General features: G+C 39.5%; 3 protein-coding genes and 1 long non-coding RNA gene across 9 annotated transcripts; 1 reads left to right on the plus strand and 3 right to left on the minus strand.

Moving 5' to 3' along the window:
* Positions 1-9,844: 9,844 nt before the first annotated feature.
* Positions 9,845-16,781, minus strand: Bcs1 (Bcs1 chaperone). 2 transcript variants are annotated; one of them, XM_064679188.1, is made up of 3 exons: positions 13,155-13,304; positions 12,907-13,123; positions 9,845-11,245 (listed from the first exon to the last, which is right to left on the minus strand). In XM_064679188.1, exon 3 carries the CDS (start codon positions 11,238-11,240, stop codon positions 9,972-9,974), a length of 1,269 nt encoding a protein of 422 aa, XP_064535258.1. In that variant the 5' UTR covers positions 11,241-11,245; positions 12,907-13,123; positions 13,155-13,304; the 3' UTR covers positions 9,845-9,971. The 2 variants fall into 2 exon arrangements, with proteins under 2 accessions (XP_064535258.1, XP_064535257.1); XM_064679187.1 differs by lacking the exons at positions 12,907-13,123; positions 13,155-13,304 and adding an exon at positions 16,672-16,781.
* A 1,155-nt stretch (positions 16,782-17,936) lies between these two features.
* Positions 17,937-19,051, plus strand: Prosalpha6 (Proteasome alpha6 subunit). Its single transcript, XM_064679194.1, has 3 exons — positions 17,937-18,024; positions 18,077-18,715; positions 18,779-19,051. Exons 1-3 carry the CDS (start codon positions 18,022-18,024, stop codon positions 18,992-18,994), a joined length of 858 nt encoding a protein of 285 aa, XP_064535264.1. The 5' UTR covers positions 17,937-18,021; the 3' UTR covers positions 18,995-19,051.
* A 25,810-nt stretch (positions 19,052-44,861) lies between these two features.
* On the minus strand, positions 44,862-94,627 carry MFS17 (Major Facilitator Superfamily Transporter 17). 4 transcript variants are annotated; one of them, XM_064679185.1, is made up of 5 exons: positions 94,489-94,627; positions 78,588-78,682; positions 57,228-57,388; positions 56,099-57,169; positions 44,862-45,200 (listed from the first exon to the last, which is right to left on the minus strand). In XM_064679185.1, the coding sequence occupies exons 2-5, from the start codon at positions 78,643-78,645 to the stop codon at positions 45,000-45,002; spliced, it is 1,491 nt and encodes a 496-aa protein (XP_064535255.1). In that variant the 5' UTR covers positions 78,646-78,682; positions 94,489-94,627; the 3' UTR covers positions 44,862-44,999. The 4 variants fall into 4 exon arrangements, with proteins under 4 accessions (XP_064535255.1, XP_064535254.1, XP_064535253.1 ...); XM_064679184.1 differs by lacking the exon at positions 94,489-94,627 and adding an exon at positions 94,291-94,422; XM_064679183.1 differs by lacking the exons at positions 78,588-78,682; positions 94,489-94,627 and adding an exon at positions 94,291-94,417.
* Positions 94,628-95,604: 977 nt separating this feature from the next.
* On the minus strand, positions 95,605-107,122 carry LOC135426181 (uncharacterized). 2 transcript variants are annotated; one of them, XR_010435862.1, is made up of 4 exons: positions 106,738-107,122; positions 106,525-106,683; positions 95,727-95,804; positions 95,605-95,669 (listed from the first exon to the last, which is right to left on the minus strand). It is a non-coding gene; the product is annotated as an uncharacterized LOC135426181 (long non-coding RNA). The 2 variants fall into 2 exon arrangements; XR_010435861.1 differs by lacking the exon at positions 106,525-106,683 and having other exon boundaries at positions 106,738-107,116.
* Between the last annotated feature and the right edge of the window lie 1,655 nt (positions 107,123-108,777).

A 108,777-nucleotide genomic window follows, 5' to 3' on the forward strand; every position in this document is an offset into this window, starting at 1 on the left:
ATTAAAGGTAAATTAAACCTAGAATCTGCAGAGTCAGTATGTAGATTAGTAATGTAACTCTTTTAACCTAGCTGATAATTATCGTGTCGAGCTAGAAGACTTCTGGCTACCGCCAAGAGATCCTTTAGGGGTTTAAGGTCTCTAAGTCTTGCAACGCATGCAGTATTGCCCAATGTGGCTCCACGCACGCGTCTTCCGTATATGAAATTAAGATGTCGCTGAAATGCCAGCTTCCTAGCTCTTACGGTATGGGCTGTGCATTGATCACCAATCCGTCAGTCAATAAGTCTGACTTATTGAGGAAACCATTTTTATTTTTTGTATTTTATTTTTGTATATGTTATAAAATCAATGTAAAATCAACAAACTTAAAATTCACAAAAAAAAAACTTTGAAATGCATTTTCCACCGAAAGAGTTTAGATTTTGCGAAAAATGTGAAACACGTCTCAAATAATTTTTCTTATAGATCTTTGGAAATATATTTGAACACAAAACGTCATCCACAAAATCTTCGGCCCCCATTTGCACCAAGGAGGGTTGGATTTTTCAAAAAATGTGAAACACCCCTAAATGAATTTACACATAGATCTTTGAAATTGTGTTTGGGACCGATCGGATGGTAAACAAAAAACTTAAATACAACCGTTTTTTCGCCAATTTACCACTGTTGCGGGTGGAATTTCCCAAATCGAGAGCTTTAAAAATAAGTTTGAAACAAATCGGACACAACTTAAAACTTTGCCCAAAAAATCTTTGAGTCGCATTCCACCCGAAAAAGCTTGGATTATGCGAAAAGTGTGAAACACGTATCAAATGATTTTTCTTATAGATCTTTAGAAACGAATTTGAGCGCGAAACGTCATCCACCAAATCTTTGACCTCCATTTCCACCAAGAAGGAATGGATTTTCCTAAAAGTGTGAAACACCCCTCAAATGAATTTGAACAAAGATCTTTGAAAATAAGTTTGAGGCCGATCGGATGGTAAACAAAAAAGTTAAATACTAACGTTGTTAGCGTCTCAACATACACCTACATTACATAAGGTAACTGCAGTGAAAATTTCAGCTTCCTAGCTCTTACGGATTTGGCTGTGCGTTGATCACCAATCAGTCAGTCAGTCAGTCAGGACAAACAGTTTTATATATAGAGATATATATATATAAAAGTTTGACTCAGCTAAACACATAAAAATGATATTTTCATTATTCTTGGGAGATGGTTTGGCACTAATTTGAATCCGTATGATAATCGCTTGAAATGGTAGGAGCCATTGATTGTTGAAGAAGAAGATATTAGAGCGAGACAAGAAAAATATTTTACTTTTTTAATTTGATAATATTCAGCTACTAGACTGGTAAAAGTTTCTTCTGATACCGACGGCTCAGCTATTTTTTTGATTAATAAATTTTCTTTATGAATTGTTGTATTATTGAATTATTGTTTAATTTCCAATGTTTTTTACCAGCTGTAATAAACCTAAAGCTAAGAATTAAGGTCAAATTTGGCTTTTCACAGCAACACGCTAATCGAAAATTATATTAGTTTATAAGTTATTTAGTTGTGGCTCAGAACAATTTCTTTGCTTCGTGAACAAGTGGGTGAGATAAAAGAAGAAAATGCTTTTTATAGCAGTTGCGACTAGTGCAAAAGAGGCTTGCCAACCTTGTTTACAAACTAAACGACCTCTTTTTATGTAAAATATAAATGTTAACTAATGCTAATGCGATGCAATTCCTGCAGAATACAACATACTCCCCCGTTGGAAGCCTAACTTTCAACAGACTCCTTATTAGCAAAAAGCTTCGCTCCACATAATGCCGACCCAATTTTCGCTGAAGACTGATAAATCGACGAAAAGCCTGGTTAAAGGTCTCTGCACTCTGCACTCCGCTTAAAAGGCATTGGCAATGAATACTCGCCGGAGGGTAAAAAGGAGATGTTATTAGCAAAGTTCTGCTCACATACCAACTCTTCCTTGCTGGCCTTTACCATAGGTTCTTTCAAGCTATCAACTTCCCAAAAATGCCCAACCAAATCATCCAGACGAACGTCCAACTGACCAGCATCGCTATCAAAACCATCGGTCACCACCCAGTCAGACGAGTCTTTTGCAGAAGAGATAATCCTGGCAAAAACATAATTTACCCAACAGACAAAAGCTCGTAGAAGAGGCTCGCTCCAATTAAGAGATCGACCTGCTGAGGTTTGTTGTTCGCAGGATCAGCCAACTTTATGTTTAAAGGGGATTTTTCGCTCCGATGTATCGATGATGAAGCTAGGCTGACTATCGGTAATTGTTGGAGCCACGAGAGCATCATAAGTGGCTGAATAATCTGAGGCTTGGGACTTCATATGAATCCTTATAGCTGACCCTTCAGTAGAGACGCTTGTGTCTCCGAGACCCGTGATAATCGCCAAAGATCTGAGTTTCATTAACTGACGCCTCTGTGCAAAACGGGATGTGACCATGTGCAATTGAGAACCTGATTCTAATAAGGCCCAACAGGGAACCAAGGAACCAGGAGGATTCTTTACTTTTACCACTGCAGTGGCCAAAAGCACAACACTAAACTGAGGACCTCGGACAGCTAGAGAGGTAGTGGAGTGAGAGGGAGTCGAAGTGGCTGCGCTCGAAGCGGACAATGTATGTGATGGTGACGACTTTTCAGCTTCTAGCGATGTAGTAAGATGCAGCAGGGTATGATGCTTTCCTCCAGAAGAAAGACAATGACTACAACTGCAAGACCGAGTTTTATGCCCCTTCTTTAGTTATAACAAAGGGCCAGTTTCTTAACTTTCTTATGTCGAAGGGAAAGAGACAAATTTCCAAATTTACAGCGTGAGTATACCAAATGCGTCACAAAAACTGCAGCCATTTCGGTTAGTCTCAGTTACAAGCACCCTTTTGCTGGGGTTAGGATTTTCCCACCTGAGAATTGGTCACATGGGATGACATGGCATGTTGCACGCTCTAAACTTCGCCTTTCCAAAAATGCGAAGAACTTATCAGCATCAGGACCTTGTCAATGCCTGCGGCCTCTTCCCATTTTGTCTGAGATTAGGAGTCCAATTTTTGAAGTAGCGTATGCACTATTATGCATCCTGAGGTTTGCTTCAAACTGCCCAAGGTCTGCAACGCACGACCTTGTCGGAGAACTCACGCAGCTTTGAAGGCGACTCCGAATCTACCTTGTTGAGCCCAAGAATCAAACTTTGTGATGTGTGACGATCCGGACATTCGCTATAGCTACCGGAAAACGTAAGTAGTTGTAACTCGGGCAAGCGCGTTCTATTGGCCACGATCGGGAGCTTTAACCATGGCTATCTACTTAGTCGACAGCACAAGAGGTATTAATTATCTCCTCAGATAAATGCCTTTCAATACCTTTGGCTCGCTCAAACAATGCAGCCTCCTTGCTCCTTGCTTAAGAGAAAGCCTCCTGTTTTCCTGCATATTATTTGTGTTTTCACTTGCATGATTTCTTTTTCACAAACGCTCAATCAGAACACCAAACTAAGAGCGCGACGAATTGTGCGGCTGTTTATGTACAATCGTATGTCTATACGCGGATCCGGCGAATGACCGCACAAAACGGAGAGCGCGAAAGTCAACCAACGGCATTTATGCACATGCGAAATTTGGGAATTTAAGTCACAATAAAATAATTTGACTATATGCACTGCAATAATCTCTATATATAAAACTGTTTGTCCTGACTGACTGACTGACTGACTGACTGACTGACTGACTGACTGACTGACTGACTGACTGACTGACTGACTGACTGATTGGTGATCAACGCACAGCCCAAACCGTAAGAGCTAGGAAGCTGAAATTTTCACTGTAGTTACCTTATGTGATGTAGGTGCACGTTAAGACGGGGTTTCGGGAAATTCCACTCGCAAGTGTGGAAAAATCGCGAAAAACGTTTGTATGTAACTTTTTTGTTTACCATCCCATCGGCCCCAAACTTATTTTCAAAGATCTTTGTTCAAATTCATTTGAGGGGTGTTTCACACTTTTCGAAAAATCCGTTCCTCCTTGGTGGAAATGGAGGTCAAAGATTTGGTGGATGACGTTTCGCGCTCAAATTCATTTCCAGTGATCTATATGAAAAATCATTTGAGACGTGTTTCTCACTTTTCGCAGAATTCAAACTTCTTCGGGAGAAATGCGATTTAAAGATTTTTTGGGCGGCGTTTTAAGTTGTGTCCGATTTGCTTCAAACTTATTTTTAAAGCTCTTCATAAGAACTTAATAAGTACGTATTTCAGCGATTTGGAAAATTCCACTCGCAAGTGTGGAAAAATCGCGAAAAACGTTTGTACGTAACTTTTTTGTTTACCATCCCATCGGCCCCAAACTTATTTTCAAAGATCTTTGTTCAAATTCATTTGAGGGGTGTTTCACACTTTTCGAAAAATCCGTTCCTCCTTGGTGGAAATGGAGGTCAAAGATTTGGTGGGTGACGTTTCGAGCTCAAATTCATTTCCAGTGATCTATATGAAAAATCATTTGGACGTGTTTCTCACTTTTCGCAGAATTCAAACTTCTTCGGGGGGAATGCGATTTAAAGATTTTTTGGGCGAAGTTTTAAGTTGTGTCCGATTTGCTTTAAACTTATTTTCAAAGCTCTCAATAAGAACTTAATGAATACGTATTTCGACGATTTGGAAAATTCCACCCGCAACAGTGGTATATTGGCGGAAAACGGTTGTATGAAAGTTTTTTGTTTACCATCCGATCGGCCCCAAACTCATTTTCAAAGATCTATATTCAAAATCATTTGAGGGGTGTTTCACACTTTTTGAAAAATCCATCCCTCCTTGGTGCAAATGGGGGTCGAAGATTTTGTGGATGACCTTTAGTGTTCAAATTTATTTCCAAAGATCTATAAGAAAAATCATTAGAGACGTGTTTCACATTTCTGGCAAAATCTAAACTCCTTCGTTGGAAAATGCATTTTTAAGATTTTTTTGGTGAATTTTAAGAGTTTTCCGATTTGCATAAAAGTTGTTTGATTCCCGTCCGATCAGTTTCAAAATCATTTTCAAAGCTTTTTTGATTTTATAACATACGTGCCACGGGCAAGGCCGGGTTATACCCGCTAGTATTAACATATATGTTAAATCTGGTCGGGCCTCCAAATGTTGAGTTTTTTAGCAACTATTTTGAAACTATAGCCAAAAATTAAAGTCAAATTTAGATTCTCAAAACGACACAATTTCTTTGCTTCGCTTAGATCAACAACGTGAACAAGTGGGTGAGATAAAAGAAGAATATGTATTTTATAACAGCTGCGACAAGTGCAAGAGAGCCAAACTTGTTGTTTCGCTAAACTACTTGAACGACATCTTTTTATGTTTGTATTAATGTTTACTAATGCGATTCCTGCAGAATTCAACAGATATTTTGAAGAAGTTTTAATTTGTGACTGATTTGCCTCTGACCTAAAAACATAACTTAAGAACTTCATGAACGTGTTTCAGCGATTTTGGAATTTCCATCGGCGGCTTTGGTAAATTGGTGGAAAACGGTTGTATGAAAGTTTGTTGTTCATTATCCGATCGGTTTCAATATCATTTTCAGAGATCGTTAAGAAAATTCATACAATACGTTTTTCGAACTTTTCGCAAAATCTACCCTTCTTATATGATAAATGCAGGTCGAAAGTAGAATAGGCGACGTTTCTGGTGGAAGCTCAATAGCAATTATCTCTAAGAAAATTAATTTGAGATGTGTCTTACACTTTTTGCATAATGCAACATTTAAGATTTTTTGAGGGGAACCTCTAAGTTAAGTTCGATCGACCTTAAACTTATTTTCCCAACTTGACCGCTTTAGCGTGTCAACAGTAACGGTCTATGATTTAGGTGTCATTCTTCAACGAGTTTTTGAGGGGAAGCTCTAAGTTTAGTTCGATCGGCCTCAAACTTATTTTCCCAACTTGACCGCTTGAGCGTGTCAACAGTAACGGCCTATGATTTTTTTTTTTTTTTTTACGCGAATCCCGATGCAACGTACAGCATACCACCTCCCGCCTAACCGACCGAGGGGCGGTATATATAAAATACAATATAAAAAAAAAAATAAAAAAAAAAGACGATACAAACTACGAGTATGTGTACAAATACAATTACAACTAAAAATAGGACTATCTACTTGCTAAATAGTTTAGAATAGAAGACTTTATACGAGGAAGAGAAGCTTCCGAGCAGAATACTCTGTAATGCTTGTTATAGTCATCACAGAGAACCCTGAACGGTTCATGCAAGGCATAATTAGTTGAGCAAAATTGAAGCGATAAAGGTACAAAATTACGTGTTAGTCTAGTAGGGATAGAGAAATTTAATTGGCTAGTCAACACAGAAGAGTCGATTTCACCAGTAATTAATTTATGAATAAATATTACACCCAGCATGGTTCTACAATTAATCAAGGAAGGAAGGTTAATCATCAGAAGTCTGCTGGAGTATGACGGTAACCGCACACGAGGATCCCAATTTAAACCACTAAGGGCACACAACAAGAATTGTTTCTGAACGGATTCAATTCTGTCCTGATGGATAGCATGTTGTGGTGACCAGATACATGAGGCATACTTAAGAATAGGTCGTACCAAAGATATATAAAGTGTTTTTGTCGTGTACGGATCGTCAAACTCCTTCGACCATCGCTTGATGAAACCCATAACTATTCTGGCCTTATTGACCACCGTAATAACATGAGAGTCGAATTTAAGTTTATGATCAAGGATGACACCTAAATAATTAACTTCATTAGAAGTACTATTAACACGCTCGAGCGGTATGCTATCAAGCATGTAAGAAACCAATTGAGGAGGGCTTCTATAGAAGGTCATTACCTTACATTTAGAGCAGTTTAAGTTTAAAAGGTTGGTTACACACCAAGCCTGAAACGCATTAATGTCCGCTTGTAAGAGATAACATGATGCCATATCCTTATATGCAAGGCATAATTTTACATCATCAGCATACATTAATACTTGAGAGTGAGACAGTATCGAGGGAAGGTCATTGATGAAAAGAGTAGCGGACCAAGATGACTACCTTGAGGAACACCGGAAGTCACCAGAATACGTTTAGAAAACGAACTTCTGAAAATAACCTTTTGGGTTCTGTCACGCAAATACTCTAAAATCCAGTTCAAAAGATTGACTGGGAAGCCGATAAGGCATAATTTATGAAGCAGCAAGGAATGGTTGGCAGAGTCGAAAGCCTTACTGAAATCAGTATAGATGACGTCAGTCTGCTTTCTTTTCTTAAACCCACCAATTACAAACGAAGTAAACTCAAGAAGGTTAGTGGTTGTAGATCTGCGCTTCACAAACCCATGCTGGGAAGGTGAAATAATAGAACTACATGAATGCTGCAGTTGAGATGTTATAATTCTCTTAAAAGCTTTAAGTATCGGGCATAATTCGGAAATGCCTCTATAGTTTTCGACATCGGACTTGCTCCCTTTTTTATGGAGAGGGATAATGTAAGATTCCTTCCAAATGGTCGGAAAAGATGAAATGTTTACGGACAATTCAAAAAGTTTTAAAACAGGTTTACATAATGCTGCAGCGCAGTATCTAAGCACGCAAACAGGAACACCATCAGGGCCCGGTGAGTAAACCGGCTTGATAGTGTTAAGGTCGCTAAGAAGCGAGCTTACGGTAATAATGGGATTTAAGATGCAGTTTGACCTCTGTAACTGATAAGGGTAAGGCTGATTTTTATTATACCTAGAGGAGGAGTAGATAGTTTGAAAAAAGTTTGCAAACAGATCGGCTATGCCTGGATCAGTGTTCGCGCTCTCATCTGCAGACTTAACCGAAGAAGGCAAAGTAGATGTCTTTCGTTTAGAATTGATAAAGTTAAAAAATTGCTTAGGATTATGTGAAAATTGAAGGCGACAACGCCGAAGGTAATTCTTATAACAGATGGAATTTTGGGTGGAAAAATTTGATCGGGCAATCAGAGTGATTCCCCGATTTCTTAAACTTTTTATAACACCTCGACTTCACGTTTTTTTAACCTCATAAGTTTATTTGAGAACCAGGGAGGCCTAGCAGGCCTCGCTGGGTGATCAAGAGGAACGCAGACATCAAAAATCGAGTACAAGGTATCATAAATAAGTTTAAAAGCAACATAAATGTCTGCACAGTTGTACAGTTGGGACCAGTCGATTTGCAGAATAAGATCATTTAGCTTATGAAAATCAGCCTTTCGAAAACAACGCATACGTTCAGCTAATTCCGATTCCTTGATAGGGACTCGGGCTGGTAAATCAATGACCATTTCCAGAGTTGGATGAAAAGGGTCTTCAGGAAGTGTAAGCGGATTGATCCTGTGCACAACACTGTTGAACGAATCCAACACGAAAATTAGATCAAGAGATCTGTTTCTTGAATTGCGCACACGAATAACCTGCCGTAAGGACATTTCATGTAGACCATCAATAAATTCGTTTGACGATGACGGCAACAGAAAGTTTGAGTCTGATGGCGATGACCACTCGACAACTGAAAGATTAAAGTCCCCAAGAACTACTAAAAGGTCTCTATCAGAAAGTAGGGAGGAGATAGATTTAATAGCATTAAGATGGGTTTGATAGGTAGACAAGTTAGATAGAGGAGGTAAATATGAACATGAAATAAAGATAGAAAGAGTACCAAATACAACTCTTACAGCCACCAACTCAATATCTGAGATGAGCAGACTCGACAGCTATAAGTACTCCTTCTCCGATACGGAAAGCTCCATCACATCTGTAAGTGGAGGTAAAAATTGAAGTCTGAGATGTCCGGCTTCAGCCAGGTCTCAGTGAACGCGATAATTTGAAAATTAAAAGCAAGAGTCTAAATACAGTTTAGCGAGTTTAGATTTCAGACCTCTAACATTCTGGTAGGCAAACTCGAAAGATGAAATTAGTTTTTTGACGCAGCAACTAAAGTTGATGCGCCATTAGAAATAGGTGGTAATAAAATCGCAGCCCGTTTTTGCTTTTTGGCCTTATATTCTTTTACTATTAATTGTTCCGGCCAAAACTCTTTACAACAAATATCAGTAAATATTTCTGGCGGAACACTTATTTTAAAGGACGCAATATCCCTTTCATAAGCGAACTTATATTTCTCCACCACTTTACCTGGGATTTAGGTGTCATTGTTCATTATATTCTTAATTTCGATTTGTTGAGGGGAAGCTCTAAGTTTAGTCCGATCGACCTCAAACTTATTTTCCCAACTTGACCGCTTGAGCGTGTCAACAGCAACGGTCTATGATTTAGGTATCATTCTTCATTATATATTTCGACTCTCATGTTTCATCTGTGATCAATAAGGCCAGGACCGTTCTGAGTATCATTTGGTCCAAGGAATTCGGCGATCCGTAAATGACATATAACATTTTCATATCTCTTGTTTGACACATTCTTATTTGACACATTCTTTTGTACAGATTCGATTTTGTTTTGATGATTTGAACATTATGGGGACCAGACAAATTAGGTGGGGACCAGACAAATTAGGCGGTCCCCATAATGTTCAAATCATCAAAACAAAATCGAATCTGTACAAAAACGTTTTCTATTGGTGTTTGGTGCTACTCCAATACGTCCAAAAGATGTATCTAATATGTTTACTTTAAGTATCACTTATTTTGTCATTCTTTCAATCACGCTGCATCAAAACAGTTCAATCAAAATATATTAGATAGACTAGATACACATATATGACTATATCGACTCAGCCATATATAACTTATATTGAGAGATGAGCAAATATATTCAGCATTTTTTTAATTTACATTTTTCAAATATTTCACTGAATATAAATGGTTTCTTATTTTTATTATTCTTATACATGCAGTCTTTTTTAAACCACTTTTCCCACTCGGTAATTATTTTTTCTTTTAATTGTATTTTTAGTACATTATTTTAAAACAATTAAAACTAATATTAATTTTCCCAAATACTCTGACAACAGTTAACTACATGTTGTGGAGAGGAAGATTTATGTTTCATGAAAAAACCTTGTACTTGAGCTGGACTAACTGCACGAGATGAAGCGATAAGTTTTTGAGCAAATTCTACAGATTTTAAAATTTCATTTTCACCAAAAAAGTTTTTAAACATTTCTTCAAGTTGATATTGGCTGCAATATCCTATATATTCTTTTAAATCTATTCGACCAGGTCGAATTAATGCGGGATCTAAACGATCTATGTAATTAGTCGTCATAAAAACGATGCGCGCTTCGGTAGACGCAACGCCATCTAGGCAGTTTAGCAATCCGCTAAATGTTATCCTGTTTAAACCATCATATGCAGATTTTTGTTGTAATGTAGATTCTCGAGAGACAAAGGCAGCATCAATGTCTTCAAGTAATATTATTGTTTGTTCTGGAGCTACATTTAAAAGATGATTTAATCTATCATCTGTAAGCCCTCTTTCTGATAAATTAAGCAAACAGATTCCATATTCTAACTCTCCCGCCAGGGCAGTAATAAAACTTGATTTACCACATCCTGGTGGTCCATATAACAAGTACCCCCTACGGTAAGGAATTCCACGATTTGTATACCACAATGAATTTGAAATGAAATCATTGCAATCAGCAATTATTCTTTCGGATATCCCAAGGTCTAACACAACTGAAGTCGTAGGTCTACGTCTTCGAGGATGCCCAAATGGTCTCCATTCAGAACCCATAGCTGTATACATGAGTGTTTTTCCTTCTGTAGCCTCTAATGCTAGTTGACGCGCTTCTTCTAGAATATCGAAATATATTTGCTTATTGTTACCAAACGCTGTTAATGTTACGGATTCCCAAGGAACACCCATTTGTATATCTAATGTTTGCTGTTCTCTCGTCCTCTCAACTTGAATCCAATTATTTTTGTACCGAAATACGTGTTTTCCAAGACTAGGAATAAAATGGTAGCTTGTTTTAACCTGGCCGTTGTCGTTTTGTAAAAAAGATGTTTCTACACTTAAATGCTGGGTTTTTTTAGCTCCCTTAACGGTTATCCATTTTAATAGCCACTGATACGACTTATCTCTACATGGTACTTCTAATGTAATCATTAAATGTCGGCGAAATAATATTGAGGCTCCTTGTAGACCTTTTCTAAGGATTGCTGCGCTGGCACCAACTCCAAATAAACCGAAACCCGCACCAAAGTATGGATTTGTGGAAAGATTAGACAACAGCTCCGTCCAGGTCATCTTATCTTAAATGACAAAAGAATATTATTTATATAACACATAAACTACAATACTAAATGTAATTAATATATATATACTTTCATAAATACGTTTTAAACAGGAGCAAAAATTAAATTTTGGAAAACAACGTTTCGTTAGAAAAATTACTATCGAAATACCTAACTTTGAACCCACATATAAGTGACGACTCAACAAAATTGCAATCTTCGCGAATGACTATCTCGAACGAGCCGATTGAGGAACCGTTGTCTGATCAAGTTCCGCACCTGTTCACGTCTTAGCCCTAACTTATCAATTTAAGATGTTTAATCAAGTCGTTGAGATAAGTTGCAAAATGGTGTGCGTACTTCACGGCCGCTACGAGAGGGGCCTGTGTCATCTCGTAGGAAAATGTGACTACATGTTTTGATATCCTTTTGCACGAAAACTTTGGTTAAAGTTTGGTGTGATGTATTAACAAACTTCAGCAGGGTCATGGCTGAACCAAAGACAATATAAACACTAAGATGAGTAACGCCATACAGCAAAATGCTAATATGCAGCTTGATTTTAAAAAATTGAGAACAAAAGATCGAAAAAGTTAGAAATAGAATGTACTCTTCGGCTCTATGAGGGCCAGGCAAGCAATTATGTTTGTATGTGTGTAAATATACATACATACATAACAGCATACTTGAAAGTGTTGTTTTTCCCTGTAGTGGCTTTTGCTGCCGAAAAAACTAATTTGGTTAGTTATCTGCGCTTACCATGATCCCAAATTTGTATTTGCATATGTTGATTGGTTTAAGAGAAAATCTATATATTTTAAGCCAATTCTAATAATTTCTTCAAATAAATATATTATTATTTGTATGGCAGCAGCCAAACTGTAGAAATCTAAATAGAAATTAATGTCTATATTTTAAAATAATTATTTTTAGTCATTATTGGAAATTAAGCTATGAGGTTTCATTAGTTAGGATATAATAATAATTAAAAGAATAATACATTCATATGTGAATAAGAATTTGGGATAGGTCATGGTCACCGCTAGAAAATTAACAAAATTGATTTCTTTGGCAGCAAAAGCCAGTGCAGTGAATAACAACACATTTATTGATGTACGCATGCATAATTCACATATACAGGCATAAGTGCTTGCACGCTATTGACTAAGACAATTAATTCTCTCCAGCATACTCTGTGCAAAAATAAAAGTAAAATCATTTTACGTGTCATATTTTCTGAAGAAAGTTATTGCACAAGGTGCGAATTCCATACTGCACCGTCCTGTCCCTTATCTACAGCTTTGTAAAGCTATCCGTAAGAAATTTTCAGTAGCCCATGTTCGTGTAGGAAACCAGCTACTATAATTGGTTTTGCATGATAAAAAACCAACCCATTTAGACTGTAGTCATTTTTGTGCCAAGCGTTTTTATTGGAGTGCTGTTTGCTGCGTATAGATTCTGGGCTGAGCGCCCCGATCTTTGAGAGGTAAAATAGAAAATTCAGCGCCTGACTTAGTTGCGGATAATCGACGATTGGTAGCCCCTACTTTGTCCGCCATCCCGGACAGTGTAACTTTTAGTTTTCCTGATTCCTGGGTACCGATTTAAGTTTTCGCAATTTCTTGCGAAACTTGTCGATGAAGTTTGGCGTTGTTGCCGTTGTTTTGCAGTGCACATACCGTTGAGAGGCGCTGGGCTTCCAATATATTGTCGGCTTGGAGAGAGACTCTAGCCGAGTCGTCGTCAACAATCGATACAATCAAAGTGCTTTATGCCTTCGTCGGAAATTTGGGCTCCTGCATTTGCATGCTCTTAGTGTAGGTGCTTGCTGAATTTGCGCTTATTGGAATCTGTGTATTCTTTGATAAGAGCTGCTTTTGCGTCATTCTTGTTGAGCTTAGTGATACTTTGTGCTGTCAATATATACCCCAATTGCTGCGAACTGTGGCTCCAACTGTGTGAAGTATAAGTCCGACTGCTCCTTGGAGGCTTGACGCATACCCGAAAAATTTCACGTTTAGCCAGATGGTGCAATATGCTATATGCTTTTTTATTTATTAATTGCCAATCTTATTTATTACAAAAAAAATCTCATTAAAAATTAAGTGATTACACGAATCGCGTGGGGAACTGAGGTCTGTCGAATAGCCTAATAGTTCAATGAGGGAAAATTTGGTTGTTTGACAATCACCAATTTTTTTATTCAACAACTTTTGTTTTATTAGTAACCGAGCCTACTGCTTCGGTTACATATATTAAAAAACCACATTATATATGGTTTTTGTGTGATTTTTTTTTTACCCTGAATGTTATTTAATGTATTTGTACAAATCTATGTAACAGGCAGAAGGAAGCATCTCCGACCCCATAAAAAATATATTCTTGATCCCCATCAATAGCCGAGTCGATCTATCTATGTCCGTCTGCCTGTGCTTCCGTATGTGTAGACGTCAAAAAGATCTTTGAAATTAATTAAAAACCGATCTAATTGTAAATAAATCCATTCATACAACGTTTACTTTCAACTAACCAAATTTGTTATTGAAAAAACTAAAACACGTCTCAAATCGTTGATCCCGTTTGAACCGAGTTATGTGTATAGTTGCAAGCTTTTTTGCAACTAATTAATTCTCACTGCTTGTGTGCAGCGAAATTGAAAAACTTAGATTTGTTTTCAAATGTATTTACTTGCCGCGCAGGGCACTTATTAGAATTTATAAGTTTTTATATTGTTTCTTGGCAGCCAACTCGAATTAGTTGTGCCTAGGTTGCGATCAAACGAAAGACTAACTATGACAATATGTAAAGCGAACGAAAAGAAAATCCAATAAGACGATCGCCGCATAGAGCGAAGGGCAGCGGGAATCAATGCAAAGCAAAGCAATGCAGAAAGAAAAGGGCCAACGAAGAGAGTGGGCAGCAGCTTACAAAGAGCGCGCAAAAACTATTTGCTTTTAGGCTGTAATTATGATTGCTATCTTCTGCTGTTGGCTGCTGCCCGCAGCCGTCGGTGTTGTCTCTGCTGTTACTTGACAAAACAGGATGGATTTTGCGAAAAGTATGAAACACCTCTCAAATGAATTTGAACAGATATTTGAAAACAAGCAAGAGTGCTCTAGCCTTTTACCAACACAAAATACATCTCGTTCGCGCTAGTTTGCTATAGCCTGAAAAAAAAGAAGTAAGTCCATGTACCGGAGTCGATCTCATAACTCTATTCAACCATACTCCTACCCATCTTAATGAAAAAGAGAAAGTAATGATATCTCGGCACGGCGAAGATTTTATACCCTGGTAGACACTTTCATTTTGCTGATATGTGAGATTTGTGAAGCTCGTAAGTTCTAAATTTGATGAAAATATCTGGAATATAAAAAGTTTGCAATATTTTACTGTATGTTCTGTTCCTATCGTTCTTTCCTATGAAAGCTATATTAAGTCATAAGTTATAAATGCCGAGTTGGGTCAAGATATCTTGATAAACAAAAAAGTTGTCCATGCAAGAACCTATTTTTCGACCGATCGTTCCTATGGCAGATATATTATATAGTGGCCCGATGTTGATAAGATTGTGCATACATATATACAAGGAGCATAGGGAAACAAATAAATGCCAAGTTGGGTCAAGATATCTCGATAAACAAAAAATTGTTTCTACAAGAGCCTCATTTTCGACCGATCGTTCCTGTGGCAGCTATAGAATTATATATAGATTATAATACCCTCTACACGGATATAATAGCTGAAATGGGAGAACATACACACAGCACGGTATATAATACAATCAGAATTGCAATTCTATTTGTGTGTATGGATTGAGTTTATGTATACACATGTGTACAATTCTTGGGCTTTGTGTTTGCAGCCAAGTGGCTTGCCAATATTGCCACATGTTTTCTTTAATTACTTCTGTGTTTCTTAACCGACATTGCTAACATTTTCAGGCGTAGATCTTACTGTGCAATTATAAATTGTCTAAAGGACAACGGAAATAAAATTGGGACTTAATATAGTGGATAGTTCCACTTGATTTATTTATTTGATTAATTTCTATGGGTAGAGGGGGGGTGTCGATATCAATAAAATGTAAGATACCTAGTTTGTATATTGTACCACTACCCAAGAACATAAAGATGGGAGATGCCGTGTATCCAAAGTGGGCTCAAAAAAAAAATCGGTGCATCTGGTCCAACGAGCGAGTAAGATATACATATATACATATGATATCTTTTGATCGCTTACACTACAGGAAACTGGGTCAAGGGGTCAACATTCATTCATCAATTCAAACCCAAAATCATAAAAAAGAAGGGTGCGTTCCAGACGCGTGCCAAAAATGATATTTTCTTTTGCGCCCATGATCTGCCCATTCACACACATTTGTGTCTGTGTGTGTGTAGAGCTCGAAATTCAGAAATCCAAAAATATTGTCAAATTTGCATCGGACAGGCAGACAAGGACCAACAGGCACACAAGCGCATAAATGCTTATATTCATATACAAAATACGCAAGTATGCGTGAACAGCAAGTCCAACAACTTTTAAATGCACAAATGCCAACGCTTAGGTACTTTTTCGAACAAGAACGAGCTAAAATGCAAGAATTTCGAATCGACTTGGCAAACCCTTTCATTATTTCATATTACTCGTCCATTCAAAAGGGAAGATATTTGAGAAAAATTGAATTTGTGGTCATTTTTGCTTATGCGGGCACATACAAAGACAAACATTTTAACGGTACCTATGTAGACATAAAGAGAGCACTGAGAGTAAGTGCGAGCGAGATAAAAATAAACAGCGATGCCGTTCTATCGCACAAATCATATGGAAGAGAGTAAGCCAAAGCAGTTTCCTGTAGTGTAAGCGATTGGACCAGATTCACCGATTTTTTTTTGGGCCACTTGGATTCACGGCATGTCGCATCTATATGTTTTTTGGTTAGTGATTGTACTCTATCTAATTTGGTGAATTCCTCTTCGATTTAAGAGATTTTCTAAAAAACAGGCTTTCGATATCGATTTGTACCGATTGCCTGAAAATAAGAAAGGTTATCGATTATCGGAAACAAGTCCGTACTGCGCGGGCACTAGATGTACATCGCTTAAAATTTCAAGTCAATAGCTTTTATAGGATCCAAGATCGACCCGTTCATATATACAGTACGGACAGACAGACGAACAAGGCTAGACAGCTTCGGCTATTGATGGGGTCGCAGATGCTTAATTCTGCCCATCACATACGTTTACACAAAACCATTATACCCTTCTAACGATTTTTAATGGGTTAAGTGCATAAAAGATTTGCGATAAGATTTGATGTTGACATTCGATTTGTACTTTTATGTCCGCCTCTTTTGGAATGGATACAGTAACTGTGAATATGTACAAATATGCACATATAAGTAAATAAACATATTTTTTTGGTTTTCATTCATTATTAATTACCTCTAAATATCAAAAACGTTTACTGTAAGTTCAATAATTTATACTTGATTAAGTAATAATAGTTGATTTGTAACATTAATAGTGATGATCGATATTTATTTAAACCGTTGCAAGTAACTAGTATTTAGAAGTAACTAGTTCCTGCTTTTCCACTTTCAAAAGTAACAGTGACTAAATTCAACTTATGACATGGGCCGGTGGTAAAGGATCTACGTTTTGGTGGTTATTAACTCTAAACACTAAACGCTCTAAAACACGAAATTAGTATAAACTTTTCAAGAAAAGCATGAACATTTGAACATATCATTTATATTAATATTGCACCATTATTGTTCTTTCTGCAGATATGAGAGTAATACTTGTTGTAGACTTCACCAATGTACGATCTCCACTCAGGCTGCTATTTTTGAACTTTTTGCTTTCTATTTATTTATTTGGTGACTTTGAATTGTTAATTAATATTGTTGAATTGGAAAGCGCTGATGTTTTTGAGTTCTGCTGAGCTTCTCCGAATTTTTGATCATACTGACTGAATATGCTTTTCTGAATTTGAATTCTCCTATTAAAAAAAAGTTATTCCGATTGAGTGGCCACACTCATTCACTTATATTGAGCATGGACTACGTAGGCGTTGGCGTCTAGCAAGTCAAGCAATTCATTTGTGCCACTAAGTTAAATATTGTTTTTGGCAATATATTTACAAGAACCCTGCTTCACCTCGTTCAGTGGATGTTTTAAATTTTGTTCGTTCAGCAATATACAGGCCATGTTAAATGTTATTATTATTCCAAATGGCACAGATTTCACTGAATGAGGGCTCTAGTAAATATTTTTCATAAAACAATATTTTACTTAGCACAAATGAATTGCTTGACTGACTAGACGCCAACCTAGACACTTATATCTTAAATTACATATTCACTTACATATAAAGCACAAGATCGAATGCTACATGCCGGGGACCTTTTACAGAAGCTTTATTTGGGTTTTCCACAGCAGCACCCTATGGAAAAAGCTTTTAAATATTTATGATATTTTAAGGGTGTGAAATGTGGCTAACCCTTCAAAATGGATGGAGAATGCGTACTGGTGTCTTCTATAGAGAACCTACATATTACATGAAATGTCTACAGTCATTAATAAGATCTCAATGATATAACTGCAAATACTATGATGTTCTGTTTCTGCGTTCCAAAATTAATGCTAATATAAGTCAGAAGTTTGATAAAGAACCGTTTACTTATTATCTTATCGATACTTTGATTTATAAATTCAAATAACCCAGCACTAATAGAATTTGATTGTCATCATTTAATATAGTGAATTGTCTTATTGTTGGGCTAAATCATCATGGTATAAATTGAAATTTTTATTTAAATATTATAAAAAATGTTTTTAATTTCAGTTCCGGAATCAATATGATAGTGATGTTACAGTTTGGAGTCCTCAAGGTCGTTTACATCAGGTCGAATACGCCGTAGCCGCCGTTAAGCTCGGAACAGCAACTGTTGGTTTAAAAAATCGTGACTTCGCTGTTCTTGTAGCGCTTTCAAAGCCACCATCTGAGTTATCGGCTTCTCAACGTAAATTAATTCCAATTGATGATCATTTGGGTATATCAATTGCGGGCATTACAGCTGATGCGCGGGTGTTAAGCAAATACCTGCGATCTGAGTGCTTAAGCTACAAACATTCTTATGAATCTGCGTTTCCTGTTTCTCGATTAATTACTAATTTGGGTAACAAAATGCAAACGACAACTCAACGCTACGACCGTCGACCATATGGAGTGGGTTTACTTATTGCCGGATATGATGAAAAGGGACCGCATATTTATCAAGTAGAACCTTCTGCAAATTATTTTAATTGTGTGGCTATGACTATTGGGTCTCGATCACAAAGTGCACGCACTTATTTGGAGCGCAATCTGGATGATTTCATTAACTGCTCCAAAGACGAAATTATTTGTCATGGCATTCATGCCATTCGTAGTTCATTACCAAATGATGAACTGTTAAGCAAAGATGAGGGCGCATCTCAATTGGTAAAATATACTTTTATTAAACTGAGATTACTTTTATATTTTTAAATAACTTTATTTGTACAGAATATTACTATTGCAATTGTTGGCAAAGATCAACCATTCAAGATACTTAATGAGGAAGAAAATATTTTTTACCTAAACATGGCTAAAATGAAAGGTGCATCAAATATAATACCAAAGCCTGAGGGAGATGATGACAATGCTCCAACTGGCGAACAACCTGGACCGTCAACTCGACGGGACCCACAAGTCGCTGTTGCTACAATGGAAAACCAATAATATAATCAATATACTGTTTTAATTAGAAGTTCCAATAAAGGTGGCAAGTGCCTGGAAGACTGCGCTAGATTGTGTTTTGGTAAAGGAACAAGCGACCAGGTCGCCCCGTATATGTATATCCATATTAAACAAGTAAGAGGTTCTAGTCGGGAGCTCCCGACTAGGAGATACCCTGAACCCTCTTCCAACACCAACGCGCTCGTTCGCTTTAGTAGTAATAAAGATAATATAAAACTGTCCGCATTACTTACTGCCGCCTCTACTCAACAGCTACACCAGCCAAAACAAATAAAATTAGTTTCCTCAGTAGGGTTCGAGAACTCGCAACAAACCATACTACTTGCCGCCGCCTCTACCCAACAGCCACATCAATAATTGAATCTTAATGAGTAAAAAACGAATTAAAATAACAGCACAGACACAATACAATTGCAATTGCGATGCTGTTGATAGAATTCAAAGCAGACGCGCATGAATGTATGTGTGTACATGTATACAGAAATTCGTGGAATTTGCGCTAGCTGCTGCTAACACAAACGCACATAACTTCTGTTCTTAATCGATCTTAATGAATTTTTCGATTGTACATTTAATTGTTTTATAGAATATTCGTGTATTCTCAAAAAGTCAATTGTATTTAATTGTGGCTTGTAGTGGCGCTTGTTACCAGAAATTAGTTGACTATTTTTCACGTGTGCCCAAAAGTAGGCAATGCAATTTTTTTTTTAAATGCATTTGTAATTAACAATTGGGTTGACATTTAGTAGTAGATTTCTTTTAGTTTTAGTAGTATTTTTGTTAATTATTGTAGTTTGCCTAAATACGCAGAATATGTGGTAACCACTTTTACTGACAACAAAAATAAAATAATAATATATTTATTTCAAATGTTCTATGAAATATTAAATTTCTCTAATTTTGCGTAAAGTTTAGTAGCCTAAGCTGCAAGCACGTTTTTGGGTTTTTTGGTTCTTTTGTGCTCAAATTAAAAATAAATTATTACCACAAAATTGGCACTACAAAAAACAAAAACCTTTTGTTGCGGAAATATAAAAGCCTGTAAGTTTAAGCACTACCGAAAATAAATTCATGCTTAGTGGCATTGGAACCTCAGAACTCCCATTGGCTTGAGCCCATGCAGGCGGCTATCAATTGGTGCATAACTAACCGCAGCTTGAAAAAGCAAAGCCCACAGTCGGACGGAACCACATTTCTAAATTTTAATTTTGGTGCCAATCCTAAAAGGGTAAATATTTCTCTTCTCTTGCGGACCAGCCGCTCATTGCTCTTGCGCTGTTTACCTTTTTTGTTTCGAATTATCATTTTCTGGCGTACACAGATTGGCACCTATACCAAAACCCCTAAGCTCCGTTTCTCATTCGCTGAAATAAACGAGCAGAATCGGAATTACGGACACAGTAGTTTTCGGCATGATCTAGACGAGAACGGATCGACGCATACAACAAAATAAAAAACATAAACAGAAAATGTTATAAAGTTTGAAAGTGCCGCCGTTTGTAATAGTTCGATCCATAACCCTCAGTGAAAAATTAGTTTTGATTTAAATAATGTTACAAATTTGCTAAGCTCGTATAATTTAATTGAATACGTTATAATAGTTAATTACCGAGCAGCCAACCAGGCAACAAAGAAGTTGCATATCTTTTTTTTGTTTTGGTTTTGATAATATTTCCTTTTTATTCATTTTCTTGGCATTGGGTATAATGTGCCTAAGCGAAAAGTTGCCGATCTAACAATAAGTGAAAAGCAAAGTGATTTTTGTCGGCAAATGGAAACTTTAAAAAAAGATGAATTCATCTAAAACAATGCGTCAGAAAAATAAGCCTTGCCTTTAAACATATTTATAACCAGCACTCGTATGGACACCGCCGAAAGTACTTTCCTCGCCATTATAAATTACAATTGTTCTGTATAAAATTAAAAAATAAGTTTTTTCCTAACAGCCAAATGAGCATGTGTACGACAATCTTAAGCAGTTGTTGTTGTTTTATTACCTTGTTGTGCCAAAGCGTGAGCCGAGCTCATGTGAAACCTGTGTAAACAACGGTAAAAGAAATTGATAACAAATTTGCGAGCGTTTGACCTAGTCAATGCAATGCATATCAGCTGCGCAGCGTACAGTAGTGTCGCTAAATATTACGTACACCGCATGTAAATTAAAAGACAAAAAAGGCTGACTAAATCTGTTGTTAACTAAAACTTATTAAGCATCTAAAATGGCCGTTAGCCTCATAATCTAATCGGCATTGCTTAATCCTACTACTATAATACAAATACATATATTCCTCTTTGTCATATTTGCATATATTTTTATATATTAACCGTTATTGTTTTCAGCAACTTTTCGCTTCGGTTTAGCAATAACTTAAATCAAATAATTTTTGCCTATATTAAACAAAAGGCATTTAAACTCTCGGCTAGTTGGCAGGGAAACAACTACTATATCATAATTAGTGATAATTGCTTCTAAAGTAAAGTAAATTTAAAGCAACTATATTTTGCGTCAGTTTTTAAAATGTTATGGAATAGAAACGACTTAAATGAAGTATTTAATTGTTATAAATAAAGAAATTATAATGAATTCTAACTTAGACCTCCTTCCAATTCCGGGACTTATGAAATGCGGGCTTGAGTCCATGTGAACAATAACGAGGGTGTACAAGGGATCGTCTCAAACATGCCTTGGCTCTTGGACGATCATGGTAGGGTCGGGATACGCGGCTCCCAATTTCCAACTCTGGGGTAGCTAGTGTACACTATTCATTCATAAATAAGTGCAGGCCTATGATGGCATGCTAGCCTCTCTCGTTTCAACTGATTGATAGGCGACCTAGTCCCCCCAAAATAACACGCGATTTTTTTTATAATTAATAATTTGCAAACGAGCATTTAACATCTCGGAATTTTTTCCTGAACCTCCACATCGCCGACGAGATAGAGCCGGAAAACTAGCGCGTGCTCCGTAAGGTGTTTATAATTCTATCAACTCGACTCTGCAACTATCCTACGTTGTATGTTACAGGCTTATATTGATAGGCAGCACAAATTGGTGTTTTTACTTGATTTATAGCTATGTGATAGTAACGGGGAGGTGGTGATTTCTATAAAATGAAAGAAACTGTTTGTATATATACTATTCTCGAAGCTACATGTCAAGTATGGTGACTCTAGCTCTTATTATTTACCAAAATTGCTCAAAAAACAGGAATTGGATATCGATTTTTATCGATTACTTGGAAACGGGGTAAGTTATCGAATATCGGAAACAAACTCGATCTGCGCGGGCACTAGGAGGACCGACAGTTAATTTCAAGTCTCTAGCAACTTATAGGTTCTGAGATTCTTGCGTTCATACATACGGATGGACAGATGGACGGACGGATGGACAGACAGACGGACATGGCTAGATCGACTCGGCTGTTGATGCTGATCAAGAATATATATACTTTATGGGGTCGGAGATGCTCCTTCTGCCTGTTCATACATTTGCACAAATACATTATACGCGTTTGGCACATTTATTGCCCAGCCTAGCCTTAAAGTTATCAGTGGCTGTTAGGACTGCGATGACAAAATTTAAAAGGAAGTAAAATAGTAATAATAAAGGTGCCTACCAAGGAGCCACGTGGAGGACGACACGACGGTCCACCCACCTCACAAACCCGTCATCTGTGGCCCGGCCAATCTCATCGAGCGCAAGAGTGCATTCGACAACTACCGGCGTCTTTTCGCCCCGTCGCTGACACCGAGAGGCGACCAGGAGGCGAAGCGGCCACGGGCGAGACCACGCCCACATCATCCGAGTGAGTCCGTTCTATAACGCCCATCCTCGCTCCGAGCAACAGGCAGATTCAGAAGCAGACGCGTATTTGAGCCCCCTGAAAGAGAGGAGATTTTGAGATTATTAAATTTAGTTTTTGTTTGTTACCCATATATACATATGTATATTCATATCTATTACCTTTTAAGAAAAAACTTCATTAATCTGCGACAGTGATGAAAAGGCCCCAAAAGTGATGACGTTTGCCAAATAAATAAAAAATAGATTTTTGTTAAATCTTGCACGAACAATACCCACTTCCATACAAATGTACCATATATACAGTACTAGCGGGTATAACCCGGCCTTGCTCGTGGCACGTATGTTATAAAATCAATGTTTTCAAAAAGCTTTGAAAATGATTTTGAAACGATCGGACGGGAATCAAACAACTTTTATGCAAATCGGACATAGCTTAAAATTCACCAAAAAAATCTTTGAAATGCATTTTCCACCGAAGGGATTTAGATTTTGCGACAAATGTGAAACACGTCTCAAATGATTTTTCTTATAGATCTTTGGAAATAAATTTGAACACAAAACGTCACCCACCAAATCTTCGACCCCCATTTGCACCAAGGAGGGATGGATTTTTCAAAAAGTGTGAAACACCCCTCAAATTAATTTGAACATAGATCTTTGAAAATGAGTTTGGGGCCGATCGGATGGTAAACAAAAACTTTCATACAACCGTTTTCCGCCAATTTACCACTGTTGCGGGTGGAATTTCCCAAATCGCTGAAATACGTATTCATTATGTTCTTATTTAGAGCATTGAAAATAAGTTTGAAGCAAATCGGACACAACTTAAAACTTCGCACAAAAAATCTTTGAGTCGCATTCCACCCGAAAAAGTTTGAATTCTGCGAAAAGTATGAAACACGTCTCAAATGATTTTTCTTATAGATCTCTGGAAATGAATTTGAGCGCGAAACGTCACCCACCAAATCTTTGACCTCCATTTCCACCAAGGAGGAATGGATTTTCATAAAAGTGTGAAACACCCCTCCAATTAATTTGAACATAGATCTTTGAAAATGAGTTTGGGGCCGATCGGATGGTAAACAAAATATTTTCATACAACCGTTTTCCGCCAATTTACCACTGTTGCGGGTGGAATTTTCCAAATCGCTGAAATACGGACTTATTAAGTTCTTATGAAGAGCTTTAAAAATAAGTTTGATGCAAATCGGACACAACTTAAAACGCCGCCCAAAAAATATTTAAATCGCATTCCCCCGAAGAAGTTTGAATTCTGCGAAAAGTGAGAAACACGTCTCAAATGATTTTTCTTATAGATCTCTGGAAATGAATTTGAGCGCGAAACGTCACCCACCAAATCTTTGACCTCCATTTCCACCAAGGAGGAATGGGTTTTCCGAAAAGTGCGAAACACCCCTCAAATGAATTTGAACAAAGATCTTTGAAAATAAGTTTGGGGCCGATCGGATGGTAAACAAAAAAGTTACATACAAACGTTTTTCGCGATTTTTCCACACTTGCGAGTGGAATTTCCCGAAACCCCGTCTTAACGTGCACCTACATCACATAAGGTAACTACAGTGAAAATTTCAGCTTCCTAGCTCTTACGGTTTGGGCTGTGCGCTGATCACCAATCAGTCAGTCAGTCAGTCAGTCAGGACAAACAGTTTTATATATAGAGATATCATGTCTTATCGCCCTTACCGTCTCACCCAGAGAGCTCTTTAGGCAGGCAAGGTATATGCCACTCATATATACATACATATTTGTTTCAGCGTATTTTTGTTCCCCAATTGGTGCAACAATTACCTTTTATTCGTATATTTTCGTTGTTCATAACTATAAGAAATGCAACCAGTTACACGCATATACTGAAGGAAAACAATGTCCGGCTAATTAACTGATGATGGGAAAAGGGGGCATGACTGCCGACACGGGCTGATAAAGGCCATCCAGTAGCTAAAATGAGGGAGACGAGAGTAGGTTATCGACTCAGGTAGGGCGGGTACCCTGGGTCCGGAACCGGGACCCGATCTGAAAAAGTAAAGTGGACCAATAGTGTTTGTTTTGTTAGTTTATATCAGAGTCTCACCACAGCTATTTATGTTGTTCATTTGTTAGTAGTTCCGGGTGTTTGATGTTTATAGATTTTGTAGTTCGTTCTGCGATAGTGTTGTGTAGGTCTGTTCGCTACAGATGACGTAGCGTGTTGATATCGATTGTGCGGACTGCGGGCCAGGGATGGGACTACACCCAGAGAACCGATGAGCCAACCGGCGCAGCCCAAAGAGAAACAAGCAGTTCCGTAACAAGTATAATCGCAATTGCAATGCTGCTGATAAAATTTTATAAAGACGCGCGTGAATGTGTGTGTTTACATGAATTCTTCCCAACTACGTGGGCAGCCAACACATTTTCCTTAATTACTTCTGTATTTCTTTACCGATCCCGATGATCTTCAACAGTAGATCTTATTGTACTATTGAATATTTATGTATTCTCAAAAAAACAATTACATTAAAATTGTGTCTGAAATTGGTGGGCAATACAAATTGGTGTTTTTCCTTTTATAGACATGTGGGGGTAGCTGGGTGGTGGCGATAGCAATATAATGAAAGATACTTGATATATTTATACCATTCTCGAAGCTACATGTCAAGTATGGTGACTCTAGCTCTTATTATTTACCAAAATTGCTCAAAAAACAGAATTTCTATATCTATTTTTATTGATTACTTGGAAACGGGGTAAGTTATCGATCATCGGAAACAATCTCGTACTACGCGGCCACTTGGAGGACCTACGTTCAGAATTTCAAGTCTCTAGCTCTTATAGGTTCTGAAATCCTTGAGTTCATACATACGGATGGGCAGACAGACGGACGGGCATGGCTAGATCGACTTTGCTATTGATGCTGATTAAGAATATACATATATACTTAATAATTATACTGCCTGTAACATGCATTTGAAAAAATATATTTTACTCCTTTTACCCATTTTTAATGGGTTCAGGCTATACAAAAGAGTTGTGAACCTTAAAAATTTTCAACAAAATATGTGTCATAAATAAAAAAGTTTTCTACAAATGCCCAAAGGTGGACTACCGATTTTGCGGTAATGGTTACTTTCTGAATGACCGTTAAGTCAGACAATTTTAAATGTCACAGAGAGCCAAAGATTACGGCAGCAACTATTCTGTCCTACAATCCCTACTTACTTGAAAAATCAAGGGCGCAGCTTGTACTTGCATCATCTAACATTCAGCAGAATTTCGATGCTTTTATTAGTAGGCTCGATTTTGCATATAGTGTCAAGTCACCCCTTCACGTCATAGAACAAGAGTTTGGTTCCGACAGGGAAACCTTAAGCTCTTAGAATATTACTATAAAGTGAAAAAAAGCTCGAATTTTAAACAAATAAAGTCAATATACCGCCCTGACAGATGTGCTGTTCGCGGCGCATTCCCACGATTTGCCGTTCGCCCTGGCATGAGCAAACCATGACAGAGAACACTTTGTAGATAACTATGCTAGAAGCTTAGAGGAGGCTTATTAATCTGAGCAACGATCTAGTAACCAACAGCAGTCTAAATAGTACGGACAAAGAATAGGGTCCACTACGGACAGGGTAAGAGCTCTTCATTCAATAGGCAACACGGCAATCAGCGCCAGGCCGAGCAATCCCAAAAGAAGTCACGTGCAAATGAATTTGCTTCCATGTCAAGATTCAGGCAGCCTACTGCCTATAAACATCAGCAAGGTTTGGGTAGGCAGAACTTAATTCCGCCGGCAGGAAAAAGAGCAAATACTTCAGAGCAGGTCCTCGGACAAACTTTGTTGCTGAAGAAGAAGCTCAAGAGTCCGCGGCCTACGACGAGTGGCATCAGAAATACACAAGAAATAGAAGATGAGTCCCTATAGTCCATATAGTCGATAAACAGGGAACAGATGAGTTGGTTAATAAGAAAAAGCGAATTTTTATAGATTTTTGTAAACTAAGCGAAAAGACTATTCCAGGCAAGTAACTGAACCCAGATATTTCCATGATTTTTGCATATCTAGCGAAAGCCATATTTTTCATAGCACTGAATCTAAAGTCCGGCTATCATCAAATTTTTCCTGCAGAATGAGATGGAGAGAACACCTCATTTACCGTTAACGGAGGGAAGTGTGAGTTCTGTCGACTTCCATTTGGATTAAAAAACGCAGGTAGCATATTTCAGAGGGCTATTGATGACGAACTGCGTGAACAAATCGGAAAGACATTTTATGTCTATGCCTACGATGTGAATTTTTTCTCTGAAAACGGGATAAATCACATCGAGCACTCGAGCACTCATACGACATCGACGTAGACAGGTTGCCAATGGCAATAAATGAGGTCATGGTCGGCGAATCCGCTCGGTGGTTCATGACGAACGGGTTACGGGACGTGTCATGAGCGGAGTTTAACGAAGAGTTTCTTCAATTTTTCTTGCCTCCGTGGTGTTAGAAGATAGCATCCACGTTCGCCACCAGTAGACCTGCGGGCATTAATGCACCATGCTGGTTACAGCCCTGAGAGCTGTAAGCCAAACTCGCTCACTATGGAAACTCACGAATGGGGCCAGCATGAGAAGTAGAAGTAGCGGATGCTCGGAATCGTACGAAAGAGCAGCATTTGCAAAACAATTTTAACATTTCTACTCGATTTTACATTTTTTAATAAAGCGGAACGACAGGCAAACACTCTCCGCAGCCAGGCATGCGATGAAAAACTATCGATAGTTTCCGTCTACCATAGCTGTTAGCCCAACAGCTGTTTTGAGTACTTATAAGTTACGCATTTCATCTGTCAACAGATGCTGGTTAACCAGGATTCACTTGGTTCCGTCAAAAACGAAGGTCGATCGAACAAAATTGATGCAAGTATCTCGTCAACATCGCAATAACTCTGACTCCTAAAATGATAACAGGAGAAGCAGAGGAGGAATTAAGTTTAACGAGCGAAAAGAGCGAGAGAGGGTCGTAAGGCGGTGCTCAGTGAAAATAATAAGCAAGGAACAGAAGAAAAAAAAATACTGCGTCGGAATCAATTTAATATGAAATAAGTATTAAAAGAAAAAAAAGGAACGAAATATATATAAATAATAATAGATAATAATATAAAAAAAAATAGAAGAAAAAACCAAATACAAGACGAACAATAAAGATTAACAATTTCATAAAATAAATACAGTGTAAAATAATTATTCAATTAAGCAGAAAACAAGCGCACCCCAAAAACGAAGGAAAGAAAATCCAGGTATCCATAATGAAAAAGCGAAAAAGGATAGACACCGGTGAGTGCCAAAATCCAGGCGTGGGGCGAAAGGAGAAACTGCAGGCGATTGCTTGCAAATCCGGGCTGAGAGAGCTAGGGCAGGTCGAAGACTTGCGTTTTCGCTTAGCACCTTCGTTTCTGTGTGTTCGCACTCGGCCAAAATATGGGTTCGGCTAGCCGAGATGGAAGCCAAGTATACACGACATCCGGAGCATAAGGCTCAGTCCGAAACCGATCCCACCGAATGGGATAGGCGGTCGAAGTCCGAATTGTATTCCGACCCGCGCCTGAGCACGTCTGATTGAGGTGTTAGCGATCCCGAGCTAAGGGCCCGCGATGCGGACGATAAAATGAAAGAGTGGAAAGAAGGGAACGCCTTGTGTTGCTGATGGCGTTCCGTTAAAGCCAACCCGCCCACCGATGGAAAAGAGGGGACACAGTATCGTACCCGAGAAAGTAAGGAAGTTGCGTATATGGTTCGATGGGCACTCCGATCCATTGTCCTTTGTGGAAGCCATCGAGGATCGCACCCTGTCCTGTAACATCGACATTAATAGACTACCGAGGGCGATGAATGAGGTCATGGAGCGGTTTCTAGATTTTTTTCTGCCCCCGCGGTACTTCTAACTATAAGAAGATGAAATCCTGGTCCGCCGTCAACGAGATGGCGAGGGGTTCAAGCAATATGTAGTAGACCTGCGGGCGTTAATGCACCATGCGGGCTACGGCCCTGAGAGGGAACTGAGCAGGATCTACGAAAAGATTTGTCGTCTCTGTCCAAGCTCATACAATTAGCAGTCGAGTATGACGGCAGAGGCAGCAGGGTCAACAGAACCCGCCAGGTTCACGATCTCGGCTAGGGAGTAGCATTGGCGCATATCTATGCGTCGGGCAAGCGCAATCAATGAACGTACTGAACAACCTGTTCAGAGCGGCCTTACCCTCAGTTATCGGGGCGACTCCCGGTGGTATAGTTACTGGGTCGTTGCCAATACAGCGAGAAGAGTACGCCAAAAGGATGGATCAAGAACCAGGAGTTAAGGCTAGGCGACGTCCAGTATACTCTCGGTGCGAGCAAGAGGGCCATATTAGAAGGGAATGTCCCAATCCTCAGGTGGTTTTCTGTGCGCAATGCGGTATCAGAAGGGTGAGCAGCCAGGAACGCTGTAGGCGACCAATTCAGGGATACGGGCAGCGACGCCATCCGCACTGCCCGGATTCACTAGACATAAAGGTGTGTCCAGGGTGCCATTAAGAGAGTCGAAACGTGAGTCTAAAGGGGGCTCGACGGAAGGGTGCCTGGGTCTCACGGGCAGGAGGACCCAACTCGCACCTCAGGAGGAGTCCTACTAACAAGCGACCTAGCCGCGGGGAAACCCAGCCGCGGGAGCCAGTCACGAGTGGGGGCGAAGGATCTGAGGAGACCTGGAGTCAAGTCTGCAAGTGCTTCTTGAGGCGGAGATGGCACGATTCGAGGGGCTGGAGAGCGTGTCCCATATAACCGGCAATCGGTTCTTGATGAAGGACAACGAGCCCATTAAGCAGAGGTATTACCCGATTAACATAGCGATGCAGCAAGTCATCGCCGAGCAGGTGGAGGAATTGCTCCAGACGGGAGCCACCGAGCCATCCCGAAGCCCGTACAGCGGGCGACGGGAGAATGGCGAATGTGCATTGATTATAGACAGCTTAACGCACATTCGATTCCGGACGCATACCCCGTACCCCGGATAAACCGTATATTGGAGCGCTTAAGGCGCGCGCGCTACATATCAAAGTTGGATCTGAAGCAGGTGTATTGGCAGAACCTATGGAGGAAGGGAGCAAACAATACACAGCGTTTACGGTCACAGGCCGGGACCTTTACCAGTGGAAAGTGATGCCCTTCGGCTTGCACTCTGCGTGCGCTACGTTCCAGCGAGCATTGGTTTCGGTGATAGGGGCGAAGATGGAGCCCCACGCTTTTGCCTATCTAGACGACATCATCGTCATAGGCGCGACCAAGGAGCAGCACGTGGCAACTTGGGCTAAACCGGGAGAAATGTCGGTTCCTCCAAACGGGGCTGGTATACTTGGGACACGTGGTGAGAGGCGAGGGATTTCGCACGGATCCCACAAGAGTGCTCGCGATCCAGAGGTTGACGGCCCCGTCGAATTGCAAAGAGCCATGGCAGTGCCTGGGAATAGCCTCGTGGTATCGGCGCTTCGTGCCCAATTTTACTCGGCCACGGAAAAGGAGTTATCCTGGCAGCCATTAGTGGCGTGCAGTCAGGCCGTCGAAAAAGAGTACCCCTACGGATGGACCGCATGCATACTGGAAAAGGTTGGTAAGGAGCCAAAGAAGTACCCGGATTACGCTGTCGAGAACGGTACTGCGGGAGTGTGACAATGCCCCGACGGCGGAGTGAGGAAGACGATATCTCGACCAGCGCAGAGGTATTATTGGCCAGGGATATTCCTGGACGCCGCACGACATTTGAGATGCTGGGAGGTGTGCCATAAATTCAACAGGAACAGGTGAGGCCGGCAGGACGAATGTTGACGCGCCAGGTGACTGAACCATGGTCCATCCTCTGCGCCGACTTCGTTGACCCATTACCACGCTCGAAGCGCGGGAATACAATGCTGTTGGTATTTAGCGGCGCCTTCAGTAAGAAGGTGGAATTGGTTCCCTTGAGGAGGGCGACAGCGGAACACTTGCAGAGGGCGTTCCGAGAACGAATACTCTGTTGATTCGGAGTCCCGCGGAAGCTCATATGCGATAGTGGAGAACAGTTCACTAGCCGCACATTCAAGGCTTTTCTAAGTTCCATTGGCGTAGAAGTGCACTGCACGGCGCCGTACGGAACCGGACGGTCAAGACGATGATCGCCAAGTTCAATGAAGAGCATCAGAGTTCGTGGGACGAGATGCTCTCTGAAATAGCGCTAGCGGTGAACACGAGTGTGGCCGGTTCGACCGGGTTTTCTCCCAATTTTTTAGTAAAAGGCCGCGAGCCTCGACTCCCAGCAGCTTTTTACGACGAGGTTACGGCCAGTTCCGCCACTGTCCAGAAAACGCCATGGAAAAAGGCCGGACGTCAGGGGAGGCACTACAATCGAAGGGAATGCCGACCTTAAGTCAATGAGCAGGTGTGGCTACGTCAACATCAGTTGTCTATGGCCGACGACGGGATCGCGGCAAAGTTGGCACCAAAGCTTGACGGCCCTTAACGGGTCGTGAAATTCGTGTCGCCAAATATCGAGCGACTGGTACGCGACGGCGAACGGAAGAGGCGGGTGATCATAAGATTAATAAGAAGGTTACATAAGCTAAGGAAATGTAATTATTAACGCCCCGAAAGGTGTCCATCACAATGTGACAAGAGGTGACGATCACCCGCCGTCAAGTAAGGGGGTGGGGAGGGGTGTGACGCGGAGTCACAATGGCTATAAAAATAATTATTTAATTTAAAATATGAATACTAGAAAGTAAGACATGGTATTATCAAAGTTATCTTACTAATTTTATTATTATTAAGTTAAGAAAAACGAAATGAATATAGAAATAGATAATTGTTTAGATCTAATTAGAAACAGCTCTGACTCCTAAAATTTTAACAGGAGGAGCAGATGAGCGAACAGGCTAGAGAGAGAGTTTTCGCCTCACGGCGAAAAGGGCGAAAAAGGGTCGTGAAACGCTGAGGCTGATCAGCAGTTGCACAGAGACCGCGAGGCAGCCGTGAGGTTAGGGAAGGGGAAGTCGAAAACTGACGGTGCAGCAGGGCCATAGAATTTGACGAAATAAATAGGAGCGATTATTCACGAAGTGTTTTCGAGTTTATATTTTACCAACAACTCGCCGATCGAGGGAATTATTTATTTTCAGCCCCCTTATTCTGTGGCGGAGCGATCCCAGCAGCACCCATCACGCCGACCAACCTTAACCTAAGCCGCGGCGGAGAGATCCCAGCGGTTCCCTCCTTATCACATAAAGGGAAAGGCGGGGCGATCTCTACATCTCTACAAATTTCTTATAGAGTGGACCTGGGAAGATTGCGTTTTATAGCCCCGGCTTTTCGGTTGCAAGTAGTACACATACATAGGAAGAATATGTCGATAAGTAGGTCCTTGTATGGAAATCTTTTTTGTTTTGTTTTGTTTGTTTATCTTGTTAAAACTCGGCAATTTTAAGTGTCATTATGCTCTTTTTATATATAAAAAATTCTATTAGTATATGACCCCTATATCAAATATATGCCATAGAAACAATCCATCGAAAATCAGGTTCTTTCACGGAATATTTTTTTAAGCATAAAGATATCTTGACGAATCCTGAATTTAATTAGATTTAAAAAGGTTTTTTAGATACTTAATGTTGTATTTCATTTTATAGTTGTTTGTTTGGCTGGCTCGAGGTCCGAGGTAAGTTCAAGTTTTTAGACGATTTTCTTGAGCTGAAAATTTGGGAAAAAACTTATTTTGGGCGTCGCCTAAAAGATCATGGGTTAGGCAAGTTATCCACATGTAAGCACGCCTGCGAACTTGGATCAAGTTCCCGAGCAGATGATTGAGTATTTGATTTTTAGATTTCGGAAAACACGTTTGTGAGGGCTCTTGCATGTGGATGGCCTCGGTGAACGGAAAATGTAGCCCTTACAAACTACAGTACTAGTACCGGCCCCTGATATCAAAATCTACCTGTTTTATGAATTGGCTTTCATATTAGTATACGTGTGTTACCTGAGCAAGCGAAACTACTATCGGAAACCAAGTAAAGGCGGTAACAAAATGTTAGCTTCCTCTGCCCACTTTTGTTAATCGACAAGCTACCACAATGCCGCAGCTCAGTCTAGGTCTAGGAATAGGACCATACCAAAAATATTCTATTATAATAATAAAGTAACCACGTGCTCCCATGTTAGTGCAGATTCCATCCTGACGTTCTGCTTAATACTTGGTATCACTAACCATACAACACATGTTGAATGGTTGGTGGTGCTATCCACATTGCCAATACGAAGTTAAGAAAATACTTCAAGTACGGGCCTAAAATTATTTATAACTAGCGGGTATTGCCTTGCCCGTAGACTGATTTATGCTACAACATTTTAGATATTACCTTTCCATAAGGTACACGGCCGTGAATTTAAATCTACCTGTACCATCTTGCTCTCCACTTCTATTTAAAAATATGTTTAAAGTGCATCGAATAAGGAACCAAATGTTTTAATCAACGCTTTCCGCACATGTAAGTCTTGTGGTGGGAGTCTTGAAGCCAAAAAAAAAAGCGTTTGCTCTTCTACCAACTACCTTAATGAAAACCTTTTTTTTTTAATATATCCCTCATTAGGATCGCGCAAATTTCTGACGCCTTACTGCATTGTCTGCATTTACTTGCATGGAAAAAAAAAAACAAAAAAATTAAAATTCCTTACTGCACAGATTACAATGCAAAAGCATATGTTATGCGGTTGATAGAGTTTAATATAGATGCGCATGATTTTATGTATGTACTTGTCAATAGAAAAACTTGCAATTGCTCTTGCAAGCTCGAGTACATTTTACATTGAAGCACACGTTTTGCTTATTAACTTTTGTGTTTATTAACCGATTTTAATGAAATTTCCAGCAGAAGAACTTATTAAAATTTAGGCTTATTGATTATTTGATTTATAACTCTGGGAGCAAGGCAAGGGTGGCGATAGATTTTTTTTTTTATTTTGTATTTTATTTGTAATCTGTCAATCTGACAATAAACAAATTGTTTAGCTCCAATGAGTTCTAACAATATATATTACATTAGTTTGTTAACCTAATCTATGTGTTGAAGATCCAGTACGTGTAATCTTTTTAATCGTTGTGTGTCCATACTACTGTCTAAAAGATCCAGAGCCAAGTTATTTTTATGGTTGTGTAATCTATTTATATACCTCACAGCACATCTACTTATTTCACTTCTGACAAAGGGCATGTTCTTCTTGAATATCATAGTCTTTATGAATATCATAGCCAGTACATTTTTCTATTTTTCGCTTTAAGCTGCGTTTTTTTTTATTTTATATGAAGCTTCCATGTGAGTCTTCGATCCATACACACTCCGAAGTATTTTACAAAGTCATTAACTGGTATAGTGGAGCCATTTAATATATCTGGCAGGCAGTTTCCTTGCCTTAATGAAAATGTCACTTGGACCGATTTCTCCATTTAGCCAACCACATTTCGATCAAGCAGAGTTCCTCTTGCAAGTACTGGGATGCAACAACTGGAGACGTGCTCCTTGCAATGATGGCAGTATCATCAGCATATGTAATTGCCTCAACGTTTTGACTGATGACATACCCATCATCAGCCGTCAAAATTGTGTATAGGACTGGTCCTAACTCACTTTCTTGTGGCACTCCAGCGTTAATGGCGTATAGCTTGGATGAGCTATCCTGTTCTTGGACATAAATTGTTCTGCTAGTGAGATACGACTTTATTATGAGGTAATATGGTGCTGGTAGCCATTTTTTAATTTTAAATAAAAATTCAGAATACCACACTCTATCAAAAGCCTGTTTGACATTTAAGAACACGCCTGCGCAGTACTCCTTGGTCTCAAAGGCACTTATGATGTTTCTTACAATTCGATAGCACTGCTCAATAGTTCCGTGTCCTCTTCTGAACCCAAATTGGTGTTCGGGTATGACAGCAAGATCGTCCAGCACAGGTAACAATCTTTTTAATAGTATTTACTCAAATACTTTGGAGAACGTAGCTAGGAAACTTATGGGACGTTATGATGATGTACAATCTTCTGGCTTATTTGGTTTGAGCAACATAATCACCTCAACACATTTCCATTGGTTTGGGAAGTAATCCAGTCTGAGCATGGCGTTGAATGTATATGTGAGCAATCTGATGAATTTTGGAGGAACACTTTTAATGGTATATTAATGGGACTACGCGTAGATTGTCATATTTTCCGTAATTTTCTTTTTTCTGCAATTTGCCATCTTAATTTCATAGGGAGGAAGGGTTTACTCATCAAATTGTTCATTGCAATATCAACTTCATCCCCTGACTTCAACGATGTGTCCAGACTAATTCGTTCCTCGAGCCAACTTTTAAATGCATTCGTTTTAGTTTTGCTGTAACAATTTTGTATAGCTTCTCCTTGTATTGTACCGTAGATCCATAAGTCACAATAATTGGCGAGTGATCAGAACTCAAGCAAAGCTCTCTTCTTTCCGAGGTGATGTGCCGGTAGTCCACAGTAGACAACAAAATCCAGGAGGTCTAGAGTCTTTTGGAGATCTTTAGGCCAGTATGTTGGGTTTCCAGTAGATAGAGTTGAGTAGTTATTGTTTAGTATGCATTTGAAAAGCTCAGTACCTTTTGGACTCACAAGCCTTGATCCGCACCATGGATACTTGGCGTTGTAGTCTCCCCTAGCCATAAAGTGATTCCCGAACGTTTGAAAGAGCGTATTAAAGTTATCTAGCTTGAAACAAAATCTTGGAGGTAGGTAAACCGCGGCTATAGTTACGTTAATATGCATACATTGAATTTGTATAGCAGCAGCTTGTATGCTAATTAGACTGATGCTGTCTAGTGTTATATATTTAAGTGTCTTTTTAACAATCACTGCACTACCACCTTGCGCTCTGCCAGAAGGGTGATTTGCAGTTATAGCATCGTAGCCCTTTATGTTAAAATATGATCTTCTGGTGAAACGCGTTTCCGAAATTAACATAATGTCAATATCATGTGTTTTTATAAAAAGATATATTTTACTGCGATGGTTGGAAAGCCCATTAGCATTCCATATGGCTATGCGAAGATCTACTTGCATAGTTTGCTTACGAGTAACATAATCATGATTAGTAGATTATTTGTTAACTCAGACTGTTTTGCTAGTAGTTTTTCTATTCTATCTAGTGCGTTGTTTTCTTTGGGTGCAATCTCACCTCGTAGAACTTGAGTATAGTTCGGTTGATTTAAAAAATTATTGTAGAAACTTTGATTTTTAGGGGTTGGGATTGTGGGTTGTACAATGGTTACGTACGATACAGGAGGTATATATATCAGCGAATGTAGCTGGTTGGTTCTTCTCTTTCGGACAGTCAGTACTTTGGTGATTTAGTAAACACTTGACGCACTTGAATTGATTGTTGCAATATGCTTTGGTGTGTCCGAATTCTTGACACCGGAAGCACCATATCTTTAACTTTTCTTGGCGTCTCAATTGTTACGACACTGTTGTTAATAAACTTCAGTTTATAAATTTCGCAGTTTCTGTAATCAGGCTCTAAGTCTACGACGGCTTCTTCTGTTATGGATGCCCTTAAAGACATGCCCTTGTAGATCAATCTGAGACTTAGTTGTTTCAATGTTTTTTGGCTACTAATCTGAACGCCCTTCCCTGTTTTAGTTGAAATGTATGGTAACTAACATTATCGTTTTTTAGTGTTTTTACAAGTGCCCTGTACTTGTCAGCATTCTTAACCATAATACGGACCTGACCATTGCCAGGGGTTTCCTCAGCAAGTTAGGTGACCTTGAATTACGCCGTTTATTGGCCTTCTGCCAAGCAAGGTTGATGACTTTTCAGCCGTCTTCTGGCATTTTGGCGCTCAATTGAAATTGTTACCGCTTGGTGTTTCTGTTTTTGTTTTCAGCATTAGCTAAACTTTAGTTGTCAATTGCACCGTTAAACAGGCGGACGATTATGCTCCACGAAAGGTGTTAAATTTTTATTGAAAAAACAATTTTTATTTTTTGAAAGAAAATTTACCTCTGCTTTTGACAAGCAGTGGAAGATACTTCATCTGTATATACTATTCAAGAATATACATATAAAATTTGATGACTTTAGCTCTTGAAACCTACGAGATTCGATCAAACAACAGGATTTTAATATTGAAAACAGGGCAGGTTCTTTGAAAATGAACTGGATTTTGTGTAGAAGCCCGGGATGCCTAACTCTGTCGAATGCTTGCTTGATATCGAGCATAACGGCGCAGCAGTTAAAATGTTGATGGCTGCCGCAAAGTCATGAAAGCTGTACAATACTGGGTATGGATTTGTGTTGCTTACCAGCCAGTTTTGGAAATTGGCAGTGTTGGTAGTTTTGTAAATAAACTTTTTGCTGACCGGGGCGTTTATTCAGTGCGTGACCGCGCTGTGTTCAGAAACAGGCCCTCTTCCGGTATCGTCTGTATTCTCTTAGTCTAGATCTCCCTGCATAGCCCTGGTCCCTTCGGATTGTTTGCTCTGGTGCTCCACCAGGAATGTTTGGCGTTATCTATGTATCTATGTATAGGTATATATCTATATGGTAGGCAGCAGCAATTATCAGGTCACCCAACAAAGTACTGATTTTAATGAGGGCGCATTGGACCCAATCTTCCTTAATAGGTGCGAGCTTAATTAATTTTAAGTTATTCTTATAATAATGATAAGTATTACCTCTCCCACTTGAGCTCTTCCATTGGGATGTTTCGCGTGAATGGGGTCGTATCCTTATATGAGCAAGTACGACTTTGAGATGAAATGCGACTCAGAAATGAGCAGCATTTCAATTTGATTGGTCGTACGCTCGATCTTGGGATTTTGCATAGGCCATTCGCGGTCCAAAAGGTTAATCTCAAATCTATTTGCATAGATTTGACATGACTGAAGCCAGGAGCTTTTGTCATCTGGCTAAACACTTTGTCGAGCATTCGCTCAATCATCGCCTCTATTCGCGCGACCGTCTAGCTGTTTGGTGTTGTACAGCTCCTTTTTTTGTTGGCCGGCCTAGATTTGCAAAGAAATCGAGAATGAATAGGGACTGATAATTCTGCCTGACTGCCCGGTGTCAACTAGCACGTGTTTGTTTTCCTCTTTGGTTTTTGTCATTTAGCCTGTATGGAAGCTAATACGCACTTTACGTGCGTGCGCATGTGTTGTTGAGCCCGCGTGCACTTAACCAATCAGATCGCGTATCAGCGACTGAGCGCGAGGAATTGATTACCGTAGGAGAGTAAGTTAAACATAAATTAGCGTGAATTATCCGCAATCATATTTTGACTTAACGAGTGTTTGATTGAGACCAAATCAGAACATGATGGTAGATTACATTGGGTCTTATTCTAACACGATAAGCAGAAAGAAACAGTTCATTTTTAAAATACTCACTACAAATAGTAAATAATTTTTTTAATTAATTTTATTGAATTATCATTTCAAATTATCATTTCTGATTAATGGTCGTTCAACTGTTGGTTTGTAGCGATCAAAACATCAAAAATCCAATAATATTTTTTTTTTTTTATTATCTTATCAATTATCCATTAATATATATTTATGTTAATCTAACATCAAACAGCCAGCATAATTAAGCATAATTAAATAATTAATTATTGCTATAGGGTATAAGCATTGTGTTAGTTATAAGAATGGTTAAGGCAAGGTACCGAAGTATTGAAGTTGGTTAAAGGCAAGAAGCCCAGTTTAAGTTAAGTTTGAATTTAACCGCCGGCCGCCGCAGCAACCGTGCGTTGCTGATCGGTTGCTCAACACCGTCTTCGAGAGCGCTAGGGCTCCAAACAGTGTGGCAGGGTCCTAGAGTAGGAAACAGAGTATGGTAGTGTTTGATTAATAAGGAAGGAAAGTTAAAAAGAAAGTCTGCTAGTTTTGTTTTTATTTCTTGTTAGCCTTATTCTCTAACATCGTGGCTTGCCGATGTTCAACATTACCCTCTTCCCCCAACTTGAAGGGCAGTAAATGTGGTACGAGGCTGTTGCCCGGTGGTGAACGTGGTGCAAGGCTGCTGCCCGGTAGAATGTGTTGCGAGGCTGCTGCCCGGTAGTGTGAGCGGTGCGAGGCTACGGCCCGAGAGCGGGTACTTTGAGTTTGCTGTCTGGTAGTATATGCGGTGCGACGCCACGGCCCGAGAGCAGGTATTTTGAGTTTGTTGTCTGGTAGTGTATGTGGTTCGAGGCCTCGGCCCGTCGTTTGCATGATCAACCCCGACTCAGTGTGTGTGCGTACTTCATGCCCTACCCTGTAGAAGTAGTAGTAGGGACCATTTGGTTAAAGCACAAGAACATCAAATGGATTATTTTTGTTTTTATTTTTTTTTTTGTGGAGTGACCGAAAAAAAAAATAAATAAATAATAATAGGAAAAGGAAAATAATAAAAACTAAGGCAAAGACCAAAGTGAAGAATGATCAAAATTTAAAAGAACATTAAGTGCGTTTCGTTTATTATTATTTTTTTGGTTTTTTTAAGTTTGTGAAAGAGACAAAATAAGACAAAGAAATAATAAAATAAAGAGACGGAAAAAAATATATATATATTTATATCCGTATATATATGGTCGCAAATAAATAAACATACGAAAAATCGGAAAAAGAACATCAAGTGCATTCTTGTTGGTTTATTTTTATGTTTTGTTTTTGTGGAGTGATCAAAAATAAAAATAAAGAGAAAACGAATTAAACGGAGCCCCTGAAGCGAAAAAGGCGAGAAGAGGAGCCGCTGGCTACAGAGAAAGGCGAGAGAAAATGGGAAAACTTAAGATGGAGGCAGGTGAGTGCCGAAACCCGGGGGTAGGCGTGCGCTGGATCCACCAGCGGCGCAAGGAGGAGCTGGTCGCCCAGGAGTTCGGGCTGGATAAGGAAGGGCGCGTGGAAGAGCTGCGTAAGCGGCTATCCACCTGCGTGCAGGATGGTGGCCATTCATCTGAAATTTGGGGTCGGCTTGCCGAGCTAGAATCTCAGTACGCTAAAACTCTGGAGCCGCCATCCTGGGGCGTCCCACCCGACTTTGGCGGACGGCCAAGTCAAAAGTCGGAGCCTGACCTAAGGAGCTCGCAATTGTACGCGCGATCGCAGGCGCCCACCCCTAGCTTAGCCGTATCGGGTGTGGAGGAGGCTCATGCTTTCGGGAGAAACGAAGACCGCCAAGCAACCGCGGTCAATGTAGAGGTAGGACGGTCCCCTGCCGAACCGGGAAGTGTTCCCTACAATACTAGGCCATACCCTCAGTCGGAGGTAAGACCACTTGCAAACGTTCCGGAACAAGTTCGGTAGTGGGGCATGAGGTATGATAGCCGCTCCGACCCCCTTGGGTTCCTAGACCACCTAGAGGAGCGCGCCATCTCATATGGTAATGCCCTTGATCGCTTGCCTTGAGGACGAAATCCGGTCCCGCAGGCAGCGCGTTGAGGAGGAATTCAAGGAATACTTGATAGACCTGAGGGCTCTAATGCATCACGCCAGATACGAGCCGGCGCAGGAGTTGCACTGGGTGTAAGAGAATGCCGCCCCCGAATACAAGCTCTACGTGCGACGGCAAGATTTCTCCACCTTGTCCCAGCTTACGCAGATGGCCGTGGAATACGAGACGGTCATGAGGCAGAGGGCGGAACACTCGGGAAGCCAGGCAGCGAGCCAAGTGGTCTCTTTCAATTGGTGATGCCATTTGGTTTACATTCAGCGTGTGCGACCTTTCTGCGAGCCTTGGACACGGTAATAGGGCCGGAGATGGAGCCTCATGCGTTCGCCTACCTAGACGATATCGTGATAATAGGGGCAACGAAAGAACAACATGTAGAGAACTTGAGAGAGGTATTCCGCCGGCTAAGGGAGGCAAATCTCAGGCTGAATAGAAAAAAATGCAGCTTCTTCAGGCAGAGGTTGGTCTACCTGGGGCATGTTATTTGTGGGGAAGGGATACGTACCGATCCGGAGAAGGTGGAGGCGATACGTAACCTTAGGGCACCGACTAATTGTAAGGAGTTACGACAGTGTCTCGGGATGGCGTCATGGTACAGGCGTTTTGTTCCCAACTTCGCGACTCAGGTACAGCTGCTGACGGCGCTCTTAAAGAAGGGGCGGAAATGAGCTTGGGATGAAGAACAGGAGGAGGAAGGACAGCTTGACGACTGCCCCTGTGTTGGCTTGTCCAGACTTTTCCGCCAGATTCATCTTGCAGACTGACGCGAGTGAGTATGGCCTCGGCGCAGTGCTGACGCAGACGATCGAGGGACAGGAGCGGGTGATAGCGTACGCGAGCCGAAAGTTGCTGAAAGCTGAGGTGAACTATTCCGCCACCGAGAAAGAGTGCCTGGCAATCGTATGGTCGATCCGGAAGTTGCGTTGTTACCTAGAGGGGTACCGGTTCGACGTGATAACGGACCATCTGGCAATCAAGTGGCTCAGCTCAATCGAGAGCCCGTCTGGAAGGATATCGCGATGGTCACTGGAACTGCAACAGTTCCTATTTGACGTGCACTACCCTCGAGGGAAGCTCAACGTCGTGGCCGATGCACTATCAAGGCATCCTCTAGAGACCTGTCAGCAAGCAGTGATGGCCGAGGCCCCCTGCAAATCTGTCGCGAGTATGCGTGCTAGAATCGCCGAAGAGCCAGCCAAGTTCCCGGACTACATAAAAGAAAATGGGCAGTTATATAGGCATTTGGGCCACCGGACGGTCGGTGAGAACTATATTCCCTGGAAGCTTTGTGTAGCTATTGGTCAGCGACAAAGGGTATTGAAAGAGTGTCAAGATGCTCTCACGGCCGGGCATCAAGGCGCGAGGAAAACCGTGTCGAGGTTTGCCCAGAGATACTTCTGGCCGGGGATGTACCGCGAAACCGCCAAGTATGTGAAGTGCTGCGAAATCTGCCATAAATTCAAGAGCGAGCAACTCAAGCCGGCTGGTCGCATGCTGGCGAGACAGGTAGCAGAGCCGATGGCGGTACTCTGCTCGGATTTCGTCGTACCCCTTCCACGGTCGAGACATGGCAACACGATATTACTGGTGTTCCATCGAAATGGGTGGAACTGGTCCCACTCAGGAGAGCTACGGCGGCGCACTTGCAGACAGCATTCCGAGAGCGGATTTTGAGTAGATTCGGGGTGCCCAAGAAGTTCGCGACAGCGGGGTACAGTTTACGAGCCGTAGCTTCAAGTCGTTGTTGGAGTCCCTGGGTGTAGAGGTACAGTACACCGCACCGTACTGTCCGCAAGAGAATCCCACCGAGAGGACGAACAGGACCGTAAAGACCATGATAGCACAGTTTATCGAAGGCCATCAATGTTCATGGGACGAACTCCTGCCGGAGATATCGTTTGCGGTCAACACAAGTGTGGCGGACTCGACAGGATTCTGTCCCGCTTTCCTGATGCAGGGTAGGGAGCACCAACTGTCCAACGCCGCTGAGGGCTTCGCTGCGAAATTGGCACCCAAATTCGATGGCCTCTATCGGGTCAACAAGTTCGTGTCGCCTAACATTGTGCGCCTAGTGAGGCCAGGCGAACGGAAGAAGAGGGTGGCCAATATCTCGCAGCTGAAGCCGTTTCACCAAGAGATGACCGAAGACAGAGAGGACGTGGAAGAGGAGCACGCGCAGAAGAATTAGTTAAGAATAAGTTAAATATAGATAGTAGATTTCCTAGATTGTGAGCTGCACTGCTAGGGCAGGGAATAGCATAATTAACGGATAAGCAATAAGTTAGTTGAGGAACCCAAAAGGCGTCGCCATAAATGCCGCCGAGGAAGCGACGGTATCGTCGTCGAAGTAAGGGGGGAGTGTGAGGCGGCCACTAAAGTAGCCACCCCACAGTTCATAATTATAGTTATAGGGTATAAGCATTGTTTCGTATATAAGCATTGTATTAGTTATAAGAATGGTTACGGCAAGGTACTAAAGTATTGAAGTTGGTTAAGGGCAAGAAGCCCAGTTTAAGTTAAGTTTGAATTTAACTGCCGGCCGCCGCAGCAACCGTGCGTTGCTGATCGGTTGCTCAACACCGTCTTCGAGAGCGCAACTTCATTTCGGCGGCGAAGAGCGAAAGCTCCGAGGTGAAGTTGCGAAAGCTCTCGGCGAAGTTGAGCGGCCGGAGCAAGCGCACGGCTCGCCTGCGAGCGTGCTGGCACTTTTGGAGCGAATACCAGGGTGAGTAGACGTGTGTCGCAAGAGATAAGCGAGTGAAGAAAAACACAGAGTGTATAGCGGAGCGCTAGGGCTCCAAACAGTGTGGCAGGGTCCTAGCTTAGGAAACAGAGTATGATAGTGTTTGATTAATAAGGAAGGAAAGTTAAAAAGAAAGTCTGCTAGTTTTGTTTTTATTTCTTGTTAGCCTTATTCTCTAACATCGGAACTTGACGATGTCCAACATAACCCTTTTCCCCCAACCTGAAGTGCAGTGAATGTGGTGCGAGGCTGCTGCCCGGTAGAATGTGTTGCGAGGCTGCTGCCCGGTGGTGTGAGCGGTGCGAGGCTACGGCCCGAGAGCGGGTACTTTGAGTTTGCTGTCTGGTAGTATATGCGGTGCGACGCCACGGCCCGAGAGCAGGTATTTTGAGTTTGCTGTCTGATAGTGTATGTGGTTCGAGGCCTCGGCCCGTCGTTTGCATGATCAACCCCGACTCAGTGTGTGTGCGTACTTCATGCCCTACCCTGTAGAAGTAGTAGTAGCGACCATTTGGTCGAAGTACTTACTTATCTGTGCGCCTTGGTTTCCAGACGCTTTGTAGTTATCTTCAACGACTTTTGCACTAAAAAATCGACGGTGGTCGCTGGACCATCGTTCCATTTTTCTACATAAGAAAACTTATGCGTTCCACTTTATTTCGCATATACAAACAACATTACGCGGATAAATATTGATAGATTCAAAGCAATAAAAACATAATTGTAAGTGCCAAAGCTGCACACATATTTATTTCACATATAAATATTGATAACAATTGTTCACCTACAACATTTTCAACCTCAAATTATAAATTTTGAAATTGAAGCGTACGAATCTAATTAATATAATCCATATAAATATATACAATTTACCGCTGTACCTACGTGCATTTGACATTTGGCACTCTAATTATACCATTCAGCCATGCTCCTTGCTTATCAACCTGGAAGTAAACCATACATTTAAAAAAAGATTTTTTGCATCGATGCGGTTGCATAATACAACTAGGAAAATTTTCTCTTTTAGTGTGGCTGAGCTGGTTGCAAAATTCAGCCCCAATACTATTAACGTATCGCATGAAGTGAATGCTTCAAGTAACGTCCAAAAACGTCGCGATACACCTAATCTGATTATACAATGACTAGCGGATAATGCACTGCCTTGTCCGTGGAAAATTGTGTGCTAAAAATTTTAGATATTACCTTTCCAGTAAGTACACGCCCGTAGAAAATTTTAGTCTACCCATCTTCATCTCCATTTCTATTTAAGTGCATCGAATATACTACCAAGTGTTGGAATCAACGGTTTCCGCCAATGTAAATCCTGCGGGGAGAATCTTTAAGCTGAAGATTAAACTAATAAAACCTTTGACCCGAATTTGCCACCCAAGAGCGTAGCAAATAAATGATAAAAATTATTTTTAAGCCGATCGGATGCTAAGCAAAAAATTTTCATACAACCATTTCTCGCTTGTGGGTAATATTTCCTAAATCGATGAGACACGTATTCATTAAGTTCTTATGTAGAACTTTGAAAATTAGTTTGATGCAAATTGGACGATTTTCCCACACATGCGGGTGGAATTTCCCGAAACCCCGCCTTAACGTGCAGCTTCATCACATAAGGAACTACAGTGAACATTTCAGCATCCTAGCTCTTACGGCTTAGGCCAGTCAGTCAGTCAGGATAATCAGTTTTATATATGGCATAGAGATTCGAATATTAAAAAATAATATTTATAACAGTGCACCCACTCCACTCGTCATAAAGATTGGGGGTATAGCCCCATTTAAGAAACTTTGCAGGAAATGCGCTTTTAAGCAATTACCAGTTTTTTATAATGCAAATCTTAATTAAAAGTACAAGTTATAGTGAAACTAAATGCTAAAAAGACTTTATACATAAAGGCTGAACATTTAATTATAATGGTAACAAATTATTATTATTTTTCATGTTGTCTTGGTATTTAACTGTTTTCCTCCATTCTCCTTGGAAAACATTTTTTCTGCTTCTTGAAGATGATTACTGATTGGCCGTAGGATATTCCACGATTGTATCTCGGCAGTACCGAACCACTGATAAAACATATAAGTCAACACAGCAATAATTCCCGATACTTCAAAAACTGTTCGCCACTGATCAATGGAATCCTAAAAGACAGAAACAGATCAAGTAAACTATAGTTTTTATATAAACTGATCTTCATACATTTTTACAGTTATTTCTTTATATTCGCAAGAGTATTTTAATAAAAAGATGAGCGGCTTTAATTAGTTAACACACACTTTGCGATGTATCTAAGGATTCAATTAATAAAGTTTTCAAATCGACCAACAAGTGGTGATCCCATTTTCTGTTGCGTCAGAGCCCCATGAGTACTTTCATTTTGTTATGCCCAATTGCTGAGAGTGCTTTGGAAAACAACCCTGATATCTACATAAATTTGTATGCATTGGGTGGATATGTGGACGCTGTCTTTAGTGCCTACGGCACCTCATAGTCAGACATCATAAGAAAAATCGAACTTATTTTAATTTATTAAAAGCTTAATAACATAAATTAAATAATTACATTTTTATAATGTTATTTTTGCTGTATTCAGTAGGAACTAATTTCGCTTAAAATAAAAAAAAACATAAGTCGTATTTCTGCAAGTGAAATTAATCGTCTGCTTGCCCAAGAATTCTGAAGAAAACAGGAAAATTAAAAATGTCACAAAGTTTGCCTTACTGTATAGTACATAGAAAACTTTATTTCGGCGATAATATACAATGAGAGCACTAAGATTAAATCTCTACGCTTTCAAGTGAGCACATAGTAAAGGGTTTGACCATCGATGTACAAATTTTTCATTATACTTGCTTCTTGTTGGTATGAGTATCTGAACGTGGGCAAATTTGCACGAACCCTATTTCGGGCGAGCTAGCACGCACACTTACAAATGTGTTTATATATGTATTAACAATTTTGTAGTTGTGTTAAAATGATTGGGATGGGCTGCCTGTCCATGCACAGATTTGACATATTTGGCATATTCAAATTACTAGCACTAAAAAGAGTGTTCACTTGTGGAATTACACCAAATTATATACCCAACGAAAAGGATAAAATTGGCACACCATAGATTTGCAAAGGGGTATTGCATTTATTTCTGCTGAGTTTGATTTTAATATGTTGAAAAACAGAATATTTAACCATACAAAACCCTGCTTTCGGCCGATCGCAGCTATATGATAAAGTGATCCAATTAAGACAAGATTTAGCATATATATGTAGAAAGCAAACGGAATCTTATAAATGCCAAGCTTAATCAAGATATCATGATAAACCAGTATTCCTTACGAAAACCTACTCTTCGACCGCTCGTTCCTATGACAGTTATATGATATAGTGGCCCAATGTTGGTAGATTTTTGCATATATGTATATAGGCAGCATAGTAAAACAGTAGGGTTGGTCAAAATTTATTGAAAAAAATTGTTTTTTCATACAAATTCTTAATTTTTGACCGATCGTTCCTAAGGAAGCTATATGATTGAATGGTCCGATATTAATATATTGGTATATATGTATATATGAGTAGCATAGTGAAACTATTAAATGCCGATTTTGATCAAGATATCTTAATAAAAAAAACAATTTTCCATACAATAGCCTACTTTTCTTATAGAGGGTCAATTGGAACATGAAAAATCGATTACTCTTTTTTTGCTAAGTATATGCTCTTCTATATAATTTATATAGAATCTACGTAGAAATTCATAGATTTACAGCTAAGGCGACCCTAAAAAACTTTCCAATATTTTAATATATACATATATTTTTTTAAATATATTTAGAAAAGTAACAAGTACAAAGACAATTTTGGTCAACAGATTAGCACATATTGGCGGTAACATTTGATGCTACCAAACCGAATTTTACGGAGCTTTCCCTAATTTCACTGCCCTTTGATCCTGTTGAAAGGCTCAACTATCTGTTGGCCAGCTGAGTCCATCTTACTCTTTCCTGATAATTTTTTTGCTTGCATCCACGAATCTGGATCCAACATGTTAACTCAAGGCAATATATCAATATCCGACTGGTTTAGGCAGGCCGCACCTGACCGCTTCAACTGCACCGGAAAGTATTGTTTCCAATACCGGTCTCTCACTAGAAGATTTTTAGCAATATAAGCAGTTTCCAATGCTTTGGACATATACGTGTTCAAAGTTTTAGTTTTCTACCGAACGTTCATCAATTTTGCGCCTATATTACTTTTGTGACATTGATGTGAGTGTTGTTTCAGCTTCCATAAAGTGCCCTTTAAGATTGGTTTTGAAAACTGATACCGCCAAACATTATATGTGATCCTTTAGTCTAATCAGCTATTTCGATTGCGTCGAGAAAGCTCTGTAGATCCTCGTGTTTTCCGTAAAATTCTAGTATTAGCCTTGTTGCTGTACTCAGGGGATAGTTACAATGAGGGTTTCAGAGCTACTATTTGCCAGTAGCTTTTTGTCGTCCATAAGTTGTATGAAATTTCGGGTTTTAGTAGAGTTAATACTTTTCACTTAAGTTTACCAGAATATCCCTGACGTTGCAATGTATCTGAAGTTTGGCTTCTGTGCTTGTAAAGGTATTTGATTGTTATAAACCAAGGGTCTTATTTCAGTGTATTTATATAAAAGTATTTCAGTGTATGTGATGGTTGATCTTAAAACAGGCGCGGCTTTACTTAAACACTTATATGAGCTTTCAAATTAAACTTAGCGTTATTTTTTAAACTATTTGGGGCCATATGGAGCATTTCTTAGTTTGATAATGGGTCTTTCCCTATTAATATCTTTTGTTTCTACTAATCTACATATAAATAAGAATAGTATGGTAACCAAGACTTTATTGGATTATTGATAAATTTTGTATTTACTTCGTTTTAAAATATAAATTAAAACTCATGGTTCTGCCTAATACTATCTTGGATAGTACTTTTTTGTATGTTTCTATATAAAAAGACGCGAATTCATGCACACTTCTTCTTCGAGGTAATCACATTTAAGGTTTTATTCGGAAAATCTGCTTCTTTTTTTATACCCTGAACCCATTAAAAATGGGTAAAAAGGGTATAATGTTTTTGTGCAAATGTATGTAACAGGCAGAAGGAAGCATCTCCGGCCCCATAAAGTATATATATTCTTGATCAGCATCAACAGCCGAGTCGATCTAGCCATGTCTGTCTGTCCGTCCGTCCGTCTGTCCGTCCGTCCGTATGTATGAACGCAAGGATCTCAGAACTTATAAGAGCAAGAGACTTGAAATTTAAGCTGTAGGTCCTCCTAGTACCCGCACAGATCGAGTTTACTTGTCCCGTTCCCAAGTAATCGATAAAAATCGATATCGAAATCCTGTTTTTTGGGCAATTTTGGTAACATATATAAGCTAGAGTCACCAAAATTGACATGTAGCTTCTAGAATAGTATATATATATCAAGTATCTTTAATTTTATACCTATCGCCACCTCCCTGCTACCTCCACAAAGCTTTAAATCAAGTTAATTATCCAATTTGTATTGCCCATCAATTTAAGACACAATTTATATGCAATTGACTTTTTGAGAATACACAAATATTCTATATTCTATTCTACAATAAGATGTACTGTCGAAAATTTCAATAAGATCGGCTAAGAAACACAAAAGTTATGTGCGCACGTTGTAGCAGCAGCTAGCGCAAATTCCAAGAATAATTTTTTTTATTACTACTAAAGCAAACGAGCAAATAAAAAATTTCCACAAATGGACTCGAACTACTTACTACAGTCGACAAAATTATGAAAACTACTTAGATATTTCAGCAATATCCAATATCGGAAGGGTGACAATTTACGACCATTGTTAATCACGAAATTAATACACAAAATGAAAATACTAATTATAGAAAACCATGACCATCAGATTGAAATGGACCAGAAATCAATCAGTAAAACAAAAGTTCAACCAAGTACGGAAATTACTATTCGTAATTGAATGCCGTTTAGTCTTATGAAGGCATCAGCAACCTGCCAATGGTGCATGAGCCATTATTGTCTTCCCAACATCTTTTGTTGAACATTAAAATTCACTCAAAGTTTTTGAAAAACTAAAGAAGCCAATTAGATTAAGAAAACATACAGATTTCTTAGTTCACACCAGAAGTCCACAAAGCATACGGCCAAATAAGCTTAAAGTTAAAACAATTCAAGAAATGCCTTTGCCAAAGACTTCAAAGGAAATTAAATAAGTTTTCCATTCTATTCCTAAATTTCAAAACCTTGACCCACTACTTTCAGAAGTAAGCGAAAACTGATATTAAAAATGAAGATTATAACGACTCAATACTAATACTAAAACTGACGCAAGTCATTTTTCAAAAGACCTGAGTTGTGACAAGATAACAAGCCAATTGGTTTATAATAGAAAAATAACTTTTAGCGCCAACGTTTAAGTACCCTGACAGAAATACGACTAAAAAGTTTTTCTATTGTAAGCGAAATAGCAAACAACAAAAATATAAAATAAAATATAAATATTTTACTTTTCTTATTAACTTTTCAGTAAATTCTTCTCTTTATGCTTGACTGGTCAGCTATACATTTTAGATGTCGCAGCCCTTTTGTGCCTGTCTACCAAAAAGGTAAGGCTGCACCCACAAATTGAAAAAAAAAAACATTTTTGGCTCCCGATAAACACATTGGTCGACTTGTGCGCACATCCAAAAAATTCATATGTGGATCTGAGCTGTGCACTAAGAACGGGTTGTGCACAATGAGTGACAGCGAAATACACTCTGCACATGCATACACAGCTACACCGACGTTCTGCACTCAACGAGTTACGGCTTGTCACTGCTCGTTCGGGTCTTAAGACTTAGCGTTCGGTTGACATTCTCAACAATCGGGCACAACAAAATTGACATAAGCACTCACGCGGCTACTTCGCAATAGAAACTCACTTTTAAGTGTAAGTAAATTAAAAAAATATCCATACGAACAATTAATTTTGAATGCAAAATAAATTAAACAGCAGCATCTACACACAGCACAGAACAACATAATCGCAATTGCAATGCTGCTTATTTTAGTAAAGACGCATATGAATGTGCGTGTGTACATGTATACAGAAATTCTTTCAATTTGCACTAACTGCCGCAAGCACGTGACCTTTTAACTATATTTAACGCTCGTGGAAGACTCTTCTTCGAATAGTTATCAAAAAAGCGTGTGCTTATGTATGTTAAAAACATAAATTATCTTGTAGCGGAACTTAATGTTTGTAGTAGGCGGGGGACAGCAACGGCAGTCAACGCATAGACACCGGTCAAGATTATTAGTTAGTGTGCTTTACTAATTATTAAAATATTTTTATCCGAGCCGGGCCGCAACAAAAACGAGAAGAAGGAAAATGAGATCGTCCAATTGCCAGATTAGGGCTGGGGGTGCCATCTGATGTGTCGATAAAGTGATCGTGATATTTGTTAGGCTATTCTACTGTTTTTTCAGGCATCGGCCGTCTCCGTGCATCGGAGACTACTACCAAGTGAAGTCACCGGGCCTAAGCTCGGTATAGTAGGGGTAGAGCGGTATGTCCACTGCGCCAGTGGCAGGAGCTAGTCCCAGTCGCGTTGGTCGGCAGCGACGAATTTTGCCAGGTGGTCCAGATGTGTCCGATTAAAACATTCAACCATATCATCCGATTGGGGATGTAATGGAATTCTGCGCGATGCCCAGGGGTTGGTAGATGGGCGAGTTATGCCCCTACTCTTCATGTTCATTATGAATCGTTCAATCTTTGCATTCTGTGAAAGCGCCAGTCAACGAGGTTCCTGTTTCATAGGTCGTGAGTCGCTGGTATCTATAGTATGGCAGGTAAGGCTGGTGCGTGCAGGATCATCATAGCGCAGAGCGAATAAAAGCTCCTATCTCTTCAGTAGGTGTAGCAAATCCATTCCATGGATAAATTTGTGTTTGCCAAGAGTTACAACAGCTTTATGATGGTGTGGCCAAAGGGTTCTCCCTAAGTGTAGGCAGCGACGCCTCCACTGTTTCCAGCTGGCCTCAAATTATGAACGCTAGCTCTTTGCGCTCCTAAGCGCTCAAGTTTAACACGCGCAGAATGGCCGAGCCAGAATTAGTTCAGCAATCGGCTGTGGGTAAGTGCCATGTTCCAGCATAGCTGAGGGCAGCTGATCCTGCGTCGTGTCCACATGCAGATGGGTGTCGCCATATGGCGGGACACTAGCAGAAACCATTGAGTGCAGCAGATTGTCCACGATGGCCTAGTAAAGCAACAAAAATTGGATGCTTATCAAACTGGGAAAATCTACATCTACCAGTAAGAATTCGAGCTTTATAGTAAGGCCTGCTGGGGCTCGAGCGGTGGCCACAAACTGTTCGGAGGATGGGCCCTGTGAGGTCACCTCACATGGAATGACGGCCAGCTGTTTTTAAAGATCTTCATGATTTAACAACGAGACAGCTGCACCCGTATCAACGACGAATCGTTCTAGGCGTTTCTGCGAAATGAGGAAACAATGGAGGCTCTCGACACCTAAGGTGCCAAGTCAATAGCTTTGGTAGGAGGCGTGCTGATCACTCGGTGTTCGAGCTCTGCGGGTCGCTCTTCATACTCTTCTCATACTCATACTCATATTTCATACTCTTCACCACTCCGGGTGGCGACCCTTTAAGTAACGGCGCCTGAAATATTGGTAAAGGAGCAGGAAGTCCGACGATAGCTTGCTTGGGCGGATGGATGTTTTCTCAACCAATGGGCTAAACGGCGTCTACCCTTCTCACGCCGGGTGTCGGCTCTTCAAACAACGTGGCATAGGCATCTTAAAAACCCTCAGAAGGAGTAGGTGGTTCGGGAATGGGTTATTTGAACGGCAGCGTAATCACGGCTAGGTGCTTCAGTAAATCGCTAGACGTTGAAGCAGCGGCTTGAACTTTTTCTCAAACGGTCCGAAAACACGGGCAATGCGGATGCTCGCCGGGGCAGTTTTGGTTCGCCCCCGAAGATTGACCTGTTCTAGTTTTCCACAAGAGTCACCGGCGCCTTAGGTTGACTTTTTCCATGGTGAGCGTGGCTGATTTGTAACCGCGCCCATTGTCACGTTCGGTACCAGTGGTCCTACGTCGTCATTTTGCCTCTAGACAATTGGACATTATGAGCGCTTTTGGCAGGGTGCCTGGGTTACTGGCGTGAATTAAAACGTGATACGTCGTCTCGCGAATACTGTCTATAAAGCGCTGTACTATAATGCTGTGGTAGGCTACAGGTCGCCGAAAACAGCTCGTCCTAGCCGATCCAAGTGCATTGCAAAATCTTCTAACGATGGGATTCCTGCATGCGATTATACCCGGTATGGGTACTAACAGAAAAGTCTTCTCGCATGGCTGCGGTCAGTGCTTCGTAGCAGCGCATCGTGCCTTCTGGCAGGATAGCATGGTATAGCTGGGCCCGGCCACGTAAGCTGACGTTGAGCTTCCGGCAATTTTTTTCTCCAACCAGTAGTACTCCTCTTCTATGTCACCTAGATAACGCTGAAACTCAGGCCAGGGTCTTCTCATGAATGCTGGTTCAGATTGTGATGCACGTTGCATGGCGTCGCCATTGTTGACGTGTGTCATGAAAACGGCGCACCGGTTCGGGTGTTAAGTCCTTACTTTCTTTTCGGGCGACTCCGAATGTTGTGCAGTGGTTTTTTGCAATTGAGAGCTCCTGCATATGGTGCCGATATTCGAGGTGTGCTGGCCGCAATCCCACCGTCAGCAGTGGGAAATTTGGGGCCGGCTGATCCCTTAGCAGCGTTGGTGCTCTTGACGGTCCCAAATGAGCCATGCTGGCCACCGAACATGGTGCGTCGTTTGAGGCATTGTGGGCAAGGTTTCTGCAAACACAATGTAGAACCTCACACTTAATACCTATCCAGAGAAACTGAGCAAAAGGGAATTGGCGTTGTCACGGGTAGTCAAGCGAAAATAAATGTTTGTAGTAGGCGGGGGGCAGCAACGGCAGTCAACACATAGATACCGGTCAAGATTATTAAGTACAGTCAGCTTTATTAATTATTAAATTATTTTAAAGAACATATTTATCCAAGGCACGTGGTTGCCAGTCCGCAGCCAAAACGATATGAAGGAAAAATAGATGGTTCAATAGCCATATTAGGGCTGGGGCTGTCACCCGATTTATCGATAAACTGATCATGATATTTGTTGGGCTTTTCAGATGAATGTAGCGCTAAAGCAGGAAAAGTAGAAAGTGAAAATATTTGTTCCTCTCTTCTCGTTACAGTAGTAATAAAAGTCCTGCACAGCACATGCAACCCAGCCTAGGGCTTTTGGACAGTGCGAATTTTCGCAAACACTCTCCATCTATAATTGTCTAACGCTGGCAGGGCAAAGCCACTATTCTAATTTTGTATTTTTTTTACAGTAAAACTTTAGTTAAGTTGAGTTGTAAAATATTAAAAAATAAATTATATCAAACAATGAATTTACCATATACGTGGCCAAATATCTTTAAATATAAGAGCGCTCGGGTCTAGCTTTTAAAATTAATTTTTTGTTTTTAAATTCCGGTGAGAAAGGGGAGGGGAAATGTTTAATTTTTCTATACTAGACAGAACCCCTTACACCAAGGGTGCTCGAAGCGTTCAAACAAGAGGACATGGTTAGATCGGCTCAGCGTCTTAACAAAAATTATATATAAGCTCTTTTCTGCCTGTTACATACGTTTGCAAGTTTGTGTGCCGGATAAGCAAGGTTGGAGCTGATGTTGTCCTCGTAAAGGAACCTTAGGATTAAGAAGGCAAGGTTTCTGGAATTAAGATGATGGATTAAAAGCCATTTTTTGGAAAAGGTCAAATAACGCTTGAATAGGTTTTTTCTATGAGCGTAAAGCTAAGCCAATTCAGTCGGTTTCGATGCCAACGTTCAACACACTCAGTGGAACCTTTGTAATTAAGATTTGAGACTTGACCGTCGTCTTAACTCTTTACAATTCAATAGTGTATTAAAATGAAAAGTTCTAATCTAACACTCCTTTTAATGCAAGTCTACGCGTTGGACTGGCAGGAAATCCAGCGCAAGCCTTATTAGTCCCTTTGCTAGAAAACATAGGGCACCCCTTACTCCTCAAATGCTTATTGGGTTAGCTCTCTCCTTTAATGAGTCACCATATGACAATTAGGACATAAGATGAATTAGGATATCGACAGTCGCTTTCTACAGGCGTAGGAAAATCATTGCATTGATGTGGGGCATGACACCTCACATTGTTCAATGGCTATACAATCATCTAGTCGAACCTACTTAGCGGGGTCTGAATATGGTGACAGGTGACAGAGATAAAATCCTCTGTAACTAACCTATGCAAAATGCAAGTTACGAACGACACGAAGCGATGCCGTGGATGCCATCGTCCATTCCCTTTGTATATACCTTATTGGTAAATAAATGCTAATCTCTCAGTGCTTTTCATGAGAGACTCGCAACAATAAACCACCCAAAATAATAGTCACTCTAACATATTTATTAACCCTTATCCCCCAGCTACAGACTAAAATCTCCTTCAGACTCCGACGACGGCATTTCATTTCAAGCGGAGATGTCTGCAATACAAAAACTCAATGAGAGTGGATTTTTGAACTCAAAGAAATCACAGGAAGTATTTGCATATGCTCAGAGATGCAAACAGCTATCAACTCACTTCAAAGAATGACGTCTAACTCGACAATTGTTACCAACTGACGCAAACCTCGTCATATGATGGCCAAGCAATTTGAAGTTTACCTCATTTAGGGCCAACTTGCAACTAGCAGAAGCCGGATCCATTACTAAGCACTAGTAAGTAGGCGACCAATGGTACCTTTACAGTTCGTGCGACGTGCAAATTTTTTCTCTGGAAATTGGAGGACGGATCAATTTTGTATTTTTGCGATTATTTTTAATGGCTAATATTTTTGATTTAAAAAAAAGCGGCAGAGCCACCGAGAACAAGAAAAGCAATACGTAACAAGTCAAAACGGTAATCTTTCGATGAAAGAAGTTAAAATGCACTTTAAGTCATATCAATTAAGATTATGCAGTTATGTGAGGAAAACATTGAACTCAGATATTCACAGATACGATGATATTCACATTTAAGGGAGCATGGTTGAGTTCGTACATGGTAGGTTTCATAAAACCAAAAGAGTTTTTCACAAAAACCTTTGAGGTTATACCAACTATTCTTATATCAGCAATATGATGTGGTAAAAGTAGTTAAATGTTGATAAAATCATGAAAATATGTAAGGAGCATTTTAAAACTTTTACATGAAGTTGGTCAAAATAATTAAAAATCTGTTTTTCCTATAACAACACACTTTTATGGTTTCCTTTTGATGCTCAAGATTTCTGGTTGACTACTCTATGAGTTAAATATTATCTCCACAAAATGCACCCATCGCCTGACACACATAGTAAGTTCTGCTTAGTGGAAGGTGAAACAACTATGCACATTCTCTGTGAATGTCCTGCCACTACTTGGGATTGGAGGAATCATCTGAGCTAAGATTTTGTATTTTCTAAGCTCGCAAAGGGAGCCCCAGGCACAGTGAACCGTCTCATTCGCAATGTACTTCGCATAATAATTTCAACGGCCTGCTATATAAATACAACCAGGAGATACCCAAGCAACATTACAGTGACCGGCTATGGCTACTTACTAGACTGCAGATTCACGAAAGCAGCGATTTCATAATAACAAGGCTTCTTCTTTTATCACCCCGCTAAGTCGAAAAATGTCAATGCAAGCTAACTACAAATAAAATAAACTAGGTTAAGTTTAAAATGTACATAATCCCCAATTCTGAATAAAAAGTTCACACAACTGGAATGTTATCTTTTGTAAACAGTTTATAACATAAAACTGAATGAACAAAGATGGGCAATCAACAATCTTAATGAAGAGTCTGCTGACTATTAAAAAAGTTAAGAAAAATTTACATGACATATATTGAATTCTAATAAGGCAGCTTATACTTTACCTCTTGTGTTACTAAGAATCCAACGGTCAATGGTGATAGGAAAGACGCCGACATATGAATCGTTTGGCAGAAGGCTAATACTGCTCCTGAGTGTCCATAGTTTGGCGCGATGTCGATGATATTGGCCATTGCTCCCGCGTAGGATGCGGTAATAAAAATAACTGCTATGAACCAAGTTGTCAAGAGAAACGGTATGTTATCTATATAACCTATACATAAAATAAGTAATCCTGGAACAACTTGCGATAAGGCAGTAAATAATTTTCGCACTGTTGTAAGACCCAAAATTTTATGAAATAACAGTTTATCTGCAATATAACAAAAAAATACCGACGAAATATAAGAGCAAAGAAATGGCATTCCCGACAGAATTCCATTTGTTCCAAACTCAAACTTAAGAATATGGTTCATAAAAGTCGGTCCATTAACAATAAAAACGTAATGTATAAATATTCTGCCGAATGTTGTAACTGCAATTGCCCAAACTGGCAAGGATCTAAATATTTGCCCCCAAGGCACTTTCACTGTGTATGCGTTTCGTACATCTTCACCAATATTAAGCTCAATGTAATTAAGTTCCTCTTTGGTTATTCTGGGATGTTCCTGTGGTGTGTTATAAGCTAAAATGTACCATAAAACGCACCATCCAATTCCTAATAAGCCAGTTGTATAAAAAACCAGTGGCCAACCAAAATTTGTAATAATAAACCCACACAGTGGATACGTTAAGCCAATTCCTATACTAAATCCTTGAAAGCTTGACATAAACCGTGAACGTTCCGTCTCGGGTATCCAATAGCCCACCATCGCGTACATTGCAGGCCAAGTTAAGCCAGAAGCAAATCCCTGAATTGATCGTAAAAAAATTACGACAGCATAATGAAATTCTGCAGCTAATGGCATAAGTAGGCTGCATAAAGCAGTTGCCATCTGTGACCACCCGAATACACACTTGGTTCCAAATGCTTGAGTAGAAACTCCGCCAACTACTTGAGATAGCACGTAACACCAATAGAATGAACTTATTATCACAGATTTCACTATTGATGAATGGTCTTCAGAGCCACTGCCCTAAAACGTAAGATAAAGTTCAATGTTTCGAATGTATAACAATTTATGAAGCTATTACCATATACAATGTAGTAGATACATTTTGATTATCAGTCAGTGTTTCATTACCATTTGATATCATGGCAACCAAAGCAAAATTCATATCATTTCGCATCATGAATGACACCAGAAAACCAGACCAGGAAAGAAAATATAAAACCAAACGAGCTGGAATTTTATCTGTAATTAAATTAATTGAGAACATAAATACACATCACATAAGAAGTAAACAATTTTATTCGGGGTGCCGAAGATAAAACATATTTTCACTCGCAGATTTGTCATACATCGTTGTTTTATTCTCTCTCCAATTATTTCTACTGATATCATATAGTGGTCCAATGTTGAAAAAATTTTGCATCTATATAAGGATCATAGTGGATCTAATTACTCCCGGGTAAGACCAAGTTATCTTAATATCAACAAGTAAGAGTGCTCTAGTCGGAAGTGATCAACTAGGGAAGACCGTGAAGCATCTTCTACAAACAGCAAATGCAATTTGCGCTACGCGCTCGTTTGCTTGACCATTTTATCCAATATTTTAAAAAAAAAGTTATTTCCCCTTACCGGACTCGAACTCCATTCAACCTTGCCACCGCCTCATTATTCTCAAATATACGAATAATTAAGATTCAATGAAAAAAAGATCAAATTAGGAGCACATACACAGAGCACAGCATACGATACAATCGCAATTGCAATTCTATTTGTGTGCATGCATGTGTGTATTTGTGTTTATGCATACAGAAATTCTTGCAATTTGCGCTAGCTGCTGCAAACACATGGTCTGCAAATATATGTATATACAACCTGTGTATAATCTGTGTTTCTTATTTTTCTTGACGACATTTTCAGAAGTTGATCTTATTGCACGATAGAATATTAGTATATTCTCAAAAACACAACAGCGGGATTTCCATATTGATTTTTGTCGATTGATTAGAAATAAGACAAGTTATCGAAAATCGGAAACAAACTCGTACTACGCGGGTACTAAGTGGACCTAGTTGATAAGATCCGGAGTTGATAAGATTTTGCTTATGTGTTGGGGGCATAGAAAAACTTATAAGTGCAGGTAAGATATCCTCATTAACATAAAAAAGTTTTCTATACAATAACCTACTTTTGGACATGGCAGATCCACACATATGTACTGCATGCAGCAAAAAGAAAAGCAGAAATCGGAAAAAAAATTTAGAGAGGTCCGTCTATCTGTTGCCGGCAGCACATAGGTCAAAACTGGCCGGATTAAACCACTACACAAAATAGCCGGTGTTTAAATGATCCTTGTGATGCGGTATGTATGTTAACAATAATTCCGCGGTTCGACGAGGCGAGCCCGACCATTTCCACGTCGATTACTTGGCCTAATATGGTGACATCGGTCAGCAACCTTGTTGGAGCTGTCCGTAATTTTATACTTCAGAAATACACAGAAATCGGCTCTGCCGACTCTAGCTCTTAGAATTAATCGTCTTTATTTTTAGATTCGATTTTGATATCGACCGGAGCAAGTCTGTCTGGTGTAATAAACGCCTCGGTCCGCAACCGGTCATTTCTTTAATTATTCGGTAACGCGGATCAGAAGTCAGTCACTAATGCATGGTGAAACACTAATTTGCGCCCAGCTGTGTAAAAAACCCAACCAAAATGTACAAAAATCAAAAAAAGTCCTTCAACTGGTCTAGGCATCAATGAAAAAGTGAACTAAAGACACATAAAATTTTCCCAAAACTGACACAACTGCAATGCTTCGTAAAATAATTAAAAAACAAACAACAAAAACAATGCAGAGTGCGGCAACAAGTGCAGCACATACATTATCTTGACACCGAAGCAGCAGGAGCTCTTCGGGAAGATACTGGACCTTTTCTAATTCTAAGGGGAACATATAAGTGAGATGCTCAATTTAGAAAACAGACTCCATTATCATAGATCAGCGTTTGAAAAGAAAAAGCTAAAAGGCTTAGAGGCTCTAGTCGGGAGTACCCGAATAGGAGATCCCTTGATCCCTCTTCTACCAACACCGTAGGACTCGAACTCGTAATAGGCCGCACTACTTGCAACCGCCTCTACTCAACAGCCAACGGATTAAAATAGCAGCACACAAAACAATACAATCGCAATTGCTGCATTACAATGAGAGAATTCAATAAATATGTGTCTGTACATACCTGTACAGAAATTATTGCGCTTAACGCTAGCTGCCGCTGACACGTGGGCTCCTAATATAAATAATACCATACGTTTTCTTTAATAGCAGCTATTGATGCTGATCAAGAATATATACACTTTATCATACACCATATACCATTTTTAACCATTTTTAATGGTTTTAGGGTATAAAAAGACTAAACTGCCCAAAGTGAATCGGGAGTATAAAAATACAGTATATATTTACTTATTTATACTCATACTATTTTTCTTTAGTTTAACTTAAACATATTTTAATCATATGGAAGGGTATATTGAAACCTAATTTACCCTATCATGAAAACTTAAGAAGATAGCACCGTGGTGATTATACACTATCTCGAGTGTCCTAGCGCTAATTTCCTCACTGGAGAGATTAGAAAATGGCCAATCATTGTGCGAGTCACTATTGGAGGTGACAGTTTTTAAACCTAATAGACAATTAATTCCCTTACATCTATCAAATTTGCTTAAACAAAAATTAAAATGTCTTAATATTAAAAATAATGCTGTCCTGCATTTTTAAGAGCATGCTATTATATTTCCTGCGATTGCTCTCGATGAACTCCTGATTTTGGCCACAAAACGATTCGCAGATTCTCGTTACTAGTTCTACATTTGCATCCCTCCATGAAACATACATCATAACAAGTTCTCTCAAATATTTGCTTCATCATTAATCATCCATATTTTAGCGAGTACCACTATACCGACTTCTTAAACTGAAAAAAGCAGCAAAATCAGCTAGGCATAAACGTCGGGGGGCTGAACATAATGGTGTAATAGTCTTATTTTCAATATTGTTTCTGAGCCATCGGGTAAGTTTTGCAACTGTTGCCTTAACTTCCTAAACCCAATGTGCACTGATAATGAGGTATTAATAAAAACCCCAAATGCTTTCGGTCAAAGGCGTTTTCCTGGGCAGATATCTCCGTAGCCGAAATAAACGTAGGCTGTATCTTTTTATGCTGTAACTTTGCTTTATAGTTAAATTGCCCTGTTAATCTCGCTTGTCTTCCTGTCTGGAAATTGTTAAAATAATTAACGACGTAACTGCAGCAAGCAAATAATACTGAATATATATATATTGACTCGCTGCAATATAAGTGGAAAATATTTTAAGCTTTAAGCTAAACTGCTGTGAATAATTCTTAATACTCGACCTAAGTTCATTTATATAGCATTTATAACTAAAGTTAAATTGATCGTGGGTCAAAAAGTTTTTTTTAAATTGCTAAGGTAATCTTTAGTTTCACAATCACGAAGGATATTCTAAAACGCCTAGATTTTTTTTTCAAAATTTCTACGATCCACATCTATATTTTCAGCATCTTCTTCTTATGGGAATAAAATTTCGGTTTAAGGCATCGGAGTATACGGAATATCAAATCTAAATATTTGTTGTGCCCTAACTTCTCACCTTCATGAGTGCTCGTGATCGTAAGTTTGATACTCCAAAAATGAAGCCACATTCGGATCTTTGTTTCAGTTTTGATAAACAAATCAGTAAATGACTTTACAATTAAGTCAAACTGGGGGAGTTTTTTTGCTGAAACTCAACCCAATAATAATTTATGACGCCCTGACTGCCAAAAACACCGCCTACCTTTTTAATACGTTTTAAAAGCTGCCTATAGCGAAAACAAAATACCGAGCGCAAGTAACAGGGTCTGCTCTTATTAGACGTGCATTATTACCAAAATATAAATTTGCTGCTAATTCTTTGGAAATTTCTATCCTATTTACATTCTTAGAAAGTCAAACTAACAGTTCTGCCCAACTTGTTTTTGCGGCCAAAAAAGTTATAAAAAAGGTCGGAAGACCAATCTGCCTATTCATCGCCATGACCTTTTTCTTTTCTGCTTCTCAATGAGCAGGTAAAGTGGAAATACATTTTAAACCTCTATAGCTATCATCGAGAAGTTTTAAATTTCCTAAATGCTCCTCGTTAAGGGCTTATGCTGCCGTAATGCCTTGTGGGGAGTTGTGCTTACGCAAACAAATGGAGGTAGTGTTCCTTATATTAATCATTTTCAATTTTTATGATTGACCTAACTAGGGTTTTAATACTTTCTGAACACTTTCTTTTATTGGCAGCAAAGAAGGGAAGGCCAGTTCCTTTGAATCACAATCTTCGATCCTGTCTAAAGGACGCTGACCCTCTCTATGAGCTATAACTATTCTTTGCATAACAATATTTTTAACAGGGACCTTTTCTTACAATGTTTCGTGTCCTCCTAGATTAATATCTATCATTCACAGAGACTTGAACAAATCTTTCTACTAGTTGTGATACTAGATCGCTGTCGTCGAATGGAACTTCGACAGACGAAAAGGCATACCTGGTCGGGAGCCTGCTTAACTGTTATATTAAGCGAAGCTATCAGACCATATAGGTTATTACCTATTGCTTGGGATAATCAATCCTCTATTCCTGGTCGCATCGCGCCTCTTCTCTGCTATCCTATTACTTGTCCGCTATTCCTAAATTATTTGAAAAAATAATCACTTTGAATTTGCAGCATTTCTGCAAATCAGTTCTCTCCCCTGTGCAACATGGATTCGTAAAGACTCAAACAACTACGACCAATCTGCTAGAAATTATTTCCTTGGTAAATGATGCTGTCCTTTCTAAAATGCAAACTGATGTCATTTTAACTGACTTCAGTAAGGCGTTTGAATCTGTGCACCATGATCTATTACTCTTAAAACTTGACCGATTAGGTTTCCCTCCGTCTCTTTTGCTTTGGATTAGTTCTTGTTTAAAAGGTAGGACCCAGAGAGTAATGCTGAGGTTGACTACCTCAAAACAAGTTCACGTTACTTCTGGTGTTCGTCAAGGTGTTCCTCAAGGCATCTTCGACCTTTACTCTTTACCCTTTTTATAAATGATCTCCTCGGCTATATCACATGCCCATGTACTTATGTATGCGGACGATGTGAAACTTATTCTCTCATACACTAATCCCCTATATCATTTTCGTCTACAAGATGATTTGAACGCTATGCAACTTTGGTGTTCGGCCAATTAATTGCATCTAAATTGTTCAAAATGTATGTTTATGACCTTCAATCGTACTACACCGTATCTTGCTAGTTATACAATCGACAATACTCCATTGCAATGTATACTAACCGTTAAGGATCTAGGCGTTCTTTTTGATTCAAAACTCAGCTTCAATCTGCATATAGATACCATCGTTAATGAGGCAAAAGGTTTACTTGGATTCATTAAACGATGGTCTAAAGAGTTTAACGATTATTTTATAACCAAACTTCTGTACATCTCTCATGTGCGCCCTATCCTTGAATACTGCTCTTGCATCTGGTCTCCGCAGTATAACAACAGCCAGATTCGTATTGAATCTGTTCAGAAGCAATTTTTGCTTTTTGCTTACAAGGATTAAATTGGGACCCTAATCTTCGGTTTCCATCCTACTCTAGCAGGCTGTTTGCTTCTAAATCTTCCGTCGTTTACCAGCCGTAGGACAATTCTCGGTGTTGTCTTCCTACATAAGTTGATTGTTGGCGATATAGATTCTCCTTTTCTGTTAGGGTGTCTTCAATTCGCTGTTCCGTCAAGACCTACCAGGAATTATCGCCCTTGTTCTTGCCAACGTGCACAACACACTACGCTATGCACAATCCTTTTCGCGTGTTATGTTAAAATTACAATAGTTTGAATCACGTTTTCTCTACCGAAATTTCTCTACCATTAATAAAATCTTTGCTTTCAGGATACCTTCGGAACCTCACTGACCATTCCCAGCAGGGCTATTAATTTTCCTCTACCGGGTCGGTGATTTCCCATTGCTATCTCTTCATCCTATCTACCTAACACTCTATATATCTAGTTAAAATTTCTTTACTTTATCAATAACTTCTTTCTTTCTTTTTCCCTATCCATTATATTTTCTTAAATGACATAGTAAATTAAGATTATTTTTCATTTTACTTAAGAAAACTATTTTCTCTACTAACGCCCTTCTTCTTAGCTGTAGGCTCTAATAGCGTCACTGACAAAATTGGCTGTGGAAAGGGACACAGCTGGCCGGACTGGCAAATAAAACACCTCCATCGGTCGGTGATGCTATTAGAAAATTGTGTATTCTAACTAGGCTTTTAGCATTTAATTCTTATAATGTATGTATAATGTTTTTAATAATTAGGAAGACACTCGTCTTGTCGACCATAAATTAATAAAAAAATTATCTGAATTACTCTAACTTTCTGGGACAAACTTCTATTGGCGTCAAAAGCCTCCGGTGGTGCTTCGCCTTGCTTTTGTGTTACTTGCCTGCTCAGTTATCCTACGAATCGGGTTCTCTCTACCCTGTGACCTTTGCTTCCCATACCTTGCTCTTTCTAAAAGTCGTCTTTCTATTCGTTGTGTATGGCGATCCCGCCGAATATTTTCGCGTGTTTGTTCGTCTAACCTATAAACTGGGTCTTGTCTACGTCTCGAGTGGTCTTCAGTATTTTGTCTCTGTTCGTGTACTCTATATTATGGGCAGAGTCTACGTCCAGCATTATAATTATATCTATTCGTTTGTCCTATTAACTGAGTCTTGTCTGCGAACTTAGTTTAGTTGCCTATTTCTATTCCTCTCAGTGTTTCTAAAATCATAATTTCCCTCGGTATCCTACTTATTAGGTAATAGTTGTATAAATTTTAATATAAATAAAAAATTTAAATATTTCTACTTCATTATACCATCTGTGCGAATGCCATTCGGTTTCTAACATTTGTGTCACACAATTGCGCAATTACACAACAAATAATCACGGGCGAAACCTATTTTTATTTTACAAGAACCTGATGCCAGATATTTCCATGATTTTAGCAAGTCTAGGGAAAGTCAGATTTTTCAGAACAATGTATCTAAAGTCCGGCTATCATCAAATTCTGCTTGCAGAATGCGATCGAGAGAAGACCTAATTTTCCGCTAACGGAGGGAAGTATGAGTTCTGTCGACTTCCATTTAGACTTGAAAACGCAGGCAAGACATGCAAAATCCATGTCTACGATGTGATTATTTTCTCTGAAAATGAAACAGATCACATTGAGCACGTCGAATGGGTCTTTAAAAGCCTGATCGATGTAAACATGAGAGAAGCTTAAGAAAAGTCAAAGTATTTTAAGACGAGCGTTGAATTCCTAAATTTTGTTGTGACTGACAAAGGTCAAGCCAATAGACGAGCACGTTGAGTGTAAAATTTTGTTTGAACTCATATCATACCAGTTATTACAGAAGTTTTATAAAAGCCTGCGCTTCCATTTAAAAGCCGCTCTCTAGTATCCTCAAGGTTGAAAAATGCTTAGTTAGTAAACACCGATCTGAGAAAGTGCTCTTAGAATTCAATAAACCCCAAGGACATACATTCAACAAACTCAGAAAAATATTGGCCTCTGGCCAGACTTAAGAAAACCTTTCGATCTAACGACCGACTCGTCAAATTATTGGATTACATCTAGAATATTAAAGGACAGCGAAACGAAATAGGCAACAAACGAGAGGGGACTGTTAGCCTAATCCTTACCAAAGCTACGTTATTATTTATACGGAGTAAGAGATATAAACATTTACATTGTCCGTCGACCCATGCCATTTGATGTCTCAGAAATGCACTCCAACGCAAAAATGAAGCGCTGGAAAGCTCGTATTGATGAGTTCAATGTTAAGATTTTCTACAACCTCGATAAGGAAAATCAAGTTGATGCGCTGTCGCAACAAAACGTTAACGCGTTACACGGTCGAAACAACGGATATGCCGTTGAATTTTTCCAGAAATCAAATAATTTAGGAGAAGCCCTTCTCCCCACAAGCAATTTTATTTTATTCGGCAACAAAACGCGTCATATAATACAGTTCACTGACAAAGAGTCAGTGCCACTTGAAGTAAAAGTGGTCAAAGACTGGCGTTCCTTCAAGATAAACTGGTTGGGTGCTTCTCAACTACGAAATTCCGCTACTGCACAAACATCGTGTCGGCAATTTTCGACAGTAACGAGAGGCGTGAGATTCTCACGACAGAACACAACCCAGCGCACTGGTCTAATCAAGAGAATGTGAAATAATTTCCCCAACATGACAAAGTTGACAAACGATATTGTTCTAAACTGCAGGGTCTGTTCCAAAACTTAGTATAACAGGCACCCAAAGAAACAAGAGCTTGGCGAAACACAAATCCATCTTCATACTGGAATCCTCCATATCGATATTTTCTCAGCCGATAAGAAGTATTTCCTGACATGCGTAAACAAATTTTCAAAGTTCGCCAACTTGACATATTGCGTCCCGCAAAACGGAAAACGTGAAAGCACCTCTTATCCAAATAATGAACACATTTCCCTTTTCCTGGAGCGCTTTTACAGCACGCCTAAGAATTGGCAAGGTATATCTGAGATAATTTTGCTAGCCGTGGCCGAGTAAAACCACACAATTCATTCTGTCACTAATCGAATACTAATTGACAATGCTTTCAACCCCAAACTAAGCAGGTAGGAATAGACTAGAGCAAGAATTCAAAGGGTATAAAATCTTCAGCGATCTAGAGAAACCCGGACAAGACAGAACGGATTTTTCGAAGTAAGAGACAAGGCCTTAGTAAATAAAAACAAAAGACTCTGCAATAAGCAGGCTACTTTGTGCGTGGAAGAAAAAGTCGAGGCAGACTTGGGAACCACAGTCTTAATTAAGGGGAGGCTGGTCTTGTGAAAAATTGCCGGACGTGACATAAATTTGGTTTTCATAATAACTTACGCAGTTACCCTCTCTTTTCTAATATTCCAGGCTTAAATCCGTGCTACTTCTATATTTCGCATTGAACCTTGCACCGAGTATCGACTATTCAAACTCCGATTACATTCCATTAGTAGACGGCGATGTATGAGTTTGGAGCCAACTTGTTTACGTAGATTCTCAGCTAATATCTCAGATGTCCTACGTATAGTGGATGAGACCATAAGAAATTTAGACATTCGCACATGTGAAAGCTTTTAGAAATATCGATATCGATACATGGAAAACTTATTGTCCACGTTATAGGTGCAACACAGGATAGTGAGGAGCTTAGACTTTTTGTGTACGCTAAAAGTCGTGGCAGGACCTCCTGTTTCCTCTGATTTCGAACAAATTAAATGGTCCGAGACACAACTCATAGAGTCAAAGAACAGGCATGAGGTGATCAGCACCAAAACGCAGGATCAGATAAACCGTATGAGTAACACCATAACCCAAATTTTTAAGGCAAAATAGAAGGATCAGATTGACTTCGGTCTTCCTCACATAACACTTTTTTTCAAGTGTTATGTTCAGAGCCTCATGCTCACAATAGCTCTAACAAAAGCCAAAATAATAATTCCAATCATCTTAGACCCCGCTGACTTAAAGTCTATTCTAAATGAACCACTCACAGATGTCCCTGTAACTAGCTGAATTAAAATATATATTAAAATTTTACAATCCGATATCATCATCAACTGCGATATTTAATACCCTAGATTTTAGTTCATATGCAAACAAATTCAACTATTCCCCGTAGAACATAATCCCACAACAAAGTTTTGCGATCTTGTAACACATGACACCAGCGCTCGTGGCTTACATGTAGGAAGCGTTGCCCACTGCCAATCTTAGTTTAGCAACCTGGTACCCATTACGATTGTCGAGAACAATGTCAATAATCACACTGCTAATACAAGCGGCGAACTTGTTGGTAAATGGCCCCAAGTTCGTTAAACGCGACTATGTCGTGAGTCGCATCCACATCGTTGCTTAAGATTACCTACTTCTACACCGGCTAAATGAGCAGAATCTGAATGTCATCCAGCAGATCAGAGCCGACATTTCTTCTAGCTAGGCCAAGCAGGTTTTTTCGTTAGAATATAAATCTCTGTGTTAATCGGCGGCTCAATATTGCTCTGGCATCGCTGAGGAACGACCGAGGACGCCCATGCTTCAAGGGAGGAAGATGTTAACAAGAAACACTCCGTGGTCGAACCGGGTAGGCGAGGCCGACGAGCTTCAGTTCGATCAATTGGCCTATTATGCTAACATCGGTCTGCCACCTTAAAGGAGCTACCCGTGAGTTGATTCCTCACACGAGGCGAACGCTCAGCGGTATTGCGGCCAAGTAAGTCGGCTCTGCCGATTCCAGCTATAACAATTAAGAGGTTCTAGTCGGGAACTCCTGACTAGGAGATACCCTGAAACCTCTTATTCCAACACAGAAATGAAGTTGCGTTTGCTTAAAAAAAAAAAGTTCCCTTGGCAGGTTGCGAACTTGCAACAGACCGCACTTGTTGTCGCCGCCTCTACCCAACAGCCATTTATTGGTATGGTATGAATCTTAATGAGAAAAAACGAATTAAAATAGCAGCACAGAAAACAATACAATTTTTTTTTAGATAACTTCTGTGTTTCTTAACCAATCTTAATGAAATTTTCTACAGTAATACTTATTGTGATATGGAATATTTGTGTCAATTGCATTTTAATTGTGGCCTTTATTAGTGGGCTGAATAAATTGGTTACTTGATTAATAGCTATGAGGTAGTAGCGGGGAGGTGGCGATTCGGATATCGATTTTTAATGATTACTTCAAAACAGAACAAGCTATCGAATAATGGAAACAAACTCGTACTGCGCGGGCACTAGGAAGACCTACAAGTCTCCAGCTCTTATAGGTTCTGATATCCTTGCGTTGAAACATACGGGCGGACGAACAGACGGACGGACGGACAAACGGACATGGCTTGATCGACTCGGCTTGTGATGCTGATCAAGAATATATATACTTTATGGGGTCGGAGATGCTTTCTTCTGCCAGTTACATATATTTACACAAATACATAATACCCCATTTTTAATAGGTTCAGGGTATAAAATGTTGACATACAAGAACTATTTTCTTGACAGGTATGTATCTTCCTATAAATTTTGGCATGTTAGTTTAAAGTCCTTACACCATTACGCCATAGATATTAACACACATTTGCTTGTTTATTAATCGGCGACTTAATAAGCTTTTCGTAGACATAACGATCATTTAAATCGTATGCAATTTGCAGCAAAGCTACAATTCAAAATACAAAAACTACTCAACTATAAAAATCATAAAAAAAAAACGATCTGTTTCACTCGACCGCAAAAAAAAGTATTTGAAAATATGGCCTGAAGAACATTAAATCGGGTTCGATGTAATTGAGCTAAGTAAAGCTCCCTAGGTCCTATCCTTTAAAAAAGAATATTATAAGGTAATAGGTTCTGGAGTCACTGTTAATGGAGTCACCCATAATGTTGTCAGACCGAGAACACAGTAAGAAGATTTTAATGATTTGATTGCAGAACGAGAAAGTAAGGATAGCTTTGGAGCGCCGAAGATTGCCTCCAATGCCGTCAATGCTAAGTTTAATGAAAATATCTTAGAAAAAAGAATGTTTTGCAATAAAAGAACCTACTTTTCGACCGATCGATCATATATCAGCTATATGATATAGTGGTCCGATGTTGATAGGATTTGCATATAAATGATGTTATGATTCGATCTGGCCGTTTACAAAATATATACTGCCTGCAACAGCAATACAGACCTATGTAAGGTGCAAAAAAATAGCTTTAAAACTTAGAGACTAGTTCTTTGCGCAACCGACTGAGGGGCGCAGTCGTTTAAGGTACGACATGAGTCGCAAAGTACAAAAACAAATATATATGCTCAGACTATATGTAAAGACTATCTGCCTGCTAAATAGTTTAGAATAGATGACTTTATACGAGGAAAAGAAGATAAATTCTCTGTAATGCTTGTTGTTCAGAGCATCGTTATTTGAATAAGATGTAATCGATAAAGGTGTGGAGAGAGTTGGACGCAATTGACTTATGAGTAAATATTACACCAAGCTCAACGCTTTATTAAAGAAGGCAGATTAATCTTCAAAGGTCTAAGGGAGTATGACGTAAATCGCAAACGAGGATTTCAGTGTAGTCCACGAAGGGCAAACAACAAAAATTCTTTCTATAGAAATTCCCTTCGGTCCTAGTGGATATCCAGAGATATATAAAGGGTCTTTGTCGTTTCCGGATCGTCAAACTTTAACCTTTAACCATCGCTTGATTAAACCCAAAACAATTCAGGTCTTGTTGAGATTCGAATTTCCGTTTATGATCAAGAATGACACATAGACATTAATTTCACTACTGGTACTGTTGACACGCTCGAGCAGTACGAGTTCAGGGGTGTAAGAAACCATTTAAGGAGGGCTTTAATGGAAAGTCATTACATGGCATTTGGATCAATTTAGATTTAAATTTTTAGATGTAAAAGATTACATGAGGCCATATCTTTATATGCAAGGCACAAAAACAACAAGGAAACATTCGAGAGTAAGATAGTATCGGGAGAAGGTTATTATGGAAAAGTCACCTGAATACATTCAGAAAACGAATTTCTGAAAAGAGCATTTTGGATTCTGTTCTGTGAGAAATCAGAGTTTCACGTAGGTTTTACATTTTTAATCACATTAGTTCTCTTGAGTGCCAGACCTTTTGACATTCTTATTTATTGTTTTTGTCATTTGGCACCAAAAGAAATGTTTTTTAACCCTGAAGTCCATTGCAAACGATTAAAAATTGAGGATAATGTTTTTGAGCAAATATATGTAAGTGGCAGAATGACCCAATGAAGTAAACATACTCTTGACCAGCATCGATGGCCAGGTCGATCTAGCTATGTCCGTCCGTCCGATCATATGTATGAACGCAAGGATGCCAGAACCTTTAAGACCTAGAGATTTGAACGTAGGTCCTCCTAGTACCTGCGCAGTACGAGTTTGCTTCCAATAATCGTTAACTTGCCCCGCTTTCAAGCAATCGATAAACATTGAATTAAAGTATGTTTCATTTGATAGCTAAAATAAATGCTGAATGGCTCGTGCCATCTCTTATTATTACTATTACTATTTGAAGCTATTGAAGTTGCAATTATTATTCCTGGTTGGCGATCACTACTATTTCTTCGCTAATCGGAAGTGGAATTTTACGAAAAAATAACATTTATTAGTATCTGAGAGTGATTAATCGACGTACACAAGATTTGTTGAAAGCAGAGATAAATCATTTCTATTCGCCATTTTTTCCATCAAAACTAGGTAATTTAAGCGCAAGTAGCTGGTTGCTGCTTTAAGAATGTTTGACCTTGCAATTGTATGGTTCTTGCATTTATTTGTGCAATTCAATACGCAATGATACTGATTTCTTTTTCGTTCTCAAATTTCCAAAAAGCAAGCTGCATAGTAGCATTTTGTTGTATGGTGTTACTCATCTTAGTGTTTATATTGTCTATGCCTGAACCCTCTTATTCCAACACCAACACGCTCGTTCGCTTTAGTAGTAATAAAGATAAATTAAAAACAAAAGTTTCCTTGGCAGGGTTTGAACTCGCAATGGACCGCATTACATGCTGCCGCCTCTACTCAACAGCTACACCAGCCAAAAATAAATAAAAAATTTAGTTTCCTCAGTAGGGTTCGAACTGGGAGCAAGCCATATTACTTGCCACTGCCTCTACCCAACAGCCACACCAATTAAGTCGTAATGAGAAAAAACTAATTTAAATAGCAGCACGGAAAACAATACAATCGCACTTGCAATGCTGTTGATAGAATTCAAAGCAGACGCGCATGAATGTGTGTGCGTACATGAATACAGAAATTCTTGGAATTTGCGCTTGCTGTTGTACGTGTTTGCAGGCCAAAACACATTTTCTTTCGTGCTTCTTAACCGATCTTGATGAAATTTTCAGTAGTAAATATAATTGTACCATAAAATATTCGTGTATTCTCATGACAATTGCATTTAAATTGTGGCTTAATTAGGTAGGCAATACAAATTGGCTTACTAACATGATTTATAGCTTTGTGGTGGTAGCGGGGATGTGGCGATAGCTATAAAATGAAAGATACTTGATAAATTTATACTATTCTAGAAGCTACATCTCAAGTTTGGTGACTCTAGCTCTTATTATTTACCAAAATTGTTAAAAAAACAGGATCGATTTTTATCGATTGCTTGGAAACGGGGCAAGTTATCGTATATCGGAAACAAACTCGATCTGCGCATGTACTAGGAGGACATACAGCTAAATATAAATAACAAATTTAGTTTTCTCAGTAGGGTTCGAACTGGGAACAAACCATATTACTTGCCGCTGCCTCTACCCAACAGCCACCCCAATTAAGTCGTTCTTATAGGTTCATACGGAAAGACGGACGGAATGAAGGACGGACAGACGGTCAGACAGACGGACATGGCTACCACTTAACTTTATAAGCGTATTAAATATTTCGAAGATCTTATTTTTTGTACAAATTTTCGCTGGTCATAAAATCGTTTAAGCGATCAGTCTCTTGTATATGTTACTGCATGTGTGTGACAAGCGTTTACTTTTTCTGCTTAACGGGTTGTTATAGGTAATTAGGCGTGATCTGCTCATTTACACATATTTTTATGTGTGTGTGTGTGTGTGTGTGTGTGTACAGCCCGAAATTCAAAAATTTCAAAAACTTTAAATCATGTCAATAAGTTTTTCACTTCACGTTAGCGGGAGTGTGACCGACTGCTGATCTGCGTTAGCTGATAATGAAAGGTAGGACCGGTTGCGGAACAAGTCGTTTATTACACCAGGCAGACGTGCTCTGTGCTATATCAAAATCGAAACTAAACCTAGAGTGAATTGGTTCCTAGAGCTAGAGTCGGCCGCAGCTAACAAAATTATCTTAAACATGGCGCGTGCTGTTTCCAAACAGAATGAAGTTGCCCTTGAAGTTGCTTCTTCTAAAATTATTTGATTTCTGGAACAATTCTCATAACATCTTAACATTGAACTAGACAATACAAGCGTTTTAGCGTTTAATTTTTACGTTGGAATAACTTTCTGAGACTGCAAATGTTAAGGGTTGACGAGCAATGTAAATGTTTATATCTTTTACTCGTTTTGCTGTCCATCAATGCTCTAAATATTATAGTAACAAGGCGATTGTTTTTAGAAAGAACTGCTTCTATCCCATAATTTGACGAGCCGGTCGTTAGATCAAACGATTTCTTATAGGCCAATATTTTTCTGAACATGATTAATTAATTAATGGGTTCATTGAATTCTATGAGCACTTTCTCAGGTCGCTGTTTACTAACTAACCCGTTTTCATCATACTAGAGCGGCTTTTAAATGGAAGCGAAGACTTTTATAAAACTTCTTTAATAACTGGCTAAGCCCAGAAATGATTTTCCAGAACAAGAATTTCCGCTCAACGTACTCTAAAGCCTTGACCTTTTCGGAGTCATTTAGTCCTTTGTCAGTCACAACAACACTTAAGAACTCAACGCTAGTCTTAAAATACTTTGACTTTTCTTAAGATACACTCATGTTTGCATCCATCAGGCTTTTTAAGACCCAGTCGACTTGCTCGATGTAATCAGTCTCATTTTCAGAGAAAATAATCACTTCGTAGACATAGACTTAGCATGACTTGCCTGCGTCATTTTGGAAAAATCTGGCTTACCCAAGATTTGCTAAAATCATTGAAATATCTGGCATCAGGTACTTGTCTCGAATAGTCTTTTCGTTTAGTTTACGAAAATCTATAACCATCCGCTTTGGCTTATTACCTGACTCATCTGTTCCCTTTTTATCGACCACCCATATTGCACCATTATATAGAGATCGTGAGTTCACGAGTTATGAATTCGGTTACTCCCATTGGGTACGAATATAGCTTTGAAAATATGAGCTGGTTATTCATTGTGCGGATTATGGCTACTACAGATTTGTTGTATGGCAGTGTCTCGTCAGAGTCTGCTAAAGCTCTGCTTTCGAGCATTTAAACAAATTTTGCCTTTGCGGCCATTTGGAATTTTGGTAAAATTAACATTTTTACATCTGTCGTCTATCTGCGTTAACAGATCTATGCCGATGATAACTTTGAAGGTTGTTAGTGAGTTTAACAAGAATAAAGGTCTGCTTATGCCAAATTTTTTTAAGAATCATTTTTGTGCGATATTTTTTGCAATTTCTGATGCCACTTGTCGTACGCCTCGGACCCTTAGTTGGTATCAAGGTATCAATGCTGCTCAGATTTATAAGCCTTCTGCTCTAGGCTTCTGGCCATGTTCTCTGCAAAGTGTTATACCATTCGCTACGGCAGCGCTATATGCGAAATCGAACTTACTAATTATAGCATCGAAGAATACTTCGCGATGATCGAGACGCAGACAAGACCCAATATATTGCCCAAAAGAACAGAGACAAAATACTGAAGACCACTCGATAAGCTAATTCTATAGTTAGCCAACAGGATCAATTGGCTGATACTATGCGTCGATCGAGACGCAGATAAGACCCAATCTACCGGGCAAATGAACAGAGACAAAATACTAAAGACCACTCGAGACGTAGACAGAACCCAGTTTATAGGTCAGACGAACAAAAACGAGACAATATTCGGAGGGCTCGCCATACACAACTAATAGAACGATGACTTTTAGAAAGAGCTAGGAATAGGAAGCAAAGGTCACAGGCCAGAGAAAATCTGATTCGTATGATAATTGAGCATGCAAGTAACACAAGTGCAAGGCGAAGTGCGCGCATTAAATCACCACCGGAGAAAGCTTGTCCCAGAAAGTTAGCCAGTATAAGAGTAATACAGGTAACAGAATAACAGAGAATAGGCGCAATGCGACCAGGAACAGAGGATAGGTCGTCTCAAGCAATAGGTGATAACCTAAATGCTCTGCAATCTGCGTTAAAAAGAACACTTAAGTAGGGTCCCGATCAGGTGTGCCTTTGTTCCAAAGATTTATAGTTTCCACATTAAATAGACAAAATGTCTCATGGGGTTATTGAATGCAAGTGTGGTGCAGAAGCATGCTCAGATTTTTTAAATCTTTCCTCTATACTCCCATCTGTTCATTATATATATCGTTGTTGCAAAACATAAAGTCGTAGCATTAAACTAGGCAAAAACCAGATCAACGCATTCAATAATAATATTTTAATAAAAACTTGAAGACTATTGTAAGTTAGGTTTGTCAGTCGAATTACACGAAACCTATCTGAACGAGCCGCACAGAATCCAATAAAAAAAATGTTCAATTAAAAGCCAACAACACTTACAGTTTGTTAAATTATATAATTTAAATTTGCATGGCGTCACGGATAGACTCTTTTAAAGTTAATAAAGAAAACAAAAGAAACTCAAATGGTTAACTGTGTAACTATAAAAATTAAAATAAAATCGCGTAAGCCGGGAATAACTTAATCCATTCTTCTACCTACTTTGGACAATACCAAGAAAAGTACCATCTAATGTGGAACGTTCGGATCAGCAGGTAATGAAGTCACGTATTCACTTCTTGTCACATATGTTAAGTAGTTGAGCATAATTGTAATTTGCATGCACCAAATAACCGGTTTGGAGATTATTATATATAATATTGGTGCGATATGTAGTGTAGTGCTTCTAAGCGAATGTTTCAATAGTTATCAAAATTAATTGACACTACAATTTCATATCGCATAGTCGTTGATGTTACCCCCTTTTGCCTTTACTCGCAACCATTGTAAATTATACAGTTACTCGAGACGAAGCACTTGTATATAAGTGCAGTACACCAATACATACACATGTATATAGCAAAACAGCTGCAGTCTGCTTTTTCGTGCAATAGTTGTTGACCGACGCCTTTTCTTTGTGACGTATCGATCACGGCTAAAATAAACTTAATACAGTTTGATTTTAATATTACTTTATAATTATTAAATTTAGAATTTAGCATTAAACATGGCAACTTTGACGATTCAAATTCAAGTTCAATATGTCTATTAAAATCATATGGCGTTTAAATGATCAGATAAGAAAAGGGAAATTAAACCATGGATATACAGAGATAGAATGTAGATAAGAAATGTTGGCATCACATATATATACAGCGTTCAAATAACAGACTCGAGTAGAAACTTTCGACCCAGATGATGATTGTAACGCCTGCAGGCATGCCTACGCACATATTTAGTGAAAAATACTCCGCGTTCAAGAAATTTATTAACCTGTTCGAAACTATTGTTTGTAACGATCATGCGATTCAGAGTATAGAGAAATTTAATCATCTGATCTCAAGTGTCTCTAAAGCACTAGTCACTGTTAGAGCATTTCAAGTCATCGACGACAATTATTTGAAATCATTAGACAACCTAAAGAAAGTATACGAAAATGAATGTCTAATATTCAATGAAAATATTTCGGCTCTCCTTACCTACCTAAAATAGCGCAACCTTCTGCTGTATCATCGAGATCTCTAATTATTACTGTCTCCGCCATCTATGGCTTGGTCCTGGATGACAAAAAGATTTCTAGCGCAATTCTCATTCGCCTCGTTATGTAAAAGCTTCTCATCCATCCAGCCCGAACCGGTTTACGTCAAGCTATCTCAGCCAATTCTCTCCAACAAAACTGAGAATGAAATGAAAACCTCTGCCTTGTTCAATTGGCAATTGGCCAGGCAATTGGCCTTCACATCCAATTCGACACAGTATTCTGAGGATCCTACCAAACATCTAATTGGCAGACCCCCATTCCACTCGTGCTCGCAGATTGACGTGTTGTTAGAAGCAAACATTATTCCGTCAATCCTACCCGGCGGCACACAATCTAACAAATGCGGCCTGCTTCTGGACATGCAGAAATTCTTCGGTTGGATCCCCACTGGCCCAGTCCACAATGATTTCGGTCACCCCACAACCACTATTGAATGATCTTCTTACACAGTTTTGGGAGGTGGAAAATCTGCCAGCCAAACTGGCAAAGAGTAAATAAATTTACTCGCACCACCAAAAGGGATGAGACAGGCAGATATATCGTTACGTTACCCTTCTAAAATCCTGATCAGATCAACTCCATACAGTTTAATTATCCAGATCTTGAAATGCGTTCTTTCGCCATTTTTTCAACGCCGATTTAACCAAAACGTACCGGCAAATCCGTGTTGTCTCAAAGCACACCATTGCAAAGAATCCTCTACCGGAATGGTGATGGCGAGCTTTGTGATTATGTGCTCAACACCTCCACCTTCGTTGTCAACAGCGATTTAATGCCTGACGTTCGCTCGCAATACCCTTTGGGTACACGAGCCGATTTCTTTGAAATTGAAGAAAATAACCTTGCGCTGAAAAGCAGACACTGATGAGTTGCGCCCCCTCCGACATGGAAGTGAATCAATATACGAAACGTGAGGTGATTTTACATTACATATCGCCAAGCTGTTCGATCCGAGCTAAGATCGTTGTGCAAATGATCTAGGTTCATGATCTCGGTTGAAATGCATCCTTGCCAAGCCAATTCCTCCAAAGGTGGCAAGAATTCCTCGACAGCTATGCAACTCTCACTAAGATACGCATCCCCAGATGAGTTCAAATTTCCTCTAAAGCAAAGTTACAGTTCCTTAAGTTATGCGATGCGTCTCAGAGCGCTTACGAAGCACCAAGTTACACCTGTATTGAAACTGTGCAGGAAGGTTCAGTCCACATGCTGACAGCGGAAACCAGGGTCGCTGCTGTGTAGGCCATCTGCGTATCTCACTTAGAAATGTGCGCATGTGTCCTGCTTACGGAACTGACCGCAGCGCTATATCATAGTGCTAGGCTGCAGGACGCCATGCAAATGGACGACCTTCGTGTCTAATAGAGTTGTCAATATTACTCAATCTCCAACTGCAGCAAATGGGCTCACGTTTGCTCCGAATGCAACCCTGCTGATCTGGCTAGCAAAGGTGTTCCCTCATACGACCCAGTGGTATGGACCAGAATGAATACAATTGCCACAATCGCAATGACCAAACACGATCGAGTCAGTCTATAGAGTGAGGAGATGCAAATTAGCAAAGTTGCTTCCAAAATCCAATATCGTGGACCGTTTCTCCGAATTTGGCTTCATACCGTTGTCAAAAACCTGATATTCGATTGCCGGAGGACACCAAGAGCACCGAGGTATGCGAAGCCCAAGAGCGGCTTGTTGTACATACTCAACGCATTAAGTACCCAAGGAGTATTAGTGTTTGCTCGACATTCTTCTTTTACCAAGTTCAAGAGCAATCATTAATGTCAATCCGATTATTGATCAAAATGGAAACATGAGAGCATGCGGGTGTGTGTGAGCTTCGAAGTCTCCCTCCTTATGAAAGCACTATCACACGTCTTCTCCTTCGCTTTACGCATCGCATATTTCTCCATGGTGGACACCAGATAATGATATGCTTAATCAGGTGCAAGTTCTGGATTTCATACTTGGTAGATATCAAAAACTTCGATATCAAAAACTACACAGCTTAAGCATGCTTCATTACCAAGTGCTAAGTGTGCGACTTTGTATCCTTTAGCACATGAGCCATACATTTAAAAGCCACTTCCGACCGGAAAATTCCTTATCGGTTTCGCTCGATTTGTTTCTCGGCGAGGGTGCCGCCATCAAATGTACTCCGACAGCGACAAAACGTTCGTTGGAGCCTTCGAAGCCTTATCGCGTGACTTCGTTAAGCCCGCGAAAACGTGTATTAATTCAGTTTACAGCCATCAGAATGTGTCCTGGCTATTCAACCCTCCCTGCGCCCCGCACATAGCTGGTTTATGGGAAGCGGAAGTAAAGTTTCAAAACAGGAAACCGTTTGAAATTCTTCGAGACTTAAGCGGTAATTGATCCGTGAAGTCGGACGATTCGCATCAATGTAGCCTTGGCAACGGTTTCGGGCTTTCTCTCACCCTCATTTGTGTAGAAGGGGCTTGTACCTCATATATCATCACAAAGGGGCCCTAGGGTACGATAATTGAAGTTATACTCCAGACAGAGAATCAACTTCAGATTTGCACCCCTATAACACAAATCGAGGAGAAAATTGTCACTGCACACTGTTAGGAAGCTAAGAAATAATGTGGATATACTCCATAACATATAACATTAATTGAAAAATTTTAAGACATATATACAGACATTTTCTACATATTTTTATTAAATCGGTATTTTTGTTAATGTTACTCGTAAGTTTTTTGATTTGTTTTTTTTTGTTTGCAGTAAATCTAAGATGGTGACAGATCACACTTTCAAAATAGCAGAAAAAGTTTCAATATTTTAAAAGAATCTCACCTCTAACACTCGTATAATACGAATAAGTTCTTCGTTTTTCCATCGGTATAACATACATTATCTGCGCAGGATGTCCTTTTTATATATATAAATTTCTAAAAGAAAATATTAAACAATATAGAATACATTAATAAAGCAGTTTTGAGCCGATCCATGGAGTCTGTCAGTCTGACAGTGCTGTTTGACAATATATTTAATAGCTGATACGAGCAGCAACAAGCACTGAAGTGAACGAATCCTTTCACAGGCAACTACTAATAACATTGTCGAGATTGTGGAATCTGATCAGTAAACAAATAAGGTAGTAGTGTACAACTATATGGTTTATAAGTCTAATTAACCTGTGGATGTGCTCAATAGTGTAAAAGGCTGGTACATCCAGTAATGCATAAGGGCTACTATAGGTCGAGACAGCTGCTAGATAGCTTGTCAAGTAATGATCTTATCTATGAGTTAATACTAGCTTGACATTGTTAAGAAAAAGGGGAAAGCGTCACTTCAGAGCAGAATTGATTGAACATGGATGTAGGTGAATTTTTTCGAGATTAAATTACGAAATGTACATGTATAAAAAAATAAAAGGACTATTACAATCTCAGAAGTGGGATATTAACACGGCAACGGAAGATATTAATGATTATAAAATGACTGGAAGTTGTGGGTGCCTCCACAATAGGCTCCAAGGTCGAGCTAGTATCGCAGGATGGACGAAACTGACAATGCGGAGGATCCGATCGACAGTCAGGCACCACAATGAAATGTTATATACTATTGTATTATATTATACGGAGTTAGCAGGCAGAAATTTTTATTAATTATTTAAATATAAATTAAAATCTATATTTAAAAAAAATTATTTTAGTCATTACTGTAATTTCATCTATGAGGAGTAACATACATTCTTATGTGCGCTAGAAAACTAACAAAATTGATTTCATTGGCAGCAAAAGCCAATGCATATATGTATGTGTGTTCATATTTTGATACTCATACATAATTCACACATACAAACATAGGTGCCTGCGCGCCATTGGCTGAGACAAGAACTTCTTTCTGTGTTGTTATTATTTTACTTTTAAATTTGCATGTACATTTTTTCAAGAGTATCTAGGGTTATGTACCATTCCTATAAATCACGCACATTAATGATTAAGCAAAAGTACTATGCGTAGATCGTAATAAAACTTTTTGACTCAATGTACTTCGAGAACGAAACGACGCAGAGCACCATCAACCAGCTTTGCTGAAGGCAGGCTGGCGACTAACTTCGTTGCTCGTGTCAGCATCAACAAGCCGCGACATCGGCGTTCGTTCGTCTGGCTTTTGGAGAGCGAAGAGGCAGTCGGCTGGCGTCGTTTAATGTTGGAAAAGCCAGGTGAAAAGCCAAGCTACAAATTTTGCGTCGCATTCAAATGTATGGGCGCTACTCATTTTAGTGTTTATATTGTTTGTGTTAAAGGCAATCCTGATGAACATTTGGGTCTTTAGGCCAGATTTCAATGCTTTAATTACAGTGAAGATGCAACGTGCATTTGCAGATGTGCCTTGCAGGTGCGTGGCGGTTCTGCTGGAAAAGAAGGCGCAAGGTCGGAAGTAACTTAGACAGTGCTATACCAAAGGATTCACGCTGTTATAATTGCAAAGTCATTGGGTCAAGGACTTTTTAATCCCAAAAGAGATCATGGTTCGTGCTATGGATGTGGTGTCATCGGAAAGCTCAATATGAAAATAATTATGTAAGAAGAGCATTATGTTATGATTATAAATAATCAAGAAAAATTAATTTTTATTTAATAGTGTCGGCTGACGAGTCTATGAAGTGGGCAGTAATATTGGGAGGATTGTGATTTAAATATGGACCTGGGCGTTTAGAGCGTTCTGGAAATAATTGCTGTAGAGTATGTTGAGAGTCAAATAAAAAAGATGAATAATTAATAAAATAACTGGACTTTAATAGTGAAAAACCAGTTTAAGCAAGTAGATTGGATAATAAATTGTAAGATTTTTCGACTTTTTCGACGAAATTGGCAATTTAAGAATGTGAAAATCATAGTTAAAAGTTTAAAAGCATTTATTTGTTCGCCACTGTGATTGCCATACGCTGAAAAATAAAATATATATGAATACCTGAGGGATCATTCAGCCAACAGTTCTTAATATGCATAACCGATATAGATAGACTGTCGCATAGATTTTAGAAGGTTAAATAAAATTAGGATTATTTACCAAGCTAGATTTAAAAAATATATCTTTTATTGTTTTAGTTGAAAGGGAATTCATAAAGTTTACATCTTTCGTAACTCCTTTGGGACAATTTGAAATTTGAAGGATGACGATGGGATTACAAACGGCTCCATAAGTATTTCATGGATTTATCAACGGTATATTTTTAGATATGATTCGACATAAAAAAGTAGTTTAATATATGGACGACTTTATAATAGCATATTGGAATATATATGAACATTTGAAAGACTTAAGAGAGGTAATTGAGCGCGTAGTTGAGTTTTAATTAGAGTTGAGGTTAGAGAAATGTGAGCTTATGCAAGACAAAGTTAAATACTTAGGATTTTAAATATAAAAGGCGGGTATAAAAGCTGACGATTTTGGGGTTTGAGGCGGTAAAGCAACTTTCGCATTCAGGATAAAAACTTTTCTTCGACTTTGTTCACATTTTAGAAGATTCAAAACGACTTTTCTACAATTGCGAAACCAATGTATGATTTACTATGAAGAGTATTTAAAACAAAAACAGCTAAATTGGTTTCGGCACTTGAAATAAACATTTTTTGCAGAGAAGGCGTTTTAAAATTATGACACTAAATAGCAGAGGGGTTATAAGCTCATTAAAATATAATTTTGGATCATATAGTAGACCGAGCTGTATAATATCTGATCGGGAGAGCTGTCTTACATCGGCTGAGTTTGAAGAATTTTTAAGGGAAAGCAAATGTGAAACTTTTAATAATTGCAATGCGTTCTCTGCAAGTATATGGGCAAGTGGAACGCATAAATAGGAGTTTAGGTATTAGGATAGGATTATTGAAAGAGATCAGTATACATTGAACAACACTCAGCATTGTAGCACCAAACCGGTGTTAAAAATTACAAATATTTGCTTGAAGATATAAATGGCGTTCAGTTATCTCGAAATCCTTATCAGGGTGTTTGGAGTGCTAAAAACATTAGATGTTGAATTAAATAAATCTAATAAGCAGACAATATCTTAAAATACGCAATATAATACAATTTAAGATAAGATTCAAAATATATTATAAAAGCCAAAATGTATTATTAAATCTTAATGTACTAGTTGTAAGTATATAAGAAGTTAAATGTTAAGCTAAGATAGAGGACTATCTCATGGTCAGGATGACCGAGTGTAACAGGCTGGTACATCACTAGGTGTGAAAGGCTTACTATAGTCAATTCAATTTCGATAAGACTTATTAGCGCTGCAGGGCATATAAATTGGTAAGAGGCTCTAGTCGGGCGCTCCCGACTAGGGGATACCCTAAACCCTCTTCCACCAACACCAAATGAAGCTCACGCTACGAGTTTGCTTATCGGTAATAAAAAATTTAATGAAAAAAATTAGTTCCTCCCAAACGGGCTCGTACCCGTATCGGACGCTCTACTTGCCACCGTCTCTACTTGACAGCCATATTTATTATGGCACATAAGCACATAATACAATACAATCGCAATTGCAATGCTGTTTATATAATTCAATAATGACGTGGAAGAATGTATGGAACATGTACGCAGAAATTCATGCAATTTGCGCTGGCAGCCGCAAACACGACAATATAATAACTTTCGATATCGATTATTATTGATTCCTTGGAAACGGGGCAAGTTATCGATTATCGGAAATAATCTCGTACTACGGGGTACTGGGAGGACCTACGTTCAAAATTGCAAGTCTCTGGATTTTATAGGTGCTGAGATTTTTGAGTTCATACATACAGACGGATGGACAGACGGACGGACGGACAAGGCTAGATCGACTCGGCTTGTGATGCTGATCAAGAATATATATACTTTATGGGGTCGGAGATGCTTCCTTCTGCCTGTTACTTACATTTGCACAAATACATTATACCCTCTCTCCCATTTTTAATGGGTTCAGGGTATAAAAATTGTTGTTGTGCTGAGTCATTGAACAAACTAAGTGCTCATGACATTTAGGCAACGGCAGAAATAATAACAAGAAAGAGGGGATATCTTCGGCAGACTCAACCTTTTTATAATGCTCATAATGCTTTGCCCGTATCTAAGAAGCACAGAGAAAATAGTTAATGACGAGTATGGTTAGGATATTTTGAAAAACAAGAAGTTTTTGATGGCAGCTTTATGATATAGTGATCCGATGTTGAGAAGATTTTGCATAAATTTAGGGAGCATAGTAAAGCATACAACTGCCGGGTTTGCTTAAGATATCTTGAAAAAAAAAGGTTTCCATACAACAACTTTATTTTCGACCGATCGTTCCTGTGGCAACTATTTGATATAGTGGTCCGTCGTTGATAGGATTTTGCAAATATATGAGAAGATATCTTGATAAACAAAAAAGTTTTTCATACAAGAACCTTATTTTCGACCGATCGTTCTATGGCTTTATGATATAGTGGCCCGATCCAGCTGGTTCCGACATACTGACTACTGCGTGCAACAGAGAGAGGCACTTCTGCAAAGATGTATAAAGATAGCTTTAAGCCTGAGAGACTAGTTCGTATAGAAACATACAGACATAAAGACGGCTGTTGATACTGATCAAGAAAATATATACTTTATGGGGTAGGAGATGTCTCCTTCTATTTGATACCCATTTCACATGCAAGGGTATAAAAGTAACTTTTTTGAAGAGGAATTCATAACATGTACTTTGGTACTTACTTGTTGTTTTGTTTTCTTTTTCTTTGTGATTGGCAAGTAAATCTTGTTGTAAAGAAAGTAAAGAAATTAGAAATATTCAAAGCTTTTCGATGAAGGTTATTCTTAACTTCGTATTGACAATGGAGATGTCACATACGTTACAGCTTGAGACTTGATTGTATTTTTACGAATATGGGCACACAAGATGAAATTATATATGGTGAACATTTGGTTAGCTAGTATTCCGACGAATGTGAGCCTAGACTGTGCGGTAGTGTGATAGGCAGCTAAGTTCTAAATTTTAAAAATGGACAGAGTATTTTATCATGTCGTTAAATTCCATGTTGTGTATTTGGTCGACAACCTCTCAGATAGTACTTTCGGTTTAAGCTTTCGATATTAATGTGCAGATTGATATGTGACACATATAGCTTTTGATAATATCAGAGTTAGATCCTGACCCCTGACAAATATTTCTTCAGTTTGCAGCTGTGGCTTAGACTTTTCTGGCGTCGGTGGGCATTTTGTCTTCTGTTTTAAGTGCTGGGAGTTGTTGTGCCCTCACAGATAGCTGTCGTGATAAAAGGGTGTGGACTATAAATCTTAGTTGATCCGCGGACATTTGCATTCTTTGTCTTAATAGTCTTTACATAGCTAGGTTATATACCAGCCCAAAAGGCCCCACATCGGCAGTGTCACAGAATTCCTGGAAGAACCAAGTTTTGCTCCGCCTGATAGCTTCTTTTAGTGTTTCCGCTTAGCATTGAAGCAGTAGCCACATGACTCAAAATGGGGTGACGACCTTGAACGTCGCCTCCTAAGTCTTGCTGTTGCGCGCTATAGCAATCTCCTCGTTACATCAGGCAACCGGTCACTGAGGGTTTCCACCCTTGCTGACCTTGGTAATTGAGGCATCGGTTGTGCAGGTGCTGGTCTCCGATATCGCGTCAGCAAAGCTGTCGGCTTCTTATGTTAACCCCTTGTTTTATTGCGAGCTGGCTTCCCAGACAGTCCAGCTTGCCTCTACTTCCAGGTTGGGAAATGTAAATTATCATAGCAAAGTGGTCGCTGTGTGCATAGACATGTGACACATGACCTTGAAAGTCTTTCTTACCCCTGCCTGCTTTGCTGATGGTGATTTTTGAGCCACCTTTAAACATACAGACATTAAACGATGCGAGGGTATACAGCAAAATAACTTCTCTTGGTGAGGTTTTCTTCTGTCCGGTTCTGCAGCCCACGTATTCAAGACGCCGCCGATAATCACCGCAAATTTTCTATGTGCTTCCTGTGCAATTTTTTCTTCGATGGCTGCGTACTATGTACGTATGTGCGACCGAATTTCGCTTTTATAAATCCTTTGCAACCAAGTTGTTGGCACGGTGCCCGTATACAGCTCTTTAGCGAGTCCGGTGTATCCACGTGTACGGTTCTTTAATGATGCCTACGTCCTGAACTGCTCTGCAGTGATTGATGTTACATTGCAGGCAGTTTTGTAAGCCTTCTTGTACTCTGGGCAGTTCCTGCTCACAGTGTCTATCATGCATCAACCTTTCTGGGTGTGCGGCAAATAGCGGCTTCTAACAGCTTTGGTGCAAGTATCGGTTTCATTGCCAGGGATACAATCTGGGTTCCACCATAGGTCGTAATGGTACTTGGCGTTATTTCGATAGGAATGCTATCTTTCACTTGTCTACTATCGTCGACTTGTCGATAACGCGCACTTCCATTTGGACTTTTACCTGCATGACTCGGTGGCATTTAGCCGGATCTTTCGTTAGCATACTCTTAGTGACCGGGTTTATGTGTCTAATATCTGGCTGCTAGCCAAAGCCAACCAATTTCTTCAATCTCCTCTTTATGTTCCATGGTCTTCTCGAACAATGCCACAATGTGCTCCACCAGTTGAAAGTAGGCTCCCCGTTGAAACTCTGGGTGATTGTCCTAGGTAGCAATGGATAATCAGCCAACTCGAGCGACGAAAGGCCTAATCAGGTCTTAAAGTGATAGAAGTAAAGTACTTATAACAAGCCATGAGGTTTACCAGAAGCACATTAATATGGTTAGACGATCCCCAATAGGCATAAGTCAAATAAGATAAAAAGACGTTGGACGAACGCCAAAACTGTAATTAACACCTGATGCTGTACCAACAGACCAGATTAGTTTTTTTGTCGGCCTCACCTCTTACCAATGATAGAACGTAATGTCCGTCCAACATTCATTCAATTGGTACCCAGGAAAAGCCGCATAAGCAGTGACTTTCTTGGGTCGATAGACACATTAATGCCCGATGACCCGCTGCAATTGATAGCTTTCGTGTGGAGCAGAGCCATACCTAGCTACTCCATCAGCCTTTAGGTTTCTAAGTTCAATGGGGTCTTGGATGTTCCGCATAACAGTTTTGTCACTTTCGGGCGTGTGTGTATGAAGGAAAGTTAAGAAAGTTTGGTGATCCCTAATCTTTTTATCCATTGCTATGCACGAGTATTAGTAGGCATCTAAATGTATGTGGCCTTTTAAAGGACTCAAACCCGTAACAGACCGCACTAATTGCCAGAAGACAAAAGCTCAAATACGTTTTGATTACAGAGGAGGAAAAAATAAAAAATAAAATGGAAATTTAAAAAGAATTAAAAGACAATAAAATAGAATATGCCTTCATACTTATTTCCTACGAACTGTATTTATTTAATATAATATTTTCAATATATTTTATTTAATAAAACTTATTAAAAAATTGTATATTTTTTTTATTTATTTTGTTTTTATTGATTTAAACCATAAATTAAAAATAAAGTTTGACTTCTTTTTATGTAAACTACTTTTATTTCAAGTTTATATATTGGACAAAATGTCCACTACCTTGCAATTCCAAAATAAGTGGAGGCATATGCTCTGTTTCACATGCAGTACGGTATAGTAACCGATAATCACATTTAATTCCTCATCAAATTCGTATTATACTAACACTGCGGTAGAGGAAGGGGAAACTAAAAATTTTAAGTGACATAGTGTCATTTATTTTAAACTGTATAGGTGCATCTATATATTTTAATTCAACTGAGGTGGTTTTGGGACATATATGAGAGCCCATTCATCACTTATCCATATGATAATATAATGTAATATTGCCTAGTTCAGCTCATCATCAACAAATTTTAAAATGTTCAAAGCTTTTTTTTGGAGAGATATGTGTTGATAAAACGTTCTGAATCAGCGCGATCAGAGTCGCCGCTTATTTTTGAGAGCATATATGTGTAAATACGTTCTACTCATTAGTAAAATGTGTGAATGCGAACTCTATTTGGAATGCAATATTTGCATAGCACACGCATTGCAGAATATTGTTTGCCAAGACGTTAGTATGTTATTGTTACCACTGCTGATATTAGAGTTAGTATTGGGAAAGTTCCCTTAGTAATAGTGTCCGTGAGTTGGCGTTGATAGTAAAGTGTTTGTAGCGTTATTAAGCATGGGGAATAAGTCGATAATGTTGTTCCCCTTGATGGAGTTGGTGTTTATGTTCGTAGTGCAATTGTGCAAGTTGTTTTCGAAATATTTTGGGGTGATATTAGGGTGAACTGATTTGATGTTATAGTGTAGGTAGTTGCCGTTTGTCGAGTTCATATTTTTGGAGTTGTCGTCAGAGATGCCGTAAAAGTTTTAGTGGGATGCCATATTTGAACAACACAAAATTTCACTTCGAATTTTTAAAACGACGTAAAATTTTCCCTAAGATTTATGGCGATTAACAACGAATTTTGAACAAAAGAGATCGGGAAAATGCGCGCATTGCTTAATTAAATGTATTAAAAACTTGAGGTTTAGTGTAAGTTAAGTTTAAGGCGGAGCGAGAGCGCAATAAAGCTCTGTTACTCGATCTAAGAGCGAATTCGCCTCGCTTCGCCGCCGTAACTTTTTTTAGGCTTTAGAAGTTCATGAAGTCAGTTGTCGAATTATGTCGAAAACTACGTACGTAGGGTGCCGAGTATGAGCTTAATTTTTAACTCAACTTTTAGCTTTAATTTTTTTCAATTTAAAGTAAGCTAAATTTTTCACACATAAAAAAATGCCAAACAAGTAAGAGGCTCTAGTCGGGAGCTCCCGAACTGAACCCTCTTCTACCAACACCAAATGCAGCTCGCGCTTAGCGCTCGTTTACTTCAACAATAATAAGATTTAATTTAAAAAAAAATAGTTCCCTCTGTAGGGTTCGAACTCGCAACAAGCCACACTACATGCCGCCGCCTCTAATCAGCAGCCACACCAAAAATCGAGTACTAATGAGAAAAAAACGGATTAAAATAGCAGCACAGAAAAAAATATAATCGCAATTGCAATGCTGTTAATAGAATTCAATGAAGACGCGCATGAATGTGTGTGTGTACATGTACACGGAAATTCTTGCAATTTGCGCTAACTTCCGCAAGCTCGAGGCCAGCCAAATACGTTTTGTTTAGTTACTTCTGTGTTTCTTAAACGATCTTGATAACATTTTCAACATTAGATCTTATTGTGCTATAGAGTATATGTATATTCCCAAAAAGTCAATTGCATTAAAACTGTGGCTGAAATTGATGGGCAGCATAAATTGGTTTATTTACTTGATTTATAGCTATGAGGTAGTAGCGGGGAAGTGGTGATAGCTATAAAATGAAAGATACTTGATATACATATAATATTTTAGATGCTACATGTCAAGTTTTGTGACTCTAGCTCTTATTATTTACCAAATTTGCTCAAAAAACATGATTTCGTACTGCGCGGGCTCTAGGAGGACCTACGTTCAAAATTTCAAGTATCTACATAGCTCTTATAGGTTCGGAGATCCTTGCGTTCATACATACGGACAGACAGGCCGACATGTCTAGATCGCCTCGGCTTGTGATGCTGGTCAAGAATATATATACTTTATGGGGTCGAAGATGCTTCCTTCAGCCTGTTACATTTGCACAAATACATTATACCCTTTTTACCCATTCAGGGTGTAAAAAGGAATATAAATATAGTTTGGATAATCCTGAAATAGAATCTGCATCTTTTATTTGCTTGTAAGTATATTCTAGATGAAATTTACTCGAGAACAAAAATTTACCAATGTGCGTGTTCAGCTGCTTCCTGACTTAACAATGAATGTTGAAGGGCTTCATAGCGCTATAGACAGTTTCTGTGCGTCTTTTATTTTATTATCACGATTCCAAAAATGTACAGTGTTTTTCTATTAGCTTTAAGCATACACCACACGTTGGCAGTGTAGAAAAGGTCAATGATTTATTTCCTTGCGCTTAGTTTCCATAACTATATACCTACATATATATATCTCAGATTAACATTACGTTTACAGTGAATTTTAAAGAGCCGTTGATTCTGTCAACTGTGAACTTGGTGACTGCTGGACCTTGTAATATTTAGCAGTTTAAAATACGACGAGATATTATATAAGATAGCTCAAACGCTCAAGCCACTTTTAATAATTTTCCAGCGTCACCTTAATGACAGCCGATCAGCTGCTAAATCATTTCGATTTCAGTTTTGTTGATCTATTAGTTGTTTAAACAACAAAATAAAGTCATAACTTCAATGTCGCTTACGATACAACAGCTAGAACATAAAATTTTAGCCATCGAAGCCTGTTTTCAGGAAACCCGGTCGACGATTCTCTACGTGGTATGGACGCAAAGTACATCAAGCAAAAACGTATTGTAGTTACTGTCGAAACTTAATTTTTTTGCTCCTGGATAATGCATACTATTTCTTAATTGAAAAGGCAAATTATAAAAATAATAAAATTTAATTTCTGTTGTGCTAATTAATATCTTTATAAAATAGGCCATGTAAACTCCAGCGTCCAAAATTGCAATTTAATTCATTTTAACGGTTGCAATTTTGTTTTTTCTCGATCCCTAACACATTTTTCTTGACTATCAACTCTGGGTGACCGTCTAGTTTTTTGTAATTTTGTTTTTTTTTTTTGGGTTAGGTTGTTTCACGTGTCAAGTGTGGAGTTATTTGGTCGTCCACCTTACAGCGGAAATTGCCAAGTCGAAAATTTGATGCTATTGTTGTCTTTTTACCCACGTTGCTCAAATTTAGAAATTTGGTTAATTCTTGGTATTTTCTTTAATGGAATTGTTTTTCTGTGACAGACAAATTATTACACTAAACCCTTCAGGGTTGTCGCGGAGTCGAAACAGTTTTTTCTTAATGCTAATATTTTTATCATTTTCTTTGGTCACACACATAATTTTAAAACATTAAATTCTAAACCTTTAAGACCCAAGTAAATTGATTTTACTTTTATTTTTACACAGCGTATGCTGGAAAGAAGTTCTTGTTTCAGCCAATAGCCTTCAAGCATCTATGTTTGTATATGTGAATTATACATGCATGAGTCCATCAAAAATATATATACATGTGTTGTTATTCCCTGCAGTGATTTTTTCCGTCGAATAAGTACATTTTGTTAGTTATGTCGCGCTGACTATGACTTATCCCAAAGTTTTATTCACTTAAGTATGTGGTGTACTAGGAGTGGCTCGGTAAAAAATCACTTTCTTTAATTCAATGCTATTATATTCTTTTATTATTATATCCTGGCTTATAAAAATTCATAGTTTAATTACAATAACTTACCAAATTAATACACTATAATTTACTTAGCTGCCTCGAGTACTTTGCACATACATTAGAGGCAGCTTTCCTAAAAAGGCAGTTAACTTAATTTATTTTTTTCTTAAAAGTGAATCGATTTCATAGTAACATCTATTTTTTTTAAGTTGACAGTTTTTATTAACTTTATCACATCAATTTCAATACAGTTTATTGTATATATAAGAAAAACAAATAAAAAATCAACACATCTGATCATAGATGGCGCAGGTAACTTACATGATATTCATAGAAATTTGCAAAAAATTACTGCCGATAGGAGGCGCTTAAATGCAAAAGGCTGTTAAGGTTGATGCACTTAACGTAATTAATTTCATACAAAATTAGCTCTTATTGCAGCGAAAAGAAAATTTCAGGCAGCTATCTTCCCAATGCAGCTAAGTATCGAGGCAGCTAAGCAAATTATACTGTATATTAAAATATTCACATTTAAATTTATATTTAATAAGAGCTTTTTGCGCTGGGATGCTGCCAGCCAGTCATAGGTGAAATCAAAGACACTAAGACTTGGTTATGCTAACACTGTTAGTTGCGGAATAATTAAAGGAAAATTTCTTGATATAAGCATCGACTTAAAAACAATGATTTTCTACCGAGCCAACCTTAGTACACAATATACATACATAAGGGAGTACTAATTTTGTCAGCGCAAGAACACATAGAAATTAGTTAATTTGGCAGGAAAAACAACTGCATTGAATGTATGTTATATAACCGCACAAAAACCATAATTGCTTGCACGGCCCACATAAAGACGAAGCTAAGAGACATTGTATTTTGAGCGTTTTCTTTCTCAATAGAAAATTAAGCTGCATAGTAGCATTTTATTTTTTGGTGTTATTCATTTTAGTATTTATGTTGACTTTTCTTGAGAGACAATGGGGAACGCGATGTGTGCAAGTATATGAGCGAATTGTTGGCGTGTTCACAAACGATAAAATATTAAACTAAGTAAATCATTGTCAACAGCGACAAAGAACCAAAATGAAGAACGATGTACATATGAATCGGCATTGTCAAGCCGAGCGGACATAGAGTGAAAGGTAACTAAATAAATGGTATCTAGGTTGGAAGAGCGATAGCAAAGCTTATATTGTTAAGCGTTATCGGTTTTTTCTAATTTAATTAAATTGAATTTTAGTTCGTTGTTGTTGGAAAGGTTAGGTACCTAAGCGTTGGCATGTGTGCATTTAAAAGTTTTTGGACTTCCTATTCTCGCATACTTGCATATTTTGTATATGAATAGAAGCATTTATGCGCTTGTGTGCCTGTTGGTGCCTGCCTGTCCGATGCAAATTGGAACCCAAACAAAAACGAAGGCGACTTTGGACCAGTTGCACTGAAAACGCTAGTCCCTAGCATTTGCCGTTCTATCTCACGAATCATATGGATGAGAGTAAGGCAAAGCAGTTTCCTGTAGAGTGAGCGAATAAAAAGACAGCTATGCCGTTCTACGACATAGGTCATATGTATTTCTTACTCTCTTGCTGTGAGAGCATGCGGGCATGTCTCGAGCCCGAACAAAAACGAAGGCGACTTTGGACCAGCCGCACTGAAAACGCTTGTCCACAGCATTTGTACTGGTTGTCCAGTCTATATGCTAGTATATAATATTAGTAGTGGGACAAACTATGCCGCATTGTTGGAAAAATTAAAAATATTCCGAATATTTATTATAAAAGTAAGGAAAGCTAAGAAAAGGTTAAAATAAATCCAAAATGGGATATTTGTCCTTCGTTCCGGTTTTAAATGGAGAATTTTATCTGGTAAAGGCTAAATTGGCAACAATGGTCAATTTTGTACATTGACAACAAATCACCTAAAAAATAGACGACTGACCTTCATTTTTCCCTAGCCTCTCACTATTGGCAATGCAAAAATTGAAATACTATGGATCTGAATATACCATATGAGAGCACTGAGCATACAATATACAGAGGGTTCAAATTTAAAAATAATCGAATCAAGAATTCTAAATGCGAATGAGCCCCATGAGTGTTTGCGACCTTTTGTTATGCCCAGATGGAATAAGACTGCTGAAAGTGGCAGCAGAACGCCTACCCTAGAGAACCGAATGATCAATATCAAGCCGTATCTCGCTCAGTGCACAACGTTACTGCGGTTGATGTTTTTTCATAATATATGTATGTGCATATGTATGTTAGTTTTTAATTCCTTACATCCCAAAAAATATGTGTGTATGCATGTGCTGAGTGTGTCTCTCTCTCTCATTGTCTTGTGCACTTGTGCGCATCTCATTCTCCCTGCATAGCTTCTCAAAAAACCCCGAGATCTACAAACATTCATATGTATGTATTGTGTGAATGGGCGCACAAGTAGATCACGGAGTTTGTCGCGAGCCAGAGATATTTTCTTCATTTGGTTGACGCTACCTTCTTTTTTTGGTAGACCCTTTTGTGCTACGGTGGCAAAAGGTGCACACATTATTATGCTATATTATGTATTTCTTCGTCCAGTCAGACTAATGAACTGAATGTTTTTTTTTTATTTAATGAAAACCTAAATGACATAAATAAAATAATTATACTTTGTATTTTGATTTTGTTGTTTGCTGTGGTGACTTCTTTTGTTCAAAAAATAAAAAAAACTTAGTCGTTTCTGCAAGGGTAAATAATCGTCGACTTGTCGAACAATTCTAAAAATGACCAAAAATTTAACATTTTTAATTTTTTCCTTTTACTGCGGCGACATGATATCCATGAGAGCTGATAATATGTATTTTCTTTCGAATGACCTGGATTACTAGCTCTACTGGCAAAATACTTAAGACAAAAAAGAAGATATCTTCGACATGCCGACGATTAATTGCCCTTGCAGAAATACGACTTAGAAGTTTTTCTTTAGAAAACAACAAAATTATAATATAAAATATATCAAAAATGGTAGTAAGCACTCGCGTTAAAAAATCATGTTTCGATTATTCTAACCTCTACATATATATTGTATGGTTAGTGGTTCCATATATTGTATGATTAGAGATGAGAGTCTACATGCCAAATGTATGTAGAACATGTAGAAAAAAACAGATTTTTATCAATTTCATTAAAACGTTATCGATTTTTTTAACATATCTGATTCGTGCGATCAATAAAAGGTTGCTTCACCTTTCCAGCCTTTATGTGTTCGGGTATCGACGCGTTCATATATACGGCCATTCAGACAGACCAACCTGGCTAGATAGATTCGGTTGATGACTGTGTACTGAAGAAGAATATATTTATATATATATATATATACATATATATTATGGCGTCGGATATGCTTGCTTCCGCCTGTTATATACATTTGTACAAAATCGGTGTACACCTAGGGCTTATTATTAATATGTATGTTCAGGATCTAAATAGTCAGACTTTCAATCGCTGTATGCGGCTGATTACCTCTGAAAATAGCTAAATTTCCCAGAATTGGCAACACAACATTTAAGGGTCAACGACAAACATTTGATTTTCCATTATCAACCAAAGCAGGAATAAAAGGGCCACTGAATATTAAATACCCTAAAAAACATATGTACACATACTTTATTATTGCTTGTTTCGGTAAAAAGTCAATTGTACCATGATAATTAAAGGCCTTATTAACAGGGTACATTTCTTAACCGATTCTAACTGGTTGATTTTGTCTATATTTAACGTTTATTAACAGAGGCTAATAATTTTTTTTGTTTAAGATCGTGGAAAACTACGATTGTCTAGCATTTTCAGAGCCAGACAAACTACAAGTGTCATATATACCCATTAATTATTTTAAGCTGCACGAGTCTACATACCAAGTTTGGTGTCTCTAGCTGTGAGTCACGGAATTCAACACATTAAAATATATGGACACATAGGCAGTCATGGCTAGATCGATTGTTCAAACTGAGCAAGATATATACATATGTGTACATATGTATGTACATAACTAATGACTCGAAGATGTATCCTTCAGCCTGTTACATATGTACATTTGAACATAAAATAAAAAAATTTTCATATGTTATGTACATACGTACTATTGCACCTACAAAAAACGTATGCATGTAAACATAAGAATGTACACAAACATGCGCGTTAATAGCGCACGAACTAGGTTAGTACATTTTTATGCCAAAATGAAAATGTACCATTGTATGTACATACATACATACCATATAAAGTTAGATTTGTAGTAAAGTTACAAAGCTGCTCAAATGTTATAACTGTAAACTGCATCAACAAATTGAAGATATGGATTTCCCGCACATAGGCTAGGGCGCACATATACACATATTCATATAAATATGTAAGTATATTATGTAAAGAACAACGAACATCGATGTATCGAATATCACTAAGGCGATACTTACCGAGTTGAAATCAATGTTATTTTTTCGATGCATCACTTTATCGTGCGGTAATTCTTGATTGCAACGGGTTTGCAACGCTCTTACGAACCGAGTATGGTGTTTCACAATTAGTTTCATACCAGAGTACGATGTTAGACGGCTGAGGCAAAGATAATTTATATAAATACTGATCTAAGTAAAAGTATCAACAAAATGCTACTAAGTATCTTGTTTTTAACAAAATTGAGAACATAGACGAAATCGGAATCCTTACGCTCTCGAAACTTTGAAAGCGAAAATGGCTTACGCCGATGCTAATATAGATTTAATGTATTTTTTAAGCCGATGCTAATTTAATAATTTATTTTAATTACATGTTTACATATATGAATTTGTTTTGTTTCCGAACAAAAATAAAAGAGCAAACTTGTTCTAATTATACAATTTTTTTTAATTTATAATAATAATAGCAGATGATTCGCAAAACTTAAACAAAGGCACGCATAAAATTATGCATAATATCGTTATTGTTGCCATGGCGCTCCCACCCATCCTGTGGTGCAAATAATTTATTTGCATTTTAATTCCAGGCTGCAGATTGCACTTATCTCCTCCATCAACAAATTTAAACGACATATTTATTTTCATCAGGTGCGTATAATTGGACAGCTGACACCGAAAGTGGACCAAGGGGCGAACGGCAACGGGCGAGACAACGTCCACATCAACCGAGTGAGTCCTTTTCACAAAGTCAACCTCGCCCCGAGCAACAGGCGAAACAGGCAAACTAAAAATTTAGATAAAATTATTTTTTTTTTTGTTAGTATATATATATATATATATATATATATATATATTGTTCCATTAAAAAAGAAAAAGTTTTATAAATTGGGAAATACCTAAAAGGTATTGCATCTGTCCAGTAAATATAAAATCTTAAAATTTGGTTACCTGCAGGAACAATATACACAAACTTTACTCTACTACTAGGCAGGGTACTCTTTAGGCAGGGTAAAGTTGATTAAGCGATTTTAATTAGCTTCTGCACGGGTGTGTGTATGTTCATTCGTGTGGGTATCCTGCTCCCCATTGGTGCAGACAACTCACATGTAACTTTAATATTTGCTCTGGCGAGCGACAATAGCCTTTGGCAAGTTTCTCCGCCTGTTCCCGTTCGTGCAAAAAATTTGTTGAAATGTATTCTCTAAAGAAATGAAGCTTTAGAAATTAAGGTTTAATTTATTAGTCTTAACTGATACAAAGAATCATGTCCGGTTAAGTTTGTTGATGGAGGGGAGGGGAATATCCACGTCGTTCGGATAAGTGCCGTCTTAAATCTGAAATTAAAGGGTGGAGAAATATGAACAAATTATTAGCACCACAGAATGGGCGGGAGTGCCATGGCAACAACAGCAATGCCACCGATAAGCATCCGATTTATTGTTAGTGAGCCTTCGTAGTTTTGTTACCTTTGTTTTTGCGTAGTTTTGCCACTGGAGTCAGAGTAATGTGCAGATTTGGTGTAGTTATTGTGCGATTGCTTGTGACGGATATACCCACCCTTATGAGAGTACTGGCAGACCGGCGCAGCCCCTTGAATGACAAACCGACACGCCCAATTCGAAAATTTTGCAGGAGGTCAGCTTTGGCTGTATCACGGCGAAATTTGAAAAATATATAAATAAAGCACGTGACGATTGAATCTCGAAATAAGTTGTCTGTCGTTCGGATCATTCGATGGCCTCGACTTGACAGGAGAATAGTCTCACTGCAATTGTGCGGGCTGAGACTGATTGAAGGGGCATTCTAACAATTATCTGACTCATTAGAGGATAAATAAGAACCTGGTGGCTTACGCAGCTCAGAAGAGCGATGCGTACATAGTTCTACTGGGGTCATCGCTTTCTATTTTTTTTTTATTTGCCAACATGAACATTGCCTGGTGATAAATAGTGTTATGTAGGGATCTCTGAAAAAATATTGGGATATAGAGTAGTGTTAGGTTAGTATATTACTATAGCAGTGGAAATAAGTATGTTCGTTTTTTATACCCTGAACCCATTAAAAATGGGTAAACAGGGTATATTGTATTTGTGCAAATTTATGTAACAGGCAGAAGGAAGCATCTCCGACCCCATTAAGTATATATATTCTTGATCAGCATCAACAGCCGAGTCGATCTAGCCATGTCTGTCTATCCGTCCGTCCGTATGTATAAACACAAGGATATCAGAACCTATAAGAGCTAGAGACTTGAAATTTGATCTGTAAGTCCTCCTAATGCCCGCGCAGATCGAGTTTGTTTCCGATATTCGATAACTGGCCCAGTTTATAAGTAATCGATAAAAATTGATATCGAAATTCTGATTTTTGAGCAATTTCGGCAAATAATATGAGCTAGAGTCACCAAACTTGACATGTAGCTTCTAGAATAGTATATATATATATCAAGTATCTTTCATTTTATACGTATCGCCACCTCCCCGCTGCCACCGAAAAGCTATAAATCAAGTTAATTATCCAACTTGTATTGCCCATCACTTTAAGCCACAATTTAATTTCATTAAGATCGAATAAGAAATACAAAAGTTATGTGCGTACGTGTTAGCAGCATAGCTGCTGCGCAAATTCCAAGAATTTCTGTATACATGTACACACACATTCATGCGTGTTTGCTTTAAATTCTATCAACAGCATTGCAATTCAGATCGTATTGTTTTCTGCGCTTCTATTTTAATTGGTTTTTTTCTCATTAATTATTGGTGTGGCCCTTGAGTAGAGGCAGTGGCAAGTGGTGCGGTTAGTTGCGAGTTCGAACCCTGCCAAGGGAACAATTTTTTTGTTTATGTTCATTTATCTTTATTACTACTAAAACAAACGAGCGCGTAGCTCGAGCTGCATTTGGTGTTGGAAGTCGGGAGCTCCCGACTTGAACCTCTTACTTGTTTTTTTGTAGTTTTGTCGAGTCAAACAATCGTTTGTTTTCTTAGCCGTAGTGGTCATCAAGTCTACCAGGGCGTCAGTTTTGTCTTAGAGCATCATGAGGTTACTCTGCGTTGTACTCTATGTCCGGGTAGAATACGAGGATATCTCGAAAAAAAGCAAACAACAAGGATTAGTAGACGCGTGTAAATGATTCTCGACTGCCGGTCATCCACGAGAGGGATTACCTGAACAATGGACAATCAAACCTAGGAGACGGCATTCGGAAATTTAATGGCGTAGTTCCGATCAGATTGCATTCCAACCGAAACATGGCAATCCCTCCCCTCTTTAAGTTAATGTATTTTTTTTTAGTTGTTTTTTAAGTGCCAATCAGAACTCAAGAGTGTATTACATATTATTGTTATAAAGTTACAAATTGGTGAGCTTTGTTTTTTTTTTGTATGGAAATATTTTGACAAGTAGTTGTTATGTACCGAAATAATTTTTGGGTAATTGTTTAAGCGTTCAGTTGTGTTTTATATTTGCCTTCTTCGGATTAAGGTAGCATAAAAAATTAATTTAAATGGCTTCTGGCGGAGGTCAAAGTGATCCTGACATGAGTGATCGGATAACTAATACTAGCATGTGGAGTGAGGGCGAGAGTATGAAGCAAGTACCCCAGTCGCATCCGTTTACAATTTTCGGGCTCCATCGCACCCCGTTAAGGGGTAATGAAGAAGGGCATGCAGGATAGCAACCGCTACCGCCGTTGTTCCGCAGAAAAGTTCGCCGTGAATGTGGCGTTGGCTACGCCCAGGCCACCAATTTCGATCAGGGGGCAACACATTCTTGTAAGGTGAAGAAATGAGGAATTTCGTTCGACGGGAACAGCAGTCATAGTTCGATCGAAATTTCGTGTTCCGGATAGAGTTCCTCCAGCACCAATACGCATGCCCATGGAGAGAAATTCTAAAAATCTTTTTCACGATTTTGACTGGCAAGGCTAGGGATTGGTATTGGTTACATGTTAGGCAATCAATACTAGCATGTGGAGTGAGGGCGAGAGTATCGAGCAAGTACCCCAGTCGCATCCGCTTACAATTTTCGGGCTCCATCGCACCCCGTTAAGGGGTAATGAAGAAGGGCATGCAGGATAGCAACCGCTACCGCCGCTGTTCCGCAGAAAAGTTCGCCGTGAATGTGGCGTTGGCTACGCCCAGGCCACCAATTTCGATCAGGGGGCAACACACTCTTGTAAGGTGAAGAAATGGGGAGTTTCGTTCGACGGGAACAGCAGTCATAGTTCGATCGAAATTTCGTGTTCCGGATAGAGTTCCTCCAGCACCAATACGCATGCCCATGGAGAGAAATTCTAAAAAGTTTTCTCACGCTTTTGACTGGCAAGGCTAGGGATTGGTATTGGCTGCATGTTAGGCAATCAATACTAGCATGTGAAGTGAGGGCGAGAGTATCGAGCAAGTACCCCAGTCGCATCCGCTTACAATTTTCGGGCTCCATCGCACCCCGTTAAGGGGTAATGAAGAAGGGCATGCAGGATAGCAACCGCTACCGCCGTTGTTCCGCAGAAAAGTTCGCCGTGAATGTGGCGTTGGCTACGCCCAGGCCACCAATTTCGATCAGGGGGCACCACACTCTTGTAAGGTGAAGAAATTGGGAGTTTCGTTCGACGGGAACAGCAGTCACAGTTCGATCGAAATTTCGTGTTCCGGATAGAGTTCCTCCAGCACTAATACGCATGCCCATGGAGAGAAATTCTAAAAAACTTTCTCACGCTTTTGACTGGCAAGGCTAGGGATTGGTATTGGCTGCATGTTAGGCAATCAAGGTCGATAGTTGGCCTGATCTGAGAAGAGCGATGTTTGATAGGCTTCGTGGTCAGCGGTCTGAGCATGATTGGATGCATAAACTGCTACAGCGCGAGCAAAAGTCTGGAGAACGGACAGACGACTCCTTCCAAGCCATGCGACAACTAGCGTCTCGGCTACAGAAGCCTTTCTCTGACCGATATATTCCTAAGAATAATAAAGTCTAGAGGAAATGTTGCCAAGTTCGTATACGCGATGGACATATAAACAGTCGTTCAGTTGCGGGATAGCCGACCAGTCTATGCGGCTCCTCAACGATGTGGCGTAGTGCAAAAGCCAATGGGTGAATGAGCTAGAGGACAAGATCGAAGGAATCGGATGCTGGAACTGTGGGGAGTGTGGCTACGATTGCAGAGACTTTACATCCATTACAAATGTGGCTGTCCAGGCACCATTTCTCCCAAATTTCTAGAATGCTCGGGAAACGGTTGGGTGAGCGTGAAGAGACAGGGCGACTCACATTCGGGGATGCAGTCCGCCCAAAAGAAGGAATAGCTGAGTGGCCAGAAGAAGTTTGTAGGAATAAGTTTATAAATTTAATTAGGCCTTTAGCTACTGAAAAAAGATAGAAGAAAGACTTAGAAATAAGAAATAAGATATTTAATGCTAGGCAATTAGAAGGGATGCGAGTAGTGACACGCCGGATTAGGAATGCTCGGACCGCTTCCGTAGACATCGCCTTGTGAAGAAGCAGGCGCTAGACGCGGTCAGAAGATGCGAAAAAACCGACCCGCGTTTCTTTATCGAGGTACTCATGGGTACACATCGCATAAGAGGTCTCTTAGACACAGGAGAGAGCGTTAGTCTGATGAGAAAAGGAAGTAATTAAATTATTATTATTTTTATTCTCCAATTAACAAATAAAAGAGTTCAAAAAAATACATTTTAAATACTTAATTTAATATTTATATTTTAAGGGGCATAGTTATTGTGCTCCAATATTAAATGATAGTGTTAAAAAGCCAAATGTTAGCATCCCTGTCCCTACCTATGACCTATTTAAATATTAATTAAAAATTCTAATAGTTGGGAAATATTAATAATAAAGTTAATAATTAATCTTAAAGAAATTATATAAATATTTGCACCAACTTAAAATACTGATTTCCTACCAAACCAACTGTTGGATCAAAAGCGTTTTTTTGACCTTTTAAGAATCTTATCTCAAGTGGGCGTGTATGGATGGTATGAAGTTTTAATAAAGGTTTTACAAATTGATGAGCAACACGACTGACTTCTATGATGATGCTTACAGAACTGATTTCTTAACATAAATTAACATTAAAGGGACCGAGCAATTACAGAGTTCGAAAGAGAGCGAGACTTCGTACATGTGTATGAGTGCTTATGACATTCAAATAGGAGAGAATTAGCATAATCTTAACATAATCTGCTTTGACATTGCGATTGATACCCTGACTAATCTTTCAAGAGACAGGTAGAACAGCCAGCTAATGTACTGGCCGGCAACAGATTCCAGAGGCACTGCGAATATATGCGACACGAACCCGGTCATCTTTGCCACTCACAACAGACTCAACACGCCCTAATTTCCAGTGTAATGGCGGTGTGTTGTCCTCATGTATGATGACCATAGAGTCAACTGTGAGATTTGGGGAAGCCGAAGTCCACTTTGTCCTGGCTCGAAGCTCGTTCACATACTCCGCAGACCAACGACGCCAGAATTGCTGTTTAACAGCTGTGATCTGCTCGTAACGATCCAAGTTTGAGATGTTGTTGGTAATAATCTCACGCTCGGGCAAAGCGCGCGGTGCATCTCCATTTAGAAAGTGTCCTGCAGTGAGAGCGCTGAAGTCGTTGGGATCAGATGATAGCGGTGACAGCGGACGAGAGTTGAGTACTGCTTCTATCTCAACGACTGCGGTGTTCAGTTCCTCAAAGGCGAACCGGGTGTTAGCGAGGGTACGCACCAGCAGACTCTTTGCGCTCTTGACAGCGGCCTCCCAAAGACCGCCAAAGTGTGGAGCCCTAGGTGGAATGAAATGAAAGGTTATCTCTTCAGAGGAACAATATGATAGGATAGCATCTTGAGTGCTAGTGTTGAACATGAACTTCTTTAACTCGAGTAGCTTGTTGGATGCTCCGACAAAATTTGTGGCGTTGTCACAATAGATGTGCGATACTGGTCCACGACGGGCAACCATGCGTTTCAACGATTCCATTCGTTGAAAGATCTGACACGATTTCAATGTGAACGGCCTTTACGGCCATGCAGACATATATGGCGATATAGGATTTTGTGGGACCCTTGCCACGTATTCGAAGATAGGTGTTCACTGGACCGCAGAAGTCGACTCCAACGTGGCGAAATGGCTTGTCTGTGGATAAGCGCTCAGGTGGCAGGGAACCCATGACTTGACGAAGTAGAACTGGACGATATCTGACACAGTGTACACAAGAACGAACAATGCTGCGTGCTAAAGCTCTTGCGTTTATGACCCAGAATTGAAGCCGCAGCAGTCCAACTAATGCCTTTGGTCCTGCATGGTAATTGCGCAAGTGAAGATGCCGAACATAATTGTGGACAAATTGCGATTCCTTGGGAACAAGTAAAGGATGCCTTTGACGAGAGGGGATATCAGCATGCTCGAGTCTGCCGCCAACCTTAATGAGCTCGTATCCAGAAGAGTCATCTATGAAGGGGCTGAGAAATTTCAGATTGCTTTTCAAATCTCTTTGTTTCCTTAGCAATTGCAAATCTTCCTTGAAATAGTGCTGTTGGATGATCCTGATGATGCAGTGCAACGCGTGGCGAAGTTCTTCTGGGCATGGCGGCGAACTTTCGACAGGGTGTTCCTTTTTGGCAATTTGGTAAAACCGGAACATATATGCCATAACTCGAAGCTCCCGAATGTATGAGCTAGTTCCGTTCAGCCAGTCCAGAATAGAATTACTTTCGATAATTGCAGCAAATGTAGGCTTCCGTTTTTCAGCATCGATAATGTCCATGTCCAAATCATTGTCGAATTGTTGGCAGGGCCATTGAGTCTCGGAATCACGCTGAAACGCAGGTCCTGTAAATCAAATTGACTGCTGGAGCTCATGAGCTGGGCATCCACGGGACACGATGTCAGCAGGGTTCAATTTTGACGGTACATGTCTCCACTTTCCATCTGCTGTTTGATCTTGTATAATGGATACTCTATTTCCAACAAATGTCGACAAGGTGATAAGAGTGTTGTTGCAGCCAGTGCAAGACAATCTGCGAATCAGACCAGAAATGCGCGCTGTGCGGCTTGCCGATGAATATGTTTTTGACAGTTGTATATAACTTACTCAGAAGTTGAGCTCCGCTTAACTCTAATCGAGGAAGCGTCAGCTTCTTGACAGGAGCTACCCGAGATTTAGCAGGCAGAAGCTTAACCTGGACATTGCCATACGAGTCCGTGGAACGCACATAAACGCAACAGCCGTAAGCACGTATTGATGCGTCACAGAAAGCGTGCAGTTGTATGTCTGTGAGCTCAGCTTGCAAGCAAAAACGGGGTACTGAAATCGACGACAATTCCTTGAGAGACGTTACGCAGTTTCTCCATGCTTGTAAAAGTGATTGCGGAACAGATTCATCCCAGGCGAGTTTTAGCAGCCATAGCTCCTGTATGATGATTTTCGAGACGATGATGATTGGTGCCAGCAATCCTAATGAATCGAACAGAGAAGACGCAGTCGAGAAAATAGTCCTCTTTGTGACTGTTGAATACAATTTTTTGGGTTTAAATTCAAATAGTAGCACATCACGACGTTGATCCCAAGCTACGCCAAGTGCGCTAGTCACAGCGTTTTCATCCAAGTTTAAATCCTTTACCGATTCGTCATCCCTGACGGCGTTATGATTGGAGTGCCACTGAACCAGTGGGAAGGGTCCTCGGCGAAGTATCTCGGTGACCTCGTGTTTGATGTTCTGCAACTCGATGAGCTCGTTTGCTCCGCATAGCAGATCATCAACATAAAACGATGATTTTACAATGGATGCGTCAATGGGAAACTCGTTCACATGCAGATCTGCCAGATATTGCAAACTGCGAACTGCTCTCCAAAATATATATTGAAATTTCCGAGCCACTGGGCTGACTAAAACTTGTCTATACATTTTCGTAATGTCCGCTGTGATGGCGTAACGAACCAATCGAAAACGAAGGAGAAGTATATACAGATCTTCTTGAAGTGTTGTGTTTAAAAACACAATGGTGATTGATTCGTCACTAAAGTCATATGGCCCAGATCCTCATATTCTTTCATAAAAGTTACATATTGCGATTGAACAGTAGGCTGCTGACTGAGGCGCCTCTCGAGCGATAAAAAACGACGACGTGCAACATCGCTTGAATTGCCAAGGCACATTGGATCTCCCTTGAAAGGTAGACGCACAACAATCCTGCCGTTATTCATCTGTGTTGTCCTTGAATACATATCTTCACAGAGCCGATGTTCTGGATTGATTGACTTTGGATAATTTTCTAGAGCATCAATGCTCCACAGTCATTGAAGATTTTTGTCAATTGACTCCTCCACAGAAAGCAAGCACGTTGATGACTGCTTAGCTGACTGATGACGATACTTGCCAGACACAACCCATCCAAGCAACGTTTTCTGAAGGACTGGCAAATTGTCTCCGAGCTTAATCTGTCCAACAGCCAGGCATTCGAAAAATGCTTTGGTACCGAGAAGGAGATCAATCCGACCTGACCTGTGGAAAGTTTCGTCCGCAAGTGGTGTATTCGCGGGCAACCTCCAATCTGAGGTGTCGATTTCCGAATCCGGCTGGTAGGCAATGTGAGACGTTATGCAGAACTGTACTTCAAATGGTGACAAACGAGATTTAATTCCAGTAGTTGTACAGTTGTTAATTTTAGTCGAGGTCTTCCCTAAGCTGCGGATTTCGAAATGATGCTTCTCACGGCGTAGATGCAGCCGTTGGGCGAATTGATCAGTTATGAAATTGACTTGGGAACATGAGTCAAGCAATGCTCTGCCTTGTTTATACGCCCCTGATGAATCTCGCACTAGTACCTTTGCAGTAGCAAGAATTATTTGTCCGCCTGGCGATTGATTCATATGCGAGTGCGTTGCAGCAGGAGTCGTTGTTGAGGACATTTCCGCTATGGATGATGGCGATGTGGACGATGATGATAAAGGCGGTTGGCCAAAATGCAGAAGCGTGTGATGGCGATGCTTGCAGCTTCGACAACGATTGTTAGAAGAACACTTAGCCATCCGATGTCCTAATTGAAGGCAATTAATGCAAAGTCCAGCATTTTTTACGACTCCGTACTTGAGTTTAGGACTCATGTCTTGAAACTGAGAACATTGTACAATTTTATGGTCGGAGCTGGAACAAACAATGCATGTTGGGTTAGTAATAGCAAATGATAATCCCTTGCTAGGCTTGTACACGTGTTTTTGTTTCGAAGAATCAGCCATTCGATACGATGCAATGCCTCTTGATTGCAGAAACTGACAATGACGTTCCAAAATAGTTGTGCAGTGAGCCCAATTTGGCAATGTACGTAAGTCAAAAGACTCATTCCACTTGTTACGGGTTTGCTGGTCACATTTTCCGATGACGATGAATATCAACATGGCTTGGGCAATATCTGATCCGGTACCCAATGACGATAATGATGAATACAGGGCTGACGCATTGTCCAGCAGACTGCGAAGCTGATTTCCGTCCGGTGTGTCGACTGGCTGTAGATTGAATAGTGATTCTATTTTGTCTAAAAATGTAAGTGTAGGATTGTCATAACGTTCACTTAAACGAGCAAGAGCCTTGGGATAATTTTCCTGAGTCACTTGGAATGCCTTTACTGCCTGTAGGGCAGGGCCCTTCAAGCAATTCAGCAGATGATTAAACTTTTCAATGTTTGAAAGAGAGTACTCACGACCGATAATCTGATTGAATGATGTAATGAAGTTTTTAAACTCTGCTCGTTTCCCATCAAATACAGGCGGAGCCAATCGAGGAAGACTCGATGGCGGCGAAGAGCGAATTGGAGCAGGGTTAGAAAATGAGGTGCTGTGCAGTACATCATCCAGTTGGGATTGGATGGACAATTTGATACTCACATATGTGTCTTCCACCTCTGCACGTCCATTGTCCTGAGGATCTTCCAATTCAATTTCAGATTGTACTTCCAAAACCTCCTTAATGTATATCTCCAACATGTCCAAGCGTAATTGTAGCTCACCGTGTGATAATCTTTTTTCACTGCCATCGACCTCAGTAGACACTCTTACAACATCCTCTAAGTGTGCGATATTGCGTTTTATGTTCGCTCGCTTACGTAAGTTTGCTTCAAGAGTTGACATTATGTATCGAGAATGTTGTGATCACCGATGTTACCGAGCGACAGTTTTGATACTGCTAAATTTTCACAGTCTAACTTTAACCTGATAATGTCACTCTCACCGATGTGAGCGAGCGACAGTTCAAATGCTCCCACTGTTAACAGAACAGCTAAGACTTGTAAATGTTCCACTCACCGATGTGAGGGTCGCTTGCAGTGCTGAAGCAAAATGCAGTGAACAAGCAGAGGCAGCGAGCTTCCAGCGACGAAGCAACGGTAACAAGAATGCAGCAGCAAAGCGAAGGTAGCGAGTTTCCAGCGACGAAGCAACGGCAACGAGAAAGGAGCTGGGAAGCAAAGGCAATGAGCAATCAAACTCAGAGCGTATCCAGCGCGAAGTAACGGCTACAAGAATGCAGTAGCAAAGCGAAGATAGCGAGTTTCCAGCGACGAAGCAACGGCAACGAGAAAGAAGAGCTGGCCAAATGTTGCTGTCGATGCTGTATTTTGCGAAGAGTTCGATAAAACCTTTCTCCAACGAAATGTTGTGCGGCAACGATATGCCGTCAATTTCCACACACTAGCCCCAATGTTGGGCGCCAAAATGTTGGATCAAAAGCGTTTTTTTATCTTTAAAGAATCTTATCTCAAGTGGGCGTGTATGGATGGTATGAAGTTTTAATAAAAGTTTTACAAATTGATGAGCAACACGACTGACTTCTATGATGATGCTTACAGAACTGATTTCTTAACATAAATTAAGATTAAAGGGACCGAGCAATTACAGAGTTCGAAAGAGAGCGAGACTTCGTACATGTGTATGACTGCTTATGACATTCAAATAGGAGAGAATTAGCATAATCTTAACATAATCTGCTTTGACATTGCTATTGATACCCTGACTAATGTATATATGAGGTATATGACCGAACACCAACCTCAGTACACAACATACATTCATATGTGAATATAAATTTGGGATAGGTCATGGTCAGCGCTAGAAAACTAAAAGAGTGACCCCATGATCCTCTGGGACATCGCTGACGCCAAGATAAGCCTGACGATCACCACGAGTAAGAAAGCGAACGATTGTTTGACTACACAAAAAAAAACGAATTTAATTATTTTCATTAATTCATTAATTTACTTACCTAACCGGACCCGCCGTCACGATCAACCGCACAACACGTAATCAAGGCCAGCGAAACTACTAAAACTTACTAACAAAAAAGGCGACGTCAATCGGTGGCTTCCTTTATGTTGCTATGGCGCTCGTACCCATCCTGTGGTGCGAATAATTTTTTAGTCGTTTCATTACCCCTTTTCAGTTCGACATTTAACCTAACCCAAAACTAACTTAAAAGTTCTGTGTTAATCTGTAGTAAGAACATTTGAAATATTAATCAGTTCGATATCAAGAATTTCAAGGAATACCTGATAGAGTTGAGAGCCACGCTAGGTATGATCCGGCGCCGAACTTACATCGGATATACGAAAACGCCACCCCTGAATACAGGACTTGCGTGCGCAAACAAGCCTTCTTTTTTTTTTTTGCTTCTTATTATTTTGGGTTATTTTTGCGCTGGAATCGATCAGTGCCTTCTGATCTCTACCAAGCGGAGTTAAAGGTATAGTGTATTGTTATTATTTAATAACTTAAATGATAATTACAGACTTAAAAATATATAACAATAATGGGAAAGGGATGTTTAAGTGATGCGCCTCGTTGGTAGGTCCGTCGGGGTGTAGCCTTCGGAGGCGCCTCTCACTGATGGGCTCAGCCAGGGCCCTTGCGGCCGCGTTCGGATGCTGCACCAATTTGTCGGAGTATCGGCTGCTGAAGAAGTTGAGCTGATCTCCGACCTTTGTTAGGCGGAGATCGCGTTCGATGGCGTCTGTTGTTACGTACCATGGCAGGCCAGCAACCTTGCGTGCTGCCTTGGCTGAAACAAGTCTTCTGAATGTTATCCTAGCTAACTATCCTAGCTGACTGTGGAAAACTGCGGGAGCAATGCACTTGGGTAGGTAGCGCTAAGTCCGGTTATGGTAGATCCTGGTAAGATTTCACAGACGTTGGGGGAACATAAAAACCCGTTCCGACCTCTGCTCAATGTACCACAAGCGATAGTTGCGGGTGGAAGGGTCCCAGCCCTGCCCTGATGAGCCAAGACGGCGGAATGGGGCTAGATCCACGACGGGCATAAAAACTGGGGTGTGCAGAAGGGACAGTTCGCCAGGGTATGTACCAACGCGTATTGTATTCTGTTGGATATACGGGCACCGGCTCAGCCATGCTTGTTGCCGGCACTCAGGAGCGGGAAACAGGCGGTGGCGTCGACACATCCGCGGAGGAAAAGAAGACCTTGTGGTTAGAGGACGGTCTACCTGGGAAGGTAATCATCATACCGATGCTTATCATGCCCTCCATGGTGGGATCCTAGGCATGGATTTTCATTGTGCAATGGGCATTGCGGCATTGAAGAACTGATCATTGCGACGGTGTTGGCACTGGCTGGGTCCAGCCTCGGACGAAAGTCGATAGAAGGCCTCTCACTTCTGGGAGTGCCTGCTCGGCAACGAAATTTCCTGGACAGGGACAAGAAAGCAGAGGCAAGGCATTGCTGGTCTGCCTTGGACACGTGATGAGACAGGAGGGAACACGGACCTATCCAGAGAGAGTGGAGCCGATCCGTAACCTTAAGGTAATTGCAAGGAGTTGCGACAGTGTCTCGGGATGACATCGTGGTACAGGTGTTTCGTGCCCACTTTCGCAGCCCAGATACATCGGTTGACGGCGCTCCTGGAGAAGGGTAGGAAATGGTCGTGAGGTGGGGATCAGAGGGAGGCATTTGGTCTGTTGGAAAAGAGGCCAACGACTGCTCCTACTTTAACTTGTCTCGACTTTTCCTTCAGGCTCGTTTTTAATGCTGACGCGAATAGCCTCGATTCAGGGCTGTCGCAGACAATAGAAGGGAAGAACGGATATAAGCTTGTGCTAGTCGAGAGCTCTTGAAGTCCAAGGTTAGCTATTCCACCATGGAGAAGAAGTGCGATCGTGTGGTCAATCAGCAAGCTGCGAATCGCACGATTGGAACTGAAACTTCATGCATGCATTATCAAGGATTCCGGCAGAGACCTGACAGCAACCAGTGGTGGCTGATGCTTCCTGAAACTGGCTCCTGGGAATACTC

This window comes from Drosophila montana, unplaced genomic scaffold (genome assembly GCF_035044405.1).
Source record: "Drosophila montana isolate Dmon_TW-CO22-7 unplaced genomic scaffold, ASM3504440v1 contig_198_1, whole genome shotgun sequence".
Lineage (NCBI taxonomy): Eukaryota > Metazoa > Arthropoda > Insecta > Diptera > Drosophilidae > Drosophila > Drosophila montana.

Coding starts and splice junctions, on each gene's coding strand:
- Bcs1 (XM_064679187.1), bottom strand. CDS start 11,240: ATGACCTGGACGGAGCTGTTGTCTAATCTTTCCACAAATCCATACTTT.
- Prosalpha6 (XM_064679194.1), top strand. Junction 18,716..18,778: donor ATGAGGGCGCATCTCAATTG/GTAAAATATACT, acceptor TTATTTGTACAG/AATATTACTATTGCAATTGT.
- MFS17 (XM_064679183.1), bottom strand. CDS start 94,402: ATGTGCGCCCTAGCCTATGTGCGGGAAATCCATATCTTCAATTTGTTG. Junction 57,389..94,290: donor TACAAATCTAACTTTATATG/GTATGTATGTAT, acceptor ATTTAATTACAG/ATAAAATTCCAGCTCGTTTG. Junction 45,201..56,098: donor GATTCTTAGTAACACAAGAG/GTAAAGTATAAG, acceptor TCTGTCTTTTAG/GATTCCATTGATCAGTGGCG.